The sequence below is a fragment of the Sylvia atricapilla genome, chromosome 2 (genome assembly GCF_009819655.1).
Source record: "Sylvia atricapilla isolate bSylAtr1 chromosome 2, bSylAtr1.pri, whole genome shotgun sequence".
NCBI classification, from domain to species: Eukaryota; Metazoa; Chordata; class Aves; order Passeriformes; family Sylviidae; genus Sylvia; species Sylvia atricapilla.
The window spans coordinates 54835456-54979634 of NC_089141.1; the positions used below are offsets into that span (position 1 = coordinate 54835456).

A 144179-nucleotide genomic window follows, 5' to 3' on the forward strand; every position below is an offset into this window, starting at 1 on the left:
CTTTAATTCGTTTTTTCCTCCAGTTTTCAAATATCATGAAGCAAGCTAATCCCTACTATAACTCCAGGGAATTTGAGGATATTATGGCAGAGATTACTTTGGCACTGCATTTCTTGTTTAAAGTGCTTACCTGCTCACATACACCTTTTAAACATGAAGAGTGATGGCTGCTGAATTTCATTATTCATATTCAAATTATGTGAAAAATAGGAAATGTCATGGCTCCAATTCTCTGATAATTTTTGGGTTCTACTTCTTGTAACTTGGAGCAGGTTATTAGGACTGCCAGACAAATGCAGGTGTTGTTATTCTGCTTTGCTGGAAACAGAAGTGTTCTGAACCTCCACAAAGGTGTCCAACAGGCTGCTAAAGAAAAGAAAACCGAAGAGACACCCTCATTGGAAGCACAGACCACCATGCCAATCACCTTAGAAGCAATAAGATAATTTCTCTTTAAAAGAAAAATCAAAAATTACAACAAAAACTTATTTTTTACTCATTCACAAGCCTAGAAATAATAAATGACATGACAGGAAAGAAACTGAAACATAGTGCTCAGGAAAAAAACCCCACAAACTCATATCCACTGCCTCGTCATATTCAGCCTGTCTTTCATGCTGTTAAAAAATTCTCTTTGGCCCTGGGCATTGGTAGCAAAACTGCTGCAATGAGGATCAGGCAATCTTGCCTGCCAGTCAGAGGCATTAGCAATTTGCTGGTTGCAGAAAAACTAAAAATAAAAGGGGAGTATTTCATAAAGCAACAAAAGCAAGGCAGTCTCATTTCTACCAGGCTGCCTCAGTAGAGCTATAGGCTACCAGGTATCAGGTATGAAGAGCATTTATCCCTGTTCAATGCTTTTCCACAAGTGCAAGCAGGGAAACAAAAGCAGGCACAAAGGTCAGTGGAAAAAAACCTGTATTCTTCAGTTTACCTTTACTGACTGAAATAATTTGCTATCAGAATCATTAGCAACATCTGCTGGATGGACACAGCAAAGGAAAATGTGAATCAGAGGGTGGCTTTTCCAGGCATGGATGAGTTATTTAATTGAAACAGTGCCTTTGTCTATTATGAAATCATTTTCCCCTCCACATTTTTATGAAACACTGAGTTATTCAAAAATTTGAAAGCATTTTATGTTCATTCTTTTTGCTTCATTTAGGGAAATGGTACCACGTCCCCCAACCCTCTGACTCCAGCCCTTTCATAAGGTGTAAGCTATCACTTACTATGGCTTTTCTCCTTTGGTCTGGAATCACACAGTGTAGCCATTGGTATCATTAATAGCTTTAGAGCTGCCATGTTTTCAATTTTCAAACTGGGCTGTAAAAGACTACACTTGCATGTTCATTAAAGGCTATTAGTAACAGAAGCTTGTAGGAGCAGACTCACTTTCAGGGCTTTAATGTCATTCAGTTATGGGTTCAGCATCCTCACCTAGGGACATCCCAAACCAGGAGCTCACCAGGCGCCAAGAACATCTCAGCACTCAGCTTTTTTTTGTCATCCATGGACAGGCTTTTGAAAGAGAACTTTCCACAGTATAGAACTAATTTATGAGTGCTTCTCACCTGCACTCTCAATCCAACAAAACCTGGGTGTTTTTTCAACTAAGCCAACCTGAGTAAAGAGGTCAACTTTCCCCTGTACTGGCTGCTCAGCAGCTGATGCTGAGGCAGCACAAGCTGATTTATATTCTGTAGGGTCACTCAAACCCTGAAGTGTTAAGCTAAAGTGTCAGACAAGTCCCCATGGGGTGAATCTCTGCAGCTCTTGGAGCACTGTTTCTTAGGAGGAGAGTTCCATCCCTCATTAGGATTTGTTTTGTATATGGATTTCTTCCTTCCTCACAGAATTGGGAGGACTAATTAGAAATAGTTACCACTGCTGACATTCAAGGCATTATTAGAATGGCAGCCCACTGAAAAAAAAAGAAAATTCATTGTATAGTAGGAGATCCTGATGATTCAGGTGTTATTAGACTCCAATGAGGTCACTTTTAAAGCTTTTCTCAGCTTCAGGTCCAGCAACCTGGCTTTCATGGCAAACCAGTGAGACTGGAATACAACTGACGACCTCTGAACCTCTGGGTTGGTTGCTTTTTGGGTTTGTTTTGGGTTGCTTTTTTCTTGTATTGTTTTGCTGTGCAAAGGTTTTTCATTTGTTTTGGTTATATGGATTCTGTAAGGTGCCATCTCTAGTTCTGCCACCAATTTCAGCTGAACATTTATAGGCATAAATAAATCCATTCCTCTGGTGAGGAGACAAGGGGAGAAGAGTTGGACTCATTGATCCTTCTGGGTGCCTTCCAACTCAGGATAGTCTATGGGTCCCTTCTGTGATTCTGTAGGCCAGCCAGGCCTGAAGCACATGGAAGACGCTTGTTTGTGCCTGGCATAAGCAGGTCTAAAAGTGCCACTGCCAAAGGCAGCTCCTCCCCAGCACCTTTGTGTGCACTCACATCAGGGCAAGCCAGAGACTGAGCAGTACAGCTGATGTCATTTCAATTCGTTGAAATTACAGCCCCATCGCAGGCACTACTGCAAGAAGGAATCACATGCAAGCCACAGGCTTATGTGAGGTTACATGCTTTTAAGCTAGTTTAAACAGGTCACACTGTTGCTGTCTGCACCCATAAAAAATTCGATAGAGACTCTCAGTCATTAAGGAAGATGTGTGGCATTTCCATTCCATCTTCAGACTTTGATAGATCCAAAATAGTCTAGCTTCACACCTTTTAAACCATATCCCTTTGTGGAGTGGGAGGATATGTGCTGCTGAGGGGAAGAAGAAACCTCTTTCCTATGTATGTCTTTAATTCTCAGCAGCTGATAGTCTATTCGTCTTTACATATGTAACTACAGTGCTTAGCAGAAGATAGACTCACAAGTTTGAGGAAGGGCAAAAAACCTCCAACCCTAAATCACATTTAGAGATTACAGGCAGATTTCAGGATCAAAATGGAAACAAAAAGAAAGTTTCTAGAAGTTTAAGAGAGAAAAAAATTCCTCCTCAGCATGTCGCTGAAAAAGGTTTGTAATGTCTACAGAAGTCTTCACTGCAGTGTAATCCTTCTTCCATCCCCCCCAACAGTTTTCAGTTATCTTCTCTGTTCATGATTGCCTTTATATTGTCATTGACATTGTGTTGCATTAAGTCAGTCTCTAATATTAGATGCAATTATGATACGTGACATTGAAATTGCGCTTAAAGAAAGACTCCACTTGAAGGAGTCACCTTAGATCTATGTCTTTGTAAGGCTGTTTATTGCTTTTGTGATTGTGCTATCAAGTGTTCTTTGTATACAAGTACCAAGGTGCTAACAGTAAGATCCAAAATAGATAAAAGGAGCCAAACATTGGAGTAACTTGAATTATGATGTCTGCAGTCAGACTTGTACTCTAGAAACACATCCCCAGCTGTTTCCTCACCTCAGACTTGGGAAGTAGTGCAGTTATATTTTTTCCTTGATTTAACCTCTAGTTCCTCAGGACCATGTTGTACCTCTGCACAGTGCTAGAATTAAGTCTATTAGTGCTAATAGCCCCTATGCCCAGACATCAAGAAAGTAGGAAATTAGATAACACATCAAAGTGACTCTTGATCCTGCACTGGACATACTGGCACACTGTCAGGTCTAGTGGAAATTAGGAGTTTAAAACATTTTGTGGATTTACCTCAGTATTCTCAGTTATAATTTTTTTACCCCAGACTTAGAAAACTGGACCAAACCTGATCTTTTTTATCTCAAACATATTCCAAAAGTTTGTGTGTCATACTGTGCCATGGGTCACACAGCCTTATGCCTTCTGTCTTGTAAGAATGCCTGTAACAGCAGTTTGTCCGTGGCAACACACAAGTGTAACTCGCTGGTAATTAATTCCACTAAGAGTAAGAACCAGCTGCTTCATGGTTAAAATCATGACAGCAGTAGAGTTAACAGCACAAAACAAATTTAGAAGGAGAAGAAAAAAAAAACAACAAAATAAGATGTGACAAGTGCTTATTTACGTAGTCATTTTTCAGGAGCTGAGCTGCACTTCAATACATAAATGCATTGTACCTTTAGTAAAACCTTCCTCCTGAATAGCTAATAAGTTATATTTAAGTGCTTTCACCAATGAACTGACTTACTTTAGTTACTGTGAAATCATTTTTATTATCCTTCTGTCCAAAAATGGTGGAGGTAGCTAAAATCATTTTGGTGCACCTCCTGCAAAATCATGAATTATTGAAGACTGGAGCTAGAGTGGTTGCATAAAGAAAAAGACAGATAGTGAGGGCACTTCCACAGTTATTGAGAAGATGGCTTGAAGGGAAGGCAGGAGCCCTGGAAATATCTGCAAGATTGTATCTTAATGATGGCAATGGTGGAAAAGACTGAAGCTCACCAAACATTGAAATATTTATTTGTGTAATGACAATGTATGGAGATGCCAACTGAGCACGTAAGGAAGTTGCAGATGATGCTTTGTGGCACAGCTCCTGGATCCCAGCTTGCTCTCCCAGGTATTTAATGCCTCTGCTGAAAGGGTACCCATGTGCTGTTGAGTGTGTGGACTGGTGGTTAAATAATACATCAGGATCAGAAAAAACGTAACAAATTGGAGCTTACAAAGGACTTTTTTTTATTTCAATTTTTTATCTCAAATGGGAATCACACTGCTTCTTCCCCAGCTGTGAGTAAAATAAACCTAACTGGGAATGTGGCAGTCCTCTACTTAATTCAAGAAACCTGACCTGCTGTCAGTAACTCAGCACTCAAATCTTTAAGCCTCTCTTAGGTGATTAATTTGTCACCTGCAGCAATTCTTTCCACAGAAATTCCCACTGACACCAGTGTGGGAAGTACTCAACAATTACAGGCTGGCCCACTGTTGAACACGGTAACCAGGTGCTGATGATTTTGGGAGGTATTTCTGTCTGTTATCACCACTGGCAGTTTTGCAAGGCAGAACATCTTTGTTCTCAGCCCAGTGGAGACTAGAAGGCTTCCCACCACCCAGTATTAAGAACAAAGGATTGACTGGATTGGTAGCAGTAAGACCAGAGTCCCCTGAAGCATTGGCTCCAAGACACCAACACAGAGTGGTATTAAAATACTTATATTTTGTATTGTGCAGCTCTCAATACTATTTAAATATGATTCTAAGTTCAGCTATACTTCAGACTTTACAAAAAGCAAGCAAGCAAAAGTCATGCACAGAACTACTGCAGGATACTTCCCTGAACGTGACTCCTTTGTTATTATAGCTTTGCCATCTGTCCTCCCCACTGGATCTTGTTGCATAGGACAATTCAGGTTGGGAGGGACTTCAGGAGATCCTTGGGCTTACTTGATGCCCAAAGCAAGGCCACATGCAGGGTCAGAACAGTGGATCTTGAAAACCTCCCAAGGAAGGAGAATGTACAGCCTCTCTGAGCAACCTGTAGCACTGCCAGATTGTGGGGTGAAACAGTATTATTTATGTCCAACCTCCACCTCCCTCTTCATCTTGTGCCCCTTTTTTCTCAACCTCCCACCATGCATGACTGTGGAGAGCCTGGACCCATATTCTTTATGACCTCATGATGCTGAAGGGCTGCTCTGAGGTCCCCCAGCAGCACTTTTCTTCAGGGTGAACAAGGCCTAATCCCTCGGCACCCCCCCACAGGGCAAGTGCTCTGGCCCCTGAACACTGGGGTGGCCTTTGCTGGATCTGCTGTGGTTGGCCCATGTCTATCCTGTTCAGAGGTCTCCAGCCCGGATGCCACAGCACAGTGTGATTTGCTGAGCTGTTTCTGCTGATCTGCTGACCAAGCTCCTGTTCATACAGCTGGGAGGCTGCTGTCCCTCTCTGCTGCCAGGACAAGCCAACAACTCTCGTTCTGGCTGTGCCCCAGGCCCCTTTCAGCAGAATCGCTCCCCAGCCTGAAATTCCCAGTCCCTAGAACTTTAAGGGGCATTTCCTTCCCAGGCACCTGGGTTCTGCACCCACCCTTGTGGAATTTCATCAAGGTTTCCTGCCACCCTGTTCCTGCAGCCTCTCCAGGTCCCCCTGAACATCTGCTCTTCCCTCCAGTGTAGAGTGGTTCACATCATTTGGCATCATTGGTAAACCTGATGAGAGATCAGTCTCCTCCTCCAGGTCACTGACAAGTTTGGTGAACAGGAAAGACCCAGGACAAACCAGCCCTTCCACAGAGGAAGCCCCTCAACCACTTCCATTTGCTCCCAGTCATGCCAATAACTTCTTATCTATTGAGTTCTTCACTAGAATTTTGTTTACGCTTTTTTCATTATATTACAGAATCACAGAATGGTTTGGGTTGAAAGGCACATTGAAGATCTTCTAGTCCAACCTCCCTGCCATGGGCAGGGACACCTTCCACTAGACCAGGTTGCTTAGACCCCAATCCAGCCTGGCCTGCAACACCTCCAGGGGTGGGGCATCCACAACTATTCTCAACAACTTGTACAAGTGCCTCACTAACCCCGTAAAGAATTTCTTCCTAAGGTTGTATCAGTCAAATTGTATTCACTGGAATGTTTAGGACCTCTACTCTTTGCACTATAGACTGTTCACTCACCTGCCAGATGTAAGGAACACCCAGGTTGCCCAGAACAAATCCAACAGTTAGGAAAAATCACTGCATTCAGAGCCATGCTTTATGTAATACTTATGTAGTAATTTTGAATAACTTTGCCACTATTTAAAACTACAGTTTATTAGATGCGATATTTGCTATATATGAAAAAAAAAATACAGCTAATTAACCTCTCCTTGTATAAGCTAGTATATAAATAAGGAAATTGCAATAGCACAGTAGAGCTGTTTTAATGTCACATGAAGCTGTAGAGCAACTACTCTGTGTTCCATAACTACCTCCTGAAAAATCTTAAGAATGTTAATCTGATGATGTTACCATTGTCAAAATTATATTTCTCATTCTAAATATAGTTTTGTGGTTTCCTAATAAAGGAAGTAGGTGTATTGCTAACTAGGCTGACAATTCAAGTATTCACAAGTATCCATGGTTCATTGACCATTAACAATCAGTAAGACATCAAATGATTAAGAATTCTCTCCTTCCTACTCAATGACCCCAGAGTAAAATACAAAAGCATATTTTAAATGTAGCTTAAATTTTAATCATTTGCCAACAGAAAATTTTATTTGGGCAACATCCAAAAAAACTGTCAATTTTTATTTTTGCCTCATTTAAAAATAGTTGGGTATAAGGATCTTGTGTTGGTGACACAATACAGTATGACGACAGAAGAACACTATTTCTTTAAAAGACTTGTAACTACACTGTATGTATCCATACCAGAGGAACACTGAGAATAAACTCAATAAAACACAAAAATTGGAGACATCTGGGTTGATTTTTTAAAAATTGGCTTCTTATTAGTGCATGTAATTAAATTAAGACCTCTAACTTACTTTGGCATTATTTTTGTCGTCTTGATCCAACTTGGAAATTTTAGTCAACAAAACAAAAACAAAAACAAATAAACAAACAAAAGGGGAAAAAAAAGAAGAAAAGTATTCTTTTGTAAAAGTGTGTCCCAGTCCAGATGCAAAATTCCACACAGCATCCAGAAAAGCTCTGTGTATGTGTATAAACACGTGAATGCTTATACACACATGTACATACAAACTGTTGCTTGAGAGCAATTGCTGAAATGACAAAGTTCAAAAGTCCCAAGATTGTACTGGTGATGATCCAAACTCATTAATATGGTTTTGCAATCTACACTCAAAAACCTGTTGCTCATGACCCAAGGAAAACACTCGTTTTGTCATAATTCAACCAAAAATTCTGGTAAGTTTAGCTGGCCATTTAGTGCCAGTCTAACATGCTGCTTGCCAAAGTCAGACTAACATACAGAAGCTCACAGAAGAGTCTGAATTAAAGAAAAAACCCTAAAGACCAACCTACAAGAAGCGAGTCTCCTAAGAAGTCAGTAATACCTCAGCTGGTGAATTTCCTTAAGTTGTTTTGATGTTGTTTCACAGTTTGAATCTGACCTGAGCTCAGTACTCAGGCCCAGGAATCTCACAGGCTTTATGAGCCTTACATTTTGCAGCACTGCTGCAGCAGGAAGCAGAGCCAAGTGCTGTCAGCTCCTCAGCCCAGCTTCATCACCAGTCTCACTGAAGTAGCAGGTCAGATATTGTGATTTTCACACCCAGGCTGATGAGGCACCCTACAACCACAGAGAGCAAATCAGGCTTTTTAGGGAACTGAAGACACCAGACACCCAATCAGTTGGTTTAAGGATAAGAAAAATGTTGAACTGAGCAAAGACCTTGCATGAAGAAAGTCATTTTACACCTATACAGAAGCAAAAATCCAAGCACACAGGATAGTAAATTTTTACCTTTAAAGCTCCCTAGAAGATCAGGAGAAAGTTTTGTGAAGTGTGTCTCAATTTTATCCCAGTCCCACCCTAAGCCAGAAATTTTTCAAGTGGCACTCATGCATAGGCAGATTACCAGATTTCACTGGGTGTCTTTGTAGACCTATCCCTAACTCTGCTGTATGAAGGGTAAAGAATGAAATATTAGGTAAAACTCCCATGGACCAAGAACAAAAACCAGGCAGATGAGCAAGTCCCACTTCATTAAATAAACTGGGAATCACTCAGAGCAATGCTATATAAATTCATTCAGTCCTGCCTGACTTCTGAAGCTGTAGAGGATATGTGGGACTGGTTATCATCCAAGTAGAAGAACACCTGGGAATTCCCAAACTAAGAAGATACAGACGAACATTTTCTGAACATTAAAGCAACACATGAAAAATGAGTCTGCTTGCACTACAGATGGACAGAAATTGCACCAAAATAAATCAACCTCTATGCTCTTTTCTTATACAAAAACACTTACCCATCTGACAAGTAAAGAAAATAGTCTCAAGAGACTGAATATTTTTATGATTAAATTACCAGGCTATGTTTTTAAAAATAGTAGCATCCTGTTCTTCCTAGCCCAGCTGAGCATCAATCCAGGTGCTGTTTTATAAGGCAGTCTCCAAAGACATTCCTCAGCCTGCCATGCTGACTATCAGCAACAACAAATCGAGCAGCACTTCCGTGATTTGCCTTTCCCTGTCCTATATTCATCCTTCTAAACATCACTTAGTAGGTAAAGCAAGCTGTGCAAGTAAACAGACAAGAAAAAATATGCTATTGTATGTGTGATGCTTTCATAACTGCTCCTCATTAGCTTCATTCATTTTCCAGCATTTTCCAGAGATAGAACAAGCCAGTTTATCTGCTGAATTTTTTAATTTATCGAATTTGTTAAATAGTCAATAGTCTGCTCTGAAAAAAAATGGAGAAAGCAGAACTAGAACTTGGTCTTATTTCTTTTTGTTAAGGAAAATCTCTCTCATAATTTAAAGGCAGAAAAAAAATGTGTCAAAAATAATCAGATACAAATAATTATATCAGGAAGGAAACTATCAACAATAGAATCTCACAGAAAAAATAAGCCCTTTACTTCTTAAAAAGACATGGGGAGTTCATTTTCAAGAACAGAGCAACAAGCCATCTTTAACGAATCTGTTTTAACTGCTACTTTAGAACAACTCTCTGCAAACTCATTTTACTGAGGAAAAAAAGGCAGCTATATGAAAACAACAGCTAGTCAGTTCAAAATCATTAAGCAGAATGTTTTTACCACCCACCATTCACATCATGTTTGATTTTGCACAATGATTCATATCACTTACAAATTCCACTTGAGAAAATCAGGAACATCATTTCAGTTATCTCCTCCCAAAACAAAAACTCATGGTTTTATTTTTTTGCCAATACAGACTGATATACCAGTGAAAAGAATGACTAACCCTAAATGTGCATTAATTGATAGCTACTCCTCTAACAAACAACAATTAAAGTTACTGCATAGGAATAAACTATTTTCATTCGTTTCTCGTATTAGAGCACAAGTTACATGATGCAACTGTAGTACTTGTATAGCATATGCTATTCCCAGGCAGGTTTCTCCTGGCGGTCTTTTTTGCTTTATCCAGTGAAATTGTGCCATATGTCTTATTGCAATGAAGTCTCTAAAGTACTCAGAATTTGTATTTTCTTTTAGAGTCAACTTAAAATTTTTCACTTCCCTTTAATGAAAGTAAGGGAAATGTGACAAAGTGTGAGGAACCCGATAAAAAATAATCCACACTTTTTCTTCCTTTCAAGGAAAAATCCACATAAACTGAACATCCACCACTGGGTGAACTACAAACCCATGTTCTGGTGAATTAATAATTAAAGCATCCAAGCTCATATTAACTGCTCTTAGCCACTTACCTCTGGCTAAATATCCCACAAAATGGAGTATCTAAATTTTGTATTTGTAGCACTTCAGGAAGCTATTTGTTGTACCTCTCATGATAGAGTTTAAATGTACACTACAAGTTTTTCAGTCTTGCACTGAAGGCACTAGACTGTCTACGCTTAGGAGATGTAAATCAACTGCAGACAACTTACTGGTAGTAATCTGCAGCAGCCAAGTGCCCCACGTAGCACATACCCTGAGCTGTCAATTAAAACTTGTTCTCTCTGAAGTCTGAGATCCATGACTTCAGGATTCCCCAAAGTAAGCACTAGATTGCTAGGGTGCTACATAAGGAGGGAGGTATGTATGCTCTGGGATATGAAGTATAATGCAGAAATGTGAGCATTACTGCAAAACTGACCCAGGAAGTCCTCCAGGAGCCATGTGCAAAGCAGGTACTCTCCTGTTTGTTCCCTGCTGTATCAGTCCTACACCAGGCTCACAGGACTGGGCTAGCCTAGAAAAGCAGCAGCCTGGAAAATCCATCTAAACCATGCCACATTGACCTACCTTCTTCAATCCCACTGCCATGAAAACCCTTGCAGAAAACCCCATGTTCACCCCACCTGCTAGAGATTAAACATACTCTGTGACTTGAAGTGAAAGCATGTCTAAATAATTACTTGGTGATTTCAGAGAGCCTTTAATATGTAAAAGAAGTAACCAAACCCAAGAATCCTCCTTCATCACTCCAAGCCCCATAAACACACCTAGTGGAAGCTGCAGTCTTGTAGTCCCATCAGTTATTTTGTCCTGAGTTGCAGCTCTCAAACTGCACCCATAAACAAACTCTACTGCTTCACAAATCAACAGATTCAAGCATAAGGTGATGCTGAAAACTTGATAACGGGGTCTGTCATATTTCCTGTGACTCAATGCACAGTCACAGATCTTATGGGGACCCTAAAGATAGGGCTGTTTCTCTACTAATGAAGAAAGAACCCTATATTAAAGACTGCTTTAAAATTTTTATTTTAAAAGATCCAAAATTTAACAAAAGGAAAAAAGAAAAACCACAGTTAAAAGAACTTTTTCAAAGCTTGTAAGTGATTATTCAGTGATAATTCAGTAAGAATACACTAAAATTGGGACAGAACCATAGAACATCTTGAGTTGGATGGAAGCCAGAAGGATCATCATTCCAACACCCTGCTCCTTGCCAGGGCATAACTGTACAGAACTTTACATAACTGTAAAAGATTTTAATTTGCTTTTAAATAATCTTATTTTAATTATGACAATAAATAAGAACAATCAATGTTAAGAAACTGTGTAAAGCAAGCAGACATAAAAGTTATTGCACAATGTATCTGCTGAATCTTCTACGACCCAAGGCTTCAGGTTTCAGTTTTTGGCACTAGATTCCAGCAAGTCTTTTGCTTCATTTATTTTTGTTGCTAAGTAAGGTGATCCACCTGAGAAGAGAAAGGGGAAAGGAATACTGTTTACACATTAGTATTAAGTACCAAATGAACTCACTTGCAGCATCTCTTTATTACTCACTTTTATTAGCTCTTTCCTACACAGATCCCTTTGATACAAATGAACACTGATAAATAGTCAAATAATTGACAAGGAAATACAAGAAATGTAATCAAAACTGAAATCACTCTAGAATTACATAGAACAACTTGTCTGAAATCTGAAATCACTTTACATTCTGTGATATATGCAAGGTCAGTTGTCCTGAACATTCACTCAAACCTAACAACTATTACTTCCACTCATCCTAAAAACTGAGAGATAAAATTTTAACATAACTTTGACGGAGAATTATTGTGCGAACATCTCCTGTGTGAGATGCCCAGAGTTACCAGCCAGAAACCATTACATTAAACTTCTAGTATGCCCTCACACTTCTAGTGCTGAACACTCCATTGCTCTACACTCCATCTAACAATCTAATTACAGTTCAGCAGTCTCTCTGTGTTTGGGTTTTTTTCACTCTCGCCTTGAGTGCCAACCATCTGCCCACAGTCACCAAAAACAACACTGCAAGGTATTGTCACTTACCACTTACTACAATACACCTATATTTTATGTGAAAATGCGATCCCAGCAGTACTGTGCACTGCATAGCCTTTTCCAAGGCATTTATTCGACTTTATTTTTCTCATTCACCATTTCATGCATTCTATTAATCAGGAAAGACAATGATAAAAGAAACATGCAGAGCTAGTTGTAGACACATACAAAGAAAAAGGTGAGGCTTGCTTAAAGACTTTTTTAGGACATTGCTGCAGGAATCCAAATCAGTATAAAGTCATTTCATGGTGTAGTAAAACAACAGAGAAAACAAATGAAGTTCTTTTGCATGGTTTGGTCTTGTTTGAGTGTTGTAGTTCTAATAGGTAAGCCACACTGGAGGAAAGTGGGGTAGGGCAAGGGATGCATACTGAATTTGCTATTGAAAAAATAATTTATTTTTTTCTGTTTTTAAATCAAGTAGCTTTGTAGCAAGGAATAGGATTACTACATTGACTACTGCTTCTTTCACAGAGTAGATAAGAGGATCAAACAAACAGTAAAGACTAAAACCTGCAATAAACAATGTATTTCAAGTAATTTTTAAACGTGCATTGCTTTGCCATGTGTCTAGAATACAGGATCTTAAAGTAAATTCAAATCTGTTGGAAATGTTTTCACTACATTTACATCCTTAAGTGCCATATTAATTTTGTAGCCCTCCAATGAGAGGAAATTCAGTCTCATGATTGCTTAAGTGTTTGTTTATAATTAAGGCAAGTCCAAAAGGTTTCTCTCTTCCATTTTTTTTCTGAAAGGAAATGTTATTTTACAAAATTTGTAACTGATAACTTAACATACAATGTATCAATATAAAAACACTTTAAAACTGAACTGTAGAGATTAATAAGCAACCATTTCAGTAGTATTATCTGGGGATGTTATTATGCAGATTTCTATATATTTCTTATTTATTTCTAATATTTCTCTCTCCAACAGTTTGGATCTCAGAACACATGTAACTTAAAATCTGCAATTACTGCTCTTTCTTCTATCAACTCCAGGTGGTAAATTATTATTTTAAAATTACATTATACCATTGAATATTATTTTTAAATGAACATCTGCGCTACCCACAGCCAGAAGTGATCTATACACAAGCAAACAAGCCTCTCTGTGATGCCACATGTTCAAAATTACTCCAGGCCCTCTCTCTGCAGTTGAAGATATTACACAAGGTTTTTTTCTACAGTCATGCCAGAAGAGCTTCAGGGGCATCGAGAGGCACAAATCCTTCAACTGGTGCTCCCACTGAGAAAATGCTCCGTGTCTCACCATCACACAGGAGGGCTCACTACATCCATCCAAACCTACACTGTACCCAGGTGCAGGGGCATTAAAACTCTTAAGAGTGCAGCATTAAAATCTTTGTTAGGGTTGTTAGGATTTTCCTAACACGAACCATTTCTTCAGATCTACTCAATATCCACATGGAGATTCTCAATTCTCTCTGGCTCATGTGTCCACATACTGCTACCACAAACTTAGAAGTCCATTATCAATAAAACTTCACCACATAGGCACTCCAGTGTTTAAGAGACTTTTGACCATTATAATATATTAGAAACTAAGAAGAGAATTTACCTTCTAGGACTGTGCAGCTTATACACTATAAAAGGGCAAAAAATGAGTTTGAAATCGCACACGCAGGACAGCTTTAAAACTAAACTGAGGGGTGGAGAGAAAAGTATCAACTAAACACTTCTCATGGCCAGTGGACACACTTACTTTTTCATTTTCTTAAAATGGGGTGCTGGTAGGGAGCCTGTAATTCTGTCAAAAAGATATAAAAACCCTCTGATTTCCCCTTTTGACTTCTGAAATACAGTGCAACCCTACACCATCTGTTATTTTAAAGTAGAAACAGCAATGAACATATGGGCTTTCTTTCTCAAGCAGCTGTAGTGTAGTTAAAGTTGTAATAATAGCCTTTCTCTAAGATAAATTTTCATTAAAAATCCGGCCAGTAAAGCAGCAGTGCCCAGCTTTACATTCTTTCCAAGTGAATTTCATGAAGTCTGAAATTCATCAATGATGTACTTAGTAACTGCAAAACATTTCCCCACAGAAAGTTAACTTCCATGCATGCAACTGGTCCACAACAGTTCAAACCAGCAATTTTAGTTTAATGTAAAATTTCATAGCTTATTTTTCCTTATTTTTCAAGTAGTTTTTGCAAAGTGTGGAAAACTGGTCCCCAAGCTCACAGTTTTAACTGAAGCAGCACAAGTACAGGAAACAACTTCAAAGAAAAATGAGTAAAACAGGTTCTCTCAGTTTATCTGAGAGAAGACACACAGAAGCTCAAGTCAATAAATAAACAACAAACGTTTGCACTTGATGTGGTTATTTACACAGTCAGAAAACTTAAAGGATGTCATTTAAGCCTCTTCCTTTCCAGCCCTACTTAAGAAAAGTAATAATTATTTACCTTTATCAGGATGATTCAAAATCATGATTTTCCTATGCGCTGTTCTGATTTTGTCCTTGCCAGCAGATGGACTGCAAAAACAAATTGAAGTGCTTACAAGAGATGCGGAGCACTCAGGCTAAAAATTAACATTTTATACTGGCTTCAAAAATAATTAAAACTTGAGATTTTCACCATCTTGTGGACAAAACACAGAACTGCATCTCTGAGGAGACAACAACAAAAGCATGTAATGCAAAGAGAATGACATTTTTCAAAAGCCTGTGTATTTGACAAATACAAATATCTTTCAGGTTTTTGTAAAATGCAATACATTCACTCATTTAAAATAAAAAATTTGAAGGGGGAAAAATAGGACAGTCCCTGCAGTTCTAGGGTATATGTGGCTGGTTATTCTAGAATTAAATGCAGAAAAGAAATTTTTCTTCCAAGAAAATAAATATTTTTATGACCAGAGACAAAACAATAAATATTTAATATTATCACATTTTGTTCTACTGTAAATATTTTTACAGCAGCTATAAATATTTTTTCTTTCTGCTGGGGCCTGAAAAAAATTGCATGTTATTCTTGCAAAGCTGTTTTAACGTGTTACATTCAGGGACAGGTTGATTTACAGGTGCTACCAACATAATGTTGTTTACTTCAATGACATACATAAAATATGTATTTGGCCTAAATTAAATACAGAATATGTACCTTGCTAAACAAATAACCACTTATGGATGCAGTATGCCAACACAGAAAGGCTCTTGTATGCAAAAGGACAGTTTGAATGGTTCAGTTTTTTATAATTTGTTAGTATGCAGAAATGAATCAGTGTTTTCCACTTCAGGTGACTTCTTAATCAGTGATGATTCAATTAATTAATCTTTCTGTAGATACAGCTTGAATGCAAGGTATCAGCCCAACTAAATTCCCGAGGTAAACAACCTCTCTAATTATTATTCTGTCACAGTGAAATTAGGGTGTGTTGCAAAAATAGTTCACAGAACTGCATAAGAAAAGAATACTTCAATTGAACAGAAAGTAACCTAGAAAGCAAGAAACAAACAGAGGGTGAAAGGTCTTGGATTATATAAATACAAAAGTGAAGTGATTTATCACACAACTATAAATAAGAATCATCTATATTTTGATTTAAAAAGCTGTTTTTAATACTAGAAAGGAAAGCTGTTATACCACATTTAGAACCTCAGATGGCAAATTCCACTTTTCCCCCATAACTGGTGAAAAGTGGCAATTGCATATTACAGAAGATCATCCAGGTCTGCTCAAAGAAACAACTATGAAAAGAGAGGTCTACTACAAATTTGCTCCATTTATGAGATATATTGCTTATCCCACCATGGGCTCTAAAGATTCTTTATCACTAAAAAAAAAAATAAAAATCACATTTTCCTTGACTTGCAATGAGTCACACCAACATCATGCTGCCTTCTGACATCACCAACTGGCCAAGAACTCTGTCACTGTGGTGTGAACAGCTGATATGCTGCAGGGCAGGGCTGACATTCAGAGGCACCTCGAGAGGCTGCAAGAAGGGGCTGACTAGAAACCCTTCACAAAATTCCACAAGGATGGGTGCAGAGCCTGGTACTTGGGATGAAGTCTCCCTCGAAATGCTAGAGGCTGGGAAATGCCTGGCTGGGGAGTGGCTCTGCTGAAAGGGACCCAGAGGCACAGCAAGAACAATTCTCCACTGCAGTTACCATGCCTTCAATCCAAACAAAAGCCACAAGTTTTATGAGCATTTTTTTTTGTTTGTTTTCTGTTTAGTTTAGGCAGAGTATTAGAATAATTTACAAGCCATTAGAAGTCTTTTACAAAAGGAGTTACAGTTTTGGCAAGAGTGTTCCAGATTCTTGCAGGATGCATCTGCTTCATCCAATACTTGCTAAAGTAAAAACATATTGATGCAACACACCTACCTTACACCTAAAATAAGACTTGCTTCTCGCCTACTCATTTTCTGTTCAAATCCTCCTTTATAGTATGATGAAAGACTCTAAAAAGAAGAAAGGGAAAAAAAGCAATAATCAGTTTCATGCACAAGGTGCCAGAAACTAACCTGTAGTCATATGACCTCATTCAGAGCATTACATTTATCTGTGATTTATTTTGAAGGCAAAGAATGACTGGAAAGCAGATAATATGAAAGGACATCTCCTGAGTGATAACACATACAAAAAACAACTTAAAAATAACTACCTGTGTTTTCACAATCTTCTACTGTTAATAAGAGATATTAATAGCTACAACTACTATAATCCTGCCTCCAGGCAAAACAGTACAGAATCAAAGTACACACTAGCATAGGATGGTATAGTGCATGTGTTGGGGAGTGCACGGGAGAGAAAGCAGGATAATTGTTGAGAACAGCACTGGTACCATCTCAATGGAAAATGCCAAAAGTGACAATACTTTGGCATCTATGGATGTTATGGACAATCACTCCAGATATTTCTTTAAAGAAAGTAAGTAAAAAAACCCAACAGAGATAAGAATAGATTTCTGTGTGAAGGAATGGTACTTAAAAAGTGTATCATGAGCTCTTTGAAGGAACCCTGAAAACAAACAAAAAGAAAACAAGAAAAAAAAAAAAAAAAAAAGAAGGCTTAGCATAAAAACACAACTTTTACTTCAGGAAGCCACTGAGAACAGTGGAAAATAGTGAAGTATATGGAGAAATCCTAAGCCTTTACATCCTTCCTTCAGAACCAGTGACTCACAACTATTAGATACAGGATCTGTGGTTAATTTTAATTCATTGTCATATTAAACTTTATGCACTGTTTTAAGAAAGAAAAAAAAAACAGTGGGAAAAGAATGTCAAAAAGGAGAGGGAAATGAGAGCAAATAATTACAGCAATTATCATGGAGAATGGTTGAAAGTGTATTTGTCTATATTTTAAATTATGAAAAAAAACCTACAGAACCCCACTGATGGTTAGCAGTGATCACAAAGTGAATGTTTCTGTAAGTCCCAGAGGCAGCAGATGTAGCTCCAAGCCTTGGGGAACCAGCACACAGAAATCACTAACAAGACTGAAATCTTTTCCTCAATGCAAAGCCTATCAAGTAGGGGAAAATAAGCTTCTTTTGTTGCCATCAAAGGGAAGTCTGGCCCGAGAGCTGAGACTATTTTTAAGTATTCCATTCACCCCCAGGTAAAATGTGTCTGGCCCTTGAAAAAGCGCTCACTAAATATAGCCATTCATATTCAGTGAGAATTTTGCCTTATGTCTACACAAACTCTCTTATATAATTTCAAAGCCATTATATAGCACTTAAAGGTCTCTGTCTATGACATCTAAGCAAAGCATTTCAACTTAGGAGAGATATTCACCCAAAAGCATGATTCACAAATACTTCACCTATTGCTACCATAAAAGTCACACGCAACCACAGAAGAGATTTTTTTTTAGTGTGCTGTTATGACCAAAGACTAATTTTATCTTCCTTCTTCAGACCCCAAACCATGAATAAAGTAACCACTACAGTAACACTACAGGTATTAAAGCTGAAGGAACTGTGGATGTGCCAGGCCAACAAGGAGAATCTGTGGAGGAGCCACTCCTGGAACTCCAGGGCAACACAAACCAGGTCTGCAATAGTGCACATGGACATGACAGGTTAGAGGGGCCAACACGAAGGGAACACACAGCTCTTCTCTGGTTCTCAGAAGGGAACTGATATTAATAATTTAATGGCCAACAGGTAACATCCTTGAAGAGCAGAACTGCACAGAAATTTGCAACAATGTCCAACAATTACTACAAGTAAAAGTGAAAAAAAAAGCACACTTTAATGTTCTCTGAGAGTTTTTTCAAGAAACATTTGCTCCCAAAGCAGTCTAGCTGCACATTGCTTCTTGAATTCTTCTCTGCCCTTCAACTCTGCCATACAACTCTAATGCAGGAGAACACTACTTTGCTATTAATGTAGAGAAGAGCAACATTTGAATTTTCTTTAACACAGTTTTTCTCTGTTCTCGATAGATTTCACCTAAAACACTATTGAAAATGAGAGACTAGGGAGGGATGGCTGCAGGCTTATGTTCAGAAATATTTTCTCATGCCTATAAAGCCTACATCCTTGACAGTGCTCTAACCTTAGGAAGCCTCAGTTCACCTCCAAGTGTAATGAGAAAAGAAAATCTGTTGCCTGTGTCCCTTCACACACAAACAAAAACAGTTTGTTGAATTGGTCTCCAAGAAAAAATGTTTTCTTCTCATAAGTGAAGGATGTAGCAACAATAATCAGTTCTTAACTTAAGATCTCCATCTTAAGCAGAATTTAAAGCAAAAGGAAATTACACATAAAAGCATTTTTTCCCGTTGGTTAGCAAAAAGAGGAAGAAACACTGAGACTTCATTTCAGGCAACACCTTGGCAAATTTCTAGTTCTCTAATGAAAGCACTTTTGCATGGTACTCAAACTAAAATGTTTCTTTCCTAGTTGTAAATACTAAGTAATGGCTGGAAAGATATTTTTCTGTTATGAGAACTCCTTGATGAGCAAGCAGTTCTAGACACTTGATTATTTATTAGCTCCTGCAATTGCAAAGAAAATTTTGTACTGGAAAAAGCATTGCAATGAGCTCTTCATTCCTTTGTACTATTTGGGGGAAGGAGAGGAGGTATCATTTAATTTACTTAATTTCCTTGCACATTATTGTTGTTTAGCAATTGATGTTAAGTCCTCCTTTCTGAACAAATTATGCTATTAATAGGTTTGGGGCACAGGGAGGGACAGAAATCAGCTGCACTTGCTTTGCAAACATTTATTCAGTCTTGCAAATCTTCACAAAAGTAACCAGATAAGAAAATCTAATGGATAGGGACCATGACATCTTTAAGATACTTTTTCTTTCATAGCACAGGGAAAGCATAATCACTGTTCCCATGCCAGTTAAGAGACTGAAAACACCAAACCTGAGACCATACATTAGATCATATCACATGGATTAGTGAATTTTTCTGGAAACTATATGTTGCTGTTCCAGCACCAATACAGTCCTCCACCAAAACGGTAACAAACACTGGAGGAGAAAACAAAACGAAACAAAACAAAACAAACACAAAAAACAAACTACAACTACAAACTATTTAGAAGCTGTGATATAATATATCATTTTTCTAATATCAACTTTAACTTCCTTAACTTTAGTTAGAAAAGGAATCTTATAAAATGGACTGCACTGTTCTCTGGAAACTTTATTTTCAATTAAAGACAGGAGAGGTGGTTGCTACCTTTACCTCTCAATTCAGAACTCTATGAGTCTGAGCAGAACCAGATCCAATAAGGGAAATGCACTGGGAAAACCTAATTATGTGCTACAGAAGACATAATTTTCTTATGGAACACAGTTTCCTGATTGTGGGATTTGAGTATTTTGACAATTCATCTGGCCTAGAATTGCTGTTTCTATCTTCAATATCTTCTGTCTTTCAATCCTCAATATAATTGATTCCACAAAGAAAGGTAATGAATGCTACTGAAACGTTTCTTTATTTCATACTTTAAGGAAATATTAATAGTGTAATTAATGGCAATAATTCTGAGAAAGAAAAGCCAGATGACTACTTAGAGCTATGCACCTTCTAGTGGCAACAGACTCTTATCACTACACACAGAAACAGAACAGTGTCACTGGCATTTGCGACACCAGCGACAAAAGTACTCTCAAACCAAAAAAAATAACATTTCTGTGGGAACAAGCATTATAACTTGTCATAGAGTGGAAATGACAATATATCCTCTAAGGTCTTTCTCCACTGAAAGAAAGATGTTAGAAAACTTCAAAACTAAATTACAGAAGCATTTACAAATACATATTCTTAAATATGAAGCAACTGTCTTAAATGAGAGATAAACATTCAGAATAAAGCTTTTATTTGCATCTGCTTACTATTTCTGACTAAAAGATGAGTGCAGTTGTTGACTGTACACATTACTTATTTACGTAAGTGAACAGGAAGCGTAAAATCCTCAAGATACAGCAAGCGGCATTCTAAATGATCACTTAATAATTGCTCAGCTTCACCTTTCCCAAGTCATTTATTAGTGAGCAGACAGAAAAAATAAACAGCATCTGTATTACCTTGTGTGATTGGGAAGGACCAACATCAACTGTGATTTCTACTGCAAAGAGAGCGGGGGATGCATTGTAAATGGAGGAGTGGGGGCTTACAGAAGGAGACAGATAGCTTTTAAATAGGCAGCTGTTCACAGACCCTCAAGAAAAAGGAGGCCGTGAGGGACAAGGTTTCATTCTAGAAAGCTAGAATAAGCACTGAAAATTATAGTGACGAGTTGTGTGCCCTCTAACACCATAGAAACCCAGCTAAGTAACACTGAGGCCAGACACTAAAGGTCATGAGATGCTTTTTCCAGTAAGCACAGACAGAAGTACCAATGGCCTGATAAACTTTGTCAGTACAGAGTAAAGGGCAATAAGTGGTCAAGAAACGTGATAAAAGTGCTAATTCACAAATTATACTCAGCAGCTTCAAATTCCACAAAGTCGTGTAAAACTACTAAAATAAGCAGTTTGAAGAATAAGCACCTACATAGGACCTTTGCATTTAGTCTTTTCTCTATTGTTTCCAAGAAAATAACTCACTGTTAAGGAAAGAAGAAACAAATATTAAAAAATACAAACCAAGAAAGTAGTAGCTGTGCAGTAGTAAAAACCTTGGTTAAGAATTATACAAGGATCTTTAAATTGGACCATGGTTGTAGAAGAAAAATATTATCACTATCCTGTCAGAAATATAAAGCCAGCAAATATACATAGTAAATGGCAAACAGGAAGAGAGTGTCTACTGTCTCCAGTAGATCTCATCTTACACTGAAAACTTTTATTTTCAAGTTCAGAAATAGAATAGCAGAAGAGATAACCTAATGGAAATCAAGACACAATTCTGGGCAGAAAGGCAGGATATGAAGGCAGACAGAGGACACTGCTCCAGGGACTAGGAATACTTAGAATGCAGAAGCTCCTCGTTTGCTCTTTATGGTTGTTCATGAATTCTGCAGGACTCAAAGTCACTATGGTAAAAATGAGATAGGTCTGTAATGAGCTTGGCTCAGTCAGCATTGAGGGGTGCAGTTTCCTAGGAACAGACACCTCTCCATGCATAGCATGTCACATTTCAATGTGTTAAAAAGAGTCACTGCCTGCTTTCTTATGTGAATGTGTCTGAATTTAGATTCTCTAGCCTGTGTCTACAAATGGATAGAAAAAGAACTGCAGGAGTAAAACTGCTAGGGAGGGAAGAAGGGTGAAGACTGAAGCACTCTATACTCTGAAGCCACATGTACTGCTAGCTACACTTAGTAAGCCTGCAAGTCAGCCTGTATCTGTATCATGTGAAAGCAATTTAATTCACAGTACCTAAAGTCCCCTCTGTTGCTTTGGCAGGTGACATGGGAATATCTCAAAAAAATTTTTTTTTTCAAATACGAAAAAAAAAAAATTGACATTGGTCTCACAACAGCAATGCAGTAAGAGGGACAGAGAAAAAAAAAGTTTTCCAGGAGCACTGTTTCTGGCTGAAACATATGGCAAGCAAAAACAAATGTGGACCAGCCCCAAGAGGACATTGAATCTCCTCCCCAGGGAGCTTGCCTTGACCAAGCTTGCACCTTCAGCACAGGAACACCAAGCACAGATGGCAAATGAATTTGGACCACAGAGTCTGTCTAGACAGACTCTGCGCTGCAACTGGCCTGACATTAGTAGGTACAACGCTAATATCATGTTTTAAAAAGCCTACCTTTAGTATATTTTTCAGGAAATAATAATCTGTACAACTACTCCCTGAACATGCTCACCCATCAGCATCATGAAGGGAATAGCATGGTTAAGTGTATGCAGACTATGAACTCTGAAGGAACACACTGCCACAAGCAGACATCTATCTCATTGGGAATTACTTCAATCAAACAGGAATAGAACACATGTATTTATTTACCAGAGGAAAACATAGCCACTGAAGCAGTAAGTAAATGCTCTCAAATATTCCCTGCATATGCATCCCACACAACACTCTACTTCTTGATTTTTTACCTCGTTATTGTATTTTTTAACAAGTAGGGCAAACCCAAACAACAGAAATCTGGTTAAAAGTTCAAATTAACTGGGAAAGAAAAAAAAAGACAACTCTTACATTAACCAGCACACAAGCTCTCCCATCTCCATGGCAACCCATCCTAGAAGTTCACCAATTTGTCTTCTTGATTTTTAACACTGTATCTAAAAGACTAAATTCTTTCACTTTTAGCTGCTGGAAATGAAACTGCATGTCATCACTTTGCAATATTTAGGAATTAGTGACTTTCTCACAGTGTACTCAAACAATTTATCCTTACACTTACTAGTAAAGGGTTCCAAAACAAGGAACATCAGCAGAAAAAATTGCAATTGTTTATCAAACTCATAAAAACATTTTGATACAGCTTCATCCATGGGGATTTAAAATGCAGTAGACAACATGCCAGAACTTACACAGTAGGGAGCAGCCCTACTCTGGGAAAAAATTATCTACCTGGCACTTTACTGTATTTAACATAAAATGTCTCCTTTCTGAATCCCTAAAATACAAAATCATAAATTTAGTATGAAATAATATCTAAACTTACTGAAGTTGAAATCCTCTTTGCTGCCTCTGTAATTGTCTGTTCCAATGGTTTCCAAACACGGAAAGCGTAACGACCTGAAAAAGATGAAGGTTAAATGAAATAGTCACTAAAATGCAAAAAAAAAAAAAAACACAAACAAGCTCCAACTTATGTTCATCAGCTTACAGCAGAAAGAATTTTGGTTTAAAAAAACCCCAAACTATTGGGAGAGGGAGAAGAATTTTAGTGTACAGCATCTAAAAACCTAGTCATGGACTGCGAAGACCCATTGTGTTTACTCACTATTTAACTCACTAAATAAATAGATTTGAATACATTTCAATATGATAAATGAAGAGATCTGCCTCGTGAACTTTAGGAAAAAGGGCAGTTTGAAACATTATGTTTGGGAATACATGATTTATTAAATACTCTTCAAAGGTAATGTCTTCAAAAAAAAGGAAACCACGTACTACACATTTCTTGTTGTGAAGCTGTATGCTTAATTACACACCTTGTAAACACTGCATTTTTAATTTCGTTACAAAAAGATGATCTTCTGGGATTCAGAGCCATTCAACTTCCCACTAGCACTGAATGCCTGTAGCTAGGAAAGACTAGAGGGATTCCTCTAAGGCTGTGTTCCCAGAAGTACAAAGCAGGTTTATCAACACCAGAATCAAGTTTTATATCATGTCACTGGAGGATTTTCCATGTAAATCCTCTCTCTCCAGTTATTGTTTTAAGTATTCTTTAGCAATGTAACTCATTATTACACACAATGGAAAAACTATTTATAAAATGTGCCCCTGCTTCATTCAAATAGCATCTTGCATTTATTCTTAAAACACATATTGTATCCATAAGTTTTAGTGATCTAAGCGTGTACCTGTGTTAACACAGAAGTTAAAACCACATTAGAGTATCTCCGCTCAAATACTGTGATGTACCATTACCTCACTCTCTTCTTAGTGCTTTCTGTTAACTGATATTTCATGTTAAACTCATGCTCTGTGTTCAAACTAGAACCTACTTTTCAGATGCCAAGAGTTCAGGTAATAAACAATGTAGTATGGAAACAGTTAGTATGGTACAACATTATAGTCACTAAAATCTTTTATTTTCCTCTATTTCAATTTGTTGAGCACCACCTTCATATCACAGCATCTTGTTGCATTCTTCTGTTCTAAAAGGCCTCCACATTGCAATATGTTATTAAGTAAATAAAATTTCCACCTTTCATTTTGCAGATGAAAAGCAGATGGAGCATTTTTCAAAAAGTATTTTGGAATTTATGACTTTGAAAGGACAGGAACTACAGGTGGAAACAAATTTCCACAGTACTCTCAAGGAACCTTCCCACTTTCCATTATCTGTATTCACAAAAACTTCATTAACCCTTTTGGAAACCACAACTCACAAGAGAGAGTTCTGCTGGTAATTTACCTTACCTGCAAATGCAACAGTTGCAATACCAAGTCCAAGTGCTATCATAGTCCTGGCCTAAAGCAGAGAAACAGGAATCAGAATAACACGCGAATTCTAATTTGATATATACACTCTTTTTACTTTAACAATGAGTATTTCTGATGTCTGATGTGGACACTTCATTTACAACTTATGAAAGTGATGAAAGTAAGTTCTGTATTCCACAGGCCACATTAGACTTTATGGCTCAGTCCCATTAACACACCAACGCATCAGGTTTAACTTGAACTACCCACTAGCAAATCAATGAACACACACTGAAGTCAGCTCATAGTATGCACTGATAAAAACACAAGGCACACAGCTATACAGGATTACTTGAAATTACTTGCAGACTAAATCAACACAGTACATACAACAAAGTATCCATTTACTACAAAAACATGAAGAACTAACTCATAACTCCCATATCAGATCTATGTGTTTTCCTACACTTGAAAAGTGCTTGAAAAAGTCAGGCATTTCAAGAAGGATAAGAAGTATCCCTGTGTTGATCAAGAAGCCCATGAAAGGTATGAAGTAAACCTTAAAGAAAGGACTGACTTCTCACATGTTTGCAGAATTCAGGAAGGGTGAAAAGCTCTCCACTTCTGAAAAGCCTCCATGTAATCTTTGAAACAATGGAAACAGTCATCTGCAGTATCACCCATCTTATCATATGACAGTTCAATAATGCCTTGAATTTTCCCCCAGGAAACCTGAGAAATCAGATTAGGTTTATCTTGAATTCAAAACATAATGACAGTGAAAATGTCTTTGTCACCAGACTGTCTCTTCTATATATGACTTACTTCCACCATTATCCCATAACTGGTTTATACCTTTTATACAAGCAATTCTGACAGAAAGACTTAAAGCTCCAACTTCAATGTGAATGCCCTAACAACTGGATCTGGAGCCAAGATGCCTTTGTCACAAAGATTTCTGGGGCTGAAATACTCCGGTTTTGATTGCACCCAACCTCATTTCTAGACTGTGGGAGCGGGGTAAGAGTTTGGAAATACTGTTTTCAAAGCCTTCCTAGAGCTGGCTTAGCAGGGCCGAGATGGTGGGTTGGCAACTTGCCCAGTGAAGAGGCAGCTGTACAAGATGCAGGCATCACCCTCACGCCCAGTGCCTCCTACAGCTTTGGCTCTGAAGGCGAGTGGCTGTCGCCTGTAGCACTGAGCTCAGGACAGAAGAAGTGGCACCTCCTCTGAGGTCACTGAGAAGCAGCTGTATTCCTCTGGATCTAGCACCTGGATGCCACAGATTTTAACTAAGTACCTATCTCCCACTTACCTGAGGGGGAATTTTTGCCTTAGAAATTTGCCTGTATATTACATTTTAGTAATCTGACCCTTCCACTTCAGTGCAGTCTTCAGTCTCAATATTAACATTCATTTCTGAACATAAAAATAATGTAGTGGCTTTATGTCTGTTGTTTTTTTTCAGTTTTCACGAAATTTCCTCTCATCTTTTCCCCATGAAAAAGTTTAAGCATGTTAAGCATGTTATCTTAAATAGTAGATGATGTAAATTGTGAAGCATACAGTTCACCTCCTCACTAAACTAAAACTCTTTCCATTTCTTCTCACAAATCAGTTTTCTCGGGCTCTCAATATTCAAACTTACAAATATCCACTTACTAACAAACCACAACCAGCCACCTTTCTGGAAATATCATAACCCTATAGGAATTCTATATTATTCTGTCCTGTGGTTTGTGACCATGAATTAATATTCAAGAGTTTCCTTGACTTATTCAGACTGACAGCAAGAGTCTTTTACTAAGTGGTTACAGTCAATTAAGAGCTCAACAATGTGTGAAATAGATCACTGGCAAAAAAAAATTAAAAAAAATTAGCCTGTGATTGTCCAAATTAAGTTATACCTGCTTTGCCACCAAAAAGGTAGTTTAAGTCAGCGCTTTACTAGACATGCAGGTTGCAACAAGGCATTAGCAGCAGGCACCTCATCGCAGGCAAGACCAAGCACAGTGACCAGACTAATAAATAATACCAGGATCCTGTCAGTTCGGTTCAGAAATACTTTAAGTGTTTTGCACAATAATCTGGGAGCACAGTGCTGAGACCCCCGAGGGCCTCTGACAGAGCTGGCCATGTCCACTGGAATGCATTAGTCCAATCTCAGTGGGAAGCACCAGCAGTTAGTGCAAAGCAACTGCTGCTGGGAATTCAGCAGGTAAAATCAAACCATGGCAGTACCTTGAACAGGAGAAGGATGCAGGGTCAAGGGGAAAATGAAGACAAGACAGAGAACTTGGTAAAAGTGGTACAAAGCTCAAGCAAGAGAGGACTGAAAGACTGCCCACACATTAAGTGAAATACAGGCACCGAAAATCTGAGAAATACTGGTTCATGGTAACTCACCTCATTTGCATTATGAGCAGGTTACAGAAGAGCCACTTGCCACATATTAGCAAAGAAGTGGTAACATCAAAGCATCTTGAATGTTTGTTATGGTGTGAATGTATTCTAACTATACACGTGTTAAAAACAGAATTTGGACCAGTGTGAGATTGCAGGTTTGGCATTTTCTTGACACAGACTCTCATAAAAACAGTGGCAAATTAAGTCCAACTTGACTTAGTTTCCTTTTCCATGCTCACTCAATTCAGTTGAATATTTAGAAGAATCAGTCAAGGTTAGCCTGGTGCTTTGAAATGTGAAGTCCAAAGCTTGAATTAAATGCACTCCTTTCACGTCAATATTAAATGAAAGCAACTCACTCTCTCTGTGGAGAGAGTTCATTTACAGCATGCTAATACAACTACCATCATGATCACTTCTGTCTCCTATTGCTTGAAATTGCATTTCATAAGGGATAAATAAATAAATACATACGCACTGACTTTCAATTATGACACAACTTACCTTCCCCAACCCCTTCCAAAAATGCAGTTAAAAAACTTCTAAGATGTGGATTTTAAATGAAATCATTACGTTAAGACCCAAGAGGGAAAAATAAAGAAAAAAAGTATTAAAAACTAACATCTGTCCCTTTCTTTATTCAATGAATCAGCTCCCAAAGGTTAATCATCAACCCCATGCTATTCTGCTGATCTCAGTATTTTCATTTTACTACATAATTCAGTTTTCAGTAACAAACCCTGTTAAAGGAAATGAATGAAAAAGTTATGATTTTTTTTTTAAGTTCTGAATTTTCTTAATCCTTTTCAGAAATGAGTGTAAGAAAACACAAGCATTAGGAAGACTTGATTTACCTAAGCATTTGGCAAACAAAAGGGCATAAAGCATATTAATAAATACACAGTATGTTAGAAAACAGAGATTTTTCTGCCTATTCCTTTAATATTTAATTCTCCAGCAGCCTTAATTTTTTAGCAGAAGAAAAGGGAAGGATATTATTTTTGCAAATCCCTAATCCATGGTGCCCTTCTAACTTCAACACATTCAAAAAATAGAATTACATATATGGTTCTTAGCATTAGAGCTTCTCCTTCTATGAAATAAAAGTTAAATTTTTAAACAAAAGGAGAATTTCAAATGCATCATTTTAAAACTTCAGCACAACACACTTACATCTGACAACAGGCTGCAAATGCTAATGATTTCCAAATGTTTAAACTTATCTGCCTGCATAGGATTCGGATTTTATACTGGCTCTCCCACCACAACCAGTGGAACACCCTTCACAGCCAAATGAAAAATATTTTGCTCTCCTCACTACGAAGGTCCACACACAGCAGGAGCCCTACAGTCTTTTGCCTCAGAAACCTGCAGTGAGCAGAACAGAATAAAAGGCACAGAGAAAATAATTATTTGCTTTCATAGGTTGAATGGCATTTCGCAATTAATCCATGTTTAATTGTGGACCAGCAAAACAGGAAGTATGTACCTATATTCAAATAAATACACAAGTATAAATTAACTAAAAATTTTTATGGTTTGGTTTGTTTGTTTGTTTGTTGTGGGTTTTTTTTAGTTCTGTACACTTCTACGAAGTAGGATACACAAGTATATTAACTAAGTGTACAAAAATGCTTCTGAAAATAAATATTACCTTAAATAAAAATGCTTGACTCGAAATATAAATGATTGTTTGGTACAGAAGATAGAATAAGGCTTCTATTCCTCAGAAGAGTAGCTCAAGTTTATTGGAATACTGCCCTAGAGCAAACCACCTTACACTACATGGAAGCAGAACAATGTTTAAGTGGGATTGTATTATAAACCCTATGCAACTGCTTTGATTTCATAATCTAGTGTTTTCCCTCTAGTCTTAACCTTCCTATGGAATTTAATTTTTTTCCCAAAAGTGAATTAAAAGCAATTTCAGATAGATGCTGCTCTCCACACTGACACAATTCTCACGTCATTTTGTGTCCTTTGATTTACAGTAACTTTTTTGGTTTTTATATAAAGGTATGACTACAGTTCCAGATGGTTTTTCATAGGACACTGAAGTAGAGCAAGATTCAGTAACAGAACAATTACCATAAAGCATTCAAATCAATCTTCTTGAGTATGTATTCATTAACAAAGGCTCCTGTGGGTGATCTTTGAGAACAGACTCCTCATGCTTCCACTACTGCTCTTCCATTGCCCTAAATGCTTTTGCAAAACAACCACACGAGTAAATGTGACCAGATCAAGTGACTTTTAACTAGTACCCTGGACTAAAGAATAAATTTCAATAGAGAACTGTAGACATCCAGATTTTAGTCCTCTTAAGTCCCATCTCAGTCTCCCAAATCCCAGTAAGAATGTGACAGTACTCATAACAACAAAGCAAGCCATGCTAACTCCAAATGCAAATTTTACCCCAGATGGTTAAGAAGGCCCAAAGACTCAACAAAATTCTAGGAATTTCTTGCTAGCCTTCTGCAGGGAGAATTGCCATGACAATAATGAGTTTCAGAGCCAGCTTCTTAATATTACATACTGTTAATTACACAGGAAGACTCTTCTGTGGGGGGGAAAAAAAAAAAAAAGTCCTAGACTGTAGTAACAATGAATAAATAACTTAGAGAACGGTGATTTTTAAAACTGTGTTTGAAAAGAAGTAGAAATATTGTAGAGACAACTTCACACATACAATTAGGTTAGGCAAGTAAGACTTTAAAGCCATTTAAAAAATGTGAAAACTTCACCATCTGGGGCTTTAAGCCATGCATTTTTCCCAATTCTCTTTTCCAGTGGGAACTCACTGTTCCCTGAACTAGATTAAGAGACGGGAATGAAGGAATGGGATGAAGTCCCAGCATCCTTTCCTCTAGAGTACGACACAGCATAGGAAACTGGAGACACTTTGCCTCCACCCAGCCTTTCCCACGTTACAAAGCACCAGATGAGAATTACACTCCTGAAACAGAGCTCTACAAAACCCTCAACATTCAAACCTGCCTGTAGTAATAACACTTGCACAGTGGGTGAAAAAGTGTCAGCCATCACCTTTTCACGGCAGGGAACAAAATTCTTGGCCTTGTTTGCAAATGTCAGGGCTGAAGCGTTCCCATGTACCCTGCTGTGGAACCCCAGAAGCTAAGGGTGAGATGTGTATGTTCCAAACACCCACTGGCTGTGGAGACAACCGAGGGCCCTTGCCAGTGACAGGCAGGAATTGCTGGCAATAACCAAGGATCGTTGCTATCAACACGCCGCGGGAAAGAACAAGATGTGACTGGAGAAAGGGGCCATGCAGAGGCAGGGCAGCGCTTTTCCTTGTTCTAGCTCCTGGAGGCAAACACAGCCCAGCACAGAGCAAGGAGGAGGCCAAGAAGTGGGCACGCACGGTAGTGGGGGGATCAAAACCACCAAAGACTCCCCAAGCCCTCCAGCCCGTTTCCAGAATTGCGCAGACAGTGTGAAATCTGTCTTCTTTGGCAGGGAAAGCCTATCCATAAAAAGTGTCCTGAGGCACGCCCAGGACATTTCATCTGCTGGACCCAAGACTGGTGATCCTTTCTACTTTCTTTTTTTTTCTCGCGCTTTTTTAAAGTCTTTTTTTCTCTTTCTCTTCTTCTTTAATTCGCATCTTCTTTTCTTCCTTTTTACCCTACCCCTTTATCCTAAACCCGCTGCCGTGTGCTTACATAGTAGGTCAGAGCCAACACTTCTACGCCAACCGTGTAAAGCACCAATAAAACTTTCTGTTTGCGGGCCCTCTGCCTTCCCTCATTCCCTGGGACCACCAGCATTTACGAACCTACACTGCAGCTGCGCCCGCGGCACGGGGCCAAGGACCCTGTGTCCCCAGTCTCCCTGCCCAGCCGGAGGGGAGCGGAGAACGTCTGTCCCCGCAGCCCGGCGCCCGCCCCGCTCACACACGTCACCCTTCACACGTGCGAAGGCCCAGGGTGAGGACGGGGCAGTAGCGGCCTCACGGCCCGGGGCATGGGGATCTCGCCACGCGCTCACCAGCCCCCGGTCCAGCTCGGCTTGGCCCTTGCCGGCGCTCGTAGGGCTCCGGCTGTACTCGGCGTAGCGCAGGCCCTCGGCGGAGGCCGCAGCGCCCTCCATGATTGAGCGAGGCGGAACGAACTCTACGGGTCGGCCGGAGGGACAAACACTGCGGCAGGACGGAGCGCGAAGGGCCTCCTCCCGTGCGGCCAAGGCAGGCGCTCCGCAACCCGGGAAAAGCGGGAAACGGAGCGATAAGGGATAATCAATGTAGACATTAGGGATAATCAACGCATTAACAAATAGGATCAGGAGAGGGGAAAACATTCAGGCCACACGGAAATTATTCGTGCCCATCTTGAGGATACAGGATTTAGAAAGGCGGGGGTCACATATGTTAAGGAAAGGATCAAGCGTAATTAATCTGGGAAAAACAAACAAACAAACAACAAAACAGTAAAAATGCATTTTAAAATTTACATGCTTGCACCTCACTTGATGTCTGTACATGTTGCAATGTGTTTATACTTTGATTCCCTGCAGATGCTGCCACTTTGGATCGTAGCTGGCCCTTCTGGAAGTGCTCCTCATCTGACGCCGCCCTGTGCCGAAGTCGCCCATCGCCTTTGGTCGAGTACCACCATCAGTAAAACGCTCGGCCCCGTATCCGCACAGCACTGAGGCAACTCTTCCCTTGTGCTGCTTCTCCTTCCCTCCTGCCTGGTAGTGATGGAATTGGAGCATCTGCGGGTTGCTAAGCGGTGCGACTGGACAAAAAGGATTACTCTTCTTACCTCCTATTTCAAACGACGATTGCTCTTCTGAGCATCTCTTAAGTATCTTTTTAAAGTACCACTGAGGTGAACTGACCATGTAGAGCATTTCATTAACCTTAGAAAGACATATAAATTTAACTTTCTACTGAACAGAAGTCATTGGAAGTTGCATGATGATCCATTTGTCAAGAAATGCATTCATTTTTACTTCTTCATTGGACATATAAAATACAATCATGTATGATTAATTTTTTAAGCCTTCAGTGGAATTGGATTTCTTAGAAATTTAAAACTTATATTAGAATCAATTAAAATGTCCCCAAATAATCTTTTGGTTTTATTTGTTTTCATAGAACTTATGCAGAACAGTATGTCACTTATTACTTTCTTGATTAGCAAACCCAGCTTAAAAAACAAGAAGTTGAAAGTTTTGGAATTTAGGGTCTCTTCCTTAGTTTTCCAAGCTGATCTCTGAGACCCCTTAACAGGTCAGATTCTGTTCTCATTAATCCAAAGCCTGTGATTCTGCTATTTTGCCCAAATACTACTACTTCCTGGTTAAAGCAGCCAGGTTCTTCCTCCTTTATAAGTATCAAATCCAGAAAAGCATCTGCCCTTGTCAGGCGCTTGATCACCTTTGGAAGGAAATGTATGAATTTAGGAAATATTTTATGTCGTTGTTAAAGGGTAGCAAAATTGGACTCTTAAAGACACTGGGTCATAATATGGTCCATACAAATACATCCAGACACACTCTGAGATGGAGAACAGTGCTCAAAACATCTTTTTCATATCACCAGCCACGCTACTGCTGCTGCTTTCCGGACAGAGAGCCACAGGAAGCATATCGATTACTCCCAGCAAACCAGATAATCAACAGGAGGAAAATGTATCTGCTGCCAGGAATGAAACAGTGTAGATTGTTTTCCTTGGAAGCAAGGAGGGGAGGAGTGAAACCAGCTGGGTCTTGGGTTATAGTTCTCTCCCGAAGCTCCTCTCAGCGTGGCACAGCTGTGTGCTACGTTATGCACAGGATGGTGCTGGTGGAGACAATCTGTCCATTACTATTTAATTCAATCCTAAACACTGGTATGTTACAGCATATTGGCACTATTAATGTGACAAGGTTGTCCAGATTTGTTATGCCATTGAAGTTAATTGTCTGCATACTTTTCCTATAAATTATTTTCCTAAACAGTCTGTGCTACAGTGTTCCGTGTTGCAGTCAGGATCCATGCTGGCAAAAGTCTGTCAGGAATGAAGGAAAATGTAGAAATGGATACCAGGTTAAATCTTGTGAAATTGATAACAACAAGTTATCAATTTTTGTGTTTAGGATTTTTACCACCGAGAATTTCCAAAGAACCTGTAAATGTAGCACCCAGTCAGTGAAATTAGAATGGCAGGGACCAAAGTTTCATCCTAAAGACTAAAGTTTCTGAGGTCAAGCAGAGAAGAGAGTATAATTGAAAGTTATCAAGGAAATCATGAGGCATATCATATAAAACTGGAAAAGTCAGTACTTGAGCCTTGCTGAATTGTCCTGTGCATACAAATGAATGAAGAATAAATCTTCCCAGCCAGGAATAGAAGTTGGAAGAGTTAATTCTCCTATAAGCTGTTGTATATTTAATGACCACAATATACTATAAAAGTAAAAAGAGGCATGAGCTTCGGACTTCCACTAATTTCTTTAGGTACTGTATTTGGAAACATAACACAATAAAGAATGTAATGTTCTTTCTAGACACTATAATTGTCTGTACGAGACCTTTGGTTGACTAGGTACCACAAGGTATTATATAATACTATATAAAATCCTAAGCTGGAACTAATCATGGCCTTTAGGAATTCAAAGAGTATAATTATTTCTTGAAGAAGATAGTATATATGCCAAAAAGCTCACATATTTTTTGTGAATAAGTAAATCTATGCTTTAAAAGCTGTTAAGAAAAAGATCTATTCAGGAATATTGCAAAGACTACTTTAATACTGCCAGAATTTTCAAGGACCTTTTCCTTCTAGACACACGGAGCAATAGCTCTTATAGATCTTTGTTTCTAACACCATTTCTGCAGTTTACCATATAATTTTGCCTTTTCCAATAGATTTTTGAAGGCATTTTTAATGGTATGAAACATTCATTTGTAGTCCTGACTGTTTTTGTAACATCAGACCTTTAAAACAGCCCTGCTTTGTTATTTAGTGTTATTTATATAGCAATATAGACATGCATAGCACTCTCCCAGCTAAAGAGGTGCTCCTAAAATGTAGCAATAATCTTCAGGCACTGGACTTCAATACAGTAAATTCTGGACATCAGGTTAATTGTGTTTTCAATCCCCACTTTAGCTTGCTGAAGCAGTATTAGCTAAAGAAGAGGTGGACCTGCTGTAATGCTGGAGGATACTGTAGAGAAAGCAAGGGTCAATTTTCTCTTAGAGGGTGGAAGATGATAGCTTTTGACAGGTACCGTCAATTTCAGCTTTTTGCAATAAAGTGGGAAATGTGTGCAGCATTTTACATCTCCTAAACAGATTACCCAACACATCCACAGACACGCACTTGTCAAAGCTAATGGCATTCTTTCTGCTGAACCTGACAAATTCAAGTCCTGAATCTAAACAAGAATAAATCTTAACCAAATGTTGACATTTCACCCTCCTCCTGGGGCTCCTCTCCAGAGAGCAGAGAAATTTCTCTTCTCCAGCATCCTCGGCTGTAACAATTAGTGCTATCAACCCTGCAGAAAGCGATCAACATAATTGTACAGCAAGGCAGAGTACTCAGCCAGGAGAACATTGGTAAAGTAAAATGCACCTCTAAAAATTCAATTCTTATTTTGCCATCATGGTATAACAACTCTGTAAGCATTGCTAATTATAGATATTCCTCTAGGGATATTTGCCATCATTTGCCACTGCTCTAAAATAGAGGAACATGTTCCCAATGAGCAATTACTCAATATGCTCTGTAGTACATTCAGCTGTGTGTCTTACCTACTTATCCAAAATATCCAGGGAAAAAAGCTTTGTATGTGAACCCTTGAGCATCATATTCAGCTGTTGGACTAAGTGTTTTAGTTCTGATGACAAAGGAAAAAGCATTTCTCCAGTAATCAAGGCCTTCTGATACCATTTCCTGGCTTCTGAGAAAAATAAAGAGTGGGTTGTACAAAAGCTTGCCTGTCCTGGCTGTCCTTTCAAAGATCTCCTTCAGTTTGATGCTTTTCTTCAGGCTTTAGGCTTCTAGTATCCTTGTATTAAATAAAAAACTTTTGATGAAACATGTCTGTGGTTGTGGGAAAAAAACCCTTAAAAATGCAAAAACTTAAAATGCCATAAACCAACAGTTGAAATAATGAAGAACAAACAGTTGTCTCCAGGGAAGGAAAGACAGGAAACATTACATTGGTTCAATTTTATGGGGGTTATAATACAATTTCTTTCATAGAAGAGAGTTTTATCCTATCTAACATTCCCAAAGAAATGATGACATGGCTGACCCAGATCCTTTATAGTGAGAAAATGTCTCTGATACCTCTCATTTTTGGTATACTTCATGGTGCTGCTGAGTTGGAAATAAAACTTCAGTATAAAATGTTCCTCTACAGAAGTTATTTTGGTTTATTATTGCAATTTCATGAGAAACACAGGTGAGGGAGGGAATATGATGGTTCTTAATATTTCACATGTCCACTGAGGAATTTTCTCAGAGAAAAAGAAAGATCATTTGCTATATTTCTGTCTCCCACAAAATTAAAGAAAAAAAAAGTGGTTGTTAATAGCTGGAGGCAACAGAGCTTTACAGACAAAAGAAGCTTTATTTTGACAAATGAATTTTCTTACTCCTGTTTTCTCCCCTGTCCTACTGGTGAGGAGGGAGGGAGCCACCAGCTGCTTGGGTGCTCAGTTGATAGCAAGGGCCAGTGCATCACAGCCTCAGATGCAGTTAGGGATGTGCAACAACTACAAATACACCCCCTCAGATAGAATTCGCAGCCAGTACTTGGTAGGTCTAGAAAAATATAAGTACTGAATTAAAATCCTAATGAAGGATTTGGGAAGGGTTGAGATTTGGTGATGTTTGCATGTTTTAGGAGACTGAATACATTGGCATTCTGACATTTTTACGTCTGTTTAACGTCTATGACACTAAATAAACAGGGTTGGAGGCTGATCCTTTTTCCTAAATACAGTTAGTCCAGACATATATATGTTGCCCAAGACTAGCCTCCACTAGGCTACAAGTAGCTAAGTGGCTGGCTTGATCCTAGTGGAGGCAAAATGTAAGTCCTTACCAAATTCCAACAGTCCTGAGAGCCGTAGGTGGTACTGCCATGATGCTAGAGCTTGGGGACATTTTTTATTATTTGGGGACATTTCAGCTCAAATGCATGTGAAGCAATGAAAGAGCTGGATTGCAGTCTGTGAAATGTTGTGCTTAAGTAGTGCTAAACCGAAGGGCTGATGAATGATACGCTGGTGGTGGTTTTGGCTTCTTTTCTTTTCCTGCCAAAGTCAGGATGAATAATACATGGGAAACATAGGATTGAGTTTGCACTTGGAATGTTTATTATCTCTTATCTATTTACAGTATTTACAGACTCACACACCATGAGCTCTTAGAAAACGAAGGTAAAATGGAGTGCTTCTAACTCTTTCCAAGGTCTTTTAAGTGATAATTACCCAATAGCAAGGTGACATCTCTATTATTTATGGTTTTGACCCAATAATGACCACCCAAGGCCCACAGTGCAGACCTTTTTCACCCAATTACAGAAAACCACCCAAACCCATGAAGAAGAAGGTGAAGAAGAAGGACAAAAACAATACCCAAAATCCTCCATCTTGACTCATATGTATTGCTATACACCAAAACCCCAAACTGTAAGTTTCTAGAACTCCAACAGAGTATCACACAGAGGCTATGGGGTGAGTTTGAGATTGCTGGGATAGTGATGAAGAGATGTCTAGGGTGGACAAAATAAATCTGGTACACATGTTAATGCTGACTTTCTAGGGGTCATGTCTGGCATGAACCATCCTTAGAGCCAGGCCTAGATGTTGTGCTTGATAGAGTTAGTTTGGATTGTCCACAACAGAGCTGTGAAATAAATGAGCAAGGAACCAATGAAAGTGATCAAGCTTCTAGTGCTCGGGTTCATTTCACATCCCTCTTTTTTTAGCAATATAGATATAAATATTTAGATTCTACAGTTACTGTTTTCAGCCAAAACTTTCTAAATTTCAACAGAAAAATGACACTAGATCTGAGTTTTATATAACATCATAGGATTGAAGACACAGCAGCAGTGGCCACATTAATTATAATCAATTTTCGTAATTAAATATGGGTTATTAAGACATCAATCTGCGTGGATAAGAACACTCCAGATGTCAAAGCTGGATTTTTACCAGATAGGGTGTCTGCAGGCACAGCTGCTATCCCACAAATCTTTGCAATCCTCAGACATGACTTTGCTATAATTTCTGTGCTACTTTTGCTGCTTCTGTGTCTTCTTTATTGACCCTGCAGCTCTATGGAAGGGAGTAAGCTTCATGCTTGCTTTCATTTGCCTTGTATATTAAACACATATGTATATTTCTGAAGAGATGCAATGCAAGGGACTGTCCACCAGTTCATCCCTTTACACCACACTGCCCTTGCACTCCAAAGTCTGCAGGGTGATTTGTGTACAAATGAAGATCATCTCTGCTCAGAGCATGTTAGGAGGGGTGGGGAGAGGAAGAGATCATTGGTGCTGCCTTCTTCGGGCAACCCTAGGAGATGTATCCTTGTGGATATGGAAGCTTGGGAGGTGAGCTGCAGTGCACCAAGGAGAATTACAACCACCAGGCAGCCTATGGCTTTCCATATGGCCTTTTACTTTACTCCTTCCCCAGCATGTGTGGAGAGTGCTGTAACACCTAGGTGGTCTGGGCAGTCAGGAAACCTGGCCAGCAGTGTGTTTTTAGTGTAGCTTGCTCAGCTGAGGACAAAGAGTGATGAAATCTGCATGTGTGGAGCTGGATCCCCTTAAATCTGCTGCATTAACCTGGAGTAGTGTTGCTAGTTCTTTTTCGCTTGGGTTAGAAGTCGCCAAACATCTTTTATTTACTAGTGATATTAAGAAGGTTGCTGGTTACTCCCAGCCCTTCAGATCCCACAGATACACTAACACTGGTTAGCTGTGATCACTCAAAGGATCTCCATTTTTAACAAGTGGATCATGTATTTGTCCTCTGTTCAGGTAGAATTAGGAAAGTCAAAGTCCTCTGTGGAGAATTGAAAGGCCAAACTGGAATTTTTCAGGACCATTGCCTTAAGATTTGACTAAAGGTTAGTTTTTAGTTTCTCTTTCATCTTTCTTTGTACACTCACGGGAAATAGAAACCAGAAAAATCCCTTGTGAGAGACTGGACTATGACTCAAAACAATCACTCATTTGTGAAGGCACTAGGGTACTTTGAGAGACCTGGTTTGCAACCCCCCAAAAAAGAGGTGAGTTTTTGGGTGTGCAATGGCAAACCTCTGGTCTGCATAAGACAGAAGGGGTGAACTTATAACTGCCAGAGTTTACAGGCTGGGCTTTGAGGCCAATAAGAGGCAGATCTTGTGGAGACAGGATGGTGCTTTTCACCAGGACAAGTTGCTCTCTCTTACACACACCCACTGCTGCTGGATCAAGACCTTAGATCACCACTTCAACCAACAGCAAACTCAAGTCTCATTGTAAATGCAGGGATGGTAGTTGTGAATCTTTCTACTCTCACCCTTTCTTTCTCTATCTTCCTTTTTTCCGCTTGCACATTTTAAGTGATATCTTTATGCTTTCATATTGCCATATTACTATAGATAATAATAACCAAAATGGCTGTATAGCTGCTTTCCATTGCAACCAAATTGTTCATACATATATATATATATATATGTGCAAACAGTGATCATTCAGTGGTTTTTCATTCTAATCTGCCCCAAGAGATCTATTAACAAGAACCTGGGTTACCTTCACCTTCAGAAGTGGGTCATAACACCCTCAAGAGTTATTCCCTCTGTCACAGGGAAGCGTTGGGTTAAAAAAATGTCAGAAATCTATCAGAAATATATCAGAAATATATGTCAGAAACATATCAGAAAAATGTCAGACCTCCCCATGCTTCTGAACAAGCTGATGTCACCTAGCTCATGGCGCAGATCGGCTTCTCTGTCACCCTGTGACTCCTGTCTGCCTGATTGAGACGATGAAACTTGAGCTTCAGCTGCCGGATGCCTCAGAAACCGGCGCATGTATTGGCATGCCTGCCTGTCCAAAGTTCAGGAAGGGGAGGAGCTTACCAGGAATTGAAACTGATTTGTGGTACCTCCAAAGTTTTGAGTGTTTCCCTAGTTATAGCACCAATACTGGTTTCTGTCAAGGCAAGCCACTTGCAAAACCATGTCTGGGCTTGGAGGATGGAAGGAAGGCAACAGGCACAGGACAGATATTGCCTCCACTACTCCATCTTCCTCTCGGGGTAACCCCTGGCATGGCAACAATGAAACAGAGAAGGGTGAAAACACCCAGAAGCTGACAGCATCTGAAGAGAAAGGAGGAGGCCAAGCACCAGCGCGCCAACAACAGCAAGAGCAGCGGTAAGTAACAAGGAGTCTAAGATGATTTTACTTGTAGTGGATGCCTGTTCTCCAACTTACTCAAGATGTACACCTTTAAGAGTGCAAATGCTCTGTAGAGAGCCTAAATGTGGCTGAGCACACAAGCAGCATGTTGTCATCTTCTTGAAGTTTCCTATGTGAGACCCGAGATGTTCTGGCAGGCTTCTTGATAGCATGGCTTACACACTGTGCCATAGCAGCGGCCAGTTCTGTGCCTTGGATACTGGCCTATGTGGTGCCTGTTTCTTGGCATCTTTTTGCAAAGTGAAATTTCCAATCTGGTTCTAGCTCACTGTTTTCTGTGTCTCCTAATATTTCATCCTGGAAAGTCTAAAAATACTTACTTTAGCTTAAGAGATGGATATAGGCTGCATTCCAGCACTGCTCTGAATGCACTCAAGGACACAGAACAGCTTCCAGAAACTTCATGCTGACAAAACTAAAACCAAAGCTTCAGCTCTTGATTTTATTTTGTTCTTTATTGAAATCTATGCTTAGCCTGTCTCCAGCATTCCAGTGACTATCCTGCAATAGATAGCTTGCGTAAGCTGTCTTGCAGATATAATACAGAATAGAAACCGAAAGCTGCATGGTTTTATTTTATGCACACGTGTTTAATATAAATATGCTTAGATGACCATAGCTAAGTGTTTAGTCTTTTTCCCCTAATGTGCTTTTTCGGAGTTCTCAGTAACAGTGCATGTAACGCTAAGATTGTTATTTTTGTTATGTGCTGATTTTGCTTAGCTTGCTTCTTTTTCATCCGGTTTTCAAAGCGCAGCTGGCAGAACTGCTGTTTCAGTTTCCTTCCCCTTCTTTCCGGATGAAGAAGGTGGAGCCACCAGTGGAGGAGGTGGCAGGCAGCTGATGGCAAGCAGAGATCAGCAGCTTTCCACTCAAACCCATGAATGCTTGCCTATTAGGTAGTAATGATACAGGGATTATTAAGAGCTGAGTCCCTTTAAAATCCATCAGCGCTTTAATGACTGACTTTCAGGAGAGCAAACAGCAATTCCTTAATTACAGTCTGTTTTTTTTCTGCCACTTCCAAATATGAAAAATTCTCTGTCTTGCCTGATCTCACAGTGCCAGGTATCCACAGTAGGGCAAGGAGAGCCTCAGTTTGTTTATGTAGCTGTGATGTGTGCATTTTGTTGCTTTCTTGTTTTGGTTGTTTTTTTTTTTTTTTTCAGGGGGAGGAGGGGGCCGCAGGGCTAGTGGAAGTTTTCCCATTGGCATGACTGCCTTTACCCAGTTTTTGTCTGGCATACAAACCCCCTGGTAGAAGTTAGGTGAATAATTAATCAGTTGGTTTGCCAGAGCTCCCTGCAGAATTTAAGGCCAGGGCACGTATAATCACACAAATCTCTGTTCCCTCTTTCATCTTACATGATTCTTGCAGACATAAAGTTGGTGTGCATCCACTGCAAAGATGGAGTAGTATTTTTTGCATGTGAAAAAATTCTCTCTGTGTCTTCATAAAGTTCTAACAAAGAATTAGTTCCTGAATCTTGGATGTACAAATTAAAGCCTGCATTAGTATTCAGTTAATGAGAAGAGGGATGAGGGAAAGGCAGGTTGAAACAGAAACCAAGTAATATGAGTGGCTAGCTAATACTCAAAAAATGAAGTGAACAAGAGTGGGGTTTGCATCCTTCCCTTGAGAAGGAGGATGCTGCTGGGCAGTTTGAATGGGACGAAGCTACTTAAACTGCAATTTCCTTAACTAACACAGATTAAAGGAGAAGATAGCATCTGAAATACTGAAACAGAACAGCAGAGATCTTTATTCCTTAAAAAAAAAAGTTTTGTTCGTTATTACTTTGTTCATTTTCTCAAGTTATATTTCAAGAAAGATTTCAGATTAAAATATTGTTTTAGAAGTAATAAAGCTGGCTCAGCTTTTTTTTTTTTTTTTTTTAACCACTTTAAATATGGGTTTAAACCCCATTTTGATATGACCTTTAAAACTAAAATACTGGGACACCCTCAGAATGGTCCAGGTTTTCAGGCTCTGGTATGACAAGAGCAGTTGGAGATCTGAAGTAATGGGGGAGGAGAAAGAAAGGACAGACTAGCATTACCAAAGGCTTTCTGGAATATGCATAGCAGAGGGAACGTGAGGGGCCCGAGTAGGATACCTCTGTGCCAAGCAGTGTCTCTATTCCAGCTTCTGCTTGCTATTTTTTGGAAGCATACAGGGATATGGTTTTGCTGCCAGCAAAGCAGGAGTTGGAGTCTCTTTTGAAGGCTCTGTGTGAACTGTTTCCATGCAAACTCTCCGTCTCAGGCTGTGAGAATAATTGGGAGTGGGAAAACATTCTCAGGACCATCTTAGGATCAGATATGGGGACCTTTTGTTTAGATTGGACATGTGAAATATGTGTGGGATGTAGCATGTTGCAGTCCTGTTCAGTACTCAATATTCAAACTGGACTTTTAAAAATACAGAGTGGGCAGCTGATATTAGAGGATAGTTTTGCTTTGGAAAAGCCCTTATATGATATGTCAAGGGCGAGAAGTGACAATAAAATGGTCCTAATTAAGAAAAATACTTGTTCAAATGCAAAATTGAAGTCACATTTTGCACATCCCCATCCAGTTATATGTAGAATGTGGTTTCAGGCCATGGAGAAAAAAGTCACCAGGATGACAAGAGCTTGAGACTGCCTATAATAATAAGCTTGCATTTAAGTGGCTTCACTTTGTCTGCTAAGTGCCATGAAATTAACTTGAAGAAAGCCAATTCCCAAATTGCCCCTGTTCATACCTATTCAGAAACAAAAGTCTGCACAGAAGAAAGGTGGAGGAAAGTGGGGAAATTAGAGGGTGAACTATAGCTAGAGCCTGAAAAAGAAACTGCTGCCCCCATTCAGCAGTCCGCCTTTAGCGCCTTTAAAGCTGCCAAGAATAATATTGGTTCTGGTAAAATCCATTAAAAACTGAAATTCAAAATAATAAAGCCTGGAGATATATTGCTGCACAGCTGGTAACAGTCCCTCATCATTTTGTTTGAAAGGAGAGCGAACTTGCTAGAATGCTTGACTCAAGAGAAATTGTATTCTTTAACTGCTGGAGCCAAATCTATCAGAGCTTTCTTTCCTTCTTTTTCCAGTCTTAATCCTGAATTAAAAAAAAAAAAAAAAAACAAACCAAAAAAACCCAACAACAAACCAAAAAAACCCAAAAACAAAACACCCAGAATATCTATGTTATAAGACCCCTCATCCTATTGCTGACAGACTATACTTAACAGTTCTGATTTTTTCTTTTCATGAACTGAAGTTTCTTTAAAATAAAATTTTAAAAAATTAGTGTACAGAACTGTAGGAAGTTTTTTTGAAAAATGCTTGTTTTGCCCACTGCCCAGCCGCTGGTGGGAGTGCAAGACAGGTGATTTGAATCATGGAAGATCTGTTCAGAGTTTAGTTCTCCATTTGCTGCACAGGAGAAGTCTCCCAGCTCTCTCTGTTTTAGCTGACGTACTAATGTTTACAGCCCAGTGGAGCACTTCAGAGATGCCTGGATTCACAGTGGTCAGTAGCCAGCCTTTTCTCCAGCCACAGGATTTGTGGCAGGGTCTGTGTAAGACAAGAACTATATTAGTCTGGATTGTGGGGGTTGCTGTTCCATATAATGCTTGGTGGGAGGGAGGAAGTCCTTCCAAATTCTGTATTAGAAGGCTTTTTTGGAAGAGCTTGTTTTGCACAAGCCCTGACATTCTCTTGATGCATAGCTTGATGAGGAGCTATGGCAAGATGATGAATAAGGAATGTATGGGAGGATGCTGCATTTGTTTGGGCAGGGGCAATGAAAGAACGAATTCTTTGGTGCAGAGACAGCGGAGGAGGAAATACATTGTTGAAAAGAAAAGGGGGAAGCAGAGATGAGCATGCCACTAGCTCAGATCTCAATGTTCATGTGATATGTATCTGACCTGCTGAGCTCTCCAGGCATGCTGGCAGGCCTGACATGCAACACATGCACGCCCCTGCAGGGGATAGCTCAGCTCAGCACTTGGTGCTGCCAAGCCCAGTGCCTGGCCTGCCCATGTATGATGCTCCATGCTCCTCAGGGCTAGTGATTGCCAGTTGCTCCAGCTGTCTCTGGCATGCTCCCTACATCCCTGACACTGTGCTGCACTGAGGGAACTGAGCTGCTCCAGGATGTGGGAACAGCATGAGCATGGTCATGTCTGAGTTTCCTAGATATTGCTGGGTCTGATGCTGATCTACAACCCTGCCACAGTGAACTCTGCCCTGTGGCATAATCTGACCACAAGCACAGGTGACTAATGGCACCTTAGCGTTTTCAGAGGAGAGAAAGGTGTGCTGGGAGCCAAGTGTGGGCTGAGAGCTACTCCTTGGTTTCCTGATTTGATCCTTCAGGATGGCAATTTGCTTGGATCTTTAGAGATCCAAGATGAGATTGTCCAAAACAGAGTACTGGCTGAAGCACCTGCCCTTCTTTCTGGTGTGCTAAGACCACAACAAGCTGCTGAGTGTGAGCCTCATCTAAACTGTTGGGAATTTAGTTCCAAGTTTCAGTTTTAGTCTTTGAACCATATTTAACTTAAGGAATTTCTGTAAAAGCATGTGGGTAACAGCAGAACCTCAGGTCTGTTTCTTTTCCTGCAGATTTCTGACTCTTACTTTCTCCTGGGCTGCCCCCCTGCTGCTCTTTCCCTTCTCACTCTTCCCCCTTGCAAGTTCACTTCTTCAGGATTTAACTCTTTGCTTTAACCGAAAGCCTCACAATGGCAAAAATGTTGTCTGTTCTTAATGAAAGGGACCAGATATGGAAGTGAGTTACCTTGGTTTAATAATCTTCCAGACATATTTTGAACTTTGGTAATTGAGTACATTCCTGGCCTGTGGCAAACATAGGACAAAATTCATGGAGGTAGATTTTTGGTGATAAACATTTCCTGATAATGTAATTCATTTTCTGCCTCTCGTGTTAAGAGCACACATGCAGTGAGGATGAATCAGACAGTGTGTAATGCTAAGCCCCAGTAAATCACTTTTGTCTCTGAGCTGCAAACTGGTAATACGACGCCACTGATAAAGAGGGAAAGCCAGAGCCCCAGGGCTGCATGCAAGGATTGTACACTCTCCTCGAGCTCTGCTTATGGCACTGCTGGGACACAGAGCATATTGCTCAGCTGAGGTCTAGAACTGTGGCTGTCAATTATCATTAGCATCTGGCTGTGTGTGCATTGCAAAATAGGGATACCTACAGGACAGTTGTCTGCTTGCTGGGATTTGGCATCTTGTAGCCCTTTAATTTGGCAGCTTCTGTGCTGCTCAGCAGCATATGGCTGCTCCATCAGGCATGGGAGCCTTGGCGAAAACAGTGCTTGATGGTGGTGTGGACTTGACAGCTCTTAAAATAATTCCTGATAAAGGAATGCAAAGTTCAAGTTAGTGTATAGTGGAAGGGATTCAAGAGTTGACTTTGGCAGTTTGGTCTCTTTTCTCTCTTAAATTCAGTCTCTTTTCTCTTTTAAATTCCATCTTTACACATTGTCTAATGCAGTATCTCGCTCATGTCTTTCCCTAGGTCCCTCCTCAGACTGAATCTGCCCTGTCTCCTTCACAAGCTTTAGTCATTTGTGTTGCTCTCCAACTTCATTCTCCTTAGTTTCTGTCTGTCTGTTATGCAGAGCACTCTGCCCTGCAGAGCAAGATATTTGGCTTTCAGCTCTGTCAGATGCATGTACCAATGCACCCACGGTATAAAACCCAGAGGAACTGGAAATTGTTTATAACACCCATTCCTTCTGTAACTCCTTAAACCATTTCACGCTTCATTTGAAAATCTCTCTTGTGGTAGATGGCTGGAGTAGACTTGAGGAAAAACTGAAGAGCACAGCTCTCCAAAAACTATTATCAGTAAATAGCCATCCTCATGTTTTTTCAATTTCAGAAATAAACTATTTTATACAAACCTGGAAGAAAGTAGAACGAAAGTTGCTATGGCCAATGCCTTGAAAGCACCGAAAATGTGTCCTTGAGCTAGTTAGAAGAGTAGACTTACACATATGATTCAGAATTTTAGTTTTCATACATGGTGCTCCTAATGTTACTAATCACTCAAAGTATAAACTGTCATTACAGATTATCTATGACTGTATTGCATGTTTCTCCTGAGTGAAATGTTTTGTATCTCTCCCTGTATGTGCTGGTTTTGACTGGAGTAGAGCCTATTTTCTTCATAGTAGCTGCTATGAGGTTAGAGTTTGGATTAATGACCAAAAGTGTTCATAACACAGAGATGTTATTATGTGTTTTGTTATTGCTGAGCAGGGCTGCCATTGAGTCAGCCCCTTTCCTCCCTCCCACCCCACCAGTGAGTGGGCTGGGGGTGCACAGAAAGCTGTAAGACAGCTGTGGGACAGCTGATCTCAACTGACAGAGGTGTATCCCATAGCACATGGCATCAGGCTCAGCATACATAGGTGGGGGAAGGAGAAGGAGGGGTGAGATGCACAAAGTGATGGAGTTTGTTCTTCCCAAGTCACTGTTACATGTGATGGAGCCCTGCTTTTGTGGGGATGGCTGAACACCTGCCTGCCCATGGGAAGTGGTGAATCCGTTCCATGTCCTGCTTTGTTTGTGTGTGCAGCTTTTGCTTTACCTGTTAAACTGTCTTCATCTCAACCCATGAGTTTTCTCACTTTTAACCTTCTAATTCTCCCTCCCATCCCATGAGGGGCAGAGTGAGTGAGCAGCCATGTGGTGCCTAGTTACTGACTGGGGTTAAACCACAATGATATATTGTTACATAGGTATTTATAATCCCACAACTGTGGTATATCATGTGTATTGCTTGAAAAATCATAAGAGGTTCTGGGGGTTTTTTTATTTCAATATAGATACATTCTCTTATTGGGTTATAACTTTCTTACTCTCATTAATATCTGTTCAGTCTGTGTAATAAGTCAATACATTCCCATTTTCTGTGGAGAAAATAAAACAAAAAACAGTCATCAAGATTAATATTATCCATAAAGGCAGAAGATGATTTTTCTTTTTTGAAGAGCTATAACTGGGGTAAGATGTTCTTTCTCCCCTTTCCAGTGACTTCTGTATTTGTATTTATAAAACAACCCTACCTCAAAGATAGGAGTAAGTCTTGTAACAATCAGAATCATTATTAAGGAAACTGTAAAGTTAAATTTTTTATCATCTTTTCCGTCTGTGGATTTTGAAGTACTTCATATATTGGTATAAAGCACAAAATTCTGCAAACCATTGATAGCTTCAAATCTTTACATTTCCTTAATTGTTCCTCAGGTAAGTAGGATAATTCACTCCAGACTTATGGCTACTGTGGCAACCCAGAAATGGACTGGAATATTAAATTGACAGGCTGTAGTGGGTTTTATAGGCTTAACTGGATCAGAGTTTTTCCTGAACAAAGAAATTACATACAGTATCCTGCAAACTGGATAAAAAACACAAGGTGAAAGCTGGTGGTGGGTTTTTGCATTAACTTTCTTTCCTTCAAGAAAATAATCTCAAGAAAATGAGGGATATTAGGTGCAGATTTTAGAGCTGGTAGGGCAGGTGGAGTTTCTCAGGCAACAGCTCATCTGGCTTCTCTCCTGTACGGTTAAAAGGCAAGGAACCTGACTTTCACTCCTCCCACAAGTTTACCAAGCACTTACTCTTCCTTCCTCCAGATCAGAGAATCATGGGATGATTCTTTAAGAAACCTTAAAGGTCATGTTGTTCCAACCCCCCTGCCATGGGCAGGAATCCTTCCACTAGACCAGGCTATTCAGAGCCCCATCCAGCCTGGTCTTAAACACTTCCAGGGATGGGGAATTCACAACATCTCTGGAAACTTGTGCCACTGCCTCACTCCCCTCACAGGAAAAACTTCTTAGTATCTAACCTAAACCTGCCCTGCTTCAGCTTAAGGCCATTCCTGATACTAGTACCCAAACCCATACTCAGACGTATCTTCCCAGAGACCAAGGTGAATACTATGAAGTTAGATAAACTCAGTAATGCTCTCCCAACCTTTTTTTATTTCTTACAATTTCTAATAGTAACTAAAACAAATGATTATATAAAAAAACAAGGAAAAGTTAGTGTCCTGTTCTCCCCTTCCCTCCCCCACTGGAGACTTGGCATCCTTCCTTTCTTTGCCTTTTTTTCAATAAAATGGAAACCAATTTGGCTTTTAAATAAGCACTGTTTTAAACACAATGACTCTTAATCGGCTCTCTGGAAAACAGATGGTAAATGTACTGTCACGTCTACCTCTTTTGTAAACTGATTGATCTTTCCTGTATTTCATGTGCAGTCCTTCCAAGGTGCTGCTAATGAGGCCACAGTCAGGTACCAGAAGAGAGGGGTCCACCTGACCTCCTGGTGTCTGAGCCTTCCAGCCAAAAGCAGAAGCAGATAAAGCAAATGATTCATGGTAAAAAGGCTAGATTTGATACCATGATTTCTCATATTTCTCACATGTTCAGACAAGCCGAGGTCTTTTTTTTTTAATTGATTATACCTTAAAACGAATCAACCAGACAAATACTGTTTAAAGTCATCAAAGTACATGGTATAAAAACTCTTCTGCCCTCTAGTGCTGTGAAACAGTGTGATATCTTAGATGCACTGATCGATTTTTGGGAGGGGAAGATATGTAGCATTGCAACCCACAATTTCAGCCACTTTTATCACTGCCAAAGGGAAGGGAGGGGAGTTTAAGAGGTACTTAATAATTTTTGTTTATGAACTTGAGAGAAATATGATCTTAATATCTGAAACAAAACCAAAAGCTACTGAAAAAAGCCTTGAAACAGATAAATTGTGAAGCAGCTTGTTAAAGGCACTTTGGGATAAATTGGAAATGCTATCACTCAATCAAATAGAAAAAAGTCTGAAACAACATCACTGATGGGGAATGTTATGCTATAAGCAAGATGTGTTGTCGAAGTTTCTTTTAAGTAATGTTTGCAGTTGTGTGGTGAATGCCAGTGGGGCATTGCTGCTCCCTTCACTCCTGCCTTTGAGGGTCTGGGAGTCAGTGGAGACGCGCAGAGCAGTCTCTCAGTCTCGAGGGCACCAGAGTATGCTGGCAGAAAGGGAAAAGATCATATTAAATGGCACCATTACAGCTCATGGCTCTATCTTTACTAGTTTAATCTCATAAATTAATCCACATCCTCCTAGAATAAGTCTTCAAAGAGAAAGAGGTAATTGGATATAAATACTCTCTTACCAAACCCTGAATTACAGTGATACGGCAGCAGGCAGCTTTGGGCACTTTGATCTCTTTGCATGATTTTCATTCCCCTTTTAATTCTTAATCTTGGGCCTTATTGTTTCATTACTTTTCCACTGCCAACTTCTCTCTCTGCTTACTATTTTGTCCTCTGGCAAATCCCTGTGGCCCTTCCTGAAGAGGCTCGGCCTTCATCCTAAATATTCTTTGCTAGCTGCTCTTCTCCTTGTGCTTTTCCTGCAATGAAGCCAGATGAAATATTTGTGCCCACATATGCATATAAAGCCCCGCCAAGACTCTGATGTGCGGGCCCAAAAGCTTAGTCCGTTTCTGGTAAACCTGCACCCCCATGGCAAAGCTTCTGCTGAGTGGGAATCGTGTAAACTTCTCACACAATACACCGTGAAGATAAAACCCTTTGTCTTCGCCAAGTGGAACTGACATGTTTTCATCACTCTTTTGATCACCTCGAGTCTCTTAATACACTCTGAACCCTGTCTTGCCTCTTTGCTGTCACATTAGATTGATAGCTCCTTGAGACAGCAACTGCATTTTGAATTAAGTCTGGCAAAACAGGGCCCTTGCCCTGATTCAGTGAGTCGCACCTTAGGCATGACAGCAAGATGAATATGCCCAAGGGATTCCAAGGTGCCTGAAAATGAAAGACTGACAAGGAAACTGAGGCTCAGGCTGAGAGTAAGTCATCTGGGTCCATCCCAAACACTGTGACTTTGCACACTCCTTGGACGACTTTTGGGCAGACTGCTTAAGTCCATGACGTGCTTGATGCCCACAAGGGAAGGGGTGGAACTGCCAGCACCAGGGCTCTTCCCAGTAGACAGTGGTTTTCCACATGGAACATTTTGATTCATGGAAGTGATTTGATTTGAAATGTATGAGATTTGAGATCAGCAGTCTAGAGTAAGACTTGAATAAGAACAGCTAAGTCTATGCTAAAAGCTCCTGAAAATATTATCCTTGGTATCTGCTGCCAATTCCAAATATAAAAAGTATTTTTGGAGTACTAACCTAAAATTCCTAAAGAGCTGAATCAGAATAAACTCTGGTTTTTATATGAAGTTGTTTGTTACAACAGCAGAAAACTGACTTTGCTGATGAAGGAAGAACTCTTTCTAGTCTTGATTTTGTCTAAACAGGAAAAATAAGAGTGTATTCTTTCATTTTAGTGTTGGCCCATATGTCTTGGTAACTCCAAATGAAACCAGAAGAAAAAAGTTGCAGCAAAGTAAGTTGAGTTGTCTAATATCATAATGCATTATTTCTACTTGAATAACTTTAGGGTTTTAGCATTTTATTGCTCTTGCAATTTTTTTCCTCATTTTTACAATGCTTTTTTATGTACAGCTTTGATAGTAATGCCAGTGCTATGAGCATTCTCCATGATCATGTAGCTTTTCTTAAGATTGACTCATCATCTGGCTTCATGTTGTGCAGAATAAATCTTGTTCAGAAGGATTTTGGTAATTTCTGTGCAGGAGCTGTTCAAGATGGCTTCTACAAGACTATACTGGAACTAGCTCTATCCAAATTTTACAGGATTGAGTTCATATCTGGGAACTTTGAACAGTCTCAGGGTTAGGAGGAGGAAGAACAAAAATATAAATAAGAAATATTTTTGAAAATACTCCCATGTGGAAACAAAAGCAACTGCAGATGCTGTTGGTTCTTGAACATGCATTTAAGGGTTGTTGGTGCGTCTTTTACTGAAGCTGGTAAAAGTCATTTTAGATGAAAGTACTTGTGGTATATGGTCACTTTTGCTTGGCTTTGAGTCTTACTGGTTAAAGTAGTTAAGCAGGGACACTGTGAATCTCTACCAGAAAGATCAGAAATACATTGAAATCTTCTATTGGCAAAGTTACAGCAAGAGTCAATGGAGAAATAAATTCTGTATACAGAGGTGACTGAGCACAGCAGTCTTACACACCTGGGCATTGATTTATGCAAGCCATGAAAGGTGAAGGAGTGTGAGTCAGCACTTGTCATGTCCTGAGTCCTTGAGGAAAGAGTGCAATTGAATCCTTTCATATCAAACATTGTGAATTTGGCTGAAATGCTTTACCAGCAGGCTGGCATGGGTTGGGTTTTCTTTGGCTATAAGAAAGAAAATGGACTTATCATGAACCCAACTGTAATCTTTCTGAAGGAAGAATAGCAGCAGATCATCTTAAACCTGACTGTGATGTTAACAGCCCAGGTGCTGCTGCTCTAATAAAGATCTGTTTTCACTTTGTGGTGCCAGTGTCAAAGGTCTGAAGCATGTAAAATAATTTTTGTCTTGGATGCTGGTAGAAATAGGACCTCACTGAATGCAGTCTCTACTTAAATGCTTGTTTTAAAGGTGAAATAAAAAGCTGTTCTTTGTCTTTTGGGTCTCTTTAGAAGCTTAGCCAAATACTGGCTTTATCCTCTTGGAAAAGGGCTGGTGTTAGCCTCCAATAGCCATAGTCTGCCATTAGGTTATATGGTTAGTAAGGGTGAAATAAGCTCCTAAAGCAACTGAAGTGCTAGTGTAAAACACAGCTCCTCTTTCCATAGGCCTTGTTGGCCTTGCTGTTGAAAGGAATTGTTGTGTTTTTTCCTCTGTCAGTCAACAAAGAGAGAAGTTAAATCAGCCATCCTAGAGCATATGGCTGCACCCTGCTGTATTGACTTGCACTGACTACACTGGGAGCTTGCTGTCCATCTCGCATGTGGGTGCCTGCATTGAAGTGTCTTAATTTGAAGCTGATTCATGCATTCCTCCTGTTTTTATTTAGGGAGCATGTGGTTGGGAGGGAAAATTACTTTTCATTTCCCTGCTGGGGAGCATTACACCACAAGGATTTCCCTCTATGCAGCAATAACATCTTCATCATAACAACTTCTTCTTTACCTGCAGGAGTAAATACCGTGGCACTTACCTATAAGTTCCCGGGGGTTAAAAAGCAGTCTATTAGCTGTCTCTGAGCTGGTTTTTGCTTTACTGTTAGGGTTGAGTCCTAGGATTGCTCACCATTACAGTCTCAAGTTAGGGAAAATGTTTGCCTTATTAGCTCATCATGGCAGTGACTGTGCAACCTGTTGTGGGGGTGTCTGCATCACTTGAGAACAAGTTTGTTCCTGGATGGTCTTCAGGACTACATGCAATTAGCAATAATGGCTTTTTTTTAGTATTCCTCTAACTTCTGTATATTTATTTCTCTTTATACCTGATCAGTTGCTAAGAAAGAGCTCAATGACTTGGAGCAATGGAAGAAAGAACACAAGCCAGGGCCAATTACTTTGGTGCCACAGAGACTAGGTAAGACATGTAAATCAGCAACTGAGAATTGCAAAATTTAATTTTCCAAGACATGAGACATTTTTCACTTTTTCTCACTACTTATTAAAGAGATTCAGTGTCAATAAGGACTGACATGAGCGTACTGTATATGCTCTGTTCTTTTTGATGATCATGGCAAGGAAGATGTTTCTGAAACAAAACAGCACAGATTGTCAGTCAAGAAATCTGTCAAGATCAGAGTACAAAATCCATACTAACATTTGGGGAAAACAGGTGGATTAACCCTCCTGCTGTTTACACTGTCTGTGGTCAATGTCTCTGCGGAGGCGCACACTTGTCATTAGTGTGCAGATGGACAGCATGTTGGAGACCCTCCAGTTACCCATAAGAAAACTCTTCTGTGTTACTATGTGTGCTTTCCTCGCTGCTGGCTCTTGAAGAGGTGAAAGTGATCCCTGCAGCTTCAGCATTTGCAGGTTAAATGTGCGTGAAGCCCTGTATTACCAATTTTGTGAAGATAACAACAGACAAGTAAATGAAAAACAGGGTTAAAAGCTGTGAGAACTTAAGACACCCTGAACATAACTGATGTGTTTGCCAAGATAACCATGGTTTTCTAGATGGGTGAGGCAAAGTGTAGGAGATATCTTGAATTGCAACAACCATAAAGTATTGAATTTAGTGACATTTCAGACTTAGTTTAAAAAGGTTTTAGAAAAGAAGAGCTGCCCTTCCTTACCTTGGCTGTTGTAGGAGAATTTGGGGTGCACAGGGCAGGATGTGGTCTGCTTTGTCCTGCAAATTAAGTTCTTTCTCTGCCAGGCTACACAAGTTAAGTTTGTGGTGATGCACAGTGCACAAAAATAGACAGCAGGTGGGAGACAGAGGAATTTGAACCAACTCCAACCCAGAGCTGGTTTTTGGCTCAAGGTGATCCTGGTCCCACATGTTCTGCCCTGCAGCTGAGTCACAGTTGTTTGCAGTGGTGGCAATGCCCTGTATTCCCACCATCATGTGCAGTTGTGTGGCCAGACACAGTCTTTGTGAGTTCACATGCAACATCTGCTTCTTGCTTGGGAAGACATACTAGAAGACATACTTCTGTCACAAGAAGATCGTAGAGCTTTTTGCTGAAGAAAGTGAAATCCAGAAAAAGAAATTTGACGTGTTTGGTGTGCGTGTGCTGGCGATGTGACTTAGGGTGTCCCTTAAAGCTGCATTACTGAGTGTCAGGAGTCTTAACTTCTGGCCCCACTGCATTTAAAATCTTTCTTGGCAAAGTAGCAAATTAAGAGGAAAAAATAAAAAGAAAATATGATGTAGTCACTTCTAACTGCCACAAAGACTCCTGAGACCAAGACACAGGCACTATGTTCAATCCTCTGAAAAGAACTGAGGTGCAAAGATTATTAGAACATATCATTCCCACAGGAACAAATTGGAAGCTGAAATGGCATCTCTAATTTCACCACTGTAGGTACTCATTAAGGGAAAAAAGTATCATGTGTTACTTTCTTGGAGTGATTTTAAAGGACTACACATCTGGTCCAAATCACTACATAAAATCTCTAACAAAAGTTGAAGTTTCTTAAAGTTGAAGTTTTTTAGCACTTGTGCCTTCCATAGGGAAAAAAGTGTTTTGGGTTTCAGCTCTCTAATGTTTGACTGACAAACTTTCAGGCATCATGGAGAGATGAGAGCAATGAAGGATGCAAGTTCTACTCTCCTCTGTAAGCAGCAAGCAAAGCAACAAATCACGCCTGATAAATGCAACAGTCTCTTTTCTGGTATTATATATGATCACAACACCCCCTGACCTCAGTGAAGTATTTGAGATGTTACAGCCATGCCAACTTGAATTAATTAAACCTCAAAGCTCAAAGGCTATAGGCAATTTCTAGTAATGATCAGAAAAATGTTTGTTCCAAGATGATGTCCACCTTTTACCGGCAAAAAAACTACAGTGCACAAAAGAAATTTTGCCAAGTAAAGGCTAATAAAAGAGAAAGATTAGGCATACAAGGTTTTGCAACCTTTTTTAGCAGCAGTTTTATTTTCTAGACTTGAGGAAGAGATCCTCTACAATGCCAGCTATATGCTTATTGCTACTCTAAACTTATTGCTTGTATACTGTATGGCCACTCTCTCTTGAGAACTTACCTTAGCGATTTATTTGTGTCCATAGAGATGTTGCCACACTTAGGGAATTGATCTCCCATTCACTGAATGTCACAAAAGCTCCTAAAGATTAGTTACCTTCCATTAGCAAAAGGAGACAGCTACCTTTAGACAAGGTCTCCTCCTGAAAGGTCTACTATCGTTGTCTTACATTTCATAAAATGGTTTGGGTCTGAAGGAAACTTAAATATAATTTAGTTTTATCTGCTGGGCCAGGGATAGGGATGCCTTCCACTAGACCAGATTGCTCAAAGCATAATCCAACCTGGCCTTGAACACTTCCAGAGATGGGACATCCACAGCTTCTCTGGGCAGTCTGTGCCAGTGCCTCAGCACCTCACAGTGAAACATTTCTTTATTATATTAAATCTGAATCTCTCCTCTTTCAGTTTAAAGCCATTTCTCCTTGTCCTACTACTATATGCTTTTGCAAAAATTCCCTCTCCGTCTCTCTTGTAGGCCCCTTCACGTACCTGAAAGGCTGCTAGGAGGTCTCCCTGGAGCCTTATCCTCTCCTGGGGGAACAATCCTGGCTCTGTCAGCCTTTCTGCACAGGAGAAGTGCTCCAGCCCTCTGGTCATCTTTGGGGCCCTCCTATGGACTCAATCCAGCAGGTCCATGTCCTTCTTATTTATATTGAGGACTCCAGAGCTGGATACAGCACAGCAGGTGTGGTCTCATCAGAGCAGAACAGAGGGGCAGAATCACATTCCCTCGACTGGCTGCCCATGCTGCTTTTCATACAGACCAGGATATCAGGCACCTCAGGTAGAATAGATTGATCCAGCTGCTTCTATAGAATTAGGAGTCACATAGAGGAAAATTTCTCACTAAAACAATAAATTGAGAAAATACAGCCCCCATCCTTAGAATGGAGTGAGGGCTGATGTTATTTTTTACTACAACTGAAGAGAATAAATTATTTTGTTTCCTGCAGCAAGAAAATACTTTGGAAAATAGAGCAGAGTAATAGAATCAAAGTCACTCTCTCCATCCCTTAAGACCTAGTATCACTTTCTTTGTATGGTTGGTGTTTTTGTTTGTGGAGGTTTTGCTTCTTTTTATTGAAGGCTGAACATTATTGCAGAGCTTTAGATGTTCACAAAAGAGGGTCCATGGTTTTGGAAAAGGACACCTTTTACTACCTGGATATGAATGTGAGGTCTGTGGGAAAAGACTTTTATTGCCACTTCAGAAAGAGGATTCTTCCTTCAGTCCCAAGACATTACTTAGAAAATATTAAAATGATAGCATCCCATTAGATCTGACAGAGTCCGAGATCCTGAATTTGATAAAAGAGAAACTTTTTAGCAATAGGATTTCTGACTGTATGTGCATGACGAACTGAGCAAAGGTGGGGATAGCTGGATGTGAAAATGAAAACTCACCTGCAAAGCATGACTGATTTTCTGAAAATGGAATACTTCCTCAGTAAACTGATCATATATTGTAGGGACATATTTGTTGGTAGAGTGGATGATACAGTGGGTGCTCTGTAAATAATAGACAAGTGCTTTTGATGGATGAAAAAAATGATCAAAAAGGTCTCCTATCTGTTCTCTTTAATGCCAGACAGCTACTGTAATTATGAAAAATTTCCTGTATCTGCATACATCCAGTCTGTTATATTGCTGTGTATAACTGGCATTTACAGTTAAAATGCTCATACAAAGTGCCATTTATATTTTGGAGATTTTTTTTTTAAGGTGGAAACGAATCAGAGGCTCAAGTAAGACAAAACCAGCAGATGATTCTTATGCAATCTAAATACCAGAAAAAGGTCAGTAAGAATAAATGTGTTTGTTTATTTTTAGAACTCAAGAGAAAGCTCTTCCTATAGTGTTTCATATGACTATAAAATGAACTCACAGCTGCTTGACAGGAGAAAGTCATGAAACCTGAAGGAAGCAGCTGAAAATCTGAAACTAATCTTCTGCACCGAAGAAAATGAGAAATCTTTCCATAAATATGTAGCAATCTGTATCACAGATGATACCTCAAATAGCAACCAGAACAGTTGTAAAACCACCTAAATGCTGTGCTGTATCTTCCAGCATGTTGCTTACGCTTGGACTAATTGATCAATGTACCACCCTGTCCCATGCTTATGTGGAAATGTTGTTCCTGTTACAAGAGGTATAAATGCTTGTAAGTTATCAATCAGCTGTGCAAGTCCTTGCATGGATGCCCATTTTTCAGCCCTAAATTTCTCAGCCTTCTTAAAGCCAATATTTGGAGTAGCTGCTGCACAGTCTGCATTATTCAGTGTCTTATTTTAAGGGAAAAAATAATCCAGAAACTTTCCCCTAAACACACTTTATATTTGAAAGATGTGCACTATAGGAGTCAAGTTACCTTATGTGTTCCTTGTATACATAAATATGTAAAATAACTTCCTATGTTTATGTCTCACAGCACAAGAGAGAAGAGTATGTAAAAGCAAAAAAGGCAGCTGAAGAAGCTGAAATCCTGAAAAAAAAAAGCAATTCAGAGAGAAAAGGTAAGTCTAGTTACTGCAGACTTGAAGGTAAATCTGGTTACTGCAGACTTGAAACCATATAGCAGTTCATGTCTTGATGCTTGATTTTGCTGAACTACTTGGAGCTGGCTAATTAAAATAAGTGGTGGCCCTGGATGGTATCGAGAAATTAGGAAATGTAGTCTTCCTCCTCTTTAAAGCTGACTGAAGGATGCCTGCCCCAGGTTTTTGAGGGGTTTGAGTGCTCCTTTAGATCATCAGAAACTCCAGCCTTCCAATTGCATTTATCTGGCAGAGTTAGCAGAAAGAGAGAACATGAATATCAGGAGTAACATTGTGTACAGGTTGTATGGTTCACCTTGGCATGAGCTCCGTCTCTAATGCTGGATTGTAGCAGTTGGCACAAAGATCTTATAGAAATCCATAATTGCCTGTGCTCGTGGTAAGAATACCACAAAATCCGGCCTGTCAGTTTGGAAAAGATATCCAAGTCTTGGAAAGGTCAGTGTAGTCTACCTGCGTTGTGCTGAGAGCACCCTGAAATTCCACTGCCCCTCCAGCCCTTTTAGGCCTGCACACGTAAGTGTCTTGTTAATAGGTCAGATCACTCTCCCTTCTGATATTCTCCATATATTGACACAAATCATAGATCACTTTCAAATTTTCTTTTATTATTTTGAATTTGCTTGCTTTCTCTAGTTATTCTTACAAAGCATCTTCTTGTCTTTGTGCTGTGCAACCCTTTGTAAAAGTTCATTTGTGTCTCCTTGGTGGCAACCAAGTAGTACTTGCTTGGAAATGCAGTGTGGAATTTAAATGAAAAATGAAAGGAGTGGGAACATGATACTGATGTGCTCATTAACAAGGAGAGAAAGGGAGACTTCAGGTTTCCAAGTTTTGTCTCCACAACAGTAAAAATGATTTTCTGTGCAGAAACTGAATGCTGAGAGTTAATTAAAAAGTCATTGATAGTGGTTGGTGTACAAGGGCATGCATAAACAAAAATAACTGTAAATGCCTCTAGGTAAGGGTTAGTCTGTTCCTGGTCTCTCAGCACCAGGGCATATACTTTGGGTATATACTTTTATTATACTTTTGGCATAAGCCCATACACAATATATCACAAGGACAACAAATATTATCCCCTGAAAATGTCATTAGCTGTTACCATCTCATGTATAGCTTCAGATGCAGTGATGATAGCAGTGGAAGGGAGTGAATTAATTATTTAATAGATGTTGTTTGCCCACGGGCATTGGACAAGAAAAATGTTACAAGACTTCTATAATTTCTAGTTACACCTGAAATATATTGATGTATCAGGTTTGTTTTCATGCTCTTTAATTTTCTTACCTTCACTCCCACAGATTATAAAATCTTTATACATGTTGTAGATAGTAAAACTGCAAGTATCTGTTTTTTCTGAGGGAGGATGCAACATCGCAGCAAACATCTTTTCCAAAACAGACTGTTTAATTTGACTAAATAAACATACGCTCACAAAGCAATCAGACAAAACAGAGGTGCGTGAAAGGGAAATCTTAGTTTGAATTTGTTTATTCAAATTGTCTTCCACAACAGTGATTGAGACGATGAAAACTTCTTCTTGGAAGATGATTAGGTATTAAAAATTCAACCTTCTGTTTAAGAAGTGCATGCTGAAGAGCCACTGGAGGGTGTCAATTTGGCTATCTCACCCTGTCTGCAGATGAAAGGCTCCCAAGACCTGAGAATGACACGGATCGTACTGGTGCTGTACAGCCAGCAGTTGGGCTCTGTTTACCAAAGGAAAGGAGCTTTTAATTTGAAGTGATAGATTTGTATTCAACTGCACCTGTAGGGCATTGCCTGAGAGCATGTCTTTCTGTGAGTTCACAGGCCGTCTTTTCTTGCTGGCCAGCCCTTCTTTTGCTCAAGGTTCTTATTCCTTCAATAAAAACCAAATTGTTTGACAGTCTGAGAGGAGATAATAGCTAGCCAGCTTTATCAGCAGGAGCCCTGGAACTTTCACAGCTGGAAAGCTTCTTTGCCAACAGACATGAATGGTGAAGCCCTACGGACTAATGTGCAATGACTAGAACGGGTGCTGATACTCAGCTTAGTTCATCCTTGATTGTAAGGATGATGTACTGTAAGCCAGTGCTACTTGTGAACTTAGGCTCTGTTTATGTTACTATTTTAATGCTGGTTTTGCAGAGAAAAGCAGCATCCCCTTTCCCATTATCTTTGTGAACAAGTGAAAACTGTGTTTCTGCCAAAGCAGTACCCGAAAAAGGAAGGTCTGCCCTACTGTCTGTACGAGACTGCCTGTCTATGTCACTCTTTAATTGTCTGTGGGGTTATTAGCTGCTGGAAGACCAGCTTGGCATCTACCTTGTTTCTCTCCAGCTTCTGGAGAGAGGAAAGATTCTTTATTCTGTGCTCCACAGGGCCACCATGTGTGAACAAATACTTAGGTCTCCAGTGCACTTCATGACCAGCAGCTTGTCCTGGACTCTTGAGGTTTGCTCTTGGGTAACTGTGGGCTGCCTGAGTTTGGGTATTTGAAGCTAATGATCTGAGTGCTCAGTGAAATAATTCGAAAAAGCTTTGTAGCATGAACAGGGAATTGCCTCTTTCTGTATTTTTCCCGGATGCTGAGATGTGTCAGATCTGCAGAAAGTGTTGAAGTACATGAGAGGTAGGGTTTTTTTATTATTTGCTTGTTAGTAGTAAATGTCTGGAGTTTATATCTTTTGTACAGCCCTTCACATCACAGTGTATGACCAGATTGGATCATAATTTCCTTTGTGTCTATTGGGTGAAAGGACTGCCAAAGTTCCCCAAAAAATAAACAAGCAGCTGATACTTGGCTTCTTGTTTTTTAAACTTTTTGCATTTGTGTTCTATGTAAAATTGGATTATTTCAGCACAATGGATATTTCTGTTTCCAGTTACTGAATTTCTATTACTGTTACCCTGCCTTTTGCCTTTTCTTGTATAGTTTAGGTCTTGACTGTATATTACAAGATTCAAACAATTTGAAGTGAAAAGGCTCAGTGTAATTCTACTGCATGCAACGTTTTTTTTTCTTTTACATTATGTAGTAAACAGCCCTGCTATCTTCAAAAACTGTCTTATTTAGGATCAGCTGTAATTTCATTTTATTCTTTATCAAATTGTGTGCTCTTTAATTTTACTGTGTTAATCAGCGAGAGACCTTTTTTCAGGAATTTGTTAAAACCAGGCACTTTACAGACCTTCTGCTAACATTTTTCAACATGTTTACCTTCAATATCACAGCTGTTCCACTCTTGGCTTTTTGAACATGGTGCCAAATGTGGAGTGCTTTGGCAATGTCTATGGGTAGATTGTCATTAGTTAGAGAATGTCCCCATCCTGTCGCCTGTCACTTGGATGCATCCTTAAGCAGGTGTCCTAGGGTAAACTTCCAGAGTAAAAAATAGTCACGCCAGCCACAAGTGAGTAATTTCCAGATACTGGAGTTTTCTTCAGGTACCAGTCTGGTGGTAGAATAGCTGCAGGATATTCCTTTATTTTTTCATCTAGTGGAAGACAGGCTTGATTCTGAAGGTTTGTATTTATCAAAGTTAATATCACTGTTTTCTAGATGTCAGTAGCTAGGAGCTAGACCACAATAAGTCCTGTGAGCTTTGGATTTTTTTGGAACTTTTTGAATTTCTTTTTTTGAACTTCCAGTAGCTTTGCAATTTGATGGTGGATCCCACATCCAATGTTTTTTCAGAGGTGAAGGCATCAGCTTGCTGTATTGGGCAGTGTTGGGGAGAAGCCTGGGAGCTATGGCTGGTGTCTTGAGGGTATCAGCATCACCTTTGACAATAACACAAGCCATAAGATTTCTTTTCCACCTCTTTCCTTTATTTTCCTATAAACTGTGAAGCTGCACAAATGAGTCAGAGGGGATTTTCCCTAAAACATCATCTGTGTCTAGGTTGGGAGCAAACAATACATCCTCTGAATACTCTGAAATCACCCATTACTGTGTAGTGATGCTCCTTACGACAGTTCGGTGAAATTTTTGAATTGCATCAGTTCTGTAGGTTCTATCACTGACTCTGCATGTCAAATGAGTGAGCTACAGGACATCTTATTCAGAGATGCCTTCCTCCTTTTGTTTATTTGTCACTGCCTTTTTCCAAATAACAGCTTCTAAGTCTTTTGCCTTCCAGCAGTTTATATCATCACACAACATAGTGGCTCTTTTCCTATCTGCAGACATCTGAAAGGATTTTTTTTCTTAATCCAATGCATATGAAGGAGGAATTTGCACTTGTTTTGCAAATCTCTTTCAGACAGTGACTCTTTATCCAATTAAAAAATATGCATCCTGAAATTGCTAGAGGCAAAGTAATTGAGTAACTGCCAGTAGAATTGTAATTTTTCTGAAACGTTTCTCATTGCAGGACAGGAAGAAGATTATGGAACTGGGGGTTTCAGCCCTGTTCTTAACATCCCTTACCCCCTTACACATTTCCCCCTCCTTGTTCTCCCTGTCCTTGTACAGTACCTCTGCTCAGAGAATGTTCTTTGCCTGATTTGGGGCTCTGGCTACAGGGGCCATTATCACCTACACCTCCCTTCTCATCCCTGAAAGTTATTGTCTGAAATTTCCATGGCACTTTGTTCAGAGCAATGTCTGGTTGCTGGGTTACCAAGCAATTACCTTTTTTCGTTTTGAGGGTGGGCCATGAGCAGAGTGACAGTTCGAGGCTGTATTTTGCTCCACATGCGAGTTGTTGTGATCATTTCCCAGGAGCTCTTACTGGAGCATCTCCCCACCAACTGCGGTGGGAGTTCAAAATATAGTGGGCTGAAATCCCAGGTTGGCACTTCTAATTTGTGCTTTTCATACACTGAACTGCCTCTTAACTGCTCTTCCCACTGGACCTAACTGCATCCTGTGAGCCAAAACAAAAATTTGGCTGGCCTCCTTTTCATTGGAATATAGCTTGAATTGCATGTTGCTGCTCTTGCAGCAAGTTCTCTAGTTTTTGCTTTATTTTAATATTTTATTCTACTTGAATATGGGATTTGGGCAGCTTAGATGATATTTCCATTGGAAATTATGTGCAAATGTCTATTAAAGGACTTAATAATTTGTGTGATATCCAGATTTAGAGAGGAGTTTTATGTGTCAAGGAATTGATTGGCTCTTGCACCCAACACTCTGTGTGAAGCAGAAGAATGCTGGTTAAGTACAACTGTCTCCCACTTTCATCCATCTTAGCATGCATTAATTACACTGGGCAGTACCTAACGCTTCTGCAGGTCTGGTCTGTGAGCTACATGTACTCACACTGGTGCACTGTCGGTGCCACAGGACTATCATCTGCTTTGCTGCAGGGGTTTAGGTCTTCTACCTTCTTGCAAAAACCAAGGTTGCATCATTTACACCCCTAGATGTCCCCCGGCAGGGCTGTGACATGACAGCTCTAAATGCTCACCAGGCCTTTTGGGTAGATGGCTACTAGGAGCACCGTGTCATTTTCTGATTTAAACAGGTCTCTTGACTAGGAGATGTTTGTTCATGAGTGAGGACCTTAAAATTTCAGATTGGGTTACTTCTGTACCCAACTGCTATAGATCTTTTAAAAACCAAAATATTGAAATACCACAATTGAAATAATTGATGTTTGGTTTTGGGTTTTTTGAAACATCAAGTATTTTTTCCTGGTTTTAATTCTCTAGGCAGAGAGACTTGAAGTTAAAAAAAGACAAGAAGAAATGCAAAGAAGAAAGATGCTTCTTGAAGATCAAAAGTTGTAAGTAAAATTTGAAACTTATTACCTAAAATTCCTTTATCTACTTGTCCTTCTGTTTTGTTTGTTTGGGTTTTTAATTATTATTTTTATTATTATTACCTTATTTATTTGCATTTTTTTCCTGGTCTGGAGCTCGGGAAGGATTTGTCTTCTGTTGCTATTTTTTTCAATTTTTGACTTGAAACTTTTGACTTCAAGACAGTGGGCACAAACTGAACCACAGGAGGTTCCTACTGAACACTTTTTTACTCTGAGAGTGGCTGAACATGAACACAGGTTACCCAGGCAGGTTGTGGATTCTCCATCCTTTACCATAATCAGAAGATTTGGGCAGCTGTCTCAAGGTGGCTCCACTTGAGCTGAGAGTTGGACAAGATGACATCCAGAGGTCCCTTTCAACCTCAATGATTTTATGATTCTGTGAAATATTCAAGCCCCCTCCACACCTTATTCTGTGAGAAATTTTGTCCTGTAGACTTCTCTTAGCTTCTTAAAACATACACATTGAAATTAAAGTTGTGAATTATAAAATGACTTTGTGCTTTCATTCCCTGAGTCAATGTGTAATCATTCAATCCAAGACTAATTATCAAAACAGAATCTAAATTACATCTCCACCCATTTATTTTGTTGATTAGTAAAGAAGTCTAACCCACATGTAAATAATGAGGACTTCCTCTATTTAGCATAACTCCTGCTTAAATGTGGAGATCTGTTGTAAAGACCTATTTCCCAATAATACCTCCTTAATGTCAGATTTAGATACTGCCTAAGTCCTGATATAATTAATTCCATTAGCAATGAAATTCCTGCCTTGTCCATTTGCTCTACCCCATTTATTTGTTTTTAACTGATCCAAACTGATTGTATCACATAATTAACATACAAGGCTGTTTAGTCACCTTTACCTTTTTTATCTTTGGCTTCTGAAATTACTCACCTATATTCTTAGCCTGATTGATTGCTTTACCCTCCTCTGTGACCTTTAAAGAAGTCAATTCTGTCCCATGCTAGTGGCTCCAGTTTCTTCATTATCTGCCCAGAGTCAGTTCTCTAAGGTACAGACATTTTAGTACTTTGTCACTGATTCCAGCTTTTCTTGTCTTTTTCCTTTTATTTCTTCCCATTTGGCTATAGGCATAGCTCTTTCCCTTAATTTGCTGCCAGTACTTGTCTCCAGATATTGGTGTTTGGCTTGCTGTTTATCCTGGTGTGGATGCCTACACACACACACATACACACCTTGATTCCTCAGGAATTCTGAAGACTGCGCAACTTTAGATCTCTGCCTGTTTGTGATAGACTAGACACTTTGATTCTCTTTGAGCCTAAATCAACAACTGACACATCAGAACTTTGCAGTGCAAAGCCCTCAGGTATGGGCCTTGCTTTTCCTCAGGGGGTTGTCAGGGTTCTTGTCTTCCCATTTAATCTGATTTTCTATCTTAGGGTATATTCGGTTATGAATGACACATATCTCTTCCCTTCCTTCACCTTCCCTGTCTGTACCTTTTGTTGCTTAGGGGGAAATGAATTCTGCTATTGAGTGCTCCTTTCCATTAAAAGTAAATCTGGTTTTGCAAAAGCAGGCCCAAACCCTCTGAAACATAGGAAGACAGGAAATGGTCACAAGTGAAAAATTCCTTCACCAAAAGGGTGGCCAAGCATTGGAACAGGCAGTCCAGGGAAGTGGTTGAGTCACCGTCCCTGGTGGTATTTGAAAACATGTACATGTGATGCTTAGGGAAATGTGCTGGAGTTGGCAGTGCTGTGTTAATGGTTGGACTTGATGATCATAGAGGTCTTTTCCAACACAAAGGATTCTATGTGGGCAGCCAGGTAGTCCCCAGGTGGTGCAGGAGCTCTAGCTGCCTAGGTACTGCCTGGCAGCCATTCTGTCCACTGATTCAGGAAAGCCTTGTGAGCACTCAGCTGGTGTCATCTCTGATGCAACTGAAAGTGAAGATGGACTCATCACTTGAGTCTTAAGCTCCATTGCTTGAGTTTAACTATCAGAACATTATTTGTATGTTCTGTGTATTGAGCATACACCAAGAGGGCCCTGTAGATACTTCACCTGGAGGAAGTGAGCTGAAAACCTACCTCCAGTGAATGCAATTTTGGTTAAGCAAAGCCCTCGCATGCTGCAGTGTTAAGGAAGTTTGCCTGTCCAACCATCCAGGAGCCACTCTGACAGTCACTCTCCCACCACCTGAGCTGGGGCTGAGGCTCCTTTGCAGCCACAATGTCACACTCACACAGTCACACCAGGTTCAAACCAGGTTTTCCTACCAGTTCAACCCCAGGTTTCCCATTGTAGAGTCTCAGACATCTAGATACTTAAAATAATTTAATCATGGTGCGGTAACTAAATAAGAAAATAGCAGCTTGAGCTGGTGCTTCCAAGGACGCACTTTGAACAAAGGAACCCCTTGGCTTTTATCCCCTTGCAGTCCAGGGAAGTCTGGGGGTTGTCAGCTCCTGTCCTTTCTCCCAGTCTCCATTTCCCTGTCCAAGTGACAGGACCCCAGGCCCTTTGTTATGCACAAGTTTGGCAGTTCATGGCCTTTTTCCTGAGGCTCAGGCTCCAGCCCCCCAGAGCTCAACTTGCAGCTGGACACTGAGCTACCTGCGCAGAATGTATTCCTCAGCAGACAGTGATACTAGTGCCTTCCCTGGTCTGAAGGAATTCTCTGCTGAGCTCATGAAGAGGAGGGTGTACCACTGGAGGTTGCTGAGGATGCATTGCTAAGAGATGTTGGTATTAAGGAGCACAGCATCCAAGAGTAATGAAAAGCTTCTGTGTGACATTTCAGATTTTGTGAAGTAACTCCATTGAGGTACTGCTGGTTATTAGTGACAGGTTCACATAGAAGTGCTTGGTATTTAGAGATGTGCTTTTGCCTAGCATGCAAAAATGAGTGACTCATTACTTCTCTCCTTTAAGACCCTTCGTCTAGAGGCAAAAAGAGCAAATATGAGGTTGTGCCCCTTTCCTCAGTGTCTCTGCTGGAGTGTTTTGATCTCCTCTGCTTGCTGGGAGAGGGGGGAAGGAAGGTCATGTGCTGCATATAAAGCATTGACCTCTGCAAAGTCATGGCCTATAGAGCCATTTCAAAAGATAAGCTCCCTTGTTAGTCTGTCCTCTGTAAGATCTGTAGCTGCAACATCACAATTTTCCTGAGGAGATCAATGCCTACCAGCAGTCTCATTAACTGGGAAACCTTTTAAAATTGATCACCACCTCCAGCTGTATCAGCCTCTAAGGGGTACAGCCCAATCAGTACTTCTGCATGAAGTGCCGCTTCTATTTGATAAGGAAAGGCATTAAGATTCTCATGCCATTAACATGCTCTGACAATAAAGTATGATGCTTCCCAGAATTTCATTTTTCTGATTAAATTCCTGTCACTATTAAAAACAAGAACTTCTCACTGAAATCCCCTTTCAAAGGATCTAACATGAAGTGAGTGCTAAAAAGAAAGATTGTCTGTAACCTTGTGTGTTATCTACAGAATACAGTTATTTCCTATCTCTTGAAAGCCTTGTTAGCTTCTTTGTGTACAACAGGTCCTTGAAACTCAGCTGTATCTGTTACCACAGTTGCTTGAATATGTGTTTGTGTCTAGTAAGAATGTAGTCTAGACAGGCATGCAGACTGCTGTGAAAAAGTCTGCAAGCCTCACAATTTTGGGATCAGTCCACCTCTGACCCCTGTGGACTTGTTCAGAGACTAAAGTAGAAAAAACTCACAAGGTGTCTCTTGAAGTAGCTGTATATTAAAAGCCTTAAGAGCGCACAGGAGCAGACTTTGGGGCGAAGTTGCTGCATAGCAGGATTACTGTAGTTTTTGCTAACAGGAGAAGCACATGTGGTGACAGCGATGCTGTGGTTCTGTCCCTGCAGATGCCAGATTTAGAAAATGGGGAGCAGGTGTTGACTTTTTACCAGAAACTCCTTACACATGAAATGGAGTCCTTCCTTCTGAGTCTGGTATCCCGGATGCATTTTGCGTTATTGGCCTGATTGTGTTTCTCTCAGAGTGGATTAAAAGGTAATGGAGGCTCGTGTAGGCCATACTTTGCAATTCCTAATCAGTGCGAGGGAAGAGCTTAGTGCCCATCTTTCCAAAAGGAAACAAGGAACTTGTCAGGATATCCCTCTTTAGTTAGCTTACCACAGTTGTCATTTAAAAGTAATATGGATGGATATGTCATGACTCGCTGTTTTCAGAGTCTTGCTGTGGGGGCTATGTGAATCTATGTCTGAACTGTAGGGTGTCTCACATGTGGTTTTAGCCCAGATCTCTGGTTACATGCTTTTATTGTGTTTGTATTCAACTTTCCAGAAATTGCAGTATTGGGTGGGTTCCACTGTTTTTCTAATAGCCATCTACACTGTTTTTCTAATAGCCATCTACCTATTTATGTAATGGTAAAAGCAGTCTAAAAAAAAAGGTTAGTTTCTAATAGTACGTGATGACTGTTGTGTCACTTCGTCTTTCACTTTGCTACATATTCATGCCTCTGTTTTTATGAAGGTTGTATTCCTGTAAAAATTCCTGGCACTGCTGCACTTGGGTGCATGTGCTCACTCAATATATTCTGCTCAGAATTTGGAGCTGGAAACAGAATTTGCCAGAGTGTCTCTGAGTGCATATTCCAAACACAATGCAAGAGGTTCACCAAACCAAGCTGATATACACTTGCCTGCCAAAGCAGTTTTCTCAAAAGTCATAAAATGCAGGAGAATAAAACCTGCAATTTTTTATTTGTTTATCAATTTTTACAGAATAAATGCTAGTGTCCTTGCCAGTTTTCAGTCCCCTATGATGTGTGGTTCAAACAGCAGGCTGGCAACAAATTTTCCCCACAGAAGTGCAAGTGTAAACCTGACCAGACTTTTAATACAAGTTGCTAAAGGGAATGAAAGAGGGCTCACACAAAAAGCATTTGCAGCCTTGAGAATCCTTTGTTTGCTTCTTTTCACCACAATTGTCTTCGTTTTGTTCATTTGCTCCTGATTATTTTAAGCGTTGTCAATTATTTAGCTAACAGGCAGAAAACTAGGCTTTTATAGACATCCAAAGGGACTCTCTTGAGTGTAATAATGAAAGCAGTTTATTGAACGCCTGTGAGGTTGCTTCCTAATTGTGCGCATTAATCTGCCCATGCAAGCTGGCTGAAAATATAGAAGCAGATTGCACATGCAGATGGAGCACACAGAATGGAATGCAATAGACTTATACAAAACTGCATTTTCCTTAAAGCTGGATTTATGCTTATTACTCCAGATAATAAATGAAACTTACACCTAAAATAACATCCAGGAATACTGGATGACTTGGTGGGAGGAACGAATAGCCGAGCTGTGTTATTTCATCCTGTCAGGGAAACAAAAAAAGCAGGTGGGTGGAGAGGATAGATTAGTTTTGAGTGTGGGTAGGAAATGATGAAAATAATTCTGCTGAGAAAGTAGCTTTTTATTTTTCTTTAAACAACTTATTTTTATACTTTCTTGAAGCCTTATACCTAAGATGAACTAGTGCCACATTTTTTGTTCTTATCCACAAACTCAGGAACAGGTGTTAAAGAACTTGCGGACAAGAAATCCTCCTAGCCAAAGATAGCGGTGTTTGATAACTATCATTAGGTTTGTCCAAGTCATCTGCACTGTGATCTTGCTTTACTGCCAGTGAAGGCTGGGAATACTGTATTAAACTTGGTATGTGGCTGCTGGGAGGATTTCTGTTGGAAAGCAGGTGGACTAAATATCCAGAGAATGGCCTTTCTTCATAATAAAGGGCATTGCAGAAGAGCCATCAACATCCTACATGGATTTGATGTGTTCATAATTTCATGTAATTTTTTTACCATATAGCCTGCAAAAAGATGAGTCCCTCACCTACACAGGCTCCAGGAATGAACATTAGTTAATGCTGGCTATTTTACACATGGCTGATATTTGTTTGTTATTCTTACCCAAAAATGGACTCTGCCATGCAGCTCAGGGTAAGAATTGAGGTACAAGAGAGCCATGATCTCTGTGGAGTTGAAGGCATGTTTGTGGCTGATAGACAGAGATGTTTTTACTACCTTGCCCCTTGTCATGGTCCATCTGTGGGAAGCAGGGTAGTTGCTTGTAACCATCTGAATTTATTTAAACTGAGTAAACTGGCTGTGGTACATCTCTGCAAAGAGGAGGGAGTATGAGAGGAAGCATGTGTAGCTGTGTACCAGCCATGTATCTTTGGTGGGATTATTTTCACAAATGGTATTACTGGCCCCCCAGCTTCACTTCCACTTTACCAAATTATTTTCAGTAGTGCTAGTCCCAACTACTCCTCCCTTTGGAGTCTCTTCCTCCATCTTCCTCCCAAGAAAGTGTTGGAGAGCTTCTTCTATTTTAACATTTGGTTTTGTTAGGCCAGTGGCCCCAGCACCAGCCAGCTTACTTTGTGGGTCACAGCAAATGCCTCACCAAGATGTGCATGGCAATGCACAAGGCAGAGCTCTCACTGAGGAAGGAACAAGGGCATCAGTGAAAACACACCCACCATGGACCTTACTGAAATGAAGGGCAGCATTTCTTCTGGGTAGGCCTTTGCAGGGATATGCAACTGCTCTTAATTTCTGCAAAACTTGAGGAAGTTGTTATGTTTAGCCAATTAAGTATTTTGGAGTGGGAATTAGTTGTAGATATACTTGCTGGTGCTGCAAAAAAATGCCTTGAATGAAATTTGGAGTTTAGTTTTTTTGTTGTTGGTTTTTCTTTTTTGAGATGGTGAGTCCTGCTATTTTTAAAAATTATCATGAAACTTCTGGATAGATGTTGAAGCTAACATTATATATGCATTATGCACGGTTCTTAGTTTTCCAGGTGAATTGGAAGAAAATGCTGAAATGTCAATTTATCATTGCTTACAAGCAATTAGTTCGGAAGCTGATGAGTCCGTATCATTCAGCTTCTTCTGTGGTCTTAGTGACTACTCAAGTTGTCTCTTCTTTGCCATGACTATGAGGAATTACCCGCTTTGGGGTTCTTTTTTGGTTTTTTTATTACTGTTTTTGAATGACTCTTTGCATACTTGTGCATGTTCATTACAGCAGAATTTTAATGGTGGAGATCCTGCAGCTTGAGAAAACAAGAAGTTCATGAGCTGTCTTGTTTTCAGTAGTGGTAAGAATTGGCCATTATCTTCTAGAAATTGTCAAGAGAAAAAAATAGATTTATGATATATGCAAAAGTATTGCACTGCCTTTTTTTTTTTTTTTTTCCAAATGTACTGGCATAAAAGCCTGTGTATTTTTTGGTATACTGGCATTTCGATATTCATCAATTAAAGCAAAAGAATTAACTGCCACTGGTTCCATTCGGAAGAACTAATGAAGATTACAAGAAGCCTTTTTAATTAATACACTTTTAATGATAGTCTGTAAAACAGACTTAAAGCTGAGAACTTTATGTGTAGACAGAAAAATTATTTTCTCTCTGCCTTTGTTCTGAGAGAAATACAGTCTCAAATTAAAAGCTTAGCAAGTGGTGCTGTGCAACTCCTGGATGGATAAAAAATTCTGGGTCCTGATCCCTATCCTCATTCATGTCTCTAAGGATGGACCCTTTTTAAGATTTTTGTTATTCTTGTAGATGTGACAGTAGTTAAAAGCAAATGACATACCAAATCGAAGGCCTTATTCTGCAAAGGACTTTAGACCTTGGATCTTGCAATTGGAATCATTGTGGATCTTCAGATCTTTTGCATTTGCATTCTGGAGTCAACTGTGGAGCTGTCTGCTTCTCAGCTGTCAGGGCTGGTGACCCTGTTGGAACATGTGAACTCCCAGACAGGCCAGAGGAGCCTTGGCTCACTGGAATTTATAACCATCCCCTGGTCTCACCCTACTGGGAATGTGGGCAGCATTTAGTCCCAAACATTAAGAAATTCATGTGGGCTCACAAGTAGCTTGTGAGTGCAGGCTGCCTAAATTACACCATTCTCAGTGGAACACCTAGCAAATTCACAGTTCTGCACTTTGCACATGCTTGTTGAGCTTCAAATAAATGTGGTTTTTTTGCACAGCAGCTTTTAAAAAAGGACTCTGCCTGAAGAGTAGCTGTGGAATGTAAAGCTGTATATCCGAAGCCCCACAGAGAGCATCTGCAACATGGACTGATTTCTACTGTCATGCACCAGCCCCTTCCAGCACATCACTCAATGATCCTGGCAGCAGAGTTAGTATTTTCCCATGACAGCTCTTAAGAGTTATTCAGACCCCAAATCCAGTACTATTCTTCATTCCCACACCTCTGCATCTGTACTGATAAATTAAAACTGTCACTTCTGAGGCCAACAGGCCTAAGAGTGCCTGCTTCCATTGCTAGAAAACTTTTTTACCTCCCAAAATAGTGTGGTAGCATCTAAAATGCCTGTTGGGAGCTGTGATTGATTTTTATTCCTGGACAGAAGCCAGGAGTTACTTGCAAAAGTGCTTTTTGGGACAGGTCAAAACTATTCCAGGAATAGTTACTGCACTATGGATGCTGAGTTCCCATGCTAAGAATAGTGCTTGGTGCTATTAAACACACCAGAATGGGAGTAAGCTGTTTAAATTAGCAGAGCAAAAGGTTTTTTCCCAATGGTGTAATGGGGACAGGGATACCAAGACAAAATACCCTCATAAGATCACTCCAGCTTAACCAGAATATCAGTGGTTCTCTTCTCTTCAGACTGATGTTTAGGGGGTCAGAACTCAGGATAGCAGCCTATTAAGAGGGTGCCTTTCTTTGTTGGTCCAAATCTTGTATCTCCTTTTGCCTAACTGTGTTTGAAGGGTATCAGGATTCTGCTGTATTCAAATCTATTTCTTCATCTCATCCTCCTTCTTTAACGTTACTAAGTTTAGAGGAACACATTTTAGCATTTTTGATTAGCCCTTGAAGTTTTAGCAAGTGAATTAGATGGTTGCTCCAACTGTCTGATTGTGTATTGATATGCTGATTTCCTTCTGGAGATGCTGCTTTCCAGAACATTAATTGAATAGTCATCTCCTGAACTCTCTCTGTCCGTGCAGCCTGGTTTAAGCTATGCTCTGCATTGGTATGACTGCAGGTTTAGTATTACAAAAAATACCATTCAGACATTGTATGGCAGCCCTAGGTGCATTGCCGGATTTCCACAGAGACGACACACAACAGATTAACATGTATAAGACCTGACTTGTGTTTCATCAGGAAACTCAGAAATCTGTCTCCCTTTCTTGTGATAGGAACACTTCATTAACGTATTACTTTATTTGGTCAAGTCAGGTGTTCCTCTATTCAAAGGCAGTGCACAGTCTTGCTGAGGAACATTATTTGCTCTTGAAAACTCTTGAAATCATTTTTTCTGATGCTAAAACTGAGTATGCTTTTCACCTATCGGTGTGTTGATCTGGGAAATTCAATGGCCTCCACTGCATTTTTATGCAAAGAATGAGAAATTCTGCATACTCCATGTCATTCTCTTGCTGTTGATAAGGAATTAGGGCATCTAGGTATAGCACCAACTTGCCACGTATTTTCTCTCAGAACCTCAACCTTCTCAATTATACTTCAAATTTTCTGTAGGATTTCTTAATCCTCCTGGTGCGGAAATACATTATTTGATCAGTTTTAGCATAGGTAGAGAAACACAACATCTGCAATTTAAATCTTTGCATTCCCAAAATTGTTCTGTGCAATCTTAACATTTAATAACTCATCTTCCATGGAAAAAAACTGTGTGCTTAACACTTGTATAAGAAGACTATTAATTTGTTCAACCTCTCTCTATATATAGGTACTTTGTAGATCAGGGAAAACAGTGTTTCATCTGGTTTTTTAAATGGGCATTGTGTGAGGTCTGTTAACTACCTGGTGAAGGGGGGGAAAAGGAGTGAATATGGAATGGTGAGACTCTAAAAGCCTGACTTGGTAGAACTTGAGCAAGTACTTTGTGCCTGAAGTAGTAACATGGTTTTGTACTGTGTAGAGTAGCAGAGCAGAATTTGTGGTTTCTTTCTTGCTCTTTCCCCCAGCTTCTCTATTCATCACTCTTCACTGACCAGCAGGACATTTAACCAATAAAGTATTCACTCACAGTTTTAGATCATGGAATGAAGTATAAAATCACACAGTCTGTTTCAGCTGTTAATCAGAATCACTCTTTAGCAGCCAAGGCTTTTTCTCCAAGTTTAAGTCTTTGGTAGTGGCATCTTCTCCTACACAGAGCTAGCTGGTTGCCCTGTGAGAAGAGTAAATCTTTGCATTCAATATCTCTTGAAGCACTCTTTCTGCTCTCACTTCAGTGCTTTCATGTTTTCCAAAGCTGTACACAGAAATAAAATTGCCTCTTTCCTCTAACTCTGTTCCTGTGAGTGAGAGAAGACTTCAATATACATGCCTGGGAGTGCAGGTTAAGAAACTGATTCCTCACCGCAGCACAAACTCCCATTCTTTGTTTTTGTTTGTGACCTAGTTTAATTGTACTTGGTCAAAACTGTGAGAAAAGTGATGCTGCTTTGAAATTCTTGGTTTATTACGCATGCAGCTGAAAAAAGAAAATTGCCCTTGCCAGAATAAGAAATGAAAATGTTGTGCATTAACTAAAGAAAAGCATTTTTTCAATGATACAAAATGCTTGAAAGCCTTTCTGCTTGATAAAGTGATTTGTTGTAAGGCTAAATTGTATTAACTGTGAAGGAAAATTCCTGAAAATAATCTTTTAAAGTGCTTAGCTGAGATTTATAGATCTTGTAGAAGGATTTGCAACAATTCAGTGAAGCAGTTGCATCCTCACAAAGTCCAGTGGTATGTGAGTCTGTTATATAGGAGCTTTACAATGAGGAAAGCATAGCCACTGTGCACCCCAAATATGCAAATGACTGTAATTGTTTGCTTAAAAAATCATCCCAGCAAATGTCTTATCCACAGTATAGAGTTCTGTATCCTCTGTCCCATTTGTCTGTTTCCATAACCTTTTTTTTTCTACCTGTGATGTTTTTCAGCAGACACATGATAAAATGTCTAGGCTAGATTCCAAGGGTGGAATAAAAAGCTGTGTTTATTTTTATGGAAGCACTAACAATTCTATTTGGATTGAATTTCTTCATAGCAAAACCAATGAATTACTGAACAGATTGGATGTGGGTTTGCCAAAGAGTGATTCCTGTCAGATTGCTAATCCTGGCCCGGGATCTACAGCATGGGTAAGCAAAACCATAGCATGTGCTGTATTCTCTATCAGCTTTCCAGGTGCTGTCAATAGTGTGATGTTAGAATACCCTAATTGAGCTTAATTGCCAAGACAGAACTCAGTGAGTACTAAGGAGCCTTTCTGGGTGAATGAGACTGCCTACCTTGTCTCTTCCACACTGGCAGGGTATTCTGCGTAGTAGAGGACTGCTTACAGATCTCCTTCTGATAAATGAGAACCAGATTTATATTCTAAAGTTAGATGAGAATTCTAAGTATGCCTTGTACCCCCAGGTGGTAAGCTTTTATGAAATCTCAGTTAGTTCATGTCAGCTGATGCTTTACTGCATTAGAAATCCAGTCACAAGAGAACCTTGTTTCTAACTGCATCCTTAAAGTGATTCCATACACTGCTTGGGGTCTTTGTCCCAATTTGAACTAGTCTGGTAAGTATCAGTGTAATTAGGAAATAGATAAAGTATTGCTTCAATTTCATTATTCTAATTGACTCTAAGAGGGTTTCTTACATACAATTAGTCTCTTCATGTCTAAACCAAGCCTTTCTACGAATGTAAAAAGTTCCAGTGAGGAGAGTATTAACCCTGAGAGAGAAGTATCCTGAAGGGAGGTTTGTAATTTGGGAAGGACAGAGAACAGGGAGCCAAGTGGACAGAAATTAACATTGGAAGCAATTCAGCAGAAGTTTGGAAGTATCTGATCTGGGCAGTCCTGTGTTGTATACAACTGTTGGGTAACAGGAAGATTTTCCTCCATATTTCCTCTGATGCCTCAGAAATGGTAAAAAATCCTCCCTTTATAGAAATTGCTGCCAACAGGATGTATGACACATCTGTCTTGCCTCTAGTATCTCTTCCTGATTTTCATTGCATGAAAAGGGAAGATGATATCAAAAATAGTTTCCATTCCCCTTTAATTCTTCAGGATATCTTGTATCTCTGAAAACCCTAAAGACACTTTAGCAAATGTGGGCAGATATATAGCTAGAAAATGCCAATTTCTGCTCAGCAATGCTGGACAGAAGGTCAATTACAGGAGTGTGGCTTTCAGACTGTATTTTGTAGTCCTGGGTGAACAATCAAGAGGAAGGGATATCGAAAGGCAGAAAAGATGTCTCGAAACCACTTCTACCTCCCTCTTGAAGCATCCAGCACTCCAGTGGGGAGTTTGCTCTTTGGAAGGGAAGGCTCAACTCTGCAGCCTTTGTATGGTGTGAGCATTGATCTGAGCAGATAAGTGAGCTCACGTCCCCATGACTGACTTGGATTTTAGCATTTTAGTGTGCTCTCTTCATATCCATACAGAAGTGGGTGGATGGCTGAAGGAACGCTGAATTCTTTCAGTTGTACAGGTCCTACTTTAGCCTTGGCCTTCTGCTTCACCTGCCTATGTGTGGCTTTCTTATTCCATGTTTTGGCAAGTTTCTCAAAAAGTTGTGCTGAATTGCATCCCATAGTTCATCTTTCACTCTGCTAGTGTCCAAGCAGATAGAATATATCATTTATCCATACTGTTCTTTAGTACTAGCTGCCATTATTCTTGTCTTTTGCGTGGCTGCATTTCTGTAGCTTTGTGAATCATATAATCACTTGTTTGTAATGCAGCACAGCAGTTAGTAAAGTCTTCCTGACCAGCTGGGATGAGGTCCAGTCTGTAGGTATAGACACAGCCTCTGAACCAGGAATCCAAAGCATATAACCAGTGTCTTCTTGGCTAAATAAACTTGGCACAGTGCCAAAATGCTGAACCAGTAGGAAAACTAGGACTCTAATTTGGGTGTTACCTTGAATGTGTCCTTTGTCTGGAGTAATTAAAAGATTTCGGAACAATGTATTTGAAATAGTGAAGTGTGATAACCTTAAGACGTGCTTAACATGCATGCTAAAAGGCAGAATGTACATATGTGTATGTGATTTTTTTAGATTTGAAAATCTTGTTCTGAGAACAGTCTGGGACAATGTGATGCAGATCAAATTTTTTCCATCACATAGTTTCTTGGATAGTGATAATAATTTAGCACACCTAGCTATCACACAAAACTATCCTTGCCAAACGTTATTTCACCTCCATGAACGAATTTTACTTCTTTTGAGTGACTCTGTCATTGATGACTTTTTAGGTCTGGTTATTTAATCAAGCTCATAATTAATTTTAATCCTGTCTTTCAAAGTGTGACCAATCCTGTGTAGATTTTTATTGTCTTCCAACTTGGCTAGCATACTCTCCACACAATTCTCCAAGCCATTAAAGAAAGTAATGAATAATATCAGACCCAGAATGAGTCTCCCTGGACACATGTAGCAACTTCTCCCAGCTCAAAATTGAGCTATTAATAATTGCTTTCTCTATTCAGTCTTTTTAGCAAATTATGTGCCTGTTATTTTAATGGTGTCATTCTGTAGGCATGTATCAAGTTTTGGGAATATTCTGTAGACCTGTGACAAATTTCTCACTAAAGTCAAACATGCACAATTCTTGTATTGAATTATACTTGCTCATTTTTAGTGTGTTACACTATGTCCCTGCTCAGTAGAAGTTCCAGTGTATAATATCCTAAGGATCCTCTAAGACCCTAATTGTAGGTTAGCTTTTTACAAACAATTACAACTTGTGAAACACCAGGGCTAGTTATTGTAATGAAAGCCTATTGCACAGATATTACATTATTCATGATGTGTAGTTCAAATTTTCAATTTTCTTGATACCTCACAAATAATAGCAGGTTTGATCTCTCCTGTTGCCTCACCTTCACAAAAACATCTGTGTTCCCCTGTGTTATAAGGCCTCCATTCTACTTTTTTATCTTGGTAATATTTTCATTACTTTTCTTTCTTCCCAGAATACCCTATCTCACTATGATGTATTCCAGCTGTGTTTTCTGACTTCTCAGGATATGTTTATGGTTGTCACTGGGACATAGAATAGCACTTGCTATGGCTGCCTGGGTGTGATGTGCAGGTGGAGATTCAACCAAACCGAATGACTGAGAGGCTTCAGGCCACTTCTTGTTTAAATTCTAGTCTTCAGACTGATCTGTTTCTTAGGTAACTGGAATCATTCAACCATTTGTGTTTGTTAATTACCCATATAACAATTTGAGAATAAAATTTGGGAGTTTGGCCCCCCTCTCACCACACCAATATGTTTTTATTTTCTGCTGAACAATAGGAAAGAAGCCGTGCTTATAAGCAAGCTCTTAGAGAGGATGAAAACAGAAGATTAGAGGAAATGAAGCAAGAACAACAGAGGAAGGTAATTATACATTAACAGTTTGCACATTGTATCATTTTTGCATGCTGTGAAACCAATTAAATACATTGATTACTTGTAGCCTATGTACAGAACTTCTCTTCAGCAAAAGTGATTCAGTCACTGTTTTCAAATATTGTGAGAGAGATGAGTCAAGCTGTAAAATTTAAACAGGGACAAGACAATTATCTTCTGAGTTCAAGGCTGTTTGCATCTGGAAAATGAGCTCCTTTTCACCTCGCACTTGAATGATTGTGCAGAGGGGTTTTTGACCACGGCAACCGATTTCATAGGGTAAAGAAATCAGTTTACTCTCTTGCACGCAGAAGTCGTCTTACTGAGAAATTAAGGATGATCTCTCTGAATTGTCTCTTTCTAGACAATTGAGGGCCATGGGTCCTGCTTTTTTAAATGCGGATATGGAAATGCTCAGATTTGCTTTTAATTATAGTACACTTCTCTGTGCCCTCGCTGACTATCTAACTAAAGAGTTTTGAATTGCCTGAAAAGCAGGCATGCCATAACTGCAACTTTGAACTCCGCATCCAGGATATGCCTCGTGCATCGCCTGAAATGTATAGTCCCTCTGGTATAGGTTTGGGTACCATATCCACGCAAAGTTCCCCTACCAAAGGTGATGGCACTTTGCGAAGTTACCTGTCTTGGTTCCAAGTCTGACTGTGAAGGTACAGGGAGGGCAGCACTTGAAAATCTAGCAAATAATTTGAAAACATATGAGCAAGTGCTGAGCCACTTGTGCCTCTGCTGTTACTAACATCCAAATTAATGTTAAGCTACTTCCCCAGTAGGAGAATTTTAGCACAACAAATTCTGTGCACTGAGTTTCTTCTGGAGCTGGAGAAGTTACTCATCCCCTCGCACAGATATCTCTCTTTACATGTTGAGGATGTGTCCTCATTTTATAATATTCTAACAGCTATGTTACTGGGGAAAAAAAAGGTGGGGCAAAAGAGATTCTCTTAATTACTATCCCATCAGGTGTATGCTTATTCCCAGAACCTGCACAGAGGAAGAATTTTTGAAAGCCAGCCTGGATGAGTGTAAGGCTGGTTCCTGTTGTAGTCTGTACATGGATCCTTCCAGAGAGAAAATAACTACAATGTAAATTACCATACTGCTAATTCATTGGTTTGGTTTAAGGGACTTGTGTAGAGCTGTAGACTCTTTGTGATTTCCATGGGTTGCTAAGGAGGTGCTGGCTGCTTCTAAGGCTGCTCTTGTTTGCTATGTGGTTCCAAGGTCTCCTTGCCATCACAGTTGCTGCTATCTATTGTGCAGAGTAATACACTACTTACAAACCTACTGTAAATAATATGTATTTTAAGGGCTCCAATAATTGTCCCTCGGATATATGTGTTGGCTCGTTTCTGCTTCAGGCTAATATTTATTAATGTAATTGTGAATTCTGTCTTGTGTGTACGTCCTAGCACAGTGCAGCTATAAAATGTGTAGGTATTGTCAGTTCCCTTTTTTTACTTCAGAACAGGTTTTAGTATGTATTACTTGATTTAGAAATTTTCAGTACACTTTGAACACCGCGTCATATACACACAATATATTTCAGAACATTACTCCAAGAGAGGAGTCGGCATATTGGAAAGTAAGATACCGAGTTTTAATTTTCAGGTTGAATAGTTATTTAAAATAGTGAAAATTGAGGTTGGCTTTTTTATTTCTTAATCCTGTTTCTTCTTTTAGGGCTAGACAAATATTGATACACAACACATTCTCAGTTATTGATTTTCTCCATACATTTATTGCATAGTTTTTACTTAATGTTCCACTTAAATTGATTTAAAAAAAAAAAAGTCTCGTGGTTCCGTTCAATTATTGAAGCTTTTATCTAACCACATCATTTTATTTTAGTTTCTATTCCTACTGCTGTGCAGTTGCTATGGAAAATATGAGAGATGGGTCTGTTCCTATGCCTTCCCCCTTGCCCTGCAAGCCAAATCTCCTTTGCAGAAAGATCTGCAACTTCTCAGGGGCATTGCAGGCAGACGGAGCTGGACAAAAAAGTACACATACAGACCAAGGTCATACCTACAGTGTTTTCTTCACAGTTCTGGCTAAAATTGCATGAGCAAACTCTCCTCCAAAAAAGAATTCCCTTTGACACTGCTTATATGCCTCAATACTACGTAAGATTTGGAGTCTGGTGCCATGCTGGGAGCTTGTATATGTTTCCATCACACTGTTTTCAACAAGTACCATTTTCCCTCCTCCCCATGAAGTGAGCCCCAGGGAGCTGGAGGTGACACACCACATCATATACCCCAGATTTCATCTTCTGCTTGCACTCTGTAGAGGCAGGAGGTGAAGAACATGTCTCCTTCTTGTCCTGTGGGCCTGGCAGCTGCTTCTGCTCCTGACTTTGGCTGTCAACCCCCTTGGACCCCCCAGGAAATTCAAATCTCTGTTTTGGGACAAAAGGAAGCAGACTGGTGTCTGCCCTACCCCCTTAAATCTAGGACTGTAAATTTCTGAATCCTGTAACTTCCCACTTTTTAAGGCACATACAAAAATCATCCACATCTGAACAGAAAAACCAGCTCAGTTTTTAACATAGGGCTGTCAAATAAGTAAAATGCTCCTGAGAGAAGTTCTAACTCTAACAGGTTAGCATCGTGTGGAATTAATAAGGTTTGCAGCGTAAGTATGTTAATTAAAAGTAAGTTTGTTTATTTGTTTGTTTTTCACTTTTATCATTGCCAGGCTGAATTAATGGAATTGAAACAAAAGCAGGAAGATGAAACCAGGACAAGAGCACTTAAAAATGAGCAGAGGAGGTATGATGTAAAAAATGCAGAATATACTGGAATTGAATTCCCACCTGGAAAGGGCCTCAAAATTGCAGGCACTCATGCTTTAGAAGACTATTGCAATGAAAATCCCTGACCTCACCTCTGGTTTAGCTTTGCTTTCAAATGAGCCAGTAATATCCATTATTACAATGGCTTACTGTATGCAGTATGGCCCAGAGTGCCTTTCTCACTTTATTTATCCTACCAGCATAGGATACAGCATAGGGTAGAAACTATTAATAGTTTCATGGATGACTACTGTACAGTAGCTTCAGCTGGGAGACACTTTATCTGTGTATCTGTATATGAACCTAGGTGTCTATATATTTTTATTTTTATATCAATACTTTTATTTGTTTTAGAACACTCTACTTTGTCCTTGCTGCATCTTGTGGTTGACTGTCTCTGAGGTTAGCAGACAGAGCTAAACCTGGGATTTGATATCGATTCAGATGGAACCTGCAGTGCAGCAAGGCCTTCTGCAGCTGCATTTCTTTGCACCCCCTACTGTGACTTCACTGTGCTCAACAGTTCTCATCTTCCACTTCTGTCACTTAACTGACTTTCATTATCCTGAAGCACAGCTTTATTCTCAGCTTTGTTTTCTGCTGGTAAAGAGAAACAATGCTCAGGCTCAAAAGTAAAAACACCGTTTGTTTCCTTTTTTTTGTTTGTTTGTTTTTTTTCACTAATCATTATGTAAATACAAAAAATACTTTGGTAGACAACCGCTCTTCAGACTGCTTTCATTTCTTTTTTTTTCTCTAGCAAAGACATTGAAATAATTACCCACAGAAGTCAATGAAAGATGTTTGATTCAGATCATCTCATATCCCTAGACAGAAATAACCCTGTATTTTGCTTCTTATCTCATTCTTACCAACACCATTGTAAAACATTAAGACAACAGTCATGTCTAAGCATGCGTGCCAGTCCTAAGCAGTAATCAAGGAGAAAAAGAAACAGTTTTCTGGAGAATCATAGAATGATTTGGGTTGCAAGGGACCTTAAAGGCCATCTAGTCCCAACCTCCTGACATGGACAGGGACAGCTTCCACCAGGCCAGGTTTCTTAAAGCTCCATCCAACCTGGCCTGGAACACTTCCAGGGATGAGGCATCCACAGCTTCTTTGGGCAACTTGTGCCAGTGCCTCAGCACCCTCACAGTGAAGAATTTCCTCCTAATATCCAATCTAAATCTACCCCCTTTCAGTCTAAAGCAGTTCTCCCTTGCCTCTTATCACATGCCCTTGTAAAAAGTCTGTCTCCATCTCTCTTGTAGCTCACTTTAGGTACTGAAAGACTGCTGTAAGGTCACCTCTCGGGCTTCTCTTCTCCATGCTGAGGAATCTCGATGTGAAAATATTTAAAATAGATTGAGGAAAGGTGTATCTGTATTTGTCCATGCTTTCCAGATTGATAGAGCAGTGCAAAAAAATGCTAGAATTTCGGAGCTGGATCGCAGAAAAAGTTGTCAGCTGCATAATTTGTCTCTATTAGTAATAAGCTTAAGTGGGTTTTCCCATTTTTATTAGGAAAACAGTACTTCTAGAAACTTTCCTTGTGCACTGAAGGCTGAAAGATTATCTAAGATGAATTGTCAAAATAGGTAACCTCCCTAAAAAGGTGGGTGGTGGTACATAGATCTTCTTTCTATGGAGAATTTTGGTGCATTATGCAGAGCAGCCAAGGTGTGTCTTTTAATCCCAACAGGCTGATCCCAGGATAAGGATGCATCTGGTGAACTGAAAATTAAATCCACCTGATCCATGGTTATGCATCACAGGCTTGAAAAATATGGGAAGATGGGCACTGAACAGATGGGAAGGGAAAGCCACTCACAGAATGTTAAATTTCAATAGTTTGTGAACTTCTCAGCTGCCTTCAGTCATTATTCATTTTTTATTGTACTTTAAGGGTAAATAATGCTTTCCTGGACCGACTCCAGAACAAAATACAGCCTAATAACATCTCCAATCCTGGATGTGCTGGACTACCTCAATAATGGCACCTTGGTAAGTTTTTGATACAGAATATAGAAGCAGTGAGATTGTTTAAATGTTGAATTTTTCTCCAGACACTATTGTGTGTCTGTTTGTGTTTAGCCTGCCAGACAGAACTTAGAGCCCTAGCTGGCTGTCCTCAATACCTTTCAAGAAGAAATTCTGTCCAAAATACAAGCTGTTCAAATGGGAGAAGGGAGGAACAGCTGCTCTTGCAGCTGAACTCAGTGGCCTTCCATGCAAGGTACTCACTGCAAGGAGCCACATCCAAGGTACTTCCTTAAGTTCAGAACAAAGATAGTGAAATCATTAAGGATTTTTAAAAGTCTTTAAATGAAAGATGCTTGGATATGCTGTAAATATTTTAATATGATATTTAAGCTGGAGGGAAGAAATCCCATTTCTATATCTCTATCTATTGATCTGTCTATCTACCTATATTTCTTTCTGTTTGTGGCTGTTCCTTTTTTACCTATATAAAATTATGACAAAGATAGCTCAACTACATTTTATTTAAAACCAGTATTTGTAAGGATTCTTTGAAGAAAAAGATATCTTGACTGTAATCTATTAAACATCCATTCATTTTTTATCTGTCCTAATGAGACATTAATGTGACTGTAGTTTAAAATTGCATTTTTTAGTGTAAAAAAAAATAAAATTATGTGTATTACCCATCATGGAATTTTCCATTAGATTGAAATTCTATTGATGAAAGGACCCTATACAGAAATGGAAGAGTTAGGAAGACTAGGAAGCAAAATTATGAGAGTCTAACAGAATTTAGTGTGTGTGACAGTGTAGAAAAAGGTGTTTAGTTGATAAAATATAAAAGCTTGAATTGGATTAGTTGGTGAGGATGTGTATGCTGGCCAGTGAATTCCAGGATGAGTTCAGTTCAGGCATTTCCAAAGTCAAGGCATAGTTAAAAAGCTGATATTCTTGTTACTGGAATTTTTTGTGTGCTGGAAGTGGGCAAAGGTGTCTTCATCACTACAAGCTTTGGGCAAGTCCTGGACTTGTACTGGTTCTTGGTCTTGGTGAGAGGAGACGAGATGTGCCAGCTCAAGCTCCCATAAGATCTTTGAGCAGACATTAGCAGCTTTACTCATCTGAAACACATCAGGCAGTCCAGAAGCTGATGGAAACCAAGTTACAGATGTCCAGGCTAATTAAAGAGTGTGAGAAAGAGAGCACAGTGTATGGCAGGCCTGAGCCACCTCCTGAAGGACAGCAAGTCTGCAGATACCAGAATTAGAGACTGCAGGCAGGACACAGCCACCTGATACATAGTGAAAGTGCAAAAGGTAAAGTCTGCTGGATGGTGTATTGTAACAAAGGCAATGAGGGCACTTTGTGTCTTTTATCCCCATTTGTGTACCGTTTCCTGATAAACTCCAAGGGAAATGTGTGACAGAGCCAAGATCCCTGATATCTTACTCGATCATCTCCATCAGAGCACCTGCCTTCACCCCTGGAAACCTGGCCACTGTCTGCAGAGGTGGCAGAGGTTTGCCTTTAGCCAGATGCACATGCCCTCTTTCACAGGGTGGGGGTTGGTACCACAGATGAGTGGTGCTCAGCCCAGGCACAATTTTAACAACAGATGACCCTGTGATGTATGCATCCAATCCATGTGAAGGGTTTTTTTTATATATATTCAAAGAATGCATCAACCCTAATGCAATAAAACACCATATATAGAAGTGATAAATCTCCTACTCTGTTATTTACTTAATGACTCCCAAGGAGCCTGCCTTCTGTTGGGTAATGCTAGATCTATTTTTCCTTTATGTAATAACTAGAGATTTTAAGACTAAACAGAGCAGAAAAAAATTAAATTATGAAAGAATATGTCATAATGGATAGTAATTAAAAAATTAGTATTGGAAACAGATACAAGAAAGAAAAACAATCTCTCAAAAGATAGGCTAGAGGCAGAAATCTTAGTGTCTTTGATTATACCAAGATTCTTCTCCTTTCCTTTGGGATTTTAAAAAAAAGATCTGAACTTCAGGCAGGACTTACAAGTCACGTAGTCTGCAGCCTGGCACTTTACATTACAAGGGAGCTAACTGAGACAGGTCGCACTATATACTAAGATTAAAAGTTTAAAAGATTCCCAAAGTAAAGACCCGAAGGTAATTTTTGAGTTTATTCTATCTGTGCAGTGGCATCAAAAAGGAAATATTTGTTCTCTTTCCCTCTTTTTTTTTTATTTTTTTCCTGTTTGAATTCTTTACAGTCATGACAACTTCACACTAAATAGAAACTGAATGTTGTGCTCTATTGTTGAAGTACCTACTCTGTTTTTCACTGTTAGTTCTATTAGCCTGGTTTCCTAAAGAAATGAAGTTTGTATAATCACGCAGTCTGTCTGCATGTAATAAGGTTTTCCAGCTGCTGGCCAATCTTAGCCAAATTTGAGAGGGATTATAAATCTCAGAGATAATTAAATTTCTGTGTATTTTGTGAAAAGCAGTGACTAGCATAGGAGACAGCCTAAAACAGTGCCCACTCTGAGGGGTGGTGCATTCTCTGCATTGTTTGACTGCAGCCCTCTGGCAGATCAGCATAGGCAGAGCTCCAGAGCAGCTGCAGCTCTGCCCTGATTTCCTGGGGCCTAGGGGATTCAGAAAGGGACATGGATGTCACAGAAGACATGGAGAAAAGGGGAGGAGGTTGAATATATTGTGTATGTCTGAGCAGAGGGCAGGAGAGAAGTTTCATTGTCCAATTGTCCCCTAAGCAATAGGAAATGAGTTTTCATTAATTCAAATGCCCTCCGGACATTTTGTGTTTTATTAGGAATATTTTAAGCTGTTATATCAAGAAGGATCTTAACAAATGTAATTTTTTTCTGCCTTTTTTTATTATAGATGCCAGGGCATTCTCTGGGTGACTATGTAGTTTCCATTTTAATGGGAAAACAACATAATGAAGTTCCACTTTTATTTGTGAGCTACTGCACCCTTGAGAAAGCCCCGAGTCTTACTGGATGCTATCAAGAAAGTTTTAATGCCCTTTGCACTGCCTTTGACATAAGGATAAACGTGTTAGAATACGAGGATAACCACTGTCCTTTCAATATCAAGGTTTAATAAATAAGATCGTATCATGGAATCACAGAATGATTTGGGTTGGAAGGGCCCTTAAAGATCATCTGGTTCCAACCTGCCTACCACAGACACCATGGGACACCTTTAATGAGCCCACATTGCTCAAAGTTCCAGCCAACTTGGCCTTGAGCATTTCCAGGGATGGGGCATCCACAGCTTCTTTGGGCAACTTGCTCCAGTGCCTCACCACCCTCATAGTAAAGAATTTCTTCCTAATTTAATCATTACTCATCTGGGACTTAGTACTGAGATAGTATTTCTTCACTGTTATGGCACAAATGATCAGTAAAACACTTCTGTTGTTACAAAAGAATAACTTTCAAACAGTTGCACATTTTGTTGTTCACTGCCTGGTGAGATTTGCCCACATCCAAGTATGTAGGGATTTGCAGAGACCAAAAGCTAATGCAGGGCAAGCCTGTAACAGAGACCTTTTAAATTTTTGCATGAAAATGGGGCACTGTCAAGTAACCTTTTGTTTATTCTGTAAATGGGGAAGGGCCACATTGTGAACACATGAAATTTATAGGTCTACTCTTCTTCAATGAAATACTAGTTGTCTTGCTGAGATTCTCTGTGCCATAGTAAACTCAGAATCTAGAAGTCAAGGTGACATATTACATCTTCCTGTTTCCATCATATCCAGTGTGATGCATAACAAAGAAATGCTCCATCAAATGCTGACTCTGCTCTTCCAGTGGATGCATAATCCTAGATATTTGCTGTGGAAAGCAGCTATGCCCTGAATACACAGGTGTAGTGGGATAGGAAACCCATTCTCTTCCTTTCCCATGTGCAGAACAGGAACTTAGTAAGATGCTGTATAAATTTGTTTTGAGGAACTATGATTTACAGATAAAACTATTTTAAATAAACATGGTTTGTGGGTTTGCACTTTGTTTAGTCTTGCAGCATGGCCCATGGGAAAGTTTCTTTGGAGTCTCAACTAGCACTTGATTTATGCTATTTGTGACCAGTTGAAGAGGGAACAAGTCATGAAGTTTACTGTTCCACAGCAAAAAGAGCTCAAGAGCCCTGAAGTTACAAGGCCAGCATGCATGCCACAGGTTTCTGTAAACAGTCTGTCTTTAATATACTTTCAGAAGGATCAAGTTGCACTAAAAATGCTGATTTCCCAAAACATAGAAAAAATGTTTACTTAAATAGGAATATTGAGAAAAGAATATCTGTATAAGAAGGTTCCAGAATGCAGTCCACAATGGTTACATTTGTTTAAATGAGTAATGTGATTTTCTAACTAAGCTTTAACTTGGTTAGGCTATGTACAATCTGAGTTGAAAAGGTTATTAATTTGTTTCCTAAGACTGGTTGTTTTCTTATTTGTTGGATTTTTTTCTTTTTACTGACAGTAACATGCTTGTCCTTCCTGGCAGAAAACAGAGAAACTACTTAGCGGAAATATCAGCATCAATGAAGGGACCTCAGATGAGTAGGTCCAGGCAGGCTATAGCTCAGTTTAGTGATTTACCTCTGGCAAGAATGTCAAACATCATATGTAGATGTGTTTCATCTGCCTTGATCTTGAGCTCAATAATTCTTTGCTTTGAGAATCTCATCCTAAATTAGAATAGTGGCAATCAGGGCAGGAACAGAAGAAACTTCTCACTCTTTCAAATTGTGTGAGGTTAAGGATTGAAGTATCTCAAAATATTTTGAATACTTCTAGATTTTTTTCCCCAGCAGAAACAAGATATGTTTATCTCTTGAGTCAATACATCCTGCTATTTATTTAGAGTTCAAATCAGAGATGTTTCTTGCTAGGGCTAGAATCTTGCAGAAGGGTTTGCTTGTTATTTTAAATGGAGTTTCAAAAGGGCTTCAAATGATAAAAAAACCTCCACACAACCAGATAACCATAATTCCTTGCATAAATATGTGATTGTATTGCACATTGTATATTGTACTGTACTAATGCATTTTTTTCTTTTATCCAGGAGTCAAACTACTTGGAATAAAGGAGGAGCAAGGTAAGAATAATGAATTTATTTTTCTTTTTAGAACCAATGTCAGTATTAATTTGGCCTTGAATTTGACATTTCATTATGACAACTTATGTAGTTTAATTGTGAAGCAAAATGAGAAGGGATCTTAAAATAAATGCATTCCAACTCTGGGTTTGGGGGCCATGCAATGGCACATACCTAATCTGAAACATGATTTTTGTAAGCAATCACAGAACGTGTGTTTCAGGTAAGAAGAATTGATGATGGCATTTAAGGCATCTTCCGGGACTGCCTTGATATTTAGGCTAAAACTTCACCACAGCCACGTTCTCTGCATCATAGACTGTGCCTGGATAGACCTGAACAGCTGAGGAATGTGGCTGGAAGTGCAGGAGGTGACTCAGTAAACTTTCAGTGTTCTAAAGCAAAAGGCGATACTGTTGTGCGCTGTTTTCTTCCAACTACTTTTCATGAACAAAAAGGGAGACTATTCCTATCAGTGGAGGCTGTCAGTAAAACACCACTATTGAATCAGAGAAATCAGGCCCCCTGTTTTAAAACATGTCCTTAAGGCTCATTGCACCCATGTTCCTCTCTGAAAGGAGTTCCCTACTCTAATTCTCAGTTCTGATACAAGTATGTCTGCAGAGCCTTTACTTCTAGGCTTGGAGACTTTTGAAGCAAGTTCAGGTACTGACAAAGATTATTCGTTGCTTAGGAGATGGCCTTGACACAACTCTATTTATTTTATTTTTGAGAGCTGGCATTTTGTAAAAAGGAATTTAAAATAATCATACTTTTAAAAGTCCCTTGCTTCCAACCCTTCTCCTATAAATCTAGATATTCTTATGTGGCTTTCTTCATAATTTGCTACTCCAACAGTTACATTAATATTTTTGCAGCAGGGCTTTATTCTGAAGACAGTATCTAAATTATCTTGTTGACTTCCTATGAATTGTCTTTTCAGTTTTATGAGAATTAAAATTGTAATTTAAAATTTGCTCAAATTTACTGAGGAAATGACAATGTGTAGATAAAGGCAATTCCCTGAAGGGGCAGAAATGGCTATTTTTTGCAGTCTACAGTACTATTAAGTTTTATAACCTTTTCTGAAGCTGAAGGAGTTCAAAGCTTTGTTGTTTTTCACCATATTTACAATACCAGTAATGTATTTACATAAGAGCTGTACAAGAAATTTGGATGGGTGTATTTTTAAGCCCTGTTCAACTGTTATTCTGAAAACACATTTCAGCCTGCTATGTTAATCTATTGTTCAAAGAGTTATTAATATATCTGCAGGTAATTAGGACATTTTGTGAATTAAATTTACAAAAAGATAGAAATCCCTTCATGAAGGCTTTACATAATTAAAAGCTAAAACCTGTTGGAAGAAAAGGAAGACTTTAATTTCCAGTGGACTTAATCCCTGAGAAGCTGACTTTGAATTTTGTTTTTGCTGTAAAAGATCAACTTTAATTCTGTTTTCTCCCTCTTGTTACAGGGTGTTGCAGAAATATTCACTTTTATCTGGCCTACGCCAAATGACCTCATAAAAGCTCCAAGAAACTGCTCTTTATTGTGATTCTTCTCTTACCCTGACTTCAGCTGCACACCCTCTTCCTGAGCAATCTGCAGAGACTGGTTTCTAGCTGTCATTATTCATGCATACATATTTGAAACAGCTGATTATGGAAGTCCTATTAAATTTTTAATAAGAATATGTGTAATTTTTTTTTATAAATTGTTTGCCTCTTGGAAAATGTAATTATCCCAGTCTCCATGATCTCTGGAAAAGAAGACATAAATGACTGCAGAAACTGCAGTAATATATGTGTTTACTTGCTGCTCTGTACCCAGAAAAAAACATTTCAGAGACAATCTGAAAAAGCAGGTAGAGAGTTTTCTTTTGGGAAGGGAAAGAGAAATGTTACCGAGGTTTTGTTTGTTTGTTTGTTTTCTGTTTGTTTTTGTGGAGGTTCTTTGAAATTATTTTACTGTTGTACTCAACAGCGGACACTCAAGAAGAAAAATGTGCATTGTAGACAGCATCTTTTAAATAAGTTCTTAGAAAAACACAACACATGAAAGAAAGAAAGAAAGCTTGAAATAACACTGAAATGTGTTTGATCTCTCCACATCTTTTGTGATATGATGCAGTGTCTTTTCTCTTTGCCTGTTTTACCATGGTAACTTCTATTACAGGAGTGGGGAACACTACTCCAACATTAGTATTATTTTCCTGCTTTTCTTTGTCCCTCTAGTCCAGTGGAATTTAATTTGTGTCTCCCTGACTCTGAGACAGATGACAACATTTTAGTGCTTTCTAAAAATCAGCTACATGACCAAGATACTTCTAATGTAAAAGAGGAGTTCACAGTCCATGTTACATAAACCAGGAAGAGAAGAAAAAGTATCTGTGGCATTTGCAAGTGTGTCTTAGGCTGATTTAAAGGTCTCCTGAGCAGTTTTGTTCAGCATGCAGGCATACCATGATATTTTTCCATCACTCTTGCAGCATGGAAACTTCATAATGAGTCACCTGAAGGGGGTTTTTTTGAACCACAGACGTTGCAATATTTGCTTTCCCTTGTGGAACACTCTGTAGTTGTCTTTGGCTCCATGTATTACTCAAATCTCTATATTGCTAGCTAGCTGATGTTCATAGGAAATGATGGAGATCTTGGCAATATTTTCTGGTTTAGCCTTTTTTTTAGGTAGAAATTCCTGGGAAAATTCCTTCGGAAGACTTTTCCATACCTACATAGTGGTACTGTATTGCAAGTGGTATTTGGCTGTGCCACTGGACTTCTTTGAAAATTAAATTTACCTCTTCCTCCAAGAAATCCCTCACCCAAGCCTCCTTTAGTAGATATTAGGGCTGGGGCTAAATATCTGCAGAGTATTATACGCGTTGGGGTTTGTTTGTTTGTTTCCTTTATTCTTTAAGGAAATATTTTTGCAGTAGTCAGCCCCTGCTATTGTACCCTAATGGAACTCACACTTGTAGGTGGTCTTTTTGAAGCAGTGAACCCAAAGGCTGAGTGGGAGTGGAAGTCACCACTGTCCTCAACAGATTGAAATTCAGTCTGACTGTGTTGCTATGTTTCTGTATCCAAAGAAAAAGAACTTCTTATGGAGCTGCTACTTTTACATTCAGGAACAGTGATGGCAGATCACCTTGAGTAACCTCTTCCATTAAGCTTTTCTGCTTTCTTTTGGCTGTCTTCAAAGATGAAACTTGATCACAGTCTTCGAAGTGCTTCCCCTTATCCAGCATTTCAATCTCTTATTTGAAATGCTGTCTACAAACCATTTTAGACATTAACTATACCAGCCCCTTTAATAGAGGAATATTTGAATTTTTCCTCCCCTATCTTTCTGAACAGAACAAACAAATCTATATGAACAGTGGCCCAGGAAGTGTCTTTGACAGCCATGCCCTGCAATGGAGATGATAAGAAGTTACATCCATCTACAAATTGATGTTAGCAGGGTGTCTGGAAAAAGCAGTTCTTATCCTGTTGGAAAGCTTCCAGTATCTCAGAATTACCACATCCATACACACATACCCTCCCCAAACTGTAAGATTGAGAGCAAAGGGCTGTTATGACATCTCTTTATAGGCATCATAATGGTATAAACTGGTGGTAGTCTGGTAGCTTCAGGTTTGTCGAGAGTTAGGAACTGATAGTTGGGCATCTTTTCTGTCTACCCGTTAGAGTAAACTTTTAATAAAGGTTTTCAAACTCAAATAGTTCCTCTAGTTAAAACTTAATCCAACCAAGCTAATTATCTCTGTGCTGTGGCATGAAACCAGATTTTATTACTGCATCACAGTAAATGGAGGGTTTGGGTTTTTCGTTTTTGTTGTTTTTAAATTGTTATTACAATATAATTTGCACTGATGATCTTCTTGTTATTTCAGGAAAAACTTTCCAGCAGGGAGTTGTATGGGTCTGGAAGTTGCAAGAGGAAACACCCTTGCTTTTTCATTGCTGAGTCTAATTCATTTTAACAAACTGACTGAACCATTATAATCAGCTATTCTGAATTCCAGTATAACTTGACAGCAAGATTCCTGTGTTTAAATTTATGATCTGCCTAAATCAAAAGCTATCTTCCTATGAAGAAATGTAGTATTCATTTAAGGACTTACAAAGCTGATTCTCTGTTACCCAAAAGTTATTCTAATGGTTTATCTATCCCTACTTTTAAAAATACCTTCTTGACTCCTAGTACAAACTTACCAAGTTTCATAATACTGTTATTGAATTTTCTTAAGCATTTACTTGGTAAATTACAGAGTTTTCTGCTCCTGAAACTCTTCTTTTTCTTAATGTGCACAATTTGGACTGCTTCATTCAATTTACAGGTTTTGTTCAGCTTTTATGTTGAAAAATATTCCAGATTTACAGAAAGCCTTTGATGCAATGGGATTTGGAGTAACTGTATCTTCTTTTTGGTATGTGCCCCACTAGTCAGACACTAAGGCAGAATATTATTAGCTACTAGAAAGGGAGTTAATCCATAGCTTACATTTTATGGTATTCATCCGTGTTCAGTTCACGCCTCTGCATCAAGAAATCCAAATCCTTGTCTCCTGTCTTGGAGAACATTTTAACCACTGGGCTCTTTAGGGTTGTTCTCAGCATCCAGGCTGTGGTGACTTTTATGCAAAAGTGGTTTTTTATGCAAAAGAATAGAAATCCACGTGAAATGAGAAGGCAACATGGCTTTATATATTCCATGAGGAATAAATATAACCTGGATGTTATTGCTGTGGCCCATGCCATGGGTCTGCTCCCCATCATTGTCTTTAGAGTTCTGAGCAGCCTGGTCTAGTGGAAGGTGTCCCTACCCATGGTAGGGGGTTTGGAACTGATGATCTTTAGGGTTCCTTCCATCCCAAACCGTTCTATGATTCTATGATTATAATGGCTTTGACTCGTCCACACTTCCAGATATTTGTTTTCTCTGCTTTTGCTCCTGAAGTACAAACTGTCTGGCAGAAATCCATTGCACTCCCTCTGTAAGTGTTCCTCCTCATTCCCCTTCAGCCTTCAGTCATTCCCCTTTTCTTGTAATCCATGGGTTCTTCTTCAGTATTCTTGGCTTTTTCAACAGACTCTTTTTCTACTATATCCTCTGGAATTAACAATGGAAACAATACTATTGCTATTTGCTGCTTCAATGTAACATTTATTCTTTTGCAATCATTTCTCTTTCCTTTCTGAAAGGCCAGTATGTTTTCTTGACTCCTCTCTATGGCCCCTATTTAACCCACCCTTTTCTGTCTTGGCATGGGGCCGCATTAGGAAGAGCATTGCCAATGGATCAAAGGATGTGATAATTCCCTTCTAGTCAGCACGGTGAGGCACATCAGGAGTGCTGGGTCCAGTGCTTGGCTCCCCAGTATGAGAAAGACATGGACATACTGGAGTGAGTCCAGCAAAGGGCCCTGAAGGTGGTGAAGAGACAGGAGAATCTTTGATATGAGAACAGACTGAGAGAGCTGTGACTGCAGAATGTAAGGGTCAGAGGGATCTCATACATGTGAGTAAATATTGGGAAGGGGAGGAGTGAAGGACATGAATTCAGGTGCCCAAAAACAGGACAATGGGCACAAGTTAAAATACAGAAAATTCTATTTTTATTTTTTTTAATAGCTTATCAGGCAGTGTCACAGGTTGCCCACAGAGGCTGCTGAGTTCACATCCCTGGACTTTCTGGAGCAACCTGCTGTCAAGGACGCTGCTCTGAGCAGGACTGGATGTTGTAGCAGCCCTGGGGAGGCACTCAGCAGATGCTGACAGTGTTAGCAGAGGTGGGAGTTTTCACTGTGACTGTCACTGGGTGGAAATGGAAGCTTGAAATGAGAAAATTCACCTGAACTTCTTCAGTCTCTCATTAAAGACTTTCCAAATTTCAAACCATTCTAGGTATTTCATCTGAACTCTCTCTGATCTGCTCTCATTAAAAAGAGTGGGTTTATTTCTTGCCAACATTAATTCATTTTTTTTTATTTCACTTTGAGCCCCCATTCCCTGTTCCTAGCTGTTTGATCTTTGCACTTAGCTCTTTAATTAAAAGAAGGCAAGCCAGATTTTCTTCCTGCCTGGACCTCTCTCTAGGAGCTATCTTTATCTCTCATTCAGTTAGTACCAACCACAGTCTTTACCAGCAATTTCTCTTGCCTTCCCTCCCAATCCATGAACTCCCTTGAACTACATTTGGGTAAGAAAACCCTAACAGAAATGTTATTTCTGAAAGATGATTCCCATTTAATATTTTCTTTTAAAGAGTCTCTAGCAAGTTCTCAATTCTCTTATCCAGACTTTGAAGTTTGAGTAGTTCTTTATTTTTTATATGAGAAAGTCATATGGCCTTGTATAAGTCTGCTCTTTTAACAAATGCACATTTTGTCAGACTAGAAATCCCACCATAAATGCAACTCCTACATATTTAAACTTTTATCTTTCATTAAGCTGTGTTGTCTGGTATTAATTATGCCGTTCACCCTTGATTCTTTATTCAGCACATCCTGTTTTGCTTTCCTAAGAATTTGCCCTGGGTAAGCATTAAATTGACAGACCTAAAGTTAGTTTTCCAGCACATTATCCTTTTGAAACATTGAAAAATTTGTTTCCTGTCTTCTCTGTTCAATCTTCTGGACAGTCACCATATCTCAGAGGACTTATCCAGTATCCTCCTTTGAAAACAGCATTTTTACAAGCTCATCAGTCGATACATCTACAGCCAGTGATTCAAGTCTTCTGCTTTGTTAATAATTAGTAACTCACTGATTTACTAAAGGAATAAAAATATATATATTTCCCTATATATATATTTTATATATAGGGAAACAGTCATCTGTTTCCTATAAACAAATATGTATGTGTATTATTATCAGAAGTCAGGTCTTTGCTTTTTTGCCTCTTCCCTGGCACAGTAATGGCAATGGAGCTGATCTGTGGGGGTGGCAGAGTTTCTGTGCAGGTGTTCCTTTGATCTCTGCCGGAGTGGGGTGTTTTCACAAGCCATGGTGCATGACTAGTGGCACTGGAGAAGCAGGGTATTTCATTATTGTAAAATTTCATCCTCACAGAAAATAAGCTTTCAGTAGCCACCCTCCATATTTACTCCCCCAAGGCAAAAGTCAAGTCTTTGATTACAAAGGCAAAAATAAAGTTATGAGAAGAAGAAAGTAACAAATGCAGTCTTGACATAGCTCTGATAACAAACGTCTTGCCCAACTAACTTCAAAGGTGTGAGTAATACCATGGCTCAGCAGCCAAGAGCAGAACAGCCAGGTTGAATCTTCACAGCCAATTTCTTAGCTGGTTGGTTCAATTGAATATGATCAATAAAAACCTAGGGGAAAAAAAATTTATCACCTTAAGAATCTACAATTTCTTCCTTAATGTAAACTATCTTATATTATTTCTTGCTCTGCTTTTGTGGAGAAACTCCACTGCTGTTGACATTCTCTCTTTTCCGATTTCTTTTTTTTTCAAGGTGCGGAAAACTTGACTGGATTTGTGTTTGGGTTGTTGATCTACACAACTGAAATGCTTCCTCCATCTTCATGGAGAGCCTGCTAGACAGATGATGTGCTGTTTTAGCACATCTTGAAGATCAGCAATTGCTTGCACAGCAGAGACCAAAGCCTTCAATCCTAGAAATTGACCTTCTTGTCGTTATTCACGTACCTGATCCAACCACATTTAAATAAAACAAAGACACTTGTCACAATGAACTAATCTGGACCTCTTGCTGGAGGTTAATGTAAGTGCAAACTTGGCAAAGTTTGTAATACACAAGGAAGTTTCTCAGGTAAATTTCATCCAGTGTGCCCAATTTCTTTTCAACCTGACTAAAATGGAAAACAAATAAACAGGGAAAAAAAATCAGGAAAAAAACCCAAAAACCTCAGACTACAAAACCAAATCAATATAAAAACCCCCAACCTAACTCTTTTTGTTGTTGTTGTTCATTTCTTCCAGAAGCAAGAAATGATTTTGTTTGACAGGCTTGAATTCTTTTGGATTAACCTTTATTTTACATGACTTTTCGGAAGTTCTGCTGTACCTTCTCATTCTGGATCAATTTTGATGAATTTTCTGTTCTCTTGAACATTTTTTCCTGTATGTGAGATCGAAACTCGAAGTGCCAATTACTTAACTCTTTAAATCAATTTCTCTCTTGGCTCTCCTTAAAAAAAAAAAAAAAAGAAAAAAAAAAAGACTGTTTGAAGCAGTGATTCATTCCTCTTTCTCTCTTTAAGAAAATGCATTGCTTGCTCTTTGCACACTGATAATTGTCTCCAGCAGAAGGCAATAGAAAATATTTTAACCAAAATAGGATAAACTTATAATAAAAAAACACAGCCATAAAGATAAAGTAATGTAATATACAGATTCAATGTGATTACTCTCTTACAAGTTTCAGCTCCTTTTGACTTCAAGTGGAATGGCCAGCACTTGGGTCTCCTGCAGGTTTTTACAAAATGGACCTGCAGAAAGGACAACTTTTAAGACTTGAGGGTGGGTCCGTGGGCTAACGAACAAGTACTGAAATAAAGCGCTATTGTGTTAGCATTTTTCAAAATCTACAATTCGTAGAGGATGTCTCTCCTACTGGTTTTATTTCAATTCTAGCACAGGTAGCTGTAATCTTTACAGCAGTCTTCTAATGGTGTGAGACAGAATAAAGTGCAAAGGAATGTGGAATACAGATATGGAGGTGGTATGAGTAGACCTTGTATAGGTTTGTAGTTTGCACGTGGAGAGGAGAAGTGAACACAAATTGTTCCTGAAAGAGAAGTTTATTTTCTCTTCCAAGGAGTGTTTTTACTGAGGAGAGGATTCCGTTTTCTGAACTGTCTGGAGAGCAGATCTGTGGAGCCATCTGTTAGGGGCTCTTTGACACCTAAGATGAATCGGCCTCTGAGAATGTCTGTCTTTACTTTCTATGGGGAGAATAAAAATGATCACCACAGACTATGTTCCTAATTGTTTTGATTATATGAATCCCAACTAGAACAGGTAACAAAAGTTACTTACTTGCAGCATATTCCCATAGCTGCAACTATGTGTGTAGTTCTGGAGCATTTCTAAAAAATTGCTTTCACAAATAAACACAAGGGTTTTCCAGGAAGTTACAGCACTCCATGCTTCAATCTGTCTGTTACCACAAATAACATAATAGTTATATGGTTTATGTTATGTCTTTCAGGCAAGTAAAGGGTTCAGAGTTAAAAATTGAGGCCTTGGCACTAATTGATATCTATTAGCTGAAATCAAATGTTGATATTTGTGGCAGTCTAATGTAAGAGCCATCTGAGATTAGAAATCTATTGTGTGGGAACACAGCATGGTGCTTGGCTGTTTGCTGAGAGCCCTGGACCCAACAAGGCTGCATTTAAACAGACAAGGTTGTGGGCAGAGGAATGGAAAATGGAATACAGTGTATGAACAGTGACACCTGCTCATGTATATGTGTGTATATATATATATGTGTGTGTGTGTATATATATACATTAAATGAATTCTGTGATCCTACATTTGTGCTAGAATTAGCACCACTGAGTAGCCCTGGAGTGGAATTGTTATGAGGAAGTTCTGACTATGGCTAACTGGCATCTTCCTCTTTCTTCCCTTTCTGCAGCCAGCAGAGGCACCTCTGCCATTGATAAGCTTTCCTTCATGTCCCAGCTTGAAGACACCTAGGCAGGGCCAGGCCTTGAGAAGATAATGTGTTACAATTTTATGGTTGCTGAAAAACTTCTTCGTCCCTGAGCCACCTTGATTCATTCAGCTGCTTTTTGCCAGGCATCCATTTGAAGGGGACAACACCTCACACAAATACAGTACTGAGGTTTATGTCACTTGATACACTATGTCATCCTAAAGGCAATATAGGCCACACAGGCATATAAGATGCCTTGAATCTGACAGCATTTTAAATAAATATGTATGGTCAGATCATAAAGAGGGATAAATTGGTAATGCAACCTTGCTGAAATTAAGCTGCACCAGTTACAGATCTCAGTCTGAGTAATTCTGAGCAGCTGAGTTTCGTGCATGCAAGGAGTCACACAGCTGCCTCCAGGCACGTTTGGGGGATTTGCAGACACCTCCTATGCCAGACTGGGTTGTCAACAGGCTTAATCCTGGCAATCCTCTCAGCAAGTTACAGCCTATTGCTACCACACCTGCTCACACCTCCTGGACACATCAACTGTGCACACACTGTGGGTGCCAAAGCAGATGGATCATGCCAGACAGTAAAGGAGATACTGGTGATGCCCACAAGGGTCAGTGATTTTCCAAGCCATGGCCTGATCTCAGTTACAGCTAAAGCCCACAGGCAATGGCAGAATCAGCTCGTGTGTTTAATTGTGAAAAGACTTTGACTGCAGAGCTGGGAGACCAAGGATTTGGCTATTATGTTCAACCCTTCCACATGTCAGAGGAAAAGGCCAGTAGTATTATGTGCTAATAGCTCCCAGGAGTGAGGAGTTAGTCTTTTCCATGAACGCTTCCTTGCTAATGGATCTACAAAGTGTTTTCCTACTTTAATAAGGTACAGTTAGCCGTCAGAGGTGGTCCTCTGTGCCAAAACCTACTCATGCAGGTTCTGCAAATAATTTGTTCAATTTCCCCAAGCTCCCAGCAAATGGTTAATAGTTCATTCAACAAAGATTGCATTTCTCAAGCACTAAGGGGCTGGTAAAAACCATAAACCTTTGCAATGAGCTTCTGCACTGAGCATCCAGCAGTGCCACTTTCTCTATAATCTGGCCTTGTGTATGTATTGATCAGATACAGCTGGTTCTGGAGTGACCATGTCTGTTGCTAGGAATAGATCATGCTGGAATTTATTAACCCACTTTGCTGAGCTCTGCCACCCCAGTCAGCACTGCAACATAAGTTGTGTTCACTCAGGACTTTCACTCCTTATTGAATGAGGATTGCATCTGAGCAAGCAGGGACTGGTGAGTCATCCATGGGTATAAATTCCAGGCTCTGTTTAAACGTTAAAAAGGTGGTAAATGCATGATATATGAACAGTTGAAGTCTTCTACAGCTGGGAAAGCAGTGTGCTATAAAGACGATTTATTTTCAATATATTAAAAATTTCTTAAGAATTCTGCTGATAAATATCACAAGGGGCTTCATTCTTATTGTGCTGTAATTAAAATGAATGCTTCAAAAATGCCTGCCCCAAGGCTGACAGTAATGACAGTGGAAGAAGGTGAAGAAAATAAAAGTTAATGAAACTGTACCAGAGTTAAGAGATGTCACAAAACTGACTTTGTTCCATATGTGCACATTCCATTTAGAAATATTTAATAGTAAGCATATAACTATTATTACACTTATAAATTAATCTTTGCTGAAAGCAAATACTTTATTATTGGTTACTCAGAGTCAGAGTTTAACACTGAACACATAGCTTGCCAAAACCTTTCAGCTTAGGGACAAAAATCTACAAAAGATGACAGTGACAAATATGCCGCCCATTTAATCTTTTGGACACTTCTCTGTGATCTTCTGGGGGGCACCTCAAGACACCTTTTTGTTGGAAGTGCTGCCCTGGGTACCCCATAGGGCTCCCCCCATGGCAGAGGGGAGTCACTGCCAATGCCATAGGCACACTTGAATGCATGAAGTCCGTTCCCAGCCCACTCTGCCATTGGGGTGGCTGGAAGGCATCCATATGTCTAGGAACTGAGCAAGTCAGGGAGCACCATATGTTCTTCCCTGCTCTTTAAAAAAAACCAACCAAAATCACTCTCAACAACAACACAAAAATGTTGACTCACCCTGGACGTGGATTAGCCTTTAGTATTAATTCCTAGTTTGATCATCAGCAAAAGAAAAGGGATGAGCTGTCTTTGTTGTAGGGCTACAAAAAATGCAAGAATGCAGCAGAATGCAGAATACAGAATGCTTCGCCTAAGCTGGCAAGCAGCAATTCTGTCTTAAAACTGTGAAGGGGAGTCACTGGATGCATGGTTCAAAACCACAGTTTTCTTAAAGTAAAATGCTAGCTTGGAACAATACCAGATGGGATATGATAAATAATTTTTTAAAACTCTTAACCAAACATAAAATTTTATTTGTTTAATTATAGTAATCAGAATGTAAAAGCACCTGAAATAATGAAAGAAGAGTATTTTTATGTTCTATGGTCTAAATAAAATGCTTGTAAGAAAGAAATAATATCATGATAATATCATGAGAAGTAGATCAGGAAGAAATATCCTGAATTTAGGAAAGAAGTCCTGAAAGGAAACAAAGGACTGAAAGTCATAAGAAATAAAGGAAAGAGAAAGGAGCCAAGGGGAACAGCTAGATAGAGATGGAAATTAAGTGCCAGTCAAGCCTTTAATAGCAAGATGTATGAGCAGGATTTAGGTGTGATGCATGGCTCAGAGCTATTACAAGCCTTTCTTCCATATGCCCGGGAGATAAAACTTCATTCTGAGGCCCATCTTTGGAAGAAGTCTTGTAAAAACAATTGCACTAAAAATAAGTTGGTCAAAAAGCCTATATACTTTCTTTCACAAGGCCTTTATTCATCTTGTTTTAGTGAACCATAGCATCAACCAGCAAATGCACAGTTGTTTGCTAAGTGCAGTGATATGGTTTTAAAATGCTATAGGCAACTTTATAGACTCTACTGATTTCTATATGGCTTACAGGAGGACAAAAATCAAAGAACCAAGGAAGAAGGAAATATGTGGAAGAGAGAGACCTAGAATTTGTATTGGCTACAAAGGACTGATACCTAAGTACAGTATGGAAAGTACATCACTAAGCTGGGACAATAAGCAGAAGGACATTTCTCTATGGAGAAAACTTAAATGTTCTCATCTAATTTTGGTAGTGTGTCAATTCATATACCAACTGTATTGCAGAATAATAGGGAGCAAGTGACAGGACTTAGCAATTTTAATGATTTGGGATAACATGCACAAATCTGAGTCCACTGACATGAATTATCCTGGTTTCTCTACTCCATAATGGAAATAAATTAATAAAAGGAAGGGGATAAAGGTATTTTTCTATTGCTAAGTAAGGCAACAGTGCAGGCAAAAAGAACTATAAGGTGTGAAACACATGATATACCACCATGAAAACTAATGACAAATGCCTTATCACCACCATGAAAGGTAAAAAGGTAAAAGAATTCACTGATATAAAGACTCCAGCAAGGTGAAACTTAGCTTAAGACAATGATACTGAACAGCAGAGCTAGATACATTTTTTCTACAAAAAGCCTGGAGAGTCGAGCTCTTAACTGATAATTGTTTGTTGTATGGATATTATTCTGACTGGATAATACTTTTATCTCAGTTAAATTCTTCCATGTAACAGCAAACTGTGTCCCTCTCCTTTCTCTTGGGGAAATTTTTATAATTGTGGACATTTTATTTTGTTATGCTGAGACTTATAATGGCTTTAGTAAAAAATGTAAATCTCAATTTTTTTACTTCTTAAAAATCTTCATTTTCCATTTCTTTCTAAGGAGTTCACAGATAGGATTCATGTGCATTGAAAAACAAAATACATAAATCCAACATAGTTAACTTTGGGTCCTTTTTGTGTAGTAAAAAAGATATCTCAGCTGGGGGACAAGTCCTATCCTACGATGAGTTTTTAATGTATGTCATTTAAAATTGTTCTGGGAGGCCCATCTCTCTTCACTGGCTACAGAAGAAGCCTCCTGGGAATAGCTCAGCTTTAGATGTCCACTGCTAGATAATGAAAGCAAGTTGATTTGGATCCCTTGAGAACAATGAGACTTTCATATTCCTCTGTGGCTTGTGAGTCAATGGAGCATGAGGAAACTGTGTCATAAATCAATGAGCAACATCTAGGAGTCCAGATTCTCCAAGTTCTGTCTCTGATTTGTTCTTAGAGTGCTCAAGCTGATGACTCTAAGCTGATATCTGTAAAGGTCAGATCAGGCTGCAGGGAACCTGCCTTTGTGAAAACGAAGATTCCTGCCTAGGGCTGGTAACAGCATTGATGGAAAAAAGTTTATATGGTAAGTAATTACAATGAAGGCTAGCAAGGATGTTGCTTGAGAAATTGTATGCATTTAAATATGTGTTTTTGTTACGTTGGCTGGAGTACACCAGCTATTTCATACTGTAAATCAGTTTGTTCAATAGGATCAGATTTGTAGAGCGAAACTGTTGTTGCTGATGAACCCAGACCCATACCATCCCTATTTTCAGTTTGACTATGAACTAACTGCAGATTTAAGGCCCATTAGTGACTGGAGCACCATAGGAGTCCTTTCAATACTTAGCTTTGTCAATAAGGAACATGATCCAAGACTATTCTGAAATAAGAGTCCAAGCAGAGTGACTGGCACATCAAGGAAATTTGCTTCAAATGTATGCTGTTGATCTGAATTGAAATACTGATGTAGACACAAAAAAAAAAATTTTGTGTCTGAAAATCTCAAGACTTGGAGGGAAACATTCATGCATAGTCCAAATGAACCAAATGAGCCACAGCATTTCCTTCCTTTTCCCCTTTCTAAAGGATTTTATTTCAGTAACACCAGGAATAATTTTTTCTTCTTATAACGATGTATGAGTTCCCATACACTTGGAGATAGATACAGGTATCTATGACACTATAAAAGCAAGGCTTGTCTGCCTACAATGCGCAGAGGACTCCTTAGGAGACTATGACAACTCTCAAGGTAACTTGCATAGGAATACAGTCAAGATGTCAGATGAGTCTCAGATGTGAGTTTCATCATGTGCAATATGTGTGTCCCCGTCATGTCCCTCTGAGTTTATTGAACCAGCATTTTTTGTGTATGTGCTGAAAGTCCTCCAGTTGTTGAGGCCAAATGTAAAGCCATCCCTCTAGAAATAAAGAACGTGGACCAAATGGACTAGATTATTGTCCTGCAAAGCAATGACTAGGAGAAGACCTTGGGTATCCCATTAGATAAACAACTAATCTTTATCTCTTAGCAGTTACTTCCAAGTCCTCTAGGGCTGTCTGTTTGTGGGAACACTGATACCTTTCTTACATATAGGTTAGGAAGCTTCCCTTTCTCTAGCATTGGGGAAAATATGTCATGGCTTTCTGGTCTAATCTCATTTTCACTGTTTTTGAAAGAAGTGACATAAAAAAAAAAAAATCAGAGTTCAGAGAAAAGTACGATCTATATGAAGCCTGGAAAATGCATTTCAGCATGACAGGCTGAAGGTGTGCCATCTTTGGTGTTTGTTAAGAAGCTTGTAGACTTACTCAAATTCAATGAGCTATATTGCAAGGAGAAAGTATAGAAGAGCCATCTACTTAAGTGTAGAAAGCACCCAAAGACTGAATGTTAATTGTACGGGATAAAAGCACACTGGAGGCTAACTTCAGGGTCAAGAAAAGGATATCCATCCTGAAAAATGAGAAATAGGCACCAAATTTTGCAAGTCAGGTTTTACCCTATTTTTAAGATAAGACCTTCAAGGAGACAGGTGTTCTCAGGGAATGGTTTCTCTGTGTCCTCTTCCTCCAAGGTTTTAGGAGTTGTGCCTCTAAATCACTGTCTCAGAGTGATGCCTATTGGAGCAATGTTGAAGAAACAAATGACCAGACAAATCAATTGCTTCTCCATCATTCTAAATCATTAATCAAATCTGGATGGCTTGCTAAAAATATCCATTTTTATTCCCACAAGGAAGACAAGTTTGACTTAACAGTCGAAAAAATATTACAGGAGTAATGTTAACAATTTCCTTTTCTCATTGTGAACACGTACTTGAAATTATGACACCACAGGTTAAAAAATGCATCCCCCAGTTTAACAACAAATGTGCAATACTGGTGCAAGAGCATGTTATTCAATGTAACTCTATGGTCTTCGTTGGTATGTAGGAACATAAGCTGGGTCCCTTAAAATTAGCAATTATTCCAGTAAACTGTATGGAGAACTGAGTCATGTTTGCCATTTTTCTAAATGAGTGCTAACATGGAAAAGAGTCTCATATGGATTGGAAAAGGGCAAGTGAACTAAATCACAGCTATTGTTTGCTCTATGGTGCTCAGCTTCCAAATCTCTGCCCTCTTATAACCATGGAATGGAGGTGCTGATTCAGGTTATTTTAATGTGTTCCTGAGTACTGGCTTAAGGACTGGGGATACCTCTCCTTTTCCACTGAAGTTAGCACTGGCACATGCACCATGAACAGTGCAATAGGAATAATAAGCAACATTAATAAGCTCTGGAGACAGTCGGATGCTCTCCTGTTTTCAGTCTTGTTAAAAGATAAGGCATTCCTGGACTGGTACTGTGCAGCTAAATAATATTAGTATGTGCAATCTATATCTAAAAATTAATTTGGTCTTGGGTTTGAACTGCCACATTTTCATGTCCCAGTACAAGACTGAAAGACTTGGAAATATAATTTTCTTTCTAAGCATTTTTCTTTAAAATTGGATTAATTTATCTTCCTTGCTTTATATGTGCACAGATCAATCCCACCTGCTCTCCTCATGTCAGTGGATCTATTGACACAATGAGACCACTTTTGAGAGAGAGCATTGCTTGCCCTGGGATTCTGGTGCACAGCAGAGCAAATTTGACACAATTTCTAGAATTTTATGGCGTTACAGCTGCTTTCCTCCATGCTGCTTTTGTGTCCCCACAAGCTCATGTCTCCCTTTCTCGATTATCCTTGCTGGAGAGCTGACTGCCCTCTAGTGATCCCTGAATCTCTTTGTTCCCTATTGTCGCTTTACAATATGCTTGTCTTACAGCTCCAATCTCTTAGTTTATAGCCTGCCCTCCTTCTCTTTTCCCCTCATGTTATGAGCAATATCAATTATAAAGCTTTGAAACACAGCCTACCAATCCAAGCAAAGGACAATCTAAATGTGATATGAAGCCATAATTCTAGTCCACATAATTTTTTTCTCCATCTGTATTTTATAGAAAGGATATTGGATTTCTGTGTTTCACTATAACCTTGCTGTCAAATAAAATCCTTCAGCAAGAAGGTGGGTTGTTTAAGCCACCAGCAGTGAACCATTGATTATGGCTGAACGTATTTACCACATTAATACGCCCATCTACCCTGGTACATGCTGTCTGTGCTTTTTGGCTGTTTTTCTGAGTGATTTGGTGCAGCTGTCTGTGTGTTGAGGGAGAGATAGAGCCCAACTGTTTCCAGCATCATGGCAAGAAAGCCCACTTGGAACAAACCTTAATGACTCCATGCTGCAAAAGTGAGCATCCTCACTGCACAAGTCCTTAAACCTCAGCCATCCCCCAGCAGGTACTTCCCCCAGCATTGACAAAATGAGACACTATATGTAGAAAAGCTTTTTCTTGAGTTGTTTAGTCACCTAATCCAAATTACATAGAAACTATCCTTAATTCATTAACATCTGAGCAAGGCTCAGAGGAGGTAAAGCTGTCTCTAACTGCTGATAATTAATTTCCACATCTAATCCAATTAAAATGAACTTCAAAGGGATTTAAGCAGGAAATTAAAAATGTAAGGTATTTGAAATATGAAATATCACACTCTTTTCCTGAAGAGTCTTAACGTATTTCCACTTTAGCAAGTGAAGGTCTTCCTGCCTATTTGTCTGTATGTCCATTTGGAAATGGAGGGAGGATGAGAAGGATAGCAAATTAAATATTTCACAGCGGCAGGCAAACACTGTACACTCTAGATTGACATGTAGCCAGTCTGATTTGAAAGGAAAAAAACAAACAACTACTGTGAGACTAATGTTGAGCTGGCAGATTTTTCCATGCATGAGAATAGCAATCATATTACAAAGACAGGTGCTCAAAAACACTAGAGAAATCACCGTGAATTATTCAGTGTGTTTGGGGAATCCCAGCCACATGTTGATCCTGGGAGAGGAGCTAAAAGCTTCATTTTTCAGCAAGTAGAGAAGGAAGGGACAGCATGTCCGAAGACCATGAGGACCCTAGAAAATGCAATATATCAAAGCATTACAAATGCAGTTGCTAAAGGCAGGAAAACCACATACATCCTTGAACAAACCAGCCAAAGGCTGAAGTGCAATGTACCTGGGGTAGAACCACTGAGCTTTGTAGGTCTAGAGATGGTGTAATCAACATAATTAGCTTTGGGAATTATTCAGGTGTCATGTCTTTTCTCTTAGATCAAATGACTTTCCAAAAGAATTGAAAAAGAAAGCATACACTGATACAAGGGAAAAGTGCATGGTGGAGGGATTTTGCAAATTACCTTGGTCCATTTTTAGCCTCTACCACTGCTTTCTTGATGAACAAAACTAGCTGCTACTGTGTCCCTACCTCAGTCTTCCCATTTGGAAAAGGTGGCAATTGTGGCAGTCTTTGTCAAGCATCTCACAACCCACAGAGGTAAACATGATTAAAAACTAGTTTCCTGCAACAGAGCATACTGCAGGTATATCTGTATAGCAAGGTCAGTGCTGGCACTGCAGGTCACAGTCATGTCTCCAGCTCAGTTTCAGACTGCCTTCAAGACTCTTTCCTAAAAGCAAATTAGGTGAGCTATACACTTCCTACCCTGCTAGCAGCACCTGGGCTGATAGTTTGAGGCCAGTTTATGTACAAAAGCACAAGTGATGGGATATGCTATGGAGAAGGCACCCTTCTGTGCTGGGCATTTGCACTGCTGGCAGAAAGCCTTCACACCTAGCAATTGGCTGCTAAACTTAGCCGCAAACAGTGGGGATGTTCCAATCCGGCTGTGGCAGCAGGTGGCTTAGCAATAATTAGTCACATTCTTCTCTCCTCACAGGCATCAATTCATTTCCACATTATGTCTCTGTGTCTGTCTTATTGATTAGTGATACACAGCGAAACCCAGGGAAGCCATTTCTGGTCAAACAAAGCACTCGACAAACATGCCGGAAATATAAGCCATGAAAATTTTCAACCCAACCAAAGTACTCAATAAAAACAGAAAACAAAGTCCCCAGGAGACAACCTGTGTTGTCTGTGACCCTGTGCACTCATAACATGCTGTAGCCAAACTGCAAACCTAAGTGCTGCAGGCATCTTCCCAAGGAAAGCCGCCATGTGGAGGTACAAGCTCCAGAAACCCAAAGGGTTATGTCCCCGTGAGCTGGGATCTCTGGCTTTCGAGGCCCAGGGTTCACCGAAAGAGAAATTGTGTCCCAAGGCAGCCTGAAAGGCTGATGTGTTTTTGCAGACAAGCAGCTGTCCTTGAGAGATGAAACCTGGCTCAGCAGATGTCATTAGTAGCATTGACTTCAGCACGAGCAATGCTTCCCACGGCAGCTGACAGTGTCACAGGGCACCATCCACCTTGCAGGCTGGACTAATTAAAGGTCAGCTACTCTGCCAGCTGGACAATCAATGTCTTTTGTACTCTGATGATGGAAAGTATTCATTTGCTGGATACCTTTATGAAGTAAAATAGCTCTCAAGGCCCTTTGATTAAAAAGAGGACAAACACCATCACCTTTGTTGGATGCAGAGAACATTTTTTGCTTTCCTGGGTTCATACAGCCTGAGATTTTGAGGAGTCTTGAAGATGCTGGTTTCCACACTCTCAAATGGAGGAATTCCTTCCTTCCAAACAATACACAATATTCCACTGGACTGCTGAGAAAGCACCAGGAATTGAATTGTAACATTGGTATTTCACGTTGCTTCCAGTGATAATGGAGCACTTTTCCCTATTGTAAAATATCATTCTGTAACTCATTTTGTTATTTGGGCTGTAAAAGTTTGCTTTGAGATGTTTATTATTTACTCAATACTTAATTGCCATGATAGAATGCATTCACAGGACAGCACATACTAGTTTTTACTAGTAATTGAGTAGTTCAGTTTTTCCTTAAGAAGCAAACAAAGTATTTCCTGTTGTGTTTCAGTTATCCATTGATCCTTAGGCAAAAACAGCAAAAATTCAGAATAATATGGCTGTGATATAATACACATACACTTTTATTGTGTAATTGGTTTTGTCCTTTTATGTTTCTGATTGGCTGCTTGGGCAGAAGGAAATTAGGCCATAAAGAATAAGTTGTTGTACATGATATTTCAATTTTGGAGGAATGGCAATAGAAATGAGAGTGCTGGGGACTCACATGCATTCATCTCTCTTGGTATCCAGAAGTAAAATGAGATGTCACATAGAGCTGCCCCAGCTCTTCACAGCTTTTTCCACAGTAACATTTCAGTTATAAAAGGCATTAAAAGGAAAACCAAACCCTCAACCAATGTTGCTGTAAACAGCTTGAATGTGACTCTGTTTTTACTGCACAGCTCTTTACTTTATCTCTTTTTTAAGTCTGTCTGACTATCATAACATTTCACCCAGCACCAAATGGGCAGCAGTGTGGATGTACTCGTATTGCTTACAAACAGGTCTGAAAGCTTCCCCTCAGCCCGTGTGTACTTGAATAGTCTTTGCATGCCTTTGGACAGGTGGATAACTAACCACAGCATGACCATGCTATGAGAAACCAAATCTGATCTCCGATCAGCGCTTCTCCTTTCTTTTACTTAAATTTCCTTTTTTTTTTTCTTTTTGGTACCTGAACAACCAATTAGCAAGAGAGAGCAAAAGGAAAATAAGTCACTTAAAATACCCCATCACATTAAAAGTACAGATTTAAAATGCAGTTTGATTAGTAGATAATTTATTCTTTTGCAGACACCTTTGCTTTTTTCTGCAGTGAAAGAGAACATTTTCTTTTCATGGCCACTGGCATGCCAGCAGGGGGTTGACTTCAATGAAAAGTACACTTAGCCATAGATTCTGATATGGTGTCAAACTGTCATGATTGAGGAATTACGTTACGTTAGGTCATGAAAAGTGAACAGAAATATTTTAAAGAAAAGATGGCATCGCGCTACATAGCTGGGCAAAGTGTCCTCATATGTATTGTAAGCAGACATTTCAATCAGTTTTTCTTAAGTATAAATTTTTCTCACGTAATGGGTTCATTGTACTGCTGGTCCATTGCTGCTCTCCTGCATGGGGCCAGCCTAAAGTCTCCTGTAATCCCCAGGACTCCATTGCTTCTCATCAACAGGTTCTAGACAGGACCGTCCATGAGCTCTCCCATTGTTCCCAAGCCAAGAAATCAGCAGGAATGGTGACTCCTGAAAAGCAAAACCCACTTACAGAAACAGGGAAAGACTTTTTTTTTCCCCCTGTTGTTCATTAAAAAAAAATAAAATCACTTTTTTGGCTTTTTTTCCCCAAGGAGAACACATTTATGTATAATAAAAAGTCACATTTCATAAAAAATTTGATTTCTTAAAAAAGAAACAAGCAATAATCCTCCATCCAATTTTAGGAGTCTCTCAAGCTTTTGTTAAGATAGACTTAAAGTTCAAAATAATCTGAATTTTAATGTAGAAAGCCGTTGTCTATCAGAGACACAGACTGATACAGGCTGAGCAGCGGTATATTAATCCATAAAGTATATGGCTTAATCTTTTGTTTCTTTATGATATGTTATATTGTGTCTAATATATATGTATAGTACACATGGATTAGACTATTTTTATGTGCATTTTCAAATTTGTATATAAAATTTATGTATAAAACTGCTAATATATGCCTATGTATTATAGAAATCTATATATTATATATATATTATATTATATATATAACTGTATTCATGTATAATAGAAATTGTTTTATATATATATAAAAATATTTTCAAAGACACCCATGTGTTCATGTATACATACATAAATGATCTATATATATTTGAAATGGTGTGAGATAGATAGATAGATAGATAGATAGATAGATAGATAGATAGATAGATAGATAGATAGACAGATATAGAAAATGGTTATTTAAATTTAAGGGAAGTGGATACAGTTTATCCTACCTTGTGTCCTTCACTCTGTCTTGATTATTCTGAATCTAGAATCAGTTTCAGTGTTGTCATTATCCTTACTATTATCACCTTTGTTTTACTTTGGATACTGCTGACAACCCTGGAGTGAGATGCAGTAGGAGTATTTACCATGGCCAGAAAAACCTTACTTTGGAGAATCATACTTTAGGTCGTTTTTTGCCAATCGACAAAAAAATCCACTAACTTCTCTGGGTATTAATGAAAAGAAGATAAATACTAGATTTCTGAATTGTACAGCAACATCCCTCTCCCCCACCAGATTATCACCTACAGCCACAGTCCCTCTAGGTGTTCTTGTCCTGGCATGGGTTGCTTATGGCTGCAGTCCCTCAGGGGTGTCCCTGCCTCAGTATTGATCATCCACAGCCACATTCCTCACAGATATCACTAACCATTTTGGCATCAATTGTCTTCTCACAGAATATTAAGGTTGGAAATTACCTCGTTGATCCAATCCTTAACCAATCCTTAACCCGAAAATATGGCCACTGCTGGTTTCTTTCTTAAATTTTACTTAGCAAGGGCACTGTGTTTTTCACTGCCTGGATCGTGGTGGAGATTTGTCACGTCATAGTTTCTCCATCATTGATTCCGCATATCTTAGGGCCAGTGTGCTGCTGATTTCAGCAGGCATACAGTGGCCTGTGACTCTCCCCAGCACAGCCCCCTTGATAGGAGAGCCTGCAGTATGTGCCCCAGTCTGTAAGGTATGACATTGTAAAACTTCATCCAACACCCCTTAAAAACAGATATTTGAAGATACTTTTGGGAGTGTTACAAGTTACCCTGGAGAGTCAAAATGGTCCGCAGTCATTGCTCCAGTGCCCCCAGGCCAGGCTGTGTCCCGCACACGGAGGCTGAGGAGCCCCGACCTGTACTTGGCTGAGAAGACACTTACGCACCGCTGGTTTGGGTGAAGTGCATGAAGTGAGGCAGTGGCTGAAATTTTCCTATGGGACCAAAGTATTAACCTTAAATCTTCAGTTACTCAGTAAACTATCAAGCAATGTCCTGTACGAGGCTGGCAGTGAACTCTGCTGAATTAGAAGGAGAGCAGGAGTCTGTGTAACCAGTGCTGGCCTGGTACCCATGGGAAGTGGGAAGGCAATGTCCTTCTAGAATAAGTGTAGGAAATGTTGCCCCTGGGTCAGGATGTACTTAGGAGAGAGGACCTAAGGGCAGGGCTTACTGCAAGCCAGTGCAGCTCCTGACCTAACTACAAAACTGAAGGAAATCTGACAGAGCAGAGCACTGGGAACAGGATGGAGACAACCTTTTCATCCATGCTGCACACCATGAGAGATATCTTGAGTGAAAGATGTCTCAGTCTATTGAATAAAAAGTATATTCATTGTGCTCCAGTGGATTTTTGTTTCCATGGGCACTAACCCAGAAATTCATGTAGGCTAAGCTCCTACATTGTTTACCTTGCTGTGACTGCTGCAGATTCTTATTAAAGGTTCCAGTGACTTTGCTCCTCTGCCATAATAACATTCTGCTCATGAAATGAATTGAGTTTCTTTCCTGCAAATGCCAGACTCCTGAACTACTCATTCAGGGTGAAGAAGGTATCCTAAAATCATAGAATCATAGAATGGTTCAGGTTGGAAGACACCTTAGAGGTCATCTAGATCCAAACCCCTGCCATGTGCAGGGACATCTTTCAATAGACCAGGCTGCTCAATGCCCCATCCAACTTGGCCTTTAACACTAAGTGTGTTGGGGCATCCCCATCTAGGAATAGGAAACTCACAACTATGCACAGCTCCTTAAGAAAAGAAAACAGAAAAAAAAATATGCTGAGCTGATATTTTCTGAGGTTTCTGGGTTTTTTGATGACACAGAACCTAACACTGTTCAAGCCAGGTTCTCGCTGTAAGTGCCCACCAGAGTAGAAGGCAATGAATGAACTGGACTTCTCAGGGCTTTAGCCATCAGGTCGCTTTTAAACTTTTCCAACTGAAAATGCTCCTTTCTTATCACAGGTCCTGTCTAAATATGGTCCCAATGGTCTGTAAAAGTAAAGAAAGATTTCTCAATTTGGTGTGTGACTGGAGACAGTATGCTGAGACTGCACTGTGCTTCCGACATTCCTTTCTGTTGTCTGTATACCCCTCCCTTTCTTTCCTGCCCACTTACAACCAGTAATTCATGCCATGTATTTCTGCCTTGTTTCAGTACCAGTCTATCTCATGACAGCAGGAATAACTGCACTAAACAACATCCTTTCTTGCTCATACCCAGCCTATCATTTGCATGGCAACATCTCCTGTCATTACACCTTTGAAAACTGACCAGTCCTGGACAAGAATGGTTTCTCTACCTTCATGCTGCCTCATAGTTTCTTTGACTGTGTGGACCCTCTGGAGTCATTTGCAAGCAACATACGCTTTGAGGAACTTTTTCGCATTTACAGGCAAAGTCCTGGGAAGGCTTCAGTCCCATGGCCCACTAATGACACAGGTCTTAGAAGCACTTGGCAGTGGCTTCATCATCTTTTCTGGTGGCTGATGATCAGACTGTGTATCCATCTCACACCTGGAACTGTCATACTGGCATCATTCTTTCCCAAGGAGCAAAGCCATCAATCTCTGTTTAATTTTTTTTCCTGAGGACATAATTTGCATGTGCCTCCTGGGTATCTTTTGGCAAATGTGCTGATCAGTGGTTTTGCATCACTGGTGTTTTGCAGTGGAGTTCCAGACTTCAGCTGTAACTGATCCACAGAACTGTAACACTGCAGAAATGGTGTTGACTTGGAACTGCCTTTAATCTTACACAAGCTGCTCCTTTGGTCTTCCCCACTCATTATGTGGTGACTGTATTAATAGCTCTTGGCCTTCTGACACAATGTGCTCATCCATGGATAGCAAATCTTTTAGATATTGGCAGCAAATTTAGCTTAAAAAGCACCCCAACTCTCTCATTACTGATGGTGCCAAGACTAATCTCTGTCAATGTCAAATCTGGTAACAGGGCCAAGGACTTAGCATTGCTTCCCTAATTTGAATTTCAGATCTATCCTCTTCCTTTCAATCCAATCTTGTCTGTTTAGTCCTTTTCCCTTGGTGTTTAACCATATGCTGAGGAATCCAATTCTTTTTACTGCTCTGAATCAAGATGGGGAGACCTATTGTCTCTCTAAATCCTCATGCTAGGTTGGTTAAATTTCTTCTTTTCAAACTGAACCTGATGATGTGAACTTCTCTGCTCTCTATTCCCTGCTGAGAGAAGACAGAGTGTGCATTTGTTAATGTGCTGCCAAGGCTGTGTGGTTTCTGCTGCTGTACAGTGGGTCCTCATGCATGTGCAGGGACCTATACAGACTTCCAGGAAAATGAGTCTGTGGGTAATACACACTCCTGAACTCCTTTTATTGTAGATAAGTGATTTTCTTCTTTTTGCTCTGTGCTACAGATTTTTTACTGTTATTTCCTGCCTATTTTGCAATAATTATATGAAAATGAATCAGTAAATGTTTACAAAATACTCCAGACATAAAACTGCTAGATAAGTACTAAGTATTATTTTAATTAGAATTAATAGCAATACTAGAACTAGATGGAGAGCCTTTCCAAGATAGTAATGCTCCTTTTCAGAGACAGACCTTAAACTGACCTGATTATTTAGCAAGTTACAGCTACATAGTGTAGATAATTAAAAATAAATTACTATCAGGGTTCTAAAAGTAATTGAAAATCATGTTAATAAATTTAGATGGGAGAGAAGAAGAGGCCAGTGCAAGAACCAAACCAGCTCATCTAGCCATCCCAGGAGTTTCTGAACAAGTGCAAAGGATTGAAGCCTTCAGGATATAGAACAAAACTATAAATCTCTGGACACCACTGGCAATTATTAGTGCTTGCCTAAAGACCTGACCTCTTAAGAAGTGGAGCAGAATCAACATGGCCAAGTGTGTCTAGTAAGGAGCTAGATGTAGCCATCCCTTGAGGCAAAACAGAGTGCAGAATATGATGACAACAGTTTGCAGGTAGATCAGGTCATGCTCTGTTTGGATTAAGTGCTGTTGGAAGCTGAAAAGGGCCTTTGCTCTCTTATTTATCACAGAATCAAAAGCACGCCCGCGGCTGATCGCATCCGCTTCCCCATGCAATATGCACAGTCAGTGATTCCCCAGCTCCAGATAGGACCTTCCATCTGGAAACTGCAGTATATACCACTTGGACTTAAAATAGACATACCTGACAAAGCATATTTAGATGAATGGATAGCGTGGACATACCCAGAGGGCTGTGACCAGGAGCATGCAGTCCTGCTGGAGCCCAGACTCTAGTAGTGTGTCCAAAGGATTGATACAGACCCAAGTGCTGGTCAATGTCTTCATTGAGGACCAGATGATAGGAGAGAGTGAGAGAACTCAGCAAGTTCACAGATGCTACAAAACTGGGAGAAGTGGCTGATACACCAGAGGTTCGTGCTTCTGTCCAGAGGGACCTTGACGGGCTGGAGAAATGGGCTAACAGGAGCCTCATGGAGCTCAACAAGGGAAAATGTCAAGGCAATTGAACAATAAGAAATAATCCCAGGTACCAGTACACACTGGAGAGCAGCTTTGCAGAGAAGGACTTCAGGGTCTTGGTGGATGGTAAGACAACTATGAGTTGCAATGTGCCCTCAGGGCAAATAAAGCCAACAACCTCCTTGCACGAGCAAAAGCATTGCCAGAGGGTCAAGGGAGGTGACCTCTGCCCCGGTGCTGGTGAGGCCACATCTGGAGTGCTGTGTCCAGTGCATGTCCTCAGTAGAAAGGAGACATGGACATGCTGGAGAGACTCCATGAAGAGGATATGAAGATGGTTAAGCAGCTGGAGCATTTTGAGACAAGGAGAGGCTGAGAGAGCTGGGACTGTTAATCCTCTGGAGAAAAGAGGGCTGAGGATAATCTTTTCCAAGTGGATAAATCCTTGATGGGGTGAGTAAAGAAGATGGACCCAGGCTTTTGGAGGGGTTTTTTTTTTGAGCAATAGACAGAGGTTCTCACAGTGCAACAGCCTTCCCAAGACCTGCTCTACAATCACTGTTAGGTAAAGGAGCAGACCAGAAGAGCTGGTTCCTGGGTCTGCTTCTGTCCCTGAAGAACTCAGATTCAGTCCACAATTAGCAAGTCAAAGAACAGAAAATTTTCAGGATGAGCATGATGTAGCATTTTGCAGATAAAAACCCTACTGGTGCTACTGACTACCCTTAGGGAAATCCCTCAAAGTCAGCAAGAACCTTGTCATTCAGGAGGAAGGAGCACAGAACAATAAGAATTCAATCCTATGCATTATCTTTGGATATTTAGTGGCTTTGTTGGGTCAAATTTCCCTGTTCACATGGTAAAATAGGAAGTAGGAAAGACTGAGAGACTGAACTTAAGACTCCCCCAAAAAACCAACTGTGTAAAAAAATAGAAGCCAACATGTTAGGAAAGAAAGTCTATTACTTTGGACTAGGTGCTGAGATGCACAAACAAAATCAAAGCATCACTTTGTGATGAGGCAGAGCTGCCTGTACCTCTGTAGATATTCATCTGCCACTGCAGGGATGAGAAAGAGAGCTGCAGTAGGAAGGAGTAAAAGAAGATGTTACATACAGCAGTATTCAAGAGATCAGTTACTCACAAGGAGTTTGTGACATTTGTGTATTTGTGCTGCCACCATTGCTGCCACAGATGGTTTTTATTCTCTGATTTTGGTATCTGTGCAAATGGCCTCAGCAGTGCACGAGTTAATAACAATGTTATGGTTGGACTTTGTCTGCATATACTTTGTTATCCAGCTCTTTTCTCCAATTCCTGCTAGGTTGCTCACTCCCTAAGCTTGGCAGCCAAGAGCTGCTGCACTAAACGTGAGCGAAATGAGAGTCTTGACTGTTCATGGTTTAATCAATAATAGATTTAGGAGATGAAGTCGCCTGTGCTCTTCATTTCTGAATCTCAAGCCCCATCTGCTGCTCACTCACTGATTTGGTCTCATCCTGTGAATGCCTCTCTGATGATCTTGTTTACTACAAGTAAAATACTTGCTACTCAAGAGTTCAGTCAAGTACATACTTTTGCCGTCTTACCAATTATGGAAAATATTGATATTGTCAAAATACAGTCTCTTTCGCATCATAAATGCTGCCTGATATCATATGAATGTTTAGTTTTGAACATTTTTTCACCTGAATAAACCTCTATAAAGGCTGCAATATCAGACAGAGGAGATCTGGATGAGGAGATCCTTCCTCCATCTTGTGTTTAGCTTTCTGCTGATGAATAAGATATAAGCTAATCTGTACTTCCAGAAAGCACATTTGCATAACAGGCCCACATACATTTTGTTCACTCTCTTTTGCTACTTCAGGGCCACAGTTGCAAATACAGAGCAGGTATGAATATGTAAGGCAACTCTCATGGATTTTCTTAGGAGCAGTTGGCAGCAGGCTATTAATATGGATGTTCCAGTGCTGACAATTAGGAATAGGGAAGGACACACACCGGTTGCACTAAGCACCCCATCAACAGAGCATCTGCCTTCTGCCTCTCTCCAAAGCCAGCTATAACTGGCCCAGCTGCACCAGTTGCTCTCTGCTGACTGCTCCTCATGTAAACAAGCCTCAAACCTTCTGCACGCAGAGTATTTCACCATACACACAACGATATTGTAGGAACTGTGCAAGTAAAAGTAGGAGCACTCTGTTCCTAGCTACCACTTCCTGCTGTCCACTGACCTGTGGTTTCTGCTCAAGCAATACATGCTGGCAGATCCAAACAACAAAATAAACTGCTATGGGCAAGGCAGGAAAATTTGAGGAGTTTGGTCCCAGGAGTTCTACCACAACCTTCCAGTAATGTTTCAGAGTGCTATTATCTCCAGGACATGGCAGAAAAAATCTGCAAAATCTGTTGTGTTGTTGAATCAATGAACTCTTTCTTCCCCAAAACCAGACCAGTAAACAAAGAAAATTTCCTATTAGACTTGAGTTCAGAAAACAGCTCTGGTTCAGCTGTAATGTAATTGGGTGCAAATCAGTCAAAGTGTGTGAAATTTCACCATTTTACACCAAGATTAAGGGCTTCTTAGAACAACCAACTCTTTTCTACAAGACCACTCACATTGCAATACTGAAAATCTCCATGGGAAGTGAGGGTGGGTCGCCTACAGTCCACAAACTTAGCACTCACTGTCGGTTCATGGCGCACCAGCTGTGGGTGCATCATTTGATTTCTAATGGCATTCCTGTGAGATAACAGACTCATAATAGGTTGATTTGTGGCTCACCAATAACCATGGAAAAGCACAGTATTTAATCATCAAAGAGAGACACATGCACATTTCCATGTGTAGCTATAGAGAACGTAGGTAGTAGAGTAACTACAGAGTGATATTTTAAAAGCAATTATACTGGTTTAGCTTCTAATACACAGGACAAACTATTACCTCAAAAGCTGCCCATTTCAACCATGTTCATCCTGGAGAAGTTTTGTTTGGCTTTAGCAGTTATCAGTCCTCACAAGAGAAAACATCAGTCTGTGTACTTGAAAATTTTAACTTTGTATCCTAATTGAAATAGATGCACTCAGCGGAAGACCTTCTTGTTGCACTTGTGAAGAGAAGTTTTCTGCAGAAGTGTCCGCAGTTTTTGCTCCCTCGATATGATCTGTTTATTGCTACTTAGTCATGTCTCTAATTGCAGCATATTTGCATGAATATTGGATGATGATTTGGAGATGCTTAGTACCTCAGGAAAAGTAATTGCAGCGTGACCTTGGGTTTAACCCCTCACCTTATTCTTATGCATGGCAGTGAATTTACTCTGTACTTTTAATAGGGATAACTCCTAATTTCCTGCATCTTATTTATTGGAGACTGCTTTATGAATGAGGTTTGGGCATTTTTTTTCCCCAAAGCTGAGTAAATTGCTTGTCCACCTCTTTAAAAGCTTATGTCCTCCTTCTAAAGCGTTTTAGATTCTACCAAACTTGACTTTCTGGGGAAAGTGTTAAGGAAGCTTTACTCCCGTTAACAGGTTTAAGTTTCCCGTGACAACACAATGACTTGAAATTCTGTTCTACTGCATCTGAATTTTATGGTGCCTTTATGGTGTAAGAAAAGAGTTGGAGTCGGGCCTTTAGCTTTGCATTCCCCAGTCACCTCTTTTCAGCTTGCAGAATCATAGACATGGCAGCTGCTGGGTGTGTGCAGAATCACACACTATCACTTTTCTTTTGGTTTAACTGTCTTGTCCTCTTGTCAGACACTCGACAAAAGACTGATTTTCAAAAAGCCAACAGAAGTGGAAAACAGCACAGCGCAGTGATGACACAAGAACAGGCAAGCAAGAGCATAAAAAACATAAACTGCCATTTACCATTTCCTGGTACGTGCCCTCACCACACAAAAGGTGAAGTAGAAGCATTTGAACTAAATTTGAGTATAATATAAACTTCCAGTATAATTTTCTGTGAGAGGTCTGCCCTAATTTCTTTTATGTTCTCTTTTATGTATTAGATCCATTGTAAATTGAAAGCAAACACAATTTTATTTATAATGCATACCTGAAATAGAAGATGTTATTAAAATGAGGTGCATTTTGTTATTTGCATCATTTGTTCACTAAGGAAAACCATTATTTGGACTGACAATACTTGAAATTTTTTTGCAAAATGCACAAATATTTACAGATAAAAACAAGTAGATGTGTGTGTTTGTGTGTGTGTAAGGAATTTCTAATATATTATTTTTTAATATTGGAACAATCAAAATATTTCAAGATTTGGAAGCATGTAGTATGCTATATATAAGTAGTATTCTCCTAACAGTATTTCTAGACTAACTTTAGCTACATTTTATTTTTTAAAGCATGAGGGAAATGCACAAAACTAAACCAAAATATCTCATTTGGGACTGAAGTAAAAGAATTTCTGTCAGTTGAAATACATTTTCATCATTATTTTTTTGGCTTAGTTGTAGATTAAATCATACTCAATCCACAATATTACTGGAATAGGATGGCACATAGAGACAGGATGCTTTGTAATACATATTGTCAAAGACAAGTGAAGCACTGGAGAGAGGAAAGCTGCCTTAGCACAGATATGAAACTGGGAAGAAGGACTTTGTGTCACTCTTGAAAGCACCTCTTACCTAATAGAAAGCAATGCATACATGCTCTGTAACTCACTCTTCTGGAGAAAACTATCTGCCACTGCAATCAGCCAAGTTGATGAGAAGAAAAGGAGGCAGACAGAGGAGTCTAATAACAATCCCTGTGTTGGCACACGGGAGAGAGTCAGATTAAATATGTGATGGGTCCTGGGACCACCAAGATACCTGCCAGTAATTTCAAACAAAATGAGGAGGGTCCCCAGTTCCCTGAACTCTGTGTCTGGTCCCTAAGAGATAAGGTGGAGGCAGGAGAAGGTGGTAGCAGTGACAAAAGAGAGAAATCTTAAAGATGCTATGGTAATTTCAGCCTACCATCCCCTCGGTAGGTATTAGACATGGCAGTAGCAGAAGTCTGTAGCACAATGTTGACCTTCAGATTGCAAGTCCTTATTACAGCATTGCCAGGAAAATACTAGGATACCCTAATGACTGTTCTACACATGGATGTAATTTTGTGACAGGCTACCAAGTAAGGGCTGCAAAGTCCACTGCTGCTGTTATGGTAAAGGGAGAAGAAACGAAGAAATTTATTTAAAACTTCATTGTCAGATTTGGCCTGGGTACAAGGATCCAAAAGATTTGCACTGCAGAAAAATGCAGAGACTAGGGTTTGGAATTTTTTTCATGATAATTCTTCTACTTTATTTGCACAAAATCCTTTTAGTGTTTTCAAGGAAATAGTTAACCTACAGAGATTATCTAAAGGATTTTCAGCACAGCAGGACAGTACAACTGGGTGGATATGTGATTTCCAGACTAATTAGTTCACCTTTCTGTATGGTTAAGCTACCTTCTTATTTCACTTGCTTTGGCAAGTGCAGGTAATACACAGAACTTACAGTTCACTGAAGATGAGTGATATATCATTTAAAGTATTCCTTTGCTAGACAAGAACAACATATATTTCTGTGCTGTCAGCCCTTAAATCTCCAAGACCACAGCAGTAGTCCCCTTGGATCTAGATGATGACACACATATTTGTTTGAATGTTTTTCTCAAAATCGTGAAGATCATGCACTGTAGATTCCCAGTCACTGGAGAATTTGGTACTGCCTCTCTGACATTACAACTGGCAAGGCTCAGAGTTAACACCCATACTCCAGTTCTGTATAACCATGGTAGGCTTTTTTTCTTGGGTTTTTTTCTATTATCTTTTCCTCTTTTCCTCTTTTATTTTCCTTTTTTGTTTGTTTGTTTGTTTTGTTTTAACATTTGTGGATTTCTTTGACCTTAAAATCCTTTTCAACTAAATTGGGAAATAAAGACATACATTTCTTAAAGAAAAAGCAGACAGCCATTTCTGAGTACTGCTTCCAATTATCTTCTCCATTTGCTACTGATCATTTCTCAGAGAGCCAATTCTGGCCAGGGTCTGAATGTCACCTGATATTTCTCTCTCCTTTCAGCTCCACGCCTGACCTAACATGACATCGGTTTGTCCAAAAGGTGGCACTGCATCTTTGAGCATTTTGTGGACTAAAATTGCACTGGTGCAGAAGAGGTCTTCTGTATAAATAAGTAGAAATAAGTAGAGCTGCTTTGAAGATGTGCTAAATATTTTCCAGTAGCTTTCCTGCCATGGATCCTTCCTAAAGTGTGTCCTTAAAGTTTTTAATAATTTAAAGCTTTGATAAAAACAAAAGCTTAGCCTTGAGTTTTCTGACATCTAATTTTAATGCTGTGGCTAAAAGCAAGCTCTCCAGCTGAGCACATCAGGGTAAGAGATAGCTGCTCTTTGTGAGGCTCTTTCAGGAGAGTTGTGATTCTGAGCTTCCACAAAAGCCCAATATCTTCCACCAGTACGGGGAAATTGTCCTTTTTGATCATTTGCTCTCTCCCTCTCAAATTTTTTGTCATGCAAAAAATACAGTTTAAGTACAAAAGGTAAAAACTCTTAAGACAACTCTTTCTCCTCGAATCAGCAGGCACAAAGTCACAGTCAGTTTTTCATGGTCTTAGGAGCATACAGTTTGTAAGGAAAATACAAAACTGTTCTTTCCACAACACTCCCCACAAAGCAGCTGGACTCACATCATGATGGTATGTCCCAAATTATCTCCTCTGCTGGGTTGCAGTCTCTTTCTCACAGCTGTCTGGTACCACACAGATGTTAGGACCATCACTAATCCATCTCCCTGATTTTTGTCAGCTTTCGCACAAAGACTTTTTTGACCCCTCCTTCCTTGCCTCTTGTGTTTCTGGGTCTGGCTGAGCCCTGGCTCAAGGAATCTGTTTTCTGATTCCCAAAGCTGCTGCAGACGTGCCAGACTCCCACTCTTACTGCCTTCTCAAGTCCATCTCTATTCCCTTTTTTATCTTCCTTGTCTTTAGAAATCCAATTACTTGTCCTCTTTCTATCTTCTGATGAGTTTGTCTTCTTTTTCCTGAGTTCCCATCCCCCTCCTTAATTTCCCTTCTTTGGGAAACCAGATGTCAGTTTTCATGTTGACAGTCAGCCTGGCTCTAGTCTTTCAGTCCTTGAATTAAAATTCTTGGATTGCTGGCAGCTTTCAACTTTCCTGTTGATTGCTAAATTTGTTCTCTAAAGTTTCTACTCAGGCTTTTCACACCCTTCAGTCAATTCCTGCTTTTCTTCCCTATAATCTAGTCTTTCCTTTGTTTTACAAGCCCTCTGATGAATTTCAGTCTCCTAGCACATCCTTTAACCTGTCTTTTACTCTCCCAAACAGCATTCCACCCCACTTACCCTGATTCCTTTCCTGTGATGTTTTTCATTGATTCACATCTGACTGTAATCAGCAGGCATCCTCCAATTTTTTACTCCTCTTTTCTGGCCTTGCTGCTATAGTTGTGTTGCCCTGATTTACACTTAGAGCCCAGTAGAGCAAGAAACCCCATGCAGGCCCAGTTCAATTGCAGGAAGCTGTGATCTGCAACTGGGAAAGAAAAGCCTGAAAAGCTTGAAGAAGCTCTTTTTTGCTATCTGAGGTTGATCAATGCTACAAAGCCTTAATGAGAATTTACCATCCAACTCTTACTAACTTTTAAAAACCACACGCCGTTATACACTGCTGGTAAGACGTGCTTCAATAGCTCTTAGGAGCTATAGGACAGATGTTGTAGCTATCCATGGCAATGTGAATGTTTTATAAAGGTCTCTCATGCTCCTTTCAGAGTGGCCAAATGAATAAGGAAATGCCAGGGTGATGAGAACTACCTAACTACTTACATAGATGTGGAAGCTATCCATGGGGTAATTAGCAGACATTACCAAAGAAAGCTTAATCCTTAAGAATTTATTGTAGCCAGAAAGTCTTTTTTCAATTTTTTTTCTCATTAATCCAATCATCTTCATGTTTAATTCACTTGTTCTCCAGTGAGAGCTAACAGCACTGCATAAAAATATCTTTTGCAGTAAAACACATCTTTAACAACTTGGACAGGATACAAAACCAGATTCCCACCAGAAAAGATATTTTATCTTCAAGCATATTGCAGCCAGTTTCCTTCCTAATTAATACCATATCCACCCTCAAATTCCATTTCAGTTCCCAAATGAAAATTAATGAGGCAGTCAACCACAAATAAGCACAATATACCACCAATAGTTCAGTCAGCACCATTTCCAGGGTGTTGCTGAAGTACCATCAGCTTTCATGGTTTCATGTCCCTTGGACATTCCCTGCATCTACCATGCTTCTTTGATAGCTTCAAGTTATACTTACAGAAGTTTTTTTTTAACGTGAAGTTTGATCAAAGAGTCAGCTGTGTACATGTCACGATGAAACAGGATGGGTAAAGCTCCTCTTTTCTGGGGAGCAAAGGCAGGGCATGAGTGGCAGCATCCTTGAATGGGAGACAACACTCTTTGGAGCAAAGTAGGGATGCATGGACCATATAAGCTCCACTGAACATTCTGCAGTACCATTCACATGGCATGTTATGCAACTGCAAGGACACAAAGCTGCAAAAAGACCTGTAGAAAAGGACTTAAAATGACTTTTCCCAAGGTGAATGATATCCCTGGTCTGCTGTGGTATGGGTCTGTCTCACCCCAGTGCTACCAGTCAGTGCAATCAATGCTGATGGTGGTGCCAGTACTTGTAATGTGTTCAGCTTCCCTGAGAATGAAATTATGGCTTGTTCTTGTTGGCCTCCTTGTCAGAATCTTCTTGGGAACTGACATCAGGGAATGAAGTGAAAATTAATGTTTAAATGTGATAGTTATCATCTTCCAAAGTACACACAAAGCTTAAATGTCTACAGTGCAATCATCCTCCTTCCTCATCAAAACCAAAGCAAAATTCCATATTGCCTCCCAGGAAAGCAAGTGTGTTTAGCAAAAGAACTCAGACCACCAAAGTCTTTGATTTTCGAATATGTGGACACTCCACATTCATATAAATGAAAAAGTTATTGGTTTAGAGTAGCTCTGTGTTTGCTGACCTTGCCTCTATAGAGAAAATTAGGGAGGAAATCCTGAAGGGTATGCTTTGCAATTCAGAGGATATTTAGAAGAGAAATAATTTTATTTTGAAGTTCCAAAACACTGAGAAGAAAGTGGCAAAGCTAGGTACTGGCAATAGCCTTTTAAAGTAGCTCTAACAGTTACGGACATGTTTTCTTCTACTGGAGCTTATCCCTGAAGCACAGCTGTTGGTTGTTAAAAGAAAAAGGAATCTTTTCATGTAGATAAAAATGCTCTGGCTCTAATGTTTCTAAATCTATTTGCCTAGGTCTAGTAAAGTTTATTTTAAAGGGCAGCTTTTTTCTTCAGGAATTTCTCAGAAAATAATGTATTATACATATCTCAGTGGAGGTATTCTCAAAGCTGCTGCAAAAGCTACTTGGAGGTAATACTCCAGAAATTGGAGTAGTCCCAGCCAGGGGAACTACACAACAGAAAAACTGCCTTAAACATTAACTCTAGCTGTAGCCAAACAGATTAATGAAATAACCAAACAGATTTACAAGAACAGTAAGAGGGGCAATTAGTGTGGTGGAACTAGAAGATCCCATACTCCCCAGAGACCTCCTTTTTCTATGCTCAAATGATAACAACTCCTTGAAAAAGGGCAGTCAGTTAATTTGTTATAACAATTTGTTAATTTAACTACTACTACAACTATGGGTGCTTCTATTACAAATACTACTGCTTCTGTTGCTACACCACAAATAAATGTGGTGTTTGTAATGGACAGCACCTAAAACTCTCTGGACTTATGCTTCATGCACAACACATGGGAGGTTTTATCCTCCTCAGCAGCCTTAATCCTGACCCAGAGGAAAGAGAGTACCAGTACTCTCCATCCCCTTCCAGCCCTCTGCACACCCTCAGGCTCTCCACAGAACAGGAAGCTAATGCCACTAGTGATCTTTCTTTCTCATCATTAATATTACTAATGCCATCTGTCAGAGGGCACTGCCCAGAGACATCAGCCAAGTCAAGGTAATAATGTGCTGAACAAGCACATAGGAGCAGATGTATTATCACCCTAAAGGAAATAAAACTCCAGAAATATGAATTAGCTGTCTTTTTTGCGGGGTTGGCAAGCTAGACTGAATTCCTTTCTCTACAGAAAGCTTTGAGCCACATTCTTCCCAGATTCTTCCCTAACATATAGCTAAAATTGAAATTCAGCTAACCATTTACAGCAGGTGGCCACTATATATGGAACAAAACCATCATCAACTTCAGCAAGAGCTGGATACAGCCCATAGGTTGTGAAAAAGCAACCTCATTTCATTACATTTTCTCTTCATTTTCATTCAGATGGAAAACAACTTTCATAAAGTTTGCAAGGCTGCTCAGGCCAGATTCATTTAATGATATCTGGTCCTGTAGTGTTCCTACTGATTGACTATTCATCTTTTAGTGATCAAGTTTCCAACTAATAAGAATTTACCATATGGACTGCTTACATGTGTTATGCTCTATTTACAAAAAATCTATTTAATGGCGATATCAACTATTACATAAAGATGCACTGCTTCTGCGTGTTGTCTTTCCATCAAATATACTTGCAGTTTTCTAGAAATCAGCATTCATTCTTATCCCTGCATTTTCATTTTTATTTATTCTGCTTTACAGAAACAAAATTTTGCCTGATGGAAAACCACTGTTTTCCAGATACTTAGGGGACATGCCCTATTTTCATGAAATGGAAGAATTTCCAGCCCCTCATACATTGTGGGTACATGAGTCATGCCATAGCTTCAGGTTCTTAATATATTTTCCCTGGGGAGCAAATAAAGTGTTCAGACTACTATAGTTTCTGGAGTTTCTCCTCTAAGGACAAGTCAAATCTTGCCTTCAGCAGAAGTTGATTTCAGTCAGGCTTCAGTGTATGGATCATGGAGCTAAACTGCAGAGTCCTAAAGGCCAGGAGACACAGTTTCCCCACCTCTCCAGTTCACTGTGTTCAGGCTTCACTAACATCTACAGCTTCCAATTTATTTCACTGTGTATAAAAAATTAACAGCGCTGACAAAATAAAACTTGGCTATATGTTCTCCTTGCCTATAGAGCTTTTTGGCTGCTAAAAAAAAAAGTTATAACTTGGGAAAGCTAAATTCTCCATGTTATTGCTGCCACACTGTCTAGACTGTTTTAAAAAGAAATTGTTTTGGAATGGCCTCATATTCTTTTTTAACACTGACTATTTGTTTCAGTGGTTACTTTGTTGGTAGATTTTGCCAGTGTTATGCTCGTTTCAGATTTGAGGGGTTTCTTGAGGGGTGAAAGAGACTGAGAGTTTCCCTTCTGGAAGAATTGCTTTATAAATATTAGTCTTCTCAGTTCAGCAAAACCCAGAGTATGAAAAAGTTTTGAATGTTTTCTGCCTAAACAAAACAATATGAACCAACTGTAGCAGCAATATCAGGAATGAGAAGTGATTATTTAATATTCAGAGTTTGACCTGGCTAGCCCTCCATATACACAAGCCAATGTGAAATCTGTGCATGGAGGCTTTAAAGAATCAGGTTTGGAGTTTGTGGAGCACTAAATAGTCAGTGCTCATTTTTTAAATGTCACTGCACATCTAGTCATCAACACAGTAATTCAGCACTGCTTCAGCCATTGTGTTTCTCTTGACTTAGTGCTAAATGTCACACTTTTCCTGAAGAGCAACTACCCTCTGATGTGTGAGAAGCCTGGCATTCACTCTGCAGGGGCAAAGTGCTCTGAGCTCCTAAACATCTGCTCAAGCCCATGTCCTCCTGCAGCAGGCTTCAGAAAAGGCATCATTTTATTGCCACTTCCACCATTTAGAGAGGCAGGTGGAACCATGCAGATCCACAGTAACCCACGTTTCCCTCTTGGAATTTGCACATACACTAGGTTTGTACATGAAGATTGTGCATTTAATAGCTATTTAGTAGTAGGTTAAAAGATTGTGCATTTAACAGCTATTTAGTGCTAGATCAATCCAGATAGTATCCTGTTCTATATAAGGACTGCAGTCAGGGGTCAGGTGCTTGTTTTATTTGCCCAGAGGATATGCCACTGTAACTGGTGATTACAGTTACCTCTACTATTTTTTTTTTTTTACTCTCTGCTGTCCTTATGCTCTTCTATTGAAGGCACCTGCCAGAAGCACAGCAGCTTGAGAACAGCATATACAGGCTCCAGTCTTCACCACAATCTTCTCAACACTTCCTCAAAATGCCCAAAGAAACCATACAACACATTTTCTAAGGCACCTAAAATTCTATTTTTGCATGTGATTTGCACTTCCATGATCTCTCCTAGCCGAGCACAACCACATTTATTTGAAAACATGATCCGAAGAGAAGGAAAACATCTCTTCCATCCCACAGCAGTGGCAAGAGGAGTGGGACCTCCACAGAAGTCAGATGTGCAAGATGGGTTCCTAGGGATGATTTTACAACTTGACAACTTCAGACTGTAACCCAGGAAAACATCCTAAGCTGTTCTGTGACAATACCCATTCTGCTCTCCACTATTTGAAACAAGGACATTTGGGGAAAATAGCATTCCACTAAGTCAGGAGGAGTGAGCAAAGAGTCAGAAAAATTGGATTGGGAAAGACATTCAGAAGCTGCCTTAGTCTGTCCACATAGCCTAAGGAAGTGTCATTTATGCCTCCTGCTTGTCTAATTGCTACTGATCCTCCTTTGTAGAGGCTGCCATATCTCCACAGGCAATCTGTGCAAGTGCTTTCCTATGCATAGATTTAGGAGACTTTTCCTGTTACTCTTGTTTGTGCTATCCATTATGGGAAGAAGGAACAGATTATTCTCTTCTCTCTAAAAACGACTGTGGTCTGTTGTCATGTCCCCAGTCAGTTTTTAAGTTAAACAATCTGAAGTCCTTTAGTCTTTCCCAAGAGGTCATACTTTCAATGACACTTTCTTTTTCTCTGTCTCTGGTTTCTCTTTCTGATACCCAGATCTAAATAGACAACTTCAGCTGAGTTTTTACAAAAAGTGGAACAAAACAGTATGCCTTGGAAGCTGTTCCTCGACATGTAAAACCTGATCTGATGGCTCCTATTTTTTTAATGGAAACTACGTTTCAATTTATGATGCCCTGCAGTATACATTTACATTAGCATTTCAGTTGTTACAAGAATACTTCTGAAGAGGTTGACTTTATACCCACATAACATGTTTTATTTTGTATTACAGAGAGTCTTGAGGTGCAAGACCTGATTTTCTCTGGGATGAAAAACCAGAAGATGCTCCTCAAGAATGCAGTAATTGAGCATTTTCTGCTAATTGACAGTCAACTGTAGGATGGAAAGTCATGTAGATTTTTTAATGAGAAAGCTATATGCGGCAGTGTTCAGATAAAAAGATGTTAAATTAACTGCTCCAACTCTAACAATAAGATCTTGATATAGACAGAAGCTAAACTGGTATAATTCAATCTGGCTGTGATGAATCCCTGTGGATTATTATTTACCTTCTTTTTTACCCTTCCGGTCCTTATACATAGTGCAGTCATTTATTTGTTGTGGATTTTTTCCCAGGAACAGATATTGACTGATCTTTTCCCTGTTTAAGAAGAATAACTACCATTCTCTTTTTTTTTTTCTGTCTTCTGGTACCTTATTTGACCTCTGTGATTCTCAAAGGCTTCATTTTGCACTACCAAATAAAACAGACTGAGGAACACAGTCTGGTCCTGAGGCCAAGTGGCACAGCACAATTCAAGTTCACATAGCAAACCTTTCCCCTCACTTGTCAGAAAGGTGTGCATACGTTCAAGCTGTTCCTCACCCCATCTGTGTCCAGAAATGTCAGGATAATAGTAGAACAACAAGACAAAAATATGTCAGAGAGATTTTAGCAATAGTTTGTGTCATCCTAGAACAGGATGGTAGCCTATAATCTGTCACTTCTCTATTTTTCATTACAGGGGTAGCCAGAACATGATCACTAAACCATTTGAGATGGCCTAAACCAGTTTCATTGTCATGACAATGACAGTGATGGTCAGCTCAGTGCTTATGACACGAGGTCCTTTTATGCCTCAGAACTGCAGTAACAGCATGGGGAATGGGAAAAGCCTTTTCAAATGTGCAGAGAGAGAAAATTGCCTGTATGTGCCAATTTAGTTTAGGAATCTAACTTATTTCTTGCTCTGCACCCACCCCATAATGAATGTTTCCTTTCTTTTCATTATATCTAATTTTCTTTCCTTTAGTTGCTTACTTACTTGCCCTCATTTTCAAATGACCTTGTTATTGTGATTCTGTAATAGTCTCTGCTTCCCATTTCAACCCGGGGCTTCTTTTTAGTTGTCATATAGTTACATTATGCAAGAATCATTATTTGGTCCTGTCTTAAAGACAGAACCCCTATCTGCTACATAATGCATGTACAGATTCAATGCATTTCTAATGCCAAGAATTTCTCTTCTTTCCCATTGTTCATATAACCAGAAATATTCTGTGGAAAAACTAAAAATAAATCTTCACCCAATTGAATATGGTTTGTAATATCTCTTGATATGGGCATTATCTCAGATTTAGCTCAGCTCATTTTGTATGGGAGATGGAGTGAGATTCAGCTCTAATTTAATATCTCTGAGATTGATCTGAGCTGTTTGCAGTCTCAGTCACACGTAACAAGGTGAAGGTACAGTGTCTGACTATCTGACTGAACATTTATGCTGTACTTATCACAGTTACGTATCTAAGCTGCTTTGGAAAAATAAAAGAACTCTGAAAAGGCAGCAAAAATTAATAATGACCTTCCAATATCATTAACCTAGCCTGATTCCATTGTGCTTGACACCATTCATTTTCATTTCTTTAATGGTGTACCTCCCCATTCTGCAATCCTGAAAACGGCTGGAGTAAGCTCTTTTCCAAGGTTGAATGGGAAGATGTGTCAGATGCCCTTTGAAAGAGTCATGCCTCCTGATGGAGACTGGAGCTTGGAGGGGTTGTAAGGCTCATGTGGCTGCACTACAGATTTTGGGACTGGAAAGGAAAACACCACAGGAGGTATTGCTAACAGAAGTAGGAGGGAGAGATGGATGGAATCTACAACTGCAGCACTAAATATCTCTCTCGTGAGTTCTTTTCAAAGATAATTAAAAATGAGTAACCTCTGAAATACCTAGGCTACACAACTCTGCCCAATGCTGTGGTCCCTGAATTAGCTCCAGAAGAGGTATAATTACATTGCCCTGTCAGTTGGCCCAAGCTCCTTGTTCTTCTTCAGAGGCAGATCTAATTACTCTGGGCACAGCCCCAGCCTAATGCAGCCACAGCTCTGCTGCGACTGAGCCAGGACATGTGCTGACACTGTGCTGGACTGGTCACTCTGACCAAGCCTGCTCAGTGGTGGCTCACAATTGTCCTCCCAAGCCCTTGTGACATATTTCAGGGGCATCTTATAGCCAGTCTGTCTGAGTAGACCCCAAACACAGATGAACTGTATGGCTGGGTTAAGGATTAAGGAAGTCATAACCAGGGAATATGTGGTTTCTCCTTCATATCCTTACTGCAGAGCAAGAAACAGCATCAGGGGTGAGACTGAACCTGTTGGCCACATACAGTCATTAAGCCATAGAGCTGTGTGGGTTGGAAGAGACCCCCTATGCAATGAGCAGGGACATCCTCTGCTAGATCGGGTTGCTCAGACCTCATCCAGCCTGAGCCTGAGAGAGTTTCAGAGAAAAGAATGCATCCCTAAGACACTAAAAAATAATTTCCTGCAGTATTAACAGAAGTATCCTAAGCTAGCTTAAATACTGCATTTTCTTGTTGCAAACCAGCATGAGATAAACACTATAGCTGAGACAAACAGAATACCAGATTCATTTTTAGGATGTCTTCCAAAAAAGTCTTGAGAGAAGGGCTTCCAAAATAGTATTGAGAGAAGGGCTGTTGGGATTTTTCTGTGAGTTATTTTGAAATTCAAGCTTGTTACCTCTGCTTCTGTTCATCATAATTTCATCAGTACATGAAAAAATATTTGGATTCCAGGATTCACATTATGGGATTTTTATTTCTAATGGAGAAGGCCGCTTGTCCTATCAGCACTGTTTGTGATTATAAGCTGATGTGATACTAGTGCTGCCTCATTTAAGTGAGGTACTGTGAGCCACTTTTAGTATCATCAGACCCTGCAGGATTTACAAAGGCTAACCCAGCAAACACAGTAGGCATTTTTTCATGACTTCAAGAAGCCACTGGACCAAGCTAATAAATGACACACAATAGCCTGAGTTATTGTGACTTTTTTCCATCAGTGATATTAATTGGACCCTGGCAGCTGTGGGCTGGAGGCAGTCTGAGTTGCCCATCCTACTTTTGTTGTCCCACAGTGTGAGGCAGAATAAACACTAATTAAATTCTGCACTATACCATGGTTGTACCAGCAACAGTCTTTTAGAGAATTGCCTGCCCAGCAAGACCAGCCTGGCTATCCTGCTATTGATTGAATGTTCAGCAGAACCAGCAACATCACCAGGGGCACTGGTTCTTGCCTTTCAGCAGCATGAGTTGAATCTATCACACCTTTATTTCACCAGGAGCCTCAAAGAAATAGAAGGATCAAGGGTGAAGAAAGCATTCTAGCATGAAAGCCTAAGAATCTAATCTATCCTGAACAAGTTCTAAATTCTAGATTAAGTATCTCATCCCTTCCTTAGATTCTGTTCTGGCACATTGTTTAAAGCATAGGAAAAAAATCTGAAGATAGCCTCATGATGTCTTCAGGACAAGGTATGTTTGTTCATCTCTCTTTGTACAATGTTTGGCATAACAGGACTCTTACTCCAAGACTTTGGGGCACCTGGGAGTGCAGAAGTCTGTTAGCAGTTAAGAGATGGAGTGTCTGAAGCCAGGGGATAGCTAGGCACTGAAGTCAATCCACAGTTCTTATTCTCCATCAAATTTGGTTAATCATGCTGAACTTGGTGGAAATTCCTCTTGGGGATTCTTGACTCATTTGAGTGACTGTGGTGCCTCCATCAAGGCAAATGTGACTCCATCAAGCTGTGACATGTTTATGGGCTAAATGAACTTCACTGCAGCAGTCGTGCTGCATTTTCCATTCCATAAAATGCACTGTGCAATTTACTGTTCTCTCGTCTCCTTCCAATTTTTGTAATCTAGAACAGCAGTAAGCACATATATTGCTTTTATGAGGAAAAGTTCTGAGAGCCTGGCGACTTGCCTCGTCTCCTCATTTCTTTGTGTTGGGGATTTTGGCAGGATTTTTTGCTGCAGCAAAAGAGTAGAGTTCTGTCCCTCTGAAATCAGCTGCAGAAGAGTACAGGACAGAGCCAGCATGTTGAGGTCTTTGGGAGAGACAGGGGATAATAAATCACCTCATTACTTCTTGTTTCTCATTACAGCCAGTATCAGGAGGAATGTATCTAATCTTCCTGTGTGGCACTGTTTTGACGTGGGTGAGAGAAGGGTAAATAAGATTTAGAGCCCATTCTGTCAGCTCTACTCTTAATATCTCCTACCTAGAACACATTTTGACATTCTTGTGGCGCTGGGGTGAGAATGTGGATTTTGGATGAATTTCAAAGGAGCAAAGAATAGAAATCGTGCCTCACATTTCGGGGGTTGGGCCATGTATGTGTGACAAAAGACACCCTTGGACTGCCTAACTAGGCACAAAATTATTTTGCGTATCTGCTAGAGCTCTGCATCTCTTGGTTGTGCCTTCAGTACCAGCTTATCTATTCTCCCCCTTGACACAGGAGGTCTTGTGATTGGATTTTAGTAAAGTGGATTGTTATTTTTGATTTATGTGTGCCTCTCCTTCTTCAGCTCTCCCAGACAAGCCCTCCTACCTCTCAACCCCTTTCTAGTGCTTCTTTCTTTCAGTGTGGTTCCTGCACCCAGTATAAACAGACAAGAGAAGACTAAGGGACCTCTTCTTGATGCTTGATGTAACACTGCTATCCATATGGTGAGAAGACCTGGAAGGGTCCAAGTTCTCATAGGCAGCGTGGTCAGAGTACTTCTGGGAAGGATTCCTGTTTACCTGGGGTTTTTTACCTGATTTTTGTTTTCAAAATGTAACTGAATTAGGGATTTCTTTCTCACACAGGTGAGCTGTTCCTTGAGTAGTCACACTGGAAATGTTTGCATCAATATTTTTATTTCTTCATAAGGAAGAAGTTCTCTGTCTGCCTCTTACTTGAGGACTGGTGGACCTTCTGTACAGGGCAGGACTGGGATTAGGTCTGCATGGCTGTCACTGAAGGAGGGCCTGTGCAATGCTGCTTTCAAATCTAATAGCATCAGCCTCTGCATCCTCACTGTCTTGTACCCTCTCCTGAAGCAGGTAGAAGTGAATATTGTTTGACAAATGGATGTGACTTCTGTGTCAATTCACAGTTAAAACTACGGGAGAATTTTCCTGTTCTTCAAACTAGAGGATAGACCACTTCTGTGTTGGACAAAGATTCATCAGATAAAAAGCGTTGATGGAACAGTCATTGTTTTCCCCCAGATATACCCGCAGTGACTTGGTCTTATCTGATGTCCAGCATAAAGACATGAACAATCTTCAGATGTAATACTTGAAGTGTCAGTAATATTGTAGCTGTGGCACCATGGAGCCATCTCTCTACCTCACCCCTCCTTTTTTAGATAATTCTGATAACTAAAAAAGGAAAGAAAATATTTCCTGCTTCACGCACTCAAGAAACAGATGTTGCCATTGATGAGCTTTACAAAATTGCAGCAACCAAAGCCTCTGAGTCATCTGGTTCATCCCTTTAGCTCAGAATTAGTTAGAAGAATGCCTTCATTAGCTCTTTTGCAGTACAGCAAACATAGCTTCCTGTAAAAGGGCGCAGGTGGAATTTTAAAAAGTATCTGTCCACTAGCATGAAAAAGTAGAAGTCTGCAAGGCAAGGTCATGGTTTTCTGTAAAGCTTGAGAGATGTCTTTCATAATGTAAGTGCTACTGAAACTATCTTGATTGTGTGAGAATCTCTCAATATTTATAGAGGTATTAATAAATACTATAAGCTGTATCATAAGTTAATGTTTAGAATGCACACATTGACCTTCTCAGGTAGATCTGACTTTTTCTCCTCTTTTTCCTACAGGGAATATTACAGTCTGTGGGCTGTGTTGCATAACTAATTAGATTTTATGGGTCTGTGTTATCAGGGAACAAGGTTAAAGATTGTATCTCTGATCATCCAAATGGCTCATCTGATGATTTGTCTCAGCCAGCTCTCTCCCAAACAAGCTGCTCTATAGGGCCCTGTGCAAGGCACTGTGGACATTGTCCACCCTATTTGGCTTGAGGTACAGCAGCTGGGCACCTGAACCCTTTCTGGTTTATTCTAGCATAGATATGGACCCTGTTCAGACCACTTGTCTTTGTACCAAAGCCAGACTGAGGAGATGGCTGTTAAGACCACCCTTCATTGTCAGGAGAACAATGAATGACTCCTCTAGAGTTGTAGAGGACAAGGCTGCCAGATCCCTAGCAACCAGCAGAGGTACGAACTCGGTGGATTGAGAAAGGATGTCACAATCTAGCCATTAAGTCCACAGCTAGCCACAGGCAGTCCCAATCTGTAGCTTGCTCCATTCACTGCAGAGGTAGCCAGAGCCCAACAGCTGGTTACAAGTTGGACTCAGTCACTCCTGACTTTAACACCTGAATGTCTTTTAGCATGCTTATCCTGCCTGTCTGTCCTTACAACACGGCCAGCACCAGGCCCTGAGCCTGACAAAGATGGCTGTGCAGCCTCCAGCCTGTGGTCAAGACGGATGATGTGCAGATGTGATTTACCAGATGTGACAGGAGGCCACTTCGGTGGGACAGGCAGTGCATGTGGTACAAGGTCTACATCCAGCCTTTTGTTGAAACCAGAGATCTTCCTGGATCCCACAACACTATTTCTGTAAGGCCCAGATCAAATACCCAAGTCTCTGATGTATCGATTTGATCTGAATATTTCAGAATTGCCTCCTCTTGGTTTTGCTAATTTCACAAAACTCCAAGTAAAGTTTGTGATATATTAAGATGTTGCACACCAGCAAGTTGAGTGGTAATGCTTTACGGTAGCTTTTGTCCCTGCTTTTTATTCTGCCACGTTTTCTTTGTCTTCTAAATTATCCCTTTTATCATCAGACTCTCTGCTAGCTTTGGTAAATTCAAGAAGGCCAAGTTTATAGGTTCTGTAACTTAAATCATCCATTTTCTCATTTTCTGAGTTCTGACTAAAGAGTTCCCTTCAAATTTACTCGAATTGTTATGAGTTTTTAAAATGTTTTTAATAGAAAGACTTTTCTAGAATAAAACAAAATTATTTCCTGCTGCTTCTGCTGGATTGAAACAGTTGTTTTGTTGAGACATATTGTTCTGTTTAATTTCTTAGTTCCAATGTACATTATTGGTTCTCATACAGATATGATGGATCTGGTTTATTGCTGTAATAGTGATGCCAGAGAGGTGTAAATTACTACAACACAGCAGGGAGTAAGGTCTTGTGGATCCAATAGATTTGCAATTGTCATCAGTTTTTAGGGGAGATTTTAATCATGAGGTATTCACTGAATTATCCTGGAAATTAGTAGCATGGGTTTGTGTCAGAGCCGAGAGCTTCCTTCACTTTTGTACTCTGGCTCAGGTGCCATTTTTTAGTTTCTTTACGTAGCAGCATCTTCCTTCATGGTCAGTTTGCACCTCATCCTTATGATTTGGGAGCTACACTGGGACTTTACGCTTCAGACCAAGATACTGGGGAAAGAATTAAAAGGATATTGCTGAGCACCTCGGGAACTCCTGTTTTACTCAGCTGGGAAGACCTCCTCTCACCAGAGGCAAGATATTTCCTAGTCTTGGGTTGGTATATCAGAAGGGACAGAGCTATGTTCCCACCCTGCAGCATCAGGTCCAATGTGGTTTTGCTCAGAGAAGTTTTCTTGGACCACACTACTATTAGCATACTGTGAACACTTTATTGAAATCTATAGCATGATGCCACTTAATTACTACATTAATTAGTTCCATATACTGAATAGTTACAGTTATGACTAACTGGACTCTACCACACAACATGTTGCAATGAAGTTGCAAAATTAAATTGCAAAGCCATTATGCTATGCTTGACAAAATTTCAGCTTGAGATTACAGTAATATTTCTAATTTATATTCACTTTTATATATGCCTATTATAGTCAGAAAGAGGGAATGTTTCTTTAAGTTATTCCTTTCTGTGCAATGCATTATATTTCAGGCAACAGAAAAAAAGAGAATTTTTTATATATATATTATCCTCTTACCAGTGTCTAGCTAATAGCTAAGACTACTTTCCTAAAGAGCAGACCTCTGAAGATGGAAACTGGGGTTGGGTTGCTGCCTTGTACAGAGTGGACTTCTGCTTCATATAATACTTCTTACTCTCACAAATTCCTTGTCCCTAGGCATATGTTTCTTCCTCTCTGTAGTCATCCCCTGAGGAACCAAGACTTACACGTGAAGTATATCTGATGACAGTATTTCATGGGATGGCATGGTGGTGGAAAAACACTTTATATTTTCAAAGCAGCTTTGGAGACTGTGTGTACAGAGCCACACAATCCTGCTCACTGTATACAGATTAACAGAATGCTGTTCATTGAAATGAATTTCACTGAGGAACAATTTCTAATAGTATTTTGACACTTAGATCTATTTATGAGATAGGAAAGGGATTAAGCTACCAAATGTAATCTGGTCATATCCAGATATTTTCTCTCCCACATACCTGGTTCTACGGTAGCTCTAGGTAAATACAATATTACCTTTTGTCTTCCTTGTGTGGAACTTGATGTAAACATATCCTGTGTATACAAACTTTCATGCTGTATCATTGATGACAAAATCTGAGTACTGTTATTCAGTTGCCATGGCTGCCAAGAGATGGCTAGATTGCAATGATAAAGGGATTTTATTTACATACACCCACGCAGCATGTTGTTTGGTATCCTGGCCAAGTGCACTTGGCAGAAGATGAATTTACTAAACTGGGATTTTGTGAGTGTACTTGGCAGTGGGGATAGAGATTGTACTCACCTCTGCATAAGCATTTGGTCTTGAATTTGAAGTGGCCTGAGACCTTCCAGGATACAAAATCCCTCTTTCTATATCCATGCAAGTGATTTGAGACCCAAAGGAGATGAAACTGAGCAGGTCAGTGACAAGCATCTCTCAGGGGGAATACAGGCATCAGGTGCAACCATACAGTCTGGGGCTGCAAACAAGATAGCAAGGCAGACAAGGGAGATCCCTTTTAAGAGAGTCGAGCCAAGAGCAAGTCCTTTGTGGCCTGGATTGTGAAGTCCTGTCACAAGGGAGCTCTGCCCCAGGAGCAACTGGTGCAGAGTCACTGCAAGACTAGTCATCCCGTCAAGCTCTGTAGAAAGGGACAACTGCATCGTGCAGAGATGCAATTGCTGTAAACCCTTTACTGAATGGAGCTTTTGAGGAAGTTGGAAGGTGTGTTGCCAGGAGACAGGAGGTGAAAGGAGCTCTTCTAGTTCTGTGATGTCTGGGTAAATGTGGACACTGTAGCTCACTAGATGGTCATTGCAAGTTTTAATTAATAGTTAGGGCATTTAAATATTTGCACATAGGTCGTTTTAAAATTTGAATAAATGAATCAATTCAGCTTTGGGGCTTGAGCTTAACATGGTATTTCCAAGTGCAATTGAAAGCTGGAATGATAGTTTCCATTTTTGATTAGAGATAAATCTAATTGCAAAGGAATGGCTGACTTTCAGACACAGGACTCTATTACAAGCCGTCTGAGAGCAGGAATCGGGCTAAATGAGCCTGATATAATGATTTATTTACAGCAACTCTGTTACTTTTAGCAATCCATTATAATGGTATAGACAGAGACTTCATTATCCCTTCACATCTCCGTGATCCCTGTAAGGGCTGGGAGCTACAGAGTAAACCCACAGGAAGGGGAGCACACAGGCTTCATCCTGCAAGGCACTGAGCAAACAGCACCCCTTACCAGGCTGAATAGTTCACACAATTTCCCTCTGTGAGTCATTCAAGCTGACTGAATGAATGATTGAATTTATTGTGTTTAGTGTCTAACAAGGCAAGCTAGTTAATTTCTGCTGGATAATTAGAATAAATCTCTAATTGAATCAAAAGTCAATGTGAGTAAATATTTTTATTAGGTTCTTAATACGTTGCTTGAGTGTACTCCTGCACACGTTCCTAGCTGTCTTAGTTCGGGGCAGGGGGTTGGGTTTAGGAAACACAAAATCAATTAAAATTGTAAGAATTTCTTTATTTATTTTAAAAAATATTTATTATTCAGTTTAAAACAGATGGATTCTTCTTTGGCTCAAGCTTACATATTTTTGATAGAAATAGGGCAGGAGGGTTGGGAGGATAGTGGAATAAAAGAGTATATCACACCGTATTTTGCCCTCAAAACTAAGATTACACTTTCCAAATCATAGGCTTCCCTCAGGAAACTCAGTTTTCCTCTTAAAAACAGCATAGATGGAACCTTTATGACTAAATGTAGTTAGGCCAGTACAGTTCGCAGAAAAACTGCCATTTAGGGCAACCCTTGTATGTGTTTCTTTCATAGCTCAACAACAGCAGCAAGGAAATGCATCAGTAGTGCTGGTTTTATGTTGCTTAAGTTCTGCACTTCTGCCAGAAACATCTGTAGCCCATCCTCTGCTTTCTCTCTTTCTCTGGGAAACAGTCCATTGAGGGCACATCCTAAACCTGAAAGAAGGTTGAAACTAGTCCTAAAAGTAGGGTTCCTTTGCATTTTTCAAGAGCATTGGTTAGGCTGATGCAGTGTTTTGCAAGAAGTCCAAGCACAGAGTAAGACCAGCAGTGCCCTAAGGCTGGAGAAGTTGAATGAAGAATCCTATTTGTTCCTTGCTTGTTTCAGGTAGGAACCTGTTTTTAAGTTGTTGTTAAAGACATGAAAGTTCTCCAGAGAAAGGTGGAGCAGAATAGCCTGTTACCTCATTTATGCATCTGCCAGGCTGAAGTAGACATAATGACACACATGGAAGACTCTGAAATGGGAGAAAATACACTGAAGTACTTCTTCTACAGGTGTAGCTGATTGGGAGAGCAGAGAGAAAGTAAAAACACAGGAAAATTATCTCAAGTCATTTTCCTTCAAGAATAAATAAAGCTGCTCAGCAAAACTCCCAGAATGTTAGCAGAGCTAAATATTTCAGATGTGAGCCATATATAGTGATGCTTTTCATCTCACATTAAAGTCTGGGAACCTGACAAAACATTCTGGCTTTGGACACCTCATTACATCAGGTGTGTCCTTAAAATTCACAGTCTAAATCATTGCCATGGATGGATGGGAAGAGTTTTATGCTGTCTTTTGTAACAGCCCATTTCTGGACTGTTCCTATCACAAATCTGTCTTCTCTCCTACCACTCATATCAACACACATGTCAAATTCTTTTTTGTTGGTGGTGCTTTTTAAAAAAGAACACATTTTAATGATTAACAGGGAGAATACCATGTCAAAGACTTATTATACTTTAATTCCTGGATGTTGATAGGACAAAAGAAAACAATACAGGTTTGTGTCACTTTAATTTTATATCCAACAGAAACAGAGAGTCCAGCTGAAAGTGATGGCCAGAGAGAAGCTAGCAGATAAAAATAATTCTGCTGTGAGATGAAGACCCGTGTAGTCCATTGCTGCTGGCCTAATCACAAGGCCACGTACCCCTAAAAGTGCTGAAGAGCTTGCTCAGGAGAAGTGTCCAGCAGCACATGAAAGCTGGCTCAACCACAGACACAGCAGCTCTGGTTAAAGCAGCAGAAGGTTTTAAATTTGGCTGGCCTTTGCCAAGAGTGAATGATGGAGTATGAAAGTACTCCAGTTAAAATCTGGGGCTGCTGAGCTTTCTGTTGGCAGTCAGAGTCCTAGTGCTGTGGCCCTACTTCTGAGATCAGTAAAAGCATTCCCCATGCACAGGAAGGATTATCTGTCCCTGTTGGACAGATAACTCTGCTGGGAAGGGCACAGAGGGCTCATATCCATAAGCTCCCAGAGGTCCTGCCAGCCCCTGGGTCTGTGTGTGGTGACTGCACAGCCCATAAGCCTCCCCTCATCACCTACTCCAGCCCCAGCTTTATCGCCCAGGCTCGGATTCCTTTAGGTTACTGGCTCTCATGTTGTTGCCAGCAGGCACTTCCCCAGTGAGCTCTGCCACTGGAAGCTGAGCTTGGATCCGTGGCACTGTTTCCCTCACAGGTTTGCTGTCATAAAGCGTCATGGTGCTGTGGAGATAGCACTTCTGCCCTTGCCTCAGGACCTGTCACAGAAAGGCTGCACATAGCAATTTGTGAACAATAGGGCTGAATTTGCATCTGATTCAGAAGAAATAGTAATTTCACAGGGCTTTGAAAGAGTTTGTTCTTTCTCTCTCTCTTTTTTTTTTTTTTTTGTCTTTTTTTTTTTTTATGTTCTCTTGCAGGGGATTTTATTAAACGAAGCAAGGAATAAAAGTAAGGAAGAAAAATCATGGACACATTGGGATGTGTCTAGAGATACATTGGAATGTTTTACCCATTTAAGACCACTAAGAGCATGCTTTCATCATGCAACCCTTGTTAGAGACCCCCTTTGTTACCTCCAAAAGAGTTGGTGCTTTTGAGTGGCAGATGGCAACAGCCTGAAAAACTCAAAGCTCAACATGTTGTGACATGTGCAGCTCTTCACTTCCTGGGGACTAAGAGTCCACAGACGGGGAAGGAAGGAAGCAGTAAATTATTTTTGCCAATTTTTATTAATGTTAGTAAAGCTGAGGATTCCTTAAATTCAGTTGTTGAGTCCCCATGGGCAAGCACAGTAATGACTGAGTCTTTGCTGCCTTACACTAATCAGGAATAGAAGCTTGGGAAGTGCACACCAGATTTATAAATATTTTGCTAGTCTTTAAGACTGAGCATAAATGCAAGGCGAAGATGCAAGAAGGAAGAGAAGGATACTGAACTACATCAATAAAATCCTCCAGCTGGAAAAGCCCAAAGAATGTGTAGAGATTTCTTGGAGTCAGAAATGAGTTCATAAAAAGATGCACCAGAAGCAGTGAGATAAGATAATGAAAGGATAAGCCTGTGTTCATTTTTACCTTCTTAAAAAATAAATAAAAAGACAAGTGGATGAGAGAGGGAAAAAGGGCTTGGAGAAAGCGAAAAAGGGCACAGGCCAACCTGCATCTACTATGCTGCAGTAACACAGGACATAGGAATCACAATGACTCCATGAGATCTCCCCACTGGCACCCTTCTCAATCACATCCATTGCATGGGCAAGGACCAGAAATCAATCTTTCTGTGTCCCCTGCAATCCATCTGTGTCCCCTTCCCTCAAAGCCCCTTTTTTATCATCTGCCTTTTCTCTCCATCTTGCACTCAGCTTTTCAGCCATCTTGAGACTGACTGTGCTGCAGCTGAGATTTCAGGAGCCATCCACAGCTAGCTGTCCAGACTGGGAAAAGTCTATAAAAAGGAGAGAGCGAGTGAGAGAGCTGACCAGGCCACACAGTTAACTGGGAAAGGGAGCCAGCAACCAGAGCAATAGCTATTGTGGCTGACCTGCCAGCCCAAGGCATCCATCTGTGACTGACCATCTGCCTTGGATCCTCCAAGCATCAACAAAACACCATATTTTTCTCCAGCTCTGCTACCCTCTCTCTCCTCCTTTCTCTTATGCCTTCCATGCCTGGCCACAAACAGGGAATGCAGTGTCTCAGAGCAGAACAGAAGTAACCATGGCCTTCCATTTGCCAGGACATCCATACAGCAGTGTCAGAGCTTTGCAGTGTTCCTTCAGCAGCTAATCTCCTTTCCTACAGGAAATTAAAGTGCAGAGAAGCACCAGCCACTTACAACAGCATCTACTAAGGCATGTTATCAGGACATGACAGGACACAGGACACATCCGATGAGACATAACAGAAAAGGCACTCAAAGGCAAGCTGGAGTTTACTTTAAAAACAGACAAAGCTGCTCTTTTTGAGCTTTGTATTACTGAACTGTTGCATTTTAAATTGTGCTATATTATTTGTTTGGAAATAAGGGCACCATGAACATAAGAGTAACTGCTTGTGAGAGTTTCAGTTTGAGAAGATAAATAAAATATAAAATATAAAGAAGACTGGAAAGACAGAGACAAAGCGGAGTCCATTTAAAGCAAGGTGATACTAAACATTTTCAGCCCAGTGTGTATTCAAAGCTTCTTGTGGAACTTATCAAATACTGCCCACTGAGAAAGACTTTGATGAGCATTTTACCCCTATTTCTTTGTTAGTGAAACTGTTTCTAATGACTACAGCAATTCACATTGCTGCTTAATGCACAAAGCCTGCTGTGTTTCCCTACCAGCTTCCCGAGCTGATAGCATTAAATTCACAGCTCTGTGCTCTGAGTTACTTTCCAGAATGAAAGACTTCATATATAAAACAAACTCTACTCAGCTCTGACTCACTCTCGCTTTTCCACAGGAGATAACATTAATATTAAATTCAATTTCTCCTTGGGAACTGTATCATTTCCATTCTGTTGACAAATATCTCATCAACACAGGGCTAAAGGAAAAGGAGACAGAAAGTGTGACAGAGAGCTCTGAAAACTGATCTAAGTGTTTTTGCATGGCCTCAGCCATGGCACTTCTGTTTCTTTCAGATGACCGCATCTTTGTTGTTTTGCAATGCGTCTGCCTGCTCTGGTTCTCCCTATGAAACCCCTGCCCAGCCTTCAAAGTCCATCTCTGCATGGATGCATAGGGGTTGCTGAGAGCTGGAGTGCACATGAGTAGCATCATGCATCCTAACATCAGGCAGAAAACATGCCCATGATATGCAAACCAGACAGCAAACAGTTATCTTCATGTAGGCAGAAATAACAGATACAGGAAAATCCTCTGAAATTGTTTTGTGGTTCAAACAAGCCAGTTTCAACTGTGCTAATAAGGCAGAGGTGGAACATTTAATTTAAGTCCTAATGAAATGGAATTACACTGTCCCACTGACTTTCATCAGGGGGTTTGTGTTGTGAAGTCTGTTGAAAATCTTGAAAATCTAAAAATCCTATTTTTCAATGGGATCTCTGAGACTCTGTAACCCCTTTAGCACAAACACAGTACCAAGTTACTGAGTGAAACTGTAACTTTCCAATAAGTACTGTAAAATAATAATAGAACCCAAATTTTAATTCACAATTTGAAACTCTACTGCTGAAAAATTAATTGCACTGGATCAGGAGAAGGACACATGTCTCATGGCTTATGCACCCCCATGAATATTTGGAATAGGGATGTTCACAAAGAGCCCAAAAGCCAAATATTATTTGTCACCCTGATTTTTTCAGCCTTCTGATGTTTTACATTTTTGTACAGGAGTTTTCACGCTTGTAACATAAACAAAAAGTGATGTTTTATAAACTGCCCATTCCTTTCCTGGAGAAAGGACAAATTGATGGACATTTAGTTTGACCAGTGGGGTCAGAGAGGTGGCAACCTCATCCCCCAGTCACTGACCAAACTCCAACAACTATCTAAGTCAAAATCCCAAATAAACTTCCCTTCTTTTTCACTCTAACACTGACTGTGTGAATGTCCTTCTTTTCATGTCCTCTAGTGACAATTATTTGTCAGAAATGTGCAGTGAATAGTACCAGGTATTGGATATGTTTGGGATGATCACAATTCATAATTATTCTAGGATATAAAAACAAAGAGGTGATGTATCAGCACTGTAGCTGCAGTGGGGAGGCTGCTGTTTAGCAAATGGATAAGCACTCAGAAATTACGTCTTTTACAAAAATTTTGTGGTGAGACTGAAGAGTGGGTAGAAAACACTAGTCACTTATTTTCCCTTGTTATCCAGAATTAGCGCAATAATCCTCATCCACTGATGTTCATTGCAAAAGACAGAAGACATCTTACACTCTATTACTTGGAAAACAAAACAACTTCTTGAAGCCAAGGGTAGTTTTGCAGACAGTAAATCAGGCAGCTTATCTAGACGTTTACTGGGGTGATTTTAGATCTCATCTCCTGTGCTCTCTGTAAGAGGCATCTACCATGCTTGTGAACATGTCCCAGAATGGACTGCCCCCAAAACTGCTGGACATTTAGATCTCGATGATTGCTGAGCAAGCTCTTGAAAATCACCCACTCTGCACTTAGGGAAGATCTGGATTCCCCTCTGTGGTGTCTGTAAAAAGTATGCCACCACCAAAACATATCCCATCTACAATTAGGAGTCAAGAGTAATTTTAAGGAAAAGATTTCTCTGGGCCTAGTGGTGTATTTGTAGTCTGTATTTGTATAGAGGAAGGATGGAGGCAATTTCAGCCCCTTTACTAAATATTTGGATTTTAAATAAGTAGATCAGTGCAAATGTGCATTGTACATGAGTGCTTTTTTAAGAGATCGTGGAAGTTATTTGCTGTACACAAGGATGTTTGAATGGGATTAAATATGGGTAGAGCCTATGTAAATTTAATAGAGCTTGAAAAGCTTCTCAGCTCTGTCCCACAACATTGTTTTACCAGCAGACCTCAATATTGGCATTATGTGAAAATCCTCTCCCAAAGGGACAGTTTATGCAAAATCTGTGTTAGGTGTTGCCCTCCAGCTGACACAGTGATAAGCAGGCACCTCTCCACACCACAGTACATACACAAAAAATCAGAAATTAAATCCCCATGTGCACATTTGCTTTAGCTGCACAGAAAGGCTTTACAGTGCTGACTGAAATACTGGGCTGTGTCCCACACTGCCTCCCATTCTGAGAGAGGCATCTGGCCTCCAGATCCCTATGACTTCACAGTGAATTGTTCAGCTTAAGGGTCTGACACACAAAGGCACTTGAAGCAATGTAAAAAAAGGTGTTGGGAAGACCAGATCACACCCATTTGAGGAAAAAAAATCTTTATACAACAACAGATTTCAAGTATAATATTGGAATTGAGCTTATTCTCAGGGGGAAAAGATCCATGCTGGTAAAGGCTGGCATAATATATAAACACTTCAAGAACCCAGATTTTTCTCCCTACACAAAAAAGTATGAAGGCATAAAAGGGAAGAAGGGCACACATCCACAAATTTGGCATCTATCTCCTTTTTACCATATCCTTTCTTAAATCCCTCTCAGTTTATTAGTAAGACGGTGGGCTTTAGTATGTTTTGCCTATTTTTAATCCCTCCACATAGCTGTTACCCACATGTGAGTGCATATATGTGCATATATGCACATGTATGCATGTATACATACACATCCATAAATGTACATGTAAGAACAGGTGTTTACATTGCTGCAAATTTCTGTCTTATAGAAGAACCACTTTTATTTGTGCCTCTTCCTTACACCTTCTCTATCTCTTCACTGGTATGGATTAAAGTTTTCCACATAGCAGATGTGATTTCGATATCTTTTACTGAAGTGTCAATCTGCAGCCATCATAATGATTGAATTCAGATCAGTCTGTGGGTTTCTCATGGCACAGTGAAAACCAAACTGAGTCTGTTTTTGTCTTCATTGCCAGCACAAAACCATTTTTCAGTTACTAACGCAGAAGACCTGAGGAGTTTTTTCCAAATGCAA

The 144179-nt window shown here is 39.7% G+C and overlaps 2 protein-coding genes across 3 annotated transcripts; one reads left to right on the top strand and one right to left on the bottom strand.

Annotated features, from left to right (window-relative positions):
• Nucleotides 1-10101: 10101 nt before the first annotated feature.
• Nucleotides 10102-31407, bottom strand: DNAJC15 (DnaJ heat shock protein family (Hsp40) member C15). Of its 2 annotated transcripts, none has more exons than XM_066313330.1 (6): nucleotides 31296-31407; nucleotides 24876-24927; nucleotides 23446-23519; nucleotides 16728-16804; nucleotides 14797-14867; nucleotides 10102-11755 (listed from the first exon to the last, which is right to left on the bottom strand). In XM_066313330.1, exons 1-6 carry the CDS (start codon nucleotides 31395-31397, stop codon nucleotides 11685-11687), a joined length of 447 nt encoding a protein of 148 aa, XP_066169427.1. In that variant the 5' UTR covers nucleotides 31398-31407; the 3' UTR covers nucleotides 10102-11684. The 2 variants fall into 2 exon arrangements, with proteins under 2 accessions (XP_066169427.1, XP_066169426.1); XM_066313329.1 differs by lacking the exon at nucleotides 31296-31407 and adding an exon at nucleotides 31084-31162.
• Nucleotides 31408-39434: 8027 nt separating this feature from the next.
• EPSTI1 (epithelial stromal interaction 1) lies at nucleotides 39435-88954 on the top strand. The gene is given in 13 exon segments (XM_066313331.1): nucleotides 39435-39688; nucleotides 50137-50195; nucleotides 52170-52253; nucleotides 56120-56193; nucleotides 56829-56885; nucleotides 56887-56913; nucleotides 62602-62675; nucleotides 73807-73900; nucleotides 77073-77156; nucleotides 79890-79963; nucleotides 81896-81993; nucleotides 87056-87088; nucleotides 88566-88954. Coding segments are annotated over 11 exon segments (912 nt in total). The 5' UTR covers nucleotides 39435-39491; the 3' UTR covers nucleotides 81984-81993; nucleotides 87056-87088; nucleotides 88566-88954.
• Nucleotides 88955-144179: the final 55225 nt, after the last annotated feature.

Coding starts and splice junctions, on each gene's coding strand:
- DNAJC15 (XM_066313330.1), bottom strand. CDS start 31,397: ATGGAGGGCGCTGCGGCCTCCGCCGAGGGCCTGCGCTACGCCGAGTAC. Junction 24,928..31,295: donor CCGAGCTGGACCGGGGGCTG/GTGAGCGCGTGG, acceptor TCTCTGCTTTAG/GCCAGGACTATGATAGCACT. Junction 16,805..23,445: donor CAAAGAGGATTTCAACTTCA/GTAAGTTTAGAT, acceptor TCTTCTTTTTAG/AGTCTTTCATCATACTATAA.